The sequence below is a fragment of the Myotis nattereri genome (genome assembly GCF_964212035.1).
Source record: "Myotis nattereri genome assembly, chromosome: 18".
Classification (NCBI taxonomy): Eukaryota; Metazoa; Chordata; class Mammalia; order Chiroptera; family Vespertilionidae; genus Myotis; species Myotis nattereri.
In genome coordinates, this window is record NC_138093.1 from 11,018,223 (window position 1) to 11,140,118 (window position 121,896).

At 42.1% G+C, this 121,896-nt stretch overlaps 1 protein-coding gene across 1 annotated transcript; it reads left to right on the forward strand.

Moving 5' to 3' along the window:
- The first annotated feature begins 40,823 nt into the window (after window positions 1-40,823).
- WARS2 (tryptophanyl tRNA synthetase 2, mitochondrial) lies at window positions 40,824-105,314 on the forward strand. Its single transcript, XM_081111780.1, has 6 exons — window positions 40,824-40,967; window positions 72,126-72,383; window positions 85,507-85,587; window positions 88,870-88,955; window positions 101,410-101,528; window positions 103,341-105,314. Exons 1-6 carry the CDS (start codon window positions 40,833-40,835, stop codon window positions 103,787-103,789), a joined length of 1,128 nt encoding a protein of 375 aa, XP_080967906.1. The 5' UTR covers window positions 40,824-40,832; the 3' UTR covers window positions 103,790-105,314.
- The last annotated feature ends 16,582 nt before the right edge of the window (window positions 105,315-121,896 follow it).

Genomic DNA, 121,896 nt, shown 5'->3' on the forward strand with positions numbered 1-121,896 from the left:
ATGTATAGTATTTTTAAAAATAGTTTTTAAAGAAGATCTATAAGTGGTCACTAAGAACATGAAAAGATGCTCAACATCTTAGTCATTAGGGAAACGCAAATCAGAACACCACCTCACACTCATTAGGAAGGCTAAAAAAACAAACAGATAGTAACAAGTGTTGATGGGGAGGATCTGAAGAAACTGGAACCCTTGTATTTTGCTAGCTTAAGTATAAAATGGTGTAGCTTCTTTGGAAAACAGTTTGGCAGTTTCTTTTAAAAATTAAACATAGCCTTACATGATCCAGAAATTCTACTAAGTATATACCCAAGAGAAATGAAAACATATGTACACCTAAAAAGTCATACACAAATGTTCATAGATGTATTATTCATAATAATCAAAAGGTAGATACAATCCAAATGTTCTTTAACTGACAAAATGCTCTATATCCATACAATGGAATGTTATTCAGCCATCAATGGAATGAAGTACTAATACATGCTATAACATGGATGAACCTTAAAACCATGTTAAGTGAAAGAAGTCAGATACAAAAGTTCACATATTGTATGATTCACTTATATGAAATGTCCAGACTAGAAAAACACAGAGGCACAGAAAGTTGTGGTTGCCAGGGGTTGGGTGGAGGGGATAATGTGGAGTGACTGCTAATAGGTCAGGGCTTCTTTCAGGAGTAAAGAAAATGTTCTAGAATCAGATAGTGGTAATAGATGCACAACCTTTTGAATGTATTAAAAACCACTGAATTGAACATTTTAAAAGGGTAAACTGTATGTAAGCTTTATATCAATAAAAACATTTAAAGGAAGAAGAATTTGATATTGCTCAGAAACCCTAATTCTAGGGCCTTGCCAGAAACTCTAATCCCTACTTGAAAAGTTTTTCTAGTTTACAGAGTGCCAGCCTCCTCCCCCTTACCCACAACTCCCACTGCCCCACAGCCCAGATCCACAATCCCTAAAGAAATAACTAGGAGGAGAGACGTCCATCAGCAGCTGGAGGTGAACTGAGACACACTTGACACTTGCAGACATTCTCTGCAAGAGGGTGGGAGGAGAGTGGACAGAGGAATGAGAATAAAGGGAGATGAGCTGCCAGATCCCGAGAAGAGATCGCGTGCTGAACATGAAAGGAAGGCATGATGTCTTCAGAGAGGCCTCTTGAAACCCTTCCCAAGTGTTGACTATCTGCTAGTGTGGCCAACATAATCTGCTTTAGACAAAATCATGATTTGACCGGAAGATGGGGGAGGTCAACTCTGAGCAAATGCCAGGCTTGTCTGCCTGCTGGGCTCCTCCCTGGGTTCCCACTCTGCTGGCCTAATCTCTCCCCCAGATCAGGAATTCCAGTTCGCAGTCCTCAATCCCCTTCTCTCTCTTGGATGTGTGACATCCTCTGAAGGGATGTCAGTGTACTACACGATTAGTTGCTTATTTAACCACTTACAAAGTCAATTCTAAAAAACCAAATTCGTATCTTCAGAAGATGCTGGGGAACCAACTATTTTTTTAAAAAAAATAACGTTTATCCTGCCTTTCTTAAGCAAACTGTACTACTGAAAAAACAAACAACACCCAAAAACAATATGGGTACTGAATTAGAATATTTCTTTAAATTCATGAAGAAAGAATAATAGAATTTAATCTTAATGAATTAAGAAAGAGTATTGGACATCAATAGCTACTAATATCACAAAAAAGAGAGACATTGAGACCTGCATGCCTCCTGATAAAGAACACATCACTCACAAGGTTGTCATGCCAAAAAACAAAACACCAAAAACAAAAAGCCTTGAATTAGGATAAGTGGAAACATAGAGACTAGAGGAACAGACTAAACTTTGTTCTGGGGAAGCAACCAGCAACATCCAGGCTGTAGGAAACTGCAGATAAGTGATCCCACGTCTTCAATAAATGAATTGTAAGAAAAATAAGGAGATAGAGGGGAAAACCTATGGATCAAAAGATACTTAAGAGATTTTTTTTTTTAAATGCAGACAAAACCTATGTACACTTAGGTGATAAGACTGTAAAGAAAAGTGGGAAGTGGCTGCAGTTAAACTTAAGATAGTGGTTACTCTAGCAGGGAGGGAGGGGCAGTGGTTGAGAAGGGGGCCCATAGGGGGCTTCCAGGGTGACTGGAAGAATTCTCTTCTCATGGGTTGTGTTTACAAGAGAGCTAGCCTTAAACAATTATTTAAACCTGCACATTTGCTTTTCATGGTTCTCTGTTACTTACATTATAACAATAAAAAGTTATAACTATAGCCTGGTCGGTGTGGCTCAGTGGTTGAGCATCAACCTGTGAACCCATGAGGTCACAGTTCGATTCCCAGTCAGGGCATATACTGGGGTTGTGGGTTCAATGGCTAGTGTGGGGCGTGCAGGAGGCAGCTGATCAATGATTCTCTCATCATTGATGTTTCTATCTCTCTCTTCCTCTCCCTTCCTCTCTGAAATCAATAAAAATACATATTAAAAAGTTATAACTATAAAAACGTTTCTAAAGTAAAAATTAAATTATTTAAATAATCAGCTATGATGGAAAGAAAACCCAAGAAATGGAGAGGAAAATATTAAGAACAAGAGAGAAAAAGGATCACATTTATGACCACAAAGAACTTTTTATAGCAAAAACAGACCCATTTCTTTACAAGGATGATTCTTGGTGTCACCTAGGGCTTTTCCCGCTTTAAAATGCACAATGAATTTAGCCACCTGTGTCTCTGGCAATGGAATTAAGGCTGCAGGGGGGACAGTACATGTGTGTTGGGGGAATGGGAACATCTTGAGACCACGGCTTGGCAAAGGCCTGGGTGGCAGCACGGGAAGCATGGGGCACAGTGTCTGCATTGACCCCCGTCAGGGAGACACCAGGATCCCTGGGAGCAGCTGGAGGTCAGGACCCATGCAGGGAGATGTCAGCCGTGTCAGCCTTGGGGGCAGAAGAGTGAGGCCTCTGTGTCTGCCTGTCCACATGTCTGTCAGCGTAACATTTTGGGTCAATAAATATTCATCAGGATGCACCATTTCAGCTGACCTACACCAGCCCCTCTGCTGGAGGAGAAAATAAACAGGGCTTGTGGATGCAGAGGACTTCTGCCCCCTCGGAGCTGCCATTGTGCTCTGTGTATGAGCCAGGAGCTCAGATACACTTTTGTCTCCTTGCGCCCCTTGGATCTTGTGCATGTATTATCTGGCATGGACCCAACGCCTTCCCTGTGTGTTAAACAGTCATAGAGTGCCATCAACATGTCAACTCTGAGAGAATAATGCTCAAGGAGAGGTTAGTTCATCAATGCGCAGCTCTCTCTGTAACCTGCCAGTGGGAGGGTCCCCCAGCACAGTTTCTTTCTTCCTCCTCTGTGCCCCTGACATTTATTTCCATGCATCTGTTTTGGCTTTTGCACTCATTGCTCTCTCATTGCTATTGTCTATGTATCTGTCTCCACTGCTAGACTGGGAGCCATTTATTGTGCAATTCTTATGTGCAAAGCATTATGCTAGATGAAGTGGCAAACAAAGTAGTACCTACCTCCTAGAGCTAAGGAACAGATAAGTAACAAACATACAAATAAATGCATAATTTGTGAGTGCTAAGAAAGAAGAGAAAAAGGTAGGATGAGTGATTACATAGGGGCATCAGTTTGATATTGCCAAATCAGGCAAGGCTTTAGTGTGAAAGAATAAGTAGAGATTGGCCAGGAAAGAGTGTTGCTGGGCAGGGAGTGTGTCCAGAGCACAAGAGTGAGAGAAACACTGGTACAAGGCAGGGATGGAGAGGTAGGCGGGGCCATAACATGTAGGGCCTGGTAGAGCTTGATAAGGATCCTAGATTTTTAACCTAAGTGCAAAAGGAAGGAGCACGTGTGTAGAAATGGGTAGACCCACCCAGCCGGCATGGCTCAGTGGTTAAGCATCAACCTATGAACCAGGAAGTCATGGTTCAATTCCTGGTCAGAGCACATGCCTGGGTTGCAGGTTCAATCCCAGTGTGAGGCATGCAGGAAGCAGCCAATCAATGATTCTCTCTCATCAATGATGTTTCTATCTCTTTCTCCCTCTCCCTTCCTCTTTAAGTGTGCATACATATGGCTTAAAAAAAAAAGAAATGGGTAGACCCATAAGGTGACTGTTTCAGTAACGATGGAGGGGTGGATGAGAGTAAAGAAGGTATTGATGAAGAAAAGTCAGCAGATCTGAGGTGTGTCTGGAAGGGAGATTTGGTAGGAATCTTGGGTGGAATAAGGGTTCATTCCACAACTTCTGGAAGGAATACCCAGGTAGATGAATGTACCATTCACTAGCATAACCCAATATACAAACAAGACTAGCTCATGTATATGCACAAATGCTAAGTCATGACTAAACTCATTAGCAAACCTATTCTGAGTTTTGGAGAGTTTCCCATATTGTAACCCCTAAGGTAGAGCCAGAAGTCGCTGTCCCAGACTCCCTTACAGCTGCCATCAGACATGTGAACTAGGTGTTGCCAATCAGATACACCCATGTGAGTCCTCAGCTTGGAAGCTAATGCTACAAGGAGGTAGGTATGAATGGCATCCATCCCACGTGAACATGACCACAGGGGCTCAATGGCTCAACTTCTGGCATCCAGGATCAAGCATTATAATGCAAGCTATAGTGTCTCTCCAAGAAGTAAAGTTGTTGCCAAGTGTTGGCAGCGATGGTGTTTTCACTGGAGCAAATGCCACAGTCTCATTTGGTGTTGTTTCTGGCCTCATCGCTTCTAAGTCTGGTTCCCTTGACCTCCAGGGAATTCCGAGTTGCTTAATATTTATAACAAATTATTTTTTCTGTCTAAACTAGCCAGAGTGGATTACATTTTTTGCAACAAAGAACTGTGCCTGATAGTATTACCTTTATCCCATTTTAAAGATGAAGACATTGGGTTTTCTAAAAATGGAGAAAATTTCCCAAGATTACACAGCTAGTAAATAGTGAGAGGCAAGACACAAGTCCCAGACTTTTGAATCAATCTCTAGGCTCTTTAGGAATCAAAAATGAAGATATTGAATATTCACCATGAAGAAAGCTTGTAATAAAAATAAAGTTACCATTTAATGAATAATTACTATGTGCCAAAATTGCACATCAGCTGTGAGAAGAATCCTGGAGCTCATGTAACCACTCTAACTAAGGAGAACAGGGCCCAGACCATGATGGAACTTGGCCACTGTCACTCAGGGAAGTAATGACAGTGGGAGAGAAACCCAGGTTGGTCGATGTCCATTTCCTTTACATCTGGGGAGGGTGAAGCCCTTTCTTAATCCACATAGAAATGCTTATATCACACAAGTCCAATGCCTAAATGTAAGTTTTGTTTAAATGTAAGAAAAAATAAATATGAAATGTATGAGGAATAACCACACTTAAAATATTGCCAACCAGACATATGGACACTCTGGACTATACCACCATCACCCCTTTGGGGGGTGTAACTGCGAAGCCTAAAATAGCTTTTGAGAGAAATTTCATGAAAACATTGCCTGGGGAACTGAGATCACATTTCCACCTGGCTCTGAAATACAGAATTTAATTGACCAGGTTTGATGCAAGAAAACTGTCATTTCTGCAGAAATTGAAAAGTTGTTAGAACCCTTGTTAATCTGTAGAAAAAAGTAAGATTGAGTGTCTAAATATTTTTAAAGCAAAATATTTTAAAATAGACATTACCATCTGCACTTACATAGATAATAATTTTTGTTTCAATAAAATCCAAGATTTATTTTACCCTAAGGGCTATTTCTATTGACTCTGGGGGGAAAAAATCTTGTGTCATACAAGGAAAACTGAACCCTTAAATTTCTGATTCATTTCCCTTTAAATCATCCAAATATTGCTTTTTATGGGCTATGTAATAGCCAAACAGTCTCTAAGGGGGTATTAAAGCATTTCAAGCCTTGCTTCCCTTAAAATAAAATAAAATAAATGTTTAAAAGGAGGAAGTAGGCTCCCAGTGAATCCACTTGGACTACAAAACTTCTCATCAGCCCAAGATCTAAAATGTCTAAGGGGGCTTCGGAGTTGCTAAAATCTCCTTTTCTTGTTAAGACTTGACCCCTGCATGGAGGCTGCTTTGAGTGCTGAAACCTATTTTTTTATCAGAAGAAGAAGAAATTTTGTCCCTGAAACAAGAGCACCCTGTTTTTCTCCATCAGAAATTACCTCAAGATGTTTCAGAGTGAAGCTATTATACCAATCTAAACCATTTTCTTGTTTACATCTAATCCAAGAAATAGTCATTAGAAATCTATACTTAATGAAGAGAGTCTACTTTTGCAAAACCATCAAGTGTCTCAAGTAGTTCAGTATGCAGTTCATTAAGGGTCAAATTAAGTAAAGTCACACATTAATATAATGGGGACTCCTTCCCTTCTTTATCACTATTTTTGAGATGAATGCCTCTGAGTTGTTGAAAGAAATCAACTACTAAGGTCATTTTTGCCTTAAATTCTCCTTTATTTCATTCTCCCATGAGCCTACTTAGATGAATAACTTGGGTAATTTGGAAGAAGGTTTAAGAAGTCTAATATTAAAGAAGACTTTTCTCAAACAACAGTTTAAGACACTATGCCAATTTTTATGAAGAAATCCACCATAAATTCCCTATTTCCAGACAATTGGAGAACTGGCCATTTGGATTTTGGGGTAAAGACTGTGCTTTGAATCTGAGGGCATGCTAGCACAGATAACAATATAGCATCTTAAGCAGAAGTCAGAGGAAGCCATTCAGAAAGTAACTAATTCATTCCATTAGTATTTATTCATTGCCAACTATGCACAGGCAATATGTGTGGCACTGATGATATGACAGTGAACTAAGAGAGACATGCATTTTTAATGCAATTGGATTACTAGAGATCTGTTTGGGAGGGCCGTGATTTGTTAGTAACATGTGCAAAAGCCTAGCAGTGTGAAAGCAAAGGGATAGAATAAAGAATTCAGAGACTGAAATATCTATGAACATTTGGCTTATAATAATGGTGACATTGCAAACTGGGTAAAGAGGAGAGAATTCAAAATGTGATATTAAACTGGCTAACCATTGAGGAAAAATATTAAAACTATATTTCTCTCATCAAAAATAAATTCCAGATGGTTTAAAGATATTTATAATAATAAAAGCATAATATGCAAATCTACAGAATGGTCGAACAGCAGAACGGCTGTCTGGACGACCTTCTGGAGGAAGCCTGGGCTGCAAAGGCCTACTCTTGCACGAATTTCATGCATCGTGCCTCTAGTAAATATATAAAACAAAGATTTAGAAGAAAACATAAGTGATGACAGAGACTTTTCCTTACCATTTAAAAGGGCTGCAAGCATGTCAAACTCAAAGGCTAACATGGGCCAAATAAATGAGGCATGCGGCCCGCGGTCCTTGAGTTTGACATGCTTGGTCTAGAGAAAAGGATGCCTCACAAAGGAATGGAAACAGTTCCTGTTGCCACCAACCACAGTGAAAAACCTCCAAACTCATGGGGCATCAGGTAAAGCGCTCAGAAGAGTTCTGCCTCGTTAATGGGAAAATATTCACCAAGCATCCAATGAAGCAGGAAAATATGGCCCATAATGAGAAGAAAAACCAATTCATAAAAACAGACCCCAAAGTGACTAAAATAATAGTAGTAATATACAAGGACATTAAATCAGTTATTATAGTTCACACATCCAAGAGCCTAAAGAAAAGATTAAAGCATGTCAGGTCTTATCCTTGAATATATTATCTAGTAGGTCACTCAAATAGAAACCAAAAGAGTCATTTTTAATATCATCTTCCTCTTTCTTATTCCTCACCCAAGGATTTTTCCATTGCTTTTAGATAGCGTGGAAGGCAGGGAAGGAAGGGGTGGGGGGGAGAGAGTGAGAAACATCGATGTCATAGAAACACACAGATTGATTGCAAGCCAGGTACATGCCCTTGAGCAGGAAACAAACCCGTGATCCTTAGGTACACAGGCCAATGCTCTAACCCAGTGATGGCGAACCTATGAAACGCGTGTCAGAGGTGACACGTGAACTCATTTTTTTGGTTGATTTTTCTTTGTTAAATGGCATTTAAATATATAAAATAAATATCAAAAATATAAGTCTTTGTTTTACTTTGGTTGCAAATATCAAAAAATTTCTATATGTGACACGGCACCAGAGTTAAGTTAGGGTTTTTCAAAATGCTGACACGCCGAGCTCAAAAAGTTCGCCATCACTGCTCTAACCACTTAGCAAACACCAGCCAGGGTAGTACATTTAAGTTTTGTATATGTTTCTATATATGAGTGACATAGAAGCAATAGATTCTGCTTCCCTCTTTCTAGTACATTTAACTTTTAAATTCACGAGATTTGTGCCTGTGACCTATTTCTACATGTGGCTTGGCCATAAACTAGGCACAACCATCACTTCCATGGCTACTTCCAGGCACAGTTTGTTCTCATAACAGAAAATTGGGCCTCAGCTATTTCCCCTTTCATGATTACAGCCAGTTTTGTCTAACAGAGCAGTGGGTTGGGAGTGGGTGGAAATAATGAAGACCTTCCCTGGATTATGGACTAGAACAATGGTTCTTAGTCAGAGACAACCACACAGCCACCCAGGAGAGGTGAGGAATGCTGCTAAACGTCCTACAACACACAGGACAGCACCTCCCTCCCTGCCCACCCCCAACAACAGATTATTTGGCTCAAAATGCTAAACATGCAGGGTTGAGAAACCCTGGCCTAGAATAACCTTAAAGAGAAACTCAGAGAGGAGAGAAGAGAGTTTGGGTCTATGCCCAGTGATTACAAAAGAAATCAGCACAAAACAAAAGCACACACACACAAATGGTTGGAAGAGATGATGTGAGATCTCAATTTATAATAGCAACCAAAAAGAAATAAAAATGACCAAGAAATTGGCACAATTCACAAGAATAAAACTTCAACATGCTACTGAGAAACACACACACACAAACACATATAGACAAATGGAAGAGCGTATCATGTTGTTGGGGAGGAGCAAGCAATATCATAAAGATGCCTACTTTCCCTAATCTATAAACTTAACATGCCCCTGATTTTTAAAAATTCCAAAATATTTTTTGAACTAGACAACCTGATTTTAAAATTCATATAAAAAAGGAAAACAGAAAAATTCTGAAAAAGGAGTAATGAAGGTGAGCTATTTCTATTAGATAATAAAAATTTCTGAAGCCACAGGTAAAATAATGTGATATTGGCATGACCGATAAATGGAACAGACTAAGAATCTCAAAAAGAAGCACAAATGCAATGGGAATTTTATATATTATAAAAGTAACATTTCAAATCTGTAGATAAAGAATCTATTATTCAATAACTGACATTGGGACAACTAGGTAGCCATCTGGAAAAACATAAAACTTGACTTATCTGTCATTTATATGAGTACTAGAAGAAACCATGGGATTTTTAAGAAATAATCTCAAAATGGGAAAAACTTGTCAAAGTATGTCACAAAACCAAAACCCAGGAATCATTTTCATAATGTCTGGCCGGCATGGCTCAGTGGTTGAGTGTCGACCTATGAACCAGGAGGTCATGGTTTGAATCCTGGTCAGGGTACATTCCTGGGTTGCAGCTCAATCCCCAATGTGGGGCATGCATGAGGCAGCTGATCAATGATTCTCTCTCATCGTTGATGTTTTTATCTCTCTCTCTCTCTCCCTTCCTCTCTGAAAGGAATAAAAAAAAATTTTAAAAAGTGAATATATCAATCTATGTAAATAGAAAAGAATGACAAACAGGAAAAACATATTTGCAATTTATGTCACAAGGAGCTAATCTCCCTAATATATAAATAGCCCTGCTAAATCAATAGAAAGCCAGCAACTCAATAGAAATGTAAAGAAGGGAAATGGACTGTCCACTGAAAAGGGAATTCAAATGGCTGTTAAATTTGTGAAAAGAAACCAACCTCACTCACAATAAGAGCAATACAAAAAAATGACTTACTTTCCCCCTATTAGATTGTCAAAGTTCAAAAAATTTTGTATTTGTGTAGGTATGGGGAAACAGGTATTCTTAGACATTAGTGGTAGGTACATATTGACAAATCAGACTTGAACTAGACACCCTGCTGTACATAACTTTTAATCCAGGAACTTTATCCTCCATATCTACTCACACATGTGCAAAATGTGTAAGTTATTCAGTGAGACACTGTCAGTAATAAAAAATTTGGTAAGATCCCTAAATGTTCATTGATAGTGACTATAGAAAATCAGAAAGAATATAAATGCTCATTAATTGTGGACTACAAAATTATAGTACATTTATAGTATCAATCCTATGTAGCCATAAAAATACTAAAGGAGATATTTATGTGTGAATTTGGATTAACCAGTCTCCAAATCTCCAAGATAAATAGCTAAGAAGAAAAGCAGAGAGGAAAGCAATGCATATAGTATCTCACCATTTGTAAAAACATGGGGGTGAGGAGATATACAGGCACACATAGATATAATACATACTTGATTGTATATGCATGAAATATCTCTGGAGAGGTATCACTCCATAGAAGCATGCTACTTGGATTGCTGCTTCAGAGTTGGGTGTGTAGGTATCAGGAGTAGAAGCAATACTTTCTGTTCACTATATTAATACTTCGGTACCTTTTAGATGAACCAATACAACTATCACCTATACCAATCACAAATCAATCAATAAGAACATTTGAAAACAAACCCTGGCATAATCAGCATGGCCTCCAGCTCTGGCCAGCCAAGTTTCTTGTCCCTTCCCTATCTCTCCTGCCTTGCACAGGTTGTCACTGCTGAGGAAAACTGGGAATAGAGACTTTAAAAACATGGGGTTATCTTTCCTCCACATGCATCCAACCAAGGCTGGAGCTCTGCATGGGTTCCCAACAGCCTGCTTTTCAATCCACAGGGGTGGAGAACTTAGCTTATTTTTAAATTGGGTGGAATTCAGAAAAGAACTGCCAAAATGATTAAATAGACTAGAGAGACTGGCTCATAAAGAAAGATGAAAAGACCTAAATGTGTGTAATTTGGCTAAATGACAGCAGGGCCAGGTCGTGGTCAGCACCTACAAGTATTCAACAAGTTCAAACACCAGGACAGGAGAGGAACAGTCGAGGAAGTGAAGAGGAGAAAGATGAAAGTACGAAAAGAAAACAGTATCTCGGTCTTTTTGTCTGTATCTCCAGAGCAGCCTCCCCAGGAAAGCGAGGGATATCTTGTTCCTTGGATCACATCCTAGAAAACCTTTACCTCTGCAGAGTTATGAGCCCACACCAGCTCCCGGCCAGGGGTGAGATGTCACCACCCAGGCCTTTTCATCTCTATTAAGCTCCCCTTTCCCACTACCCGTCTCCTTGAACTGGTTCTCCCCTGGATCCAAGTGGCCACTTTGCTTGCTTTTCCTCCCTTCCCCATGCGTACCCAATGAGGGTCAGTGTGTGGACGCTGTCTGTGCACAGTATATTCATCATCTGCACATCTCAAAACCTTGCTGGGTGCCTATGATCAGACTGGAAACAGAACTGCAGTTCCCTGCTAATATCATGAAGTTCACGATAGCTCATGATCGTTCTGCCATCAAGAAGTGACCAGTGAGGTGGCCAGGTTGCCACAGAGCAGGTTAGCAGCAGCACTGAGCTGTGCCATAGGTCCATCTCCCTAATCAGCCCCTCATTAAGCCTATCCCTGGAGCATATAGAAAATGTACTTTATTGCACTGCCATTAAAAAATGAGTACCATGGGGATGCTTTGTTCTTTTGTAATCTACCTGCCTCATCTTTTTAACTGTATTTCTTATATTTTCTTTTAGCTGAACCTCAATCCACATTCCTTTGAGCTTGTGTATCAGTGTATCAGAGTATATGTATCGATGTGGGAGTATATATAAAAGTCTATGTGTGCATACATGTGTACATGTCCCAGTCTGTGTGCATTTCTGGGTTTACAATTTGTGTTGCTGTGCATCTAAGAAGATGCATATCTGGGTAAGATGAGCCAAAAATAAGATGAGTTACCTGCCCAGCATGGCTCAGTGGTTGAATGTGAACCTGCGAACCAGGAGTTCAAGGTTTGATTCTGGTCAAGGCACATGCCTGGGTTGTGGGCTCAACCTTCAGTGTGGGGTGTGCAGGAGGCAGCTGATCAATCATTTTCTCTCATCAATGTTTCTATCTTTTTCTCCCTCTTCCTTCCTCTCTGAAATCAATAAAAATATATTTTTAAAAAATAAGATGAACCAAAAATAAAAGTTAAAAAAAAATAAAAGTTAAGAATGACTTTAGTAGGGATTCCAAAACTATGCCTAAGAGTATATTTTAAAACTATTTGTGGTTTATGTTTATTTAAAACTAGAGGCCCAATGCACAAAATTCATGCAAGGGGCTCAGCCCTTGCAGCCACAGTGGCTACCTCAGCCCTCGCAGCACTGGCTTCGTCTGGAAGGTCATCGGTCTAATTAGCATATTATGCTTTTATTAGTATAGCTTTTCACCATTTATCAGATGAAGGAACTGAGCTGTGGCTAAAACTTGAGCCCGATATACCTACTATTTGGTAGCATCAGGTGAGAACACACCCCTATGGGCAGAGAGTAGGATCTGAGGGAATAATCGTTATAATTCTCAATTATCCTGGAAAAGAGACAGCTTCTGGGTCAGGAGATGAAAAATTGGCAGCTGGGCCTTATACTGTGGTAAGGAGAGAATTACTTCTCTCTGAGTAATGGTTCTCTTGGGAAAACGTTCTGAGGAGTCTAGACACACTAAAGGGCTTTCCCATGTGATGGAGAGAAGCTGGGCTCTGCCATATGCAACCAGGTCAGGAGCTAAGCAGCCCCAGAGCAAGGGAGGGAGGCTGGCTCATTGCTTCTGTGCTATGGTTGGGTTTGCCTACAGATGACAGAAAACACAGACACACACAAAGGAGTCCCACAGTAACTGTTCCAAGGATACTGCGCTGACTTCACCATGTAATCAGGGGTTCTATGACTTTCCCTCTGCTCTACCATTCTCAGCACCTGAATTCCAGCCTCAAAACCACCTCCTGCTCTAAGATGGCTGCTGGACCCCCATCATCACATACTCACTTTGGGCAACAGAAAAGGCAAGTGAAACATGGCCCAGTTGTATCAGCTCCTGCAAGGAGCCTCCCCAGAAGTCCATTTCTGTTGTATTAGCCAGAACTTAGTCTTGTGACCATACCTAACTGCAAGACAGGCTGTTATATCTTTTTTTAATAAAAAGATAGAAAAATATCTTTTTAGCCTGCTTCATCCCCCAGCTAAAATTGTTTTTCTGTATCAAAAGGAGAGAATGGATTAGGGGGGTGGAAAGTTTTTCTGCCATAGGTGAGCAAACAGACTGCATAGGATGTACAGCTGCCAGCTGGAGAATGACTTTGGTATATACTTCCATTCGGTTATACCTAAGGCTGTACACACACACACACACACACACACACACACACACAGTGATATTAAATGTTGCAACCACTTGGTGGATGTACTAAGACGTATTAAAGGAAGGACCTGTGTCCACTCTTGGGCACAGGGGAGAGCAGCACCCAGAGGCAGTGTGGTGGTGACAGTTGTGGCCTCAGAGAGCACTGGTCTGCACCAAGCCACAGAGAACTTTCTGTAGCAGCAAATCCACTTCACACTCAGAGACAATATGTCTAAGTTTTTGCTGCTGAGGGGGCGGTGGCAACATAGCAAGACACTTCCTAGAGACCCCCTGAGAAACACTGCAGGGTAAGAACACCTCCGAAGTTGGCCCGGGTCCTGCCATTCCACAGGTGAAGGTGACCAGGTCAGTAAGCTTTGTGCTGAACCATGTATACCTGCTCATGTATTCATGAACCATGAGGCCTGGGGGATATCTGAGTGATCATAAGTAAAGGGTGCATATAAAAGTATTTGTCTTGTAAAGAAAGAATTGGTTAAGAAAATGTGGATACATGAATTCTAGACTAAGTCCCAGCTTTTTTTAAGTGAACTTTTAAAAGAGGGTTGGTGCTCACTTTGGTGGCTGGTAAGCTTGGTGATTTTCAAGGCATGTTTCATGGAACTCTCCAGTTTCATGGAGTACCTCTGTGACTAGAGGGAGGCCAAGTGGTCCACCAACTCCCGCTGTTTATACCATATTCATATTTTTGTATTCCATATAAATTTTCACTTGAAAAATTAAAAATTACTGGCTTAGGTATTAAACTTATTAATGATGATTATTTAATAAAATAAGTCTCATTATCTTAAACAGAGAAATACTGAAGAACAGCTGAATAAAAGAACATGAATATATACCAACTCTTCTAAAAATAATCCCAGCCTACACCGACATGAACTGAAGTATGCAATACTAGGCACTATGATTTAGGTACTAAAGAAGGTTCTGAACATCATCATTGAGGAGGAAAGAAAGGGATTCTACATGAAGACAAACTTTGAAAATTCTCATTTACCCATCTGGAGGGAATGGACAGATGGGTAGAGTAAGTAATAAAAATCTGATTGAAGTTTTCCAAATCATGGAGGATTTAGAAGTGAACCACAGAGTCTTTAAGCAAATCATGGAGTTCTCAAACCTGAGACAACTAGAGTTTAAAAGAAGCAGATACAACAAATAAGAGGAAGTACTATTCACAAAGCAGAGAGTGAATTTACAAAACCTATTATCTCAAGTGGGTATACAGGTGGAATATAAGTTAGGCACAGAAAAGATTTCAGTACATTGTAGATCACATGAGTTCTTTAGGTCCTGACTTCTATGAATGGATCTTAGAAACCGGCAACAGGAAAACTGAGATAAGCTAGAAATGACTTGAAGCCCATGCTAACCTTTGTGACCAGTATTTTTTTAGGGACTCATTACTTTCCACACACAATCCTGGAATTCTTTCAGACTCAGATACTGGTCTGGGTGAACCCTGGACTGACATGTATTCTTATGGGTGTTTATATACTGGCAAGTACTAAAACTTCCTCTACAGCCAAGTTTTCCCAAAGCAATGGGCTAAAACATCAACTTATAAGACACACACTGCTGTTACTGGCCATATGAGAACATATGCCCGCTTGGCATGGTTAGCTTTATGCTTTGTTTACCATAACACGGATGGTAATTACAACAAGCAAGTATTTATGTCACACTATGTTAATAAAAATGCTTTTAGCAATGGCTACAGACAGGCCATTACTCCTGATTAAAAATGAAAAGTCACTGAAAGCTGGCTTTGTGCCACAAATTAAGGTACTGTAGCTATATACTTACAGCTTTTTATTCAAACTACCTTTATTACTGAAATCCCAGCAGGAAAAAAAAACACATCAATTCTGTTACTGAAAATTTAAGCCTTAATCTTCTAGCACTTCGCTTTGTTCTGAAACAATGGGACTGGGGGCGCAGGAGGTGACTTGAGATATAATTCTTGCATGACGACAGAGCCGCCTTCAATGGGGAGCTTTGACTAGACACACATCATTATCAGCAGGAGGAGATGTGATTCATTAAAGAGAAATAACTGGGCTGTGGTTCAGGCCACTCTGGAGAGTCTGTTCCAACACTATGAGAAGTGTGGCCCTTCACAGAGAAGAAGGGGATCGCTGCTGAATTAAAAAGCTGCAAGTGACCTTCCAAGGTCATCTAGTTCATCCCCTTAGGCAGAAACCCTTTGAACCCACAGTGATTCGTTGCTATGGCGGCCTGAGCCTGTGCATGCATTCCAGAATCACTCCAACATTGAGAACTTCATTGCTAAGAAATTCTTCCTGATTGAAATTTAATTTCTCATGCTATGGCTAATTTGCTTTTGTTTTCTGTTTTCTTTTCTTGAAAGACAAATAAGCTGGTCAGGTAAGACTACAGAACCCAAAGAATACAACCTGGCCAGAGGTGGTGAATTCAAATCTAGAGAACTCGTTATATATCCATTCCTTCTCCCAGGTCTAAAGAACAGCAAACGCTATTCTTGGCAGGCAGAGGACACTGGCAGGAGGCAGCTGGTCTACCTGTTTGTGGATAACTAAAATTCTTTACAGCTCAGGGTACAATGCACCAGGGGATCACTAGTGCCAACCCCCCCCCCCACCACCACCACCAAAAAAAAAGGTATGAAAAAAGGAAGGAGAGCAGCAATTTAAAACTCTATAAAAATATAAAACACGAAGCTATGTGGGTCTGAGCCTGGTGCTTGAGCATGAGGGTGAGCAGGGGGTCTCTTTTTCACCCAGGTAATGACTGTATGAGCCCCATAAGGAGATGGTTAAATCAAACACTGAGATGACTGCTCTTAAGAGGGGAAAAATATGTCAATCACACTTTGCCTTTGACACAAGGAAATTCCTTGAAACTGAGAATGGAGAGTGGAAGGGAGGAGAATGTCTCCTGATGTGGGTGGCCAGGAAACCAGGGGCCAGAAAAGTATGAGAGGAGAGAGGGAGAAAGAGACAGAGAGGGAAAAAAAAACACAAGATTGAATTCTAATCAAAATGCTATGAGGCGTTCACACCAGGCCTTGAGAGAATATTAACAAGGTTACCCAAGGGGGGGCCTTTAGCCCCAGGAATTATTAGTGAATATGGAATTATATTTGCACAAACATTACCAGATGCAAGGAGCTAAATGTCCTGCAGATGTGGAAGGAGCCAGCGTATGTTCCAAATAGGCGGCAGCTTTATTTTTTTTAACCTTCTTACAAGAGCCTGGGCAGCACGCTTCTGAGGGGATACATTCTGGAATGGCCACCCCAGCACTTGGCCCCTGTTTCAAACACCAACTGCTGCTCGCACAGGCCTCTAAAGTATCTCTAGCCAGGGCGAGGTGGACTGGCCCCTGGACAGATTTGACAAACTTACCAGCTCACCTCCACCCCATCCAGGTGCCATAACACTCCAAGGGATCAAGGTGCTTCAAGAGGGATTGTCTAAAAAAAAAATAAAAAAAAAATAGTTCAGAGTCAAGTAAATCACAACAATTTAAAAGAGGAGTTTTGAACTAAAATATAACCAGCTGATTCTGAGGGAAGAAGACAGCAAAATACAAGAAAACCAAAAAGTTTCTTTCTGATGTGCCATTATCAGATCCTCAAAATTCGATTTCATTTAGATTCACCACTGCTGAAGGAGACCTATATAATCTCTGTGGTTAGAAAGTCATTGCCTTTGGGGAATCTCCCGATTTTGTAACCATAAATCCCCACCGCCATCTTGCTCACTTCCAGCAAGACTAGCCAGAGTGAAGGACAGAATGCTTCAGCATGTGGATATGACACAGAGGCAGGTGACTATGAAGCGAATGGCGCGAGTCCCTTCCAAGTCTCTGGTGGGGGCTCTATCCTTGTGTGGGTCTAGTTATAAGTTTTCGTAAAGTTTATAAAACTAAGGTATTTAACACCAATTAGTTAATACTGCCCTGACTGTCCCTCTGTCCCATTTCACTTTGTATGGATTGATTTTGGAGTTGAGTTGAAGATACGTTTAGCTTGAGTGGAGTGGGATATATTATGTGGTTCGTATCACTTCTGTGTATGGTTGATTGCTAGCCACCTGGTTGTGGAAACAAATTCTAGAAACACTCCTATCACTGTCATTGCTTCTTCATCCAGGGAGCTGGGAGACCAAGGTATGTCATGGTGGGACGTGAATGTGTCCTACAATGCCCAACCCCGAAATTAGGAGGATAGCAGAAGAGAAACAGGATTGGAAATGTACAGAATCAGAAGCTAGTCCATGGAAGACTTATCTAAATCTTACCACTCTTTCATTAAAACCGTGATAGAGCCCAGCCGGAGTGGCTCAGTGGTTGAGTATCGACCTATGGATCAGGAGGTCACAGTTCGATTCGTGGGGTTGCAGGCTTTATCCCCAGTATGGGGCATGCAGGAGGCAACCAATCAATGATTCTCTCTCATTGATGTTTCTATCTCTCTCTCCCTCTCTGTAATCAGTAAACACACACACACACACACACACACACATATTTATACATACAAACAAACAAACAAAAAAAGCTTGATAGAAGTTTTTCCAAATTTAACAATTATGAAATTTTGCATGTGTTACAGGGAACAAGTTGTAGTGCTGAAAAAAATTTCCCAAACTATCAATAATAAAAAATAAAGTTTGATGAATAATACTGGAGGAAAGTTGAAATATGTTTTTGTTCTCTTCATACATATTTACATAATTTTTTGTCATGTGAAGAAGCCATCAAAATATGTAGCATATGTATATCTGTATATGTGTATTTATAAACATACTTGTGCATACACACACACACACACATAACATAGAGGTATTTCAGGTAGTTAATAAATTAAAACTTTATGTTGTTTTATTAGAATTTGTTATATTTGTTGGGCACCTTTTTAGTAATCTGTTGTGATATCTTTTCTCATTCTAAGTAAATACTAATTTTATAAACAAACTGTGTATTCTTTTTTTTAAAGGTCTCTAATAATGTATAAGCCTAAGACCCGATATAACCCAAATTTGCCTCTGGTGTAAGCAATTTTCATTTTATTTTACTTCACTCATCAACTTATAAGGTTAGTGTTATTCAAACCATTTTCCCCCTTGAAAACCTTTTTATTTTTTAATCATTTTTTATTTTTCAATTACAGATGACATACAATATTAGATTAGTTTCAGGTGTACACACCTGACATTACATAACTTACTAAATAATCATCCCATTAACTCTCGTACTCCTCTGACACCATTCATAGTTATTAGAATATTGTTGACTATGTTCCCTATGTGTACTTTACATCCCCATGACTATTTTGTAACAACCAATTTGTACTTCTTAATCCCTTCACCTTTTTCACCATCCCAGCACCCTCCTCCCATTTGGCAACAGTCAAAATGCCCTCTGTATCTATGAATCTGTTTCTGCTCTGCTTCTTTGTTTATTTTGTTTTTTAGATTTAATTGTTGGTAGATCATACCATTTTTAAAAAGAGGCACCTGAGACTTTAATCACATAACTTCTAAGTGGATTTGAATACAAGGTCTGTCTTATTCCAAAGGAAGTCAATTAGTCCTGGCCCTCCCTGTATTTCCCAGCCCCACCAGAGGGCATGCTGATCCTCCTATGCTTTATCTCGTTTGGTTTAATGGCTTCCACTGACACCCTTCCCCCTGCCACTCTAACCCATCTGCCCTTTGAACTACCTCATTGTTAAGAGATCTGAAAGATCTCACTGTCAGAAAACTTCTTCATTTCCTCCCCATTACTCTGAAATGTGCCCTTGTGGACCCCTCAGTCAATTCCTTCTTCTTGTGATACCTGACAATTTTCTTTGTGTGGTATTTACACTGCATAGAAACAGGAAAGACATTTCAAAGCATCTGGGCTGAAGAACACACCATCTTTGAAATAGTTTTTTTAATTGAAATTCAAAGCACACCCTCTCCAGGAAGCCCACCAGATTAATTCCAGGCAGCAAAATCCCCATGCCATCCCCTTAAAAGTCCCTTTATAACTTGCTATTGGCTATTCACAACCACATTGGATGTGTTTGCTTATATTCTCTTAGAAAGATCGAGATTAGCAATGCCTAACAATCTTTACTACTTAAACCTAATTGCATATTTGGATTCCAAAATTTTTGTGGGAACTCAGTACAATTTTCAGACGATATAAGTGAAGTCTGTTGTATTTTTTCCTTCACTACACCTCAGCATCAATCATGTTGCTTTTAAAATGAAAAATATGCAAGTCCATTTTGTGTAAAAAACAAAACACCTCACTTCTGTGGTAGAACAAAAGCTCATCAAACTCCTGGCCTGGGTCTCCCAAGCTCTAATGTATGACTTTAGCTCTTTCAGTGTATAATAGCGGTAGACAAAAATGCTTCAGTTTCTCTATCTGTAAAATAAGATTCGAGTTGTTTCTTTCCCATTCACTTCACAGAAGTCTCCCGGGGAACAAGAGTTAAATGATTAATGACTGCAAGTCCCTGGATAAACACGAAATGCTTAATAAAAATAATCCCTTCTGACCACAGTGATAGGCACCAATGACCTGATGCTAAACCTTGACTGCAATTCAGATAAACTGTGGGCCCTGTCCATGGATGCAGGCTTCTTTTCCCCTGGTGAGGACATTCTGGACTCCTGTTCCTTGACTCCGTCCACTGACAGGCTCCTGTTCACAACCCTCCCACCCCCAGTGGCTCATACCCAGCCCCCAAGTAATATGAAAAGCGGTTTCCTGGTTGTGGAGGAGCAACATGTGGGAAAGTGAAATGCCCCATTGTGAGGTCACTATAACTTTATCCTCCTTTTTCCAGGGAACATGCTTGCTCAGCCCATACCACAACATTAAAAAAACTATATGAGCCTGGCCGGCATGGCTCAGTGGTTGAGTGTCGGTCTATGAACCAGGAGGTCATGGGTTTGATTCCTGGTCAGGGCACATGCCCAGGTTGCTCCATCCCCAACAGGGAGCATGCAGGAGGCAGCCGGTCAATGATTCTCTCTCATCATTGATGTTTCTATTTCTCTCTTCCTCTCCTGTCCTCTCTGAAACCAATAAAAAAAATATATATTTTTAAAAAAAGGGCCAAGGAAGAAAACTATATGAGAGCAAAACTCAGTTTTTCATCTAGTTTAGGTCCTTCCTAAGAGAAGTTCTTGCATAGTGCAGGAAAGGGACTCCAGGTGAAATACACTTCTTGTTGAGACTAAAAAAAACCCGGGTGTGCTTAAGAAGTATATACCTGTCTTTTGGTACGAACTGAAAAGGTTATTTTAAAAGGAAACAGGGGATTCTGGCATATTTTCAGTTTACTGTGTTTATGGGGCATAATGTATTCCTGGTGTTCAGGTATAAGACAGCCGCGTGAAATCACCCTGAACACAATCTGTGTGTAAATTCAGAAAACTCAAGATGCGTACTTACTTGACCTACTCTGCTGCATGTTAAACTGTCTTGTCCTAATTTACTTTCTTTTTATTCTCTTCTTCAAGAGAATGAAAGAAAAATAAGGGAGTTCCTGTTAGAGAAAAGAACCACCACGCTCCGTTACGGTTCATGAAGCAGAGGACAAAGCAACATGAGGAGCTGGGCTTTGGAATCAGACAGACCTGGGTTTGGAATCTTAATAATACCAGTTACTAGCCCTGGGGTCTTGAGCAAGTTATTTGACTTCCCTGAATCCATTTCCCTGTCTATAAAGATCGATTTTAAAAAAAAGTATATATATCCTAATGAAGAGTGAATTCGATATTGTATCAAGTGCCTGGCAGAGTACCTAACTTACAATAGACAACCAATACATAATAGCTAGTAATAATCATTATAATGAAAATAACAATATATTTCTGAATTGTCAATAAATCTATTATAGAAAATCAGCAAAAGTTTTGGAGAAACTATGGGAACTACAGGAAAGGAAATACAATGACTTATACAAAATAAAAATGGCCCTAGAAGATCAGACCATATAGTTTCATTTTTGAAAATGTTTGTAAAAATATCTCTTTATGCAGTCTTTGCTTTTGCTTAAAGTATATGCCAACCATAGCATAGGTTCTTAAGTTGGACAGGTTATAACACTATACCACAATACACTCATTCCTCAGAAACACTGCATACCATAAAAATTGCATGTTAAAATAAGAGGGAAAAGGAGAAATATATTCATCTTTGTAACCAGAGCACTAACAAAAACAGTAATTATTGCATAGGACATAACTTGAATGCCCGGGAAGGCAGATCAGCTAGAGGTTGCCTCAGGGGTAATTTTAGAATGAATAAAAGCAATAGTGTGGGACTTCTGCTTCTGACCAACATGGAGTATAAAGAATTATATTTACCCAGTTGTGTAAAATAACTTAAAAACAAAAGAAAGAAAAGTAGCTGGACAAATATATGAAACAATAGCTCTCAAGATATTGGAAATAAGCAGCGACGGTCATTGTTTTCTGAGTGATGAAAAGCAAATGAGGTGACCCCCAGGATTGCCTAGCTTCCTGAAGAGTTTCCAGGTCATCACACAGAGAGAACTTGCGTAGAGCCCAGTGATCTCCTTGAATTGAGGAGATGGGACTGGAAGTACAGGTATGCCAATGTGGCGAGAGTTCTCTGAGCAGAGAACTACAGAGGAGACAACTGCACAGAGAACGGAGATGTTTAAAGGGTTCCCTTCAAGGTTTTGGTTGGGAACTGATCAAGAATGTGACTGAGGAAACTATCTGAGACTAAGGGATGAACTTACAGGATAGGAGCAAAAAACTAGAAGAAAGATAGAACATATTAATTAAAGTCATGAAAGATATTTTTAATTGACCTTTTACAGATAAAAACTAAAATATCTGAAATGAAAAAAATACACTGAATGGGATTGACAGCAGATTAGACATCATAGAAAGAAAGTTAAGTGAACTTGGAGATATAGCAATAGAAAATATCCAAAATTAAACATTGAGATTTTAAAAAGAACAAGGAAAACAAACAAACAAATAAAGCATCATTGAACCATGGGACAACTTCAAGCAGTCCAATATGTGTGGAATAGGAGTCACTAAGGAAAAAAAGGCAAGGGGACACATACAAAATATTTGAAAACTAATGTCCAAAATATTTTCAAATTTGATGAAAACTATAAACTCATAGACCCAAGAAACTGAATGGACTTTAAGCACAAGAAACATGTAGAAAATTACACGAAGGCACATCATAATCCATTTGCTTAAAACTAGTGATAAAGAAAAAAATCTTAAAAGAAGCCTAAGAAAAATGACACTCTACATACAGAGAAACAGCAGTAAAGATGACAGATTTCTTGTCAGACACTATGCAAGAGAGAAGATAGTGTAGAACATCTTTGAAGTACTCAAAGAAAAAATACTACTCAACTAGAATTCTGTAGTCCACAAAAATATCTTTCAAAATTAAAATGAAATATTTTTTCAGACATATTAAGAACAAAAAAGAGCCCTGACCGGTTTGGCTCAGTGGATAGAGCGTCAGCCTGTGGACTGAAGAGTCCCAGGTTCGATTCCAGTCAAGGGCATGTACCTTGGTTGCAGCACATCCCTGGTGGGGGGCGTGCAGGAGGCAGCTGATCTATGTTTCTCTCTCATCGTTGTTTCTAACTCTCTATCCCTCTCCCTTCCTCTCTGTAAAAAATCAATAAAATATATTGTTTAAAAAAAGAACAAAAAAGAAAAACTAAAAGATAATCTATCTATGATCATCTTAATAGATAGAGGAAAAAAGCATTCGGCAAAATCCAATATCTATTGGTGATTTTAAAAACGTTTCTACAAACTAAGAATAGAAAAAAATTTTTCAACTTAAATACAATCTAAAGAAAAAACCCTACAGCTAACAATCATACTTACTTGTGAAAGACTAAATGCTTTCCGTCTAACATCAGGAATAAGTAAAAGATGCCTGCCCCATTATTTCTATTCAATTTATAATGGAAGTTCTAGCCAAATAAATAAATGGTATCCAGTTGGGAAGAAGGAAGTAAAACTGCCGTCCACCACAGGTGACATGATAACCTATGCAGAAAATCCCGGGGAAGCAACAAAAAAGCTATCAGAACTAATTGGTGAGTTCAGTAAAGTTGCAGGATACAAGATCAATATACAATAACCAACTGTATTTCTATACACTAGCAACAATGAGAAATTTAGAAATATCATTTACAATACAACATAAAAATATAAAGTAGTTAGGGATAGACCTGATAAAAGATGTTTAATATCTGTATACTGCACACTACAAAATATTGCTAAGGGAAATTTTAAAAGACCTAAAATATAGAGTGATACATTGCATTTATGGATCAGAAGATTCAATATTGTCAAGATGTCAGTTCTTTCCAAGTTGACCTATAAATTCAATGCTTTACCAATCAAACAAAATACCCACAGGCATTTTTCTGTAGAATTTGACAATCTGATTTGAAAAGTTATATGAAAATGACAAAGCCCTAGAATACTTAAAACACTTTGAAAAGGCAGAACAAAGTTAGAGAACTTATACTATTTAACTTTAAGACATATGATAAAACTATTGTAATCAAGACAATATGTATTGGTGTCAAAGAAGATAAATAGATCTATGAAACAGAACAGAGAGGCTAGGCTGATCAACTGATTTTTAACAAAGGTACAAAGGCAATTAAGAAGAGCAAAGATAGTCTTTTAATAAATGGTGCTGACACAATTTTTTTTACTCATATGTAACAAGGGGAACTTTAATCTATAACTCACACCATATACCAAAAATTAACTCAATATGGATTATACATCTATATGTAAATCCTAATATTATAAAACCTCAAGCAGTTGTTTATTTGATGTACCATTTGATGTAAGTTACAGGTACCACAATATTTCAAAGTTGAAATATTAAAAAAATTGCATTTGAAAAAACTGATTGTTCTGTTTCCATGTTGCTGGTATCACACCAATAAAGTTAACACTGATACAATAATATTTCCTGATATGCAGCCTATATTCAAATCTCCTTGATTGACTCAATACTGTCCTATTCTTGCTATTTTCAATCCAGGATCAAAGCTAGTGTTATGCATTGCATTTACTTTTCAAGTCTCTTTATCTTTGTAATCTAAAATAGTCCTCCCCCTAGTCTTTAAGCATTTTTATGACATTGATATTTTTTAAAGGCCTATGCCAGTAGTCTTGAAAGATGTTCCAACAATCTGGATTTGTCTGGTTGGTGCCTCAAGTTTGGGTACAGGTTAAATATTTTGGGCGCATATACTACATGGGTGATGCACACTTCTCGTTGCATCACAGCAGATACACCTAGTGGCATTTCTCCCTTTGGTGATGCTAAGTTAACCACTTGAGTAAGTGGCATCTGTGGAATGTCTCCACTGTGAAGATAACTTTCGTTTGTAACTAATAAGCATCTGTGAGGTAATATTTTGAGATGAATATTATGCACTCCACTTGTAGCCCAACATTGATTTTTTAATCTTCATTTTTTATCGAGATATAATTGACATAACATATCCATTTCAGATGTACAATGTAATGATTTAATATATGTCTATATTGTGAAATGATCCTCACGATAACTCTAGTTAACATCCACCACTGATGATCTTTATTGGACTCAATCATTGCATGGGTGGCTGCAAAATGGTAAATTTATAATTTTATCATTCCTTCTACATAAATGAGTTGACATTCTTCTGTACAAAAGAGCTTTCCTCCCTTCCCCTGCCTTGCTTTCTTGCCTCTAACTGCTCTCTCCTGGTCTTCTTTTGATGAACGATCTCATATTCTAGCCTTTACTTTCCAAGTAAAATTGTATTTCCAAAACAGTTACAAACAAATGTTCCCTATTTCTTTTTTAAAAAATATATTTTTATTAATCTAAGAAATGGTGAGAGAGAGAAACATCAATGACGAGAATCACAGTTCAGCTGCCTTCCACACATACCAGGCATGTGTCCTGACTGGAATCAAACCACGACCTCCTGGTTCATAGGTTGACACTCAACTACTGAGCCACGCAGGCCGGGCCAAACAAGAGTTCCATATTTCTTTAATCTTTGTTAAGTACAAAAGAAAACTCTGCCACTGTATCAAGTGTACATAGTACAGATGTCTATAAAAGCAAAACTTTTTTCCCTGAACCCCAGAGGTAACTTATGACAGTATTTATACGTTATTTATAAGAACAAATTCCCAATGATGGGTGCCAATGGAAAACACTCCTGTGCACTATTGTTGGGTGTATCATTTGTTAACGTTTTTGGTGATAGATTATGAGGTAATTATCAAGATGCAAATATATATAATCTCAAAATTAGTCATTCCACTTAAAAAAATTTCCCTGCAGATATTAAGATTTATTTTATTATATGTACAAATATATATTCACAAAGATGTTCATGGAAGCTTTGTTTGCAACAGTCATGATTTAAAAATAATCCAAATGTTGACAGAAAAGGGATTGTATAAACAGATAATGCTATTCTCACTCAACAGAATACTATGAAGCTTGTAATTTTCTTTTAAATGGAAATATTGATGTTTACTGATATGTACAGATGCTTAATGCATTAAGAGAAAAAATGAAGTTGTAGAGCTTGTAGGAAAAGAAAGCAAGTGGGTATTTGTGGCATCTTTGTAGTATGCACAGGATGCTTCTGGAAGGATGCGCGGCGGCTAACAGTGATTCTTTGGCAGTGGGATTCCAGAATTGGGGTAGGATACTGGAGATCAGAACTTTGACCCCTTGTTTTGTACTTTTCTTTACAATTTGATTTTTTTTACCCTGTACATGTATTCTTTTTAAAATAGAAAACAAAAGGTATTTTAAATAATCAATTTCCATGTCCTTGGGCATGGCTTCTATTTCCAGTTCCCTGTTAAGCAGATCATGTCTTCATTTCCCACTTGTCCCAAGAGCTTTCTTTTTTCTACATCTTTCCTTTTCAGCAGCCATTACACACAATAGAGGAAATATGGCTGAGTTTTGTCTATGTTATAGCAGGCCCGGAAGGGACACGGTGAGCAAGCTGGGCTTTGTCTTACATAATTCTTTGTTGTGCTACCATAACACATTTAAACTCCAGGCAACACACCAAGATACACTTAAGCAAAAAGGACGAGATCAGGAGGTTTGAAGTGGATTGCCTGGGGTGGAGACGTGCCCAACATCTGCCTCCTTGACCATGATCCGACCATTACTAATTGTTCGTTCTGTTTGTTTACTTTTTCAGCCCTGGAGACCAGAAAATAGTTTTCTCATACCAAAATTACAGTTGTGAGATATGCACGCTTATTTACTTTCTTATCAGGAAATATTTGACCAGTCTTTACTAGAGAAAGATTAAGAATTACTAGAACTTGTAATGTACAGCATAAGGAATATAGTCAATAATATCGTGATAACTATATGTATGATGCCTGGTGGGTACTGGAAATATTGGGGGAACATTTTGTTCTTTGCTTTTAATTTCAGAGAGGAAAGGAGAGGTAGAAAGAGACAGAAACATCAATGATGAGAGAGAATCATTGATAGGCTGCCTCCTGCACACCCCCAACTGGGGATTGACCCTGAAACGTGGGCATGTGCCCTGACTGGGAATCGTACTGTGACCTCCTGGTTCATAGGTCAATGCTCAACCGCTGAGCCACACTGGCTGGGCTCAGGGGAACATTTTGTAAAATATAGCCACTATGCTGTACACCTGAAACTAATATAAAATTATACTGAAGCAAAACGGGGACCCTATGAAATATGGGAGCATGGGTTGCTTCACTGTAATTGAAAAATAAAAATTACAAATACTAAAAATAAAAATAAATAAAACAACAAAAAAAAGAATTTACTAGATCTTATGAAATTAAGGCTTTATGCAATAATATCTGACCACCTTGAACCTATAAAATATTTACAGCCACACTGACAGGCAAGTACCGGCTAACCCTCAGAACTGGCCAAGGTGAACATCAGGCAGCACTGGGCTGCAGGACCATCGGCATCTTATTCTGAGGAGTCCCAGCTGCACCTCAGAGTTGCAGCAGAGGATGGCTGGCCATGCCATTCCACAGCACTAACATCTGCTACAAGCACTGGATGGCATATTTAAATGAAAATAAAATGAGTATTTAATTTCATGTTTAGAAGTATTTTGTAACCCCCCTGGAAAAGTTCAGGCTCCTTGGACCATTGCAAAGCCAGGGCCAGCAGTCACTGCCAGAGAAGAAACTAGCGTCAACTGCTTCTGAGAAGTCAGGAATGGTATGAAATGGCACCAGGGTGTGTTGCTGTCACTTTTGTGATTTGACTTTTAGAAATTAATCAAGAGTTGACCTCCTTAACTAGGTCCTGAACAGTGTTATAGTTCTAAGATTTCTTGAAATCCTGCCCTGCTGATTAAGTGAAGGCAAAGCCTAAGTACTTCCTCCATCATCTCTGACCCACTCCAGCGACGGAAAGCCATCTGCCTGAGCCCAGAACAAGTCAATGCTCTGTGCAATGAACAGCCACTCCTCCCACCATTCCTGCGTTCCATCCAAACACTGATGTCCGCCTCAGTCTGCAAGCGACTGAGGGAATGGGCAGTTTCTGTTGCAGCTGTGGGTAACCCTAAACATCTGCAACCCACTTTAGAGTTTTCAAAGCATTTTCCTTCATATATTGTGCTCCTTCTCATACACAACCACAAGTTAGAGGGCAATTAAATGTAGTGTGTGTTTTTATGTATTCAATCTGTACCACCACCCCCTCAGCCTGTTAAATAAAGCTGAAATGTCATTGGTGAATGTTTATTGGAGAATTGTGGGAACATTTTTATGTCTTCTTAGAAACAATCAATTCAAATTAAAAACCATTTCCAGCCTTCTAAGATGAGAGTTTGACTTCAGATGTTTCAAAATTTGCCCAAACCAGTACCTACATTGTTTTGTACTATTCAATCCAATGAAACAGTGATTTATTGAGCACTTCTTGGCTGTTCTAGGAGGATCTTATGGGGTCTGTGGAGAACAAAGACAGGCAGGAGACGGGATAGGGGGTGAGGGACCCTATGAAATATGGAAGCGTGGGGTGCCGATGGAGCACCGGGAGGGGTGCTAACCCCATCTGGGAGAAGAAAGTGTCTCCTTTGGCTTTACAATCAATAGCCATCACATCTTCACAGTATGTTAAGGGAAACATGCTGTTTGGATTATGGAAAGTGGTGTGAAAGCATCCTGTTCGAGGAAAGCAAATGAAAACATGCATATTTCCCTCTTGGCTTTGCCCTTGTTCATCATATTTTCTTCCAAGTCCCTCCCTTATCTCCTCATGGGCTCTGACTCCTCATGAGCTGCACAGGATGCTGGCTCTAAATAGATGGCTGGGAAAGGGCCTGAAAATGCCTGTGTCATGCCAGGTCGTGGGAGGCAGTGGTGAAGGAAAAGGCACCCATAAAACAGCCAAGGCCAGGGATAGGCAAGCCCAAAGGGCCCAAACCTTGATATTGATCAGACCACTCAGCTGAGATGTTGCTTTGGGGATCCTCTACTTGCCACCTCTCCACCCCAAGGCCAAAGTGACACTTGTGTTTGATGATAATTTCTGTTCAGTTGTCACCTCTATTAAACTGCATGTGTAGTTCAAGAATTTTCTTTATCTCCAGTGTCTGCCATCATGCTTGGCTCAGAGTATCTCTCAAAAAACCTTTGTTTCTATTTTTTAAATTAAAAAAATGCTGGAAATTCTCAAATTAAAGTAAAAGATACTGTTAATCCCACTGCTTTTTAAAAATATTATATAGACATGTAAAAGTTCCCCTTTCATATCCTTCCTTTTTCTTTTGCTAAAACACATAGATCAATACATATAGTAAATGCTGGTTGAATGAATTAATGAGTGAATCAATCAATCTAAAGAGTTGAAGAGACTGAGAGAAAAAAATGCCAGAAGTTAAGCCAACAATCAAAAGGATCATCCCCATCTCAAGATGCTTAACTTCATCACATCTGCAAAGTCCCTTTGCCATGTTTCTGGGCATTAGGAGGTAGACTTCTCTGGAGCCCATTATTCTGTCTGCCACAGAGCGAGGGGGGCAGAGAGACAGAAGATCTAAGTGCTTAATGGTCCAGACTGTTCTTTTAAAGAGCACCTTGACCTCATACACTTTCCTTCTCTGGATCTTAGTTTCTTTATTGGTAAACTGGGGAAATTCATTCAACAAGTGTATTATTAGCCACACACATGCTAAACTTAAGGAATCGTATCTAATAAAATGGTAATATGCAAATTAACTGTAACACCATCACAAAAGATGGCAGCGCCCATAGCCACAAGATGGAGGTGCCCAGTCCTCTCAGCCCTGCCAGAGTCCCCCAGTCCCAGGGGGGCAGCCGCTGAGAGTGGGCAGTGTGAGCGGCCTGGAGGAATGCTTGCTTCGTTGCTGTGGTACAAGGCAAGCGTTCCACTCCGGACGCGGAGGGCCTCTGTGCAGCGGGGGCACGGAACGGTTTGCGGGGGGTGGGGGGAGGAGGGGGTGTACCTTTCCACGGCCGGGCATGGAACGCTTGCATTGCGGAGACTCTTACAGCAGGGAAGAGGAAGTCCCACCCCCACAGAATCAGCCAGAATCAGCTGTTGGTCAGACAGCTCTCAGTGGCCTGACAGCCAGGACTCTTATTCACCTGCATCTCTGACTGTGACAGCAGGGAGGTGGAACTATGTCTAAAGAGCAACTGAAAGAAGCCAGTGTTATTGACAGAAAATGTCTGAAGACCAATGTGAGTCTGATCTTTCAAGATCAGGCAGGCAGGCAGAGGCAGTTAGGGGTGATCTGGCAGGCAGGCAGAGAGGTTAGGGGCAATCAGGCAGACAGGCAGGGGGGTTAGGGGCAATCAGGCAGACAGGCAGGTGAATGGTTAGGAGCCAGCGGTCCCAGATTGTGAGAGGGGTGTTCGACCGGGGATATAAGTAATATAAGTAAAATACATTAGATGTGCTAAACATTAGATGGTGCTAAATGTTGAGTGGTGTGTGAGGAGACCAATGTGTCCTGAGCAGAGCAATGTTGGGGGAAGAGAGGCTGGGATGAAGAATGCAGATCATTTGGGTCCTATAGGTTTGGGGAAGGACTTGTTTATTCTCCCAGTGACATGGAAAGCCAGAGGAATGACTATGATTTGATATGCATTTTAATGAGTTGCTCTGGCTGCTGATTGAGAGAATAGACTGAAGGGGACAAGGATGGAAGCAGGGAGATGTGTTAATACCTTATTCTCTTGACCTTCATCTTTTTGTACACCTTGTTCAACTACAAATCCAGGCTTCCTTCATGCAGTTCCCCCTCTTATGAGCACCTTGCTCCTCTTTCCAATTCAAAATTCCAGCTCAGTACTCATCTCAGAGTTGTAAGAGCATCTGAGGAGCTCATTATCCTTTGCCCCCATTTTTGGATGTGGAAACTGGGGCTCAGACCCTGTCCAAAGTCATTCAAATAGTAAATAGTGGAGCCAGGACTGTCTCTAATGTGTGAATTGAAGGAAATTAAAAGATCTTCTTGATACAAAGATGTTTTCCCTGAAATTCTGTTTGCTAAATGCAGTCTCCCCCATTAAATTGTGACCTCAAAGAGCGTGGAGATCTTATTCAGCTTTGTGTACTTAGCTCTTAGCATGGTGTCCGGCACATGACAGGCACTCAGTATTTGCTAGATGAGTAGATAATAGAAAGGAAAGCCCTGGAGAGTCTGTGTTTATGTGTTGGTAACATCACATCTCCCTACTCCACCCCACCCCACCACTTCCTGGTGTTAAATGTCAGACAATGGAAAGGTCTAAGACTCTATGAGAGCAAAATTGAGTGTTCGAGGAAATGATACCTCACTTTTTTGTTGTTGTTAATCCTCACCCGAGGATATTTTCCCATTGATTTTAGGAGATAGTGGGCGAGAAGAGGAGAGACAGAAAGAGAGAAACATGGATGTGAGAGACATATCGAATGGTTGCCTCCTGCACATGCCCCAACTAGGGCCAGGGATTGAGCCTGTAACCAAGGTACATGTCCTTGACTGGAATCAAAGCCGGTACCCTTCAGTCCACGGGCCGGCACTCCATCCACTGAGCCAAACCTGCTAGGGTGATACCTTATTTTTTAACAACAACAACAACAACAAAATGTGGCACCAGGATTGGAGTGGGATCTTCCTAACACAGTAGCCATCAGAGCGAGAGAGCCCCTTCTTTTCCTTCCCTCCTTGGCTGCCAAGGGTAACTGAGATAAAATAAATTCTAAAGGGATGTTATTATTTGAGAAGAAACCCCAGTCCCATTTCCTGTGACCTTCTGTGCCCTAGGCATGTGGGCCTTGTTCTTACTGAGGTGAAACCAGCAGTGACAATATAACTGACAAGTGTAGCCAGGGCTGGTGTGGGAGCTGTGCCTGTGACTGGGAGAGAGGCCCTGAAATATACATGCTTGCTCTGTCTGTGAACTTGGGGACTCATACTGTTATCTAATTGCCAATATTTTAAAACTTGGGGGACTTTACAGTACCATGTCTGTGCTCTAGAATGACAGCTATCCTGTTATATTGTAACAACTTCACAAAAAATCTTCCTCGCTGTACTCGGCTTCTCCATGGTGAAATCCATGTCTTTATCCTCTGGATCCTCAGTACCTTAGCTGTCCAGGTTAATAGTAGGTGTGGGAAGGGAGGAAGAAGGATGGTAGTGAGGAAGGAAGGAAGGGAAGGAAGAGGGAGGGAGGGAGGGGCAAAGGGAGGAAGGAAAGGAGGAGGGAGGGAGAGAAGAATGCTGGCTTTCCAATTCCATTTGTTTCTGAGGTTTCAGAGTGGGAACTAGGCAACTAGAGCCAAGAGAAGAAGGTGAGACATATGGTGACATATAAAAAGAAGTATACGTGGTACCTGTAGTGACACAAGATTACCTTCTAGTCTTTAGTTTTATGCAGTAAGCATGTATTAAATATTTTACATGAGTGAATTGTATAAATGAATAAAAAAGTATTGGCACCTTTGCCTAACAACCTTTACATGGTTCTCCCATCTCCTCCAGTTCTTACTCTGCCTCCAGGCTCTCTCCTCTGGTACTAGCTCCCAAACACCCCCTATAAAGCATACGATAATACTAGAAAACTCATTAATCTACCTTTGTCTTATTATCTAATGACTTTCTCACTAACTGCTCTCTTCAAGTCAGTCACAGTTCAGGTTCAACTTTTCCAATACTCGGTTAGCGAGACACAGTCTGAGTCTTCCACAGATTGACAATGTTACAAGTAAAGCATCACTGAGGTCCCAGCAGGACCATCTGTCACAAGGGGAGGATGTTTCACCTGTCAGCCTTGTAGGTGTTACGTCCAAAGTACTGGAAGATCCTTGGGTTAAAAATGGGACACCTGCAGGAGCATACACTTACAGAATTCAGGGCGGGAACCTTGATAATCAGTTGGTCCAACCCCTCCCATTTTTTTAGATAAAAAGCAGGCTGAGAAGTTAAAAAACTTCCCAGTGTCACCATGCTAGTTATGGCAGAATTGGGATTGGTAATTGAGTCGTGTTCTTTTCAGTAACCTGCTCCCTCCTGGAACGCAGTCTCTTCTCTGTCTTGCTTCCCATTGTCTCAACCCTCCTAATGGAAGCTGATCCTCTAGATGCAAAACTGGTACGGATGTTTTTATTTTTTAATGATTGAATCCTCATGTGAAGATATGTATTTATTGATTTTTGGAGAGTGGAAGGAAGAGAAAGAGAGAGAGAGGGGGGGGGGAGGGAGGTGAGGAACATTGATCAGGTGCCTCCCATACGTGCCCCCACCTGGGATCAAACCCACAACCTAGGTATGTGCCCTGACTGGGAATAGAACCTGCAACCCTTTGGTGCGTGGGATGTTGCTCCAATCAACTGAACCATCCGGTCAGGGCTGGACAAATCCTTAAAGAGAGATGCTGGCAAACAGAAAACTTGATGATAAACAGGGAGATGATGCAAGAGAAAGGGCTGAATCCAGAAATAAATCATATCTTCACATAGTGTTTACAAAAATTGTGTTTTGAATAATTTCCATAGAAATTATTTTACCCACCACAGGAATGCTGCTCCCTCCCACAGGGATTTGACCAAACAGAAAGAGAAGCAGAATGAAGGAAAAGCAGTAATTTAGATTTATATATAAAACATTAGTTGGAACCTAAGTAATAACCCTCGACTAATCAGAATATTTTATGCATTCTGCTTTTTAGTGGAAAGAGCAAACCACAAGAAAGCAAGCATATATCAGAGATTTAGAAAATGTTTCCAGGGATTATTTTAGGCTTTAAATTTTCCCCCCAATTCCCTGCACTGTCTATCTTTAAAATATCTCACCGCACACCTCCCTCTTTCCCCTCACATGTGTTCATCTGTTCATTTAATCAACCTGCCAATATTTATCGAGCTTTCCTCTGATGTCAAGTACTCTTTTGGTCAGAGATGAAAATGTGGTCTTGCCTTCAAGTTTAATGCCTGGTTAGAAAGTTATCCTAAGACTACTCAGATTTTTGTCACTTTTTTCACAGTTATATTTCTAGTTCTGTACTAAATATTTCCATCTGGCCTTCCAGATCCACTGTCTACCATTTTTGCATCCTGTTTTCTGGGGAACAGTGGGGGAATGGTGGGGGGTAAGGGGGAAGGACTGACCTTTATGGTTCTGATAAACAAGTTCCTTTGCCCTGAGGTTCAGTGAATGGAGAAATCAAAAGATCAGAAGATCAGAGGGTGGGAAGAGAGAAGCAGGGCTGCTGCCTCCCCCGCCCCCCAACACACACCTCATTCCCCACACCTGCCAAGTTGTGGGCAGTTGGGGGGGGACAGTGGCTATATTCCTCTCCTAAAGACCCCAGAACCTATTGGATAACCCTCTCCTGGAACTCTCATGGATTAGCAGCTGTCATACAAATCATTGTGATTGCCAATTACACAATAATGAGTACGTTTCTGAGTAACAACAGAAAGCAACACAGTTGGAACTAAGGAACTGCTACCTAAAGTAGCCAGAGAGAATGAAAATAGGTCAAAACGCTCTTCCTACTTACCCTCTGAAAAGAGACCTGTGGAAAGCCACTTCATGTTCACAGTTGGGTGAGAGAAGTTTCATACTCTCTGTCTTTCATACACCTAACCCTGCCATGACAAGATGACACGGAGGAGCAATTTTACTTGGTTGAGAGCAGCTGCGTGGTGCACAGTCTTGAGAACGTGTTGTGACCCATTCTCAGTATTTGTATCTCGGTATCTGCCATGGAGAAACTGAAGCTGTCTTACTTTGGGCACATCATGAGAAAGCAGGGTTCTCTGGGAAACACAGTAATACTGGGGACAACAGAAAGCAGCAGGAAAAGAGGAAGACTAAATGCGAGGTGGACTGACTCTATAAAAGAAGCCACAGGCATGAGTCTATAGGACATTGTGGACATCACTCATTCATAGGGTCACCAGGGGTCGGAACTGACTCAAATGCATGTAACACACACACACACACACACACACACACACACACACCTGACATGGACAAGAGTTCAGGTGACATGCTTTGCAATATGGATTCTGACTGTAATATCTATCTTTGCATCTCTAAATGAATCTAATTTGGAACCAAACGGAAAATAGTTCCTAGAACCACAAGAGTTACAATGTATGTCACCTAGCCCTCCTATTTTTTACTCTTTTCACAAAAAGTACATACAGGTTAAATGATTCACAGAGATCAGTAATGGGTCCAGCACAGTGATTTTTCAACCTTTTTCATCTCATGGCACACATAAACTTATTACTAAATTCTGCAGCACACCAAAAAACGTATTATATTTTTTTGCCAGCTTGGCAAAAAAAAAAAAAGGTACAATTTTGATTCATTCACAGCAGATGGATTTTTTATTTTATTTTATTTGACAATCTAAGGGAAGAGAGGTCAGTGCCCCTGACTAGTCAGGCATTGCATGTTTTAAAAATTCTTGTGGCACACCAGTGTGCACTAGCAGCACACCAGTTGAAATTGCTGGTCCAGCAAACAAATTGTCGCTGAGTTCATGCTCAGTTCTACTTATTGAAGACAAAAAGCAAAGAAAAACAGAGCTGATTACAACAGCCAGTGAGTTTTAGAAAGTCCAAGGGAATCTAACTGGTGGAGATGGGATTTGACTGAGACAGTGAGCTTAACACCCTCCCTGTTTTCAGAGAGATCACGATATCTTCTGATTTATTTATTATTTATTTATTTATTTATTTTTAGCAAGATCAAGATCTAAGCAGTAGGTCATGGCTAGGATCCCAGCATTACACCTGACAGACAGTGTGTGGGAAGGGACTAAACGTAGCTTGATTACATAGACGAAACAGAAAAGAGCTGAGCTAAAAGACACTGCCGGAAGCTCTGGGGACACCTTGCTATATTTCTTTTTGTAAAAAACCCCCGAAGTGGGAAGCCTATTCATCCCAGTTGGGAAGTGGCTGTGAACAAAGGGCGGCGATTTAAATATACAGTGAGTGTAAAGATAACACACAGATCCTGTCTCTAGGGTCACACCATCTGGAAAGCTATGGCATGCAGAGACAACACAGTAAAATGCTCTTTCTCAACATTAATTTGCTAATTTCCAAGCTCCACTTCCTCCATGGAACACATGTCTTAACACTGAGGGTGAACAGTGGGCCTAGGGGATATTGAAATTAGTCTCTTACCTTTCTCCAAAAGTATTCTTTCCATCCCAGATCCACAATTTATTAAGGGAGCAACTCTCCATCTTCTTGGAAGACTGGTACTCTGACAACCTGACAAAAAGTATCGAGAGAAAACATTCCATGTGAACAGGGATTCCAGGGCCTGGAACGTCCCATGTAATCCATCCCCGTCATGGTTCTGCACCCTACGGACTCTAGAAGGAATGGAGTCAGTTCTCTGAAGATCAACATAGGCAAGTTATCCACCCAGGTCTGCTCTGACGCTCCCCACCCTTCCCACCATCTCCCAACCCCAGTCAAAATGACCATCACTGCAGAGTAAGACAGAGTCCCTAAGGTAAGAAGTTAAATCTGGAAAAAACTATGGCCTTGGCCCTTGATTTTAAGGAAAAGGTATTCTGAGAAAATTTCCAGTTTGTTATCCATATCACCCAGTTTCTCCCTTAATTTTGCTAGCTGACACCTTCCAGGAAAAAAAAAAAAGGCATAGTACTGTAATGCCTCCCTTAAAACCCCTAATTAGCTTTCCCAAAGACCAAATCAGTCTCTGATGATTATCCTCAGACAGAGAAAGGGCTATAATTTGCACTTCCTCCACAACAACCAGGGAAAGAGCGTCTTTCAATGTTGGGGGTGGAGAGATGAGAGCATCAGTCCTTTAGTAATTAGCCATTTCATTGCTCTGGGGGTTAAGCCTTTCCCCTGGACCAGCTCTAGCTGTAACTACTCAGCTTCACAGAGCTGTCACTGAAAGTAGGGTGCTCATCTGGCAAGGCTTGTGTGACTCAGTGGTTGAGCGCCAACCCATGAACCAGGAGGTCATGATTCAATTCCTGGTCAGGGCACATGCCCAGGTTGCAGCTCGATCCCCAGTGTGAGGCGTACAGAAGGCAGCCAATCAATGATTCTCTCTCATTATTGATGTTTTTTTTCTCTCTCTCTTCCTTCCTCTGTGAAATCAATAAAAATGTATTTTAAAAAACAAAGCAGGACACTTGTCTGAAAATCAAAGTTCTTCCTATTCCTGCTCTAATGCCTTGTGTGATTTTTTTTGTCAAGATACTGATATCTGCCAAAACCGGTTTGGCTCAGTGGACAGAGCGTCAGCCTGTAGACTGAAAGGTCCCAGGTTCGATTCCGGTCAAGGGCATGTACCTGGGTTGCGGGCACATCACCAGTAGGAGATGTGCAGGAGGCAGCTGATCGATGTTTCTCTCTCATCGATGTTTCTAACTATCTCTCTCCCTTCCTCTCTGTAAAAAATCAATAAAATATATTTTTTTAAAAAAGATACTGATATCTTTGGACCAGCTTTGTCAGCTATAAAATGAGGGGTGGAATTAGAATTAAGACAAAGGTGAAAAAGAACAAATCTCCAAATCATGATCATGGTTTCTCGTACATCAGTAGTTTAATGACTCTTGGAAGTTATCTCACTCAAGGGCAGACTCTGCCTCACTTTAAGTCCTTATAATGAATCAAGTATAAGATAGTAAGACCAGGGAACGATAGTTGTACCCAAAATTATGAAAAGAAGGGTTTGCTTTCATTGTGGAATCTATTCCACTATTTTAAAAACATATTCAATATAAGTTAAAGGTCAGAGGGGAATGGACTGTGCCTTAAGTAAGTTTTGAACACAGATGCCATCTAGTCTCTGCATTCTGCAAAATTCTTCTTTAAGTGAATAAATGTGTAGGATAACTCTCCATTACCTTGATCAGCATCTAATACCAACCTGACACTTAGAATTAAATTAGAGAAACAAAATTGGATACTTTGAGTCTTGAGGGCTGATTATACTATTGGAGCTGGGAGTGGATTTAAACTCTTTCCTTATCCCATTTAAATCTAACTAGATATAAACTCTCCATTACTGAGGAACAGAGGTGTGTCTGCAGAGGTGGAGGTTCCCCTTGATGTTCTTGGACAAGGAAACCTAATCCTTTCTTCTGACACACATGGTTGCAATAGAAAGTGTTCCCCAACTGCCAGTCTGGTTTTAATCTATTGTTTCAAGCAGGACAGGATTTGCAGGGAATGTGAAGAAAAGGGCAAAATTACCAGAACTTACTATAAAATAAAAGTGTTGATGAGAAATCAAATTTTAAACAAGTGTTCAAAATTGTAAGCATGAGCCTATTATATAGCCATACAGTGCATACGTGTATGACTATTAAGAGTTTTTAATTGTGAGTCTATCTAAAGTCTGCTTCCAGTACAACATTTGTATCTCATTTGACGAAAATTCTTTGGCTTACCAAATGATAGCAATGGTAAAATCTTGCAATAAATACAATGGTGCTTCATTTAAACAATACTCTTGCACAATGAGATATTTCATAAGTGAACTTCCCATGTAACCAAACTAATTCTGCATTATATAAATTTTAAAAATGTTAACCGTTTTGTATGGAAACATTTCAAAAGTGTATTACATATTTTTTCTTTAAAAGATGCACCCAACAACATCTTTTCCTGAAGGTTCAGGATTAGCATTTAAAATCCTTATTAAAATATGCTGAATATACTGTACTTCTTAGAAGAGAACAAGATGGTGAGCTTATTTGATGGTTAGCTTTTTGGTGATACTTTCCCCAACACCAAAAGGTTTCAGAATGCTGCTATAAAAAACAACAAAAGCAGACAAAACTAGCTTGCTTTTAATGGATCTATTGTCTTTTCTGCTGTCAGCTGTCCCTTCTGGCATGTTAAAAGCCTATCAACCTGTGAAAATTAATCATGTACTTGGTCAAAATAAAATTTAGATTTAAAAGATAAGCCTGCTATATGTAAGGCACTCTACTCCATGCTGGGGGAAATGTAAAAAAAATACAAAATATAGTCCTGTCCAAGGAGCAACCTTGCTGGCGGAGGGACACTCAAGTCATGAGGTCACCACTATGGTGGGAAACACAACTTACTACTTCTAAGTGTGAAAATAATGTACCTAAAAAAATACAGGTATTGAAATGATTACACGTGTGTTCTGATATACCTTCTTCAATGGGAGTATGTCTCACATGGAAATACCAGTCATGTGAGTCTGAGCAGATAAAAGACGAAAATTGCTGCATGAGGAAACAGAGTAGGCAGGCCCTTCGTCAGCTATCTGCTATAACCCTCATCTTATTTTTAGGCTTTATTTTACAATCCAGATGGCGTAGGATGTCATAAATCTAATCTTACTAATTCCTAAGATCACTGAAACTAATTAATAACATCTGTTAAAAAAAAAAATACACAACACCCTGTATTTTAATTCTTTGCTGGGTATGTGAGTACAAAACATTTAGACATTTTATAAAACTGCATATATACAAGGGATACTGTAGTGTATATCGTTTTAAAGATCATCACTTCCACTGGCCATATCTCTTTCCTGGGTTTCAGTATTACTACATTTGGGGGTTTTTGAAGTATCTTTTGGTTACTCTGACTTTTATTCCACAAACGCTACCTGGTTTCTCAGACTTCCTTGGTTTCCGTGACCATCTGTCTCCTAGTTCAGACCTCTCTTCTGAGATCCAGACAGACCTATCTATCTAACGGGCCTCGCATTTGGGAGGACGATAGGCACCTCAAATTTGACAGAGACAAAGCCAGTTTTGTTGAAGAACGAGACTTAATTTTCTTCGATGCTCCCCCCGCCCCCTCGTCATCCCTACCATTCCTTCCCCGCTTATATTACACCAATTATGCTTGAACTTCACCAGTGCTTTGTACCACTCTTATGAGATTTTAATGGATGGCTTTAATTTATAAATGTTGGTTTAACCTGTTAGATTCCAGTTCCTTTAAGAGTATGGGCAGCCTTATTCCATTTATCTCCTACTTCTCCCTCTGGAAATGCGGTCATTTTTAGTATTTGTTCAATGGACACATACAACAAAAGCAGAAAGGGATTCTGACGAAATCTCTGCGTTCTATTTTTACTGATGTCGGTCTTCTATGTCTGGAAGCGGTGGGGTGCATCAGCAGAAGCAGGAGCACTGCGCTAACTCTCCTCAGAATTGAACTCAAAACAGGAAAATGCTTCTACCAGGTCTCACCTTCTCCTTGGACGGGTCTCGGTCCCGCCCTGACCACCCCTCCTCCCGGATCTTGGTGTGGGTTTCTGTGACAGCCCAAGCACCGCATCGGGTATGTGTCTGCTCCCCCATAGGCCGCACACTTCTCGAAAGAAAGATGCGTGTCTTTCTTGGTCCCTTCAGGGCTGTGTCTGCAGCCCGGGTGAAATGAGGCTACACACGTCTCAACAGAGGACTCGCTGCTCACAGGACTGCGAGGCCCCATTCCTACAGAAACTTCTTTAAAGCTGCCTCTGGGGGGGTAGGGTCCCCAAAGCAACTTCCTAGCCTTCTTTCCGGAGCCTCTCCCTCCAGGAAGCCAGTGCAAAGATGAGGTCTCCAAGGGAAACACTGAAGCTCAGCCCCGCCCCGTCCCCGTCCCCACCTGCTCTGCAAAGACCGGTCTGTCCACCGCAGGGGCCCAGCGACCCGCCCCCGAAGGCAAGAGCGCAGGCGCAGCAAGCAGGAGAGCAGCGAACAGCCACTGGCCCTCCGAGCAGATGTCACTCAAGACAAGAAAGCTCCGCCCTCCTCAACATGGCGCTGCGCTCAATGCGGAAGACGCGTGGGTGCTGGGGCTTCATCCGGGCACTTCATAAAGCACCCGAAGCTGCTCCTGCTCCCCAGGTAACCAAAGCTGGCCCTTCTCCCGCTCGTTTTCCATCCTCCTACGTTCTTCTCGCCTCCCCTTCCTTCTTCCCTCCTTTTGCTTCTCTCTCCCCCCGCCTCCACCCCGGTTTCCTCTGGAGAGTACCCGGCCGCTTCTCTTCTAAAGTCGTCTCCCTTAAGACTGCCCTTCTACCTGGAGCGTGGTGACGTTGCAGGGATGCGTGATGACGTCACGCGCCCCGGGTGGGAGGGGCGTACCGCCGCCCGAGCACTGGGACGGCCCACCTTCCGGTATCTTGGCGGTCTTACGGTCCTTTACTAACCGCCAGCCTGGGGCCCAGGAGAAATTAGGGAAGTCTGGTTAGTGATGGGGAGGTTTCCGTTGGCGCGGCGCCGCGCGGCGCTGGAGCGAATGTCGCTGCGTTTCCCGGTGTTTCCTCTCCTTCACCCCAAAGGAGATTTGCCCAAGTGCGTGGTCCTGTCCTGGGCCAGGCAGCACTGCTGTGGCCATTCATTACTCTGTCGTGGAGAGCAGGACATGGCCTTCAGCCTGTCCGTCAGTATTGGGAAGTTTACCCTCATGGCAAAAGAAAAAATAATAATAATGTGTGTGTGTGTGTGTATGTGTGTGTGTGTGTTTCATTCACTCAGACATTTACTGAACGTCTTCCCAGTCTAATCTCACGGGGAGGCTCATGCCATACATCTCCTGGGAGCTCTCGTGGGAACTCGGAAGAAACTTCAGGTTCTGGGGTGCCGGGGCGATTTCCTGGCGCATTGGCTGTGCTGCTGCGCAGGGGAGAGGCTGTGCGGGGTCGGCGGTGTTTGGAAAGAGCGCTGCACGGGAAGCTAGGAAACCAGAGGTCAAGGGGGGTGTCAGCCACTTGCCAGTGGGGTGACATGACAAGTCACCAGGAATCTCGCAGGGTTTATTCTCTTTAGGAACATGGGTGGAGGGAGGCTTGGACCGATTGCCCCATTTATGTTCTTTCAAGCTTTGGGAAATCTATGGCTTCATGATTATGAATCCAAAGTACAGCAATGAGATTAATTACGAAAACCAAGATTTAAGTTCAACTTGTTTTTCCAATCACCCCATAAATCTGTTAATTTTCAGCCCTTAAGTTTTCTTCATGGATAGGAGCCTAATATGATTCTTGTGAGGCTGAAGGATATTATATCAGAAAGCTCATCATCAACCAAACAGCTATTTAAATGTTACTTTAAATCTCAGGCAGCAATGTTAGGGAAGGACTGATTAAAAATTAGATAAATCCAATACTCCCCTCTTGGAAACTCTAGGGCCTGATTCTGTAGAACCAGAATTGGTTGATTACTCTATTTATAGCTAATCGTAGCCTGTTGAAAGCTATGGCGTCAAAGTAACTAAGCCTTAGACCCCTACTTCCTCTCATTCCAAACAAGAGCTAAGGATGTCACGAGAGATAGAGACTCAAAGAGAAAAAGAAAAAGAAACTACCGCCCACTAACAATTGCCCAGGGACATTAAGGGGACTAAATCATTATAAATGCTAAAGAAAAAAATTCCTTAAGCATCTATTGTTTCAGTGGCGTTTACCAAATAGATTATCTTGAAGTTAATCAACTGTTAATCTAGATTGTTTCAAGATGTAGAATTCCCAGAACAGAATAGTGTTTCCAAACCTTTGGTTTAGCTTTGATTAGAATAAGAATTAAATGTGAGAGCATCTTTTAAAATCATAAATTTACATATCATTTTCAGTCATTAAGAATGATGGTTTGAAGGACTTTGAAAAAGACCAATTGAACAAAGATACAAAATTGCATTAACAGTGTAATTATAATATCATGTTTGTAAATAAATATTTATATAAATATATGCACAGAAGAAAAAGAAAGACTGGAAGGAAACAACCATTCTTGTTTTTGTTTTGCTAGGTTTTCCTAAGTAGTGGATTAAAAATGATGTAAGCTCTGGCTGGTGTTGCTCAATGGTTAGAATGTTGGCCCGTAAACTGAAGTTTCTTCAGTTCAATTCCCGGTCAAGGGCACATACCTGGGTTGCAGGTTTGATCTCTGGCCCAGGCCGAGGTGAGAGTAGGAGGCAACCAATGGATGTGTCCCTCCCTCCTTCCTATTCTTCCTCCAACTCTCTAAAAATCAGTGGAAAAAATATCCTGGGATGAGGATGAACAAAACAAAAAAAAGTGATTTAAGTTTTCTTCTTTAAGCTTTTCATATTTTTCATATGTTCTAAATTGAAGATATATCACTTTTAGACCCAGAATAAGATTTTAAAGTGTAAATCTCCGTATAAATGCATAGTCATTAATATCATCTGTGATATTTTAGGTCTCAGAGAGATACTTGTCCCACAGTGCTGTTATTAAAATGGCCTTAGAAAAGGACTACTAAAAATTTATGGCCACTTTTCCTGTGTGTATCTTCTTTTTCTCTTGAAAAGCTTCCTTTGAAGTCAAAGAGATTTTGTGAACAGATGCAGAAATATGTGAAGGAAGAATTGGATTCTTAAACCAGATGCATTAGACATTTTTATGATATCTCATAACCTTTGTAGAAAACAAAAATTATTTTGCAAGAGAGAGTAGTATAATAGAAAGAAATGTATATTTATCATATGGATGATCCTATCTAAAACGAAGAAACAGCTAAATTGCTTATTAATAGTTTTGGCTGCACAGCTACTCCCAGAGGTGAGAAGCAAAAGTGGTGGAGCTATAGCTCCTTTGTTAGAAACCATGACTGATAAAGTATTGTGATTCCTCGGTAGTTTTGTTTTCTTAAAAAAGCAAAATCTTGGGTAATAAACTTGCCATTGGGGACCTTTAATTATCTCAGAGGCAGGCTTTTGCGCCCCAAGGCTAGATGTAGAGTCAAGTTTAAAATAAAAAGGAGGGGGAAACAGAAATAACAGAGTATCAAGCAATAGTCATTTTGCGATGCCTACAACTTACATGAAAGCGGTTTATTTTGCCAGGTGTTGCCTGACAGAAAACTGTTGAAGTCTGACAGGATGGGAGTAGTCCCAGAGTCAGAATGGAGGTCTGACATGTTATGTTTAAATGCCGCTGGCATTAGGTAAAGAAAAGCCTGTCATCGTTAGTCAAACACTGACTCCGTACTTTCTCAAACACTGACTTAGATTTTATTGCGCAAAGAATGCAATATTGGTAGTTACTGGAGTTTTGCGTGAATATTTATAATTACTCGGTTGAAATATAGAATGGCCTCATTTTATCACACTTGAACAACACACTTTGCTATTAACTGTCCCAACCTGGGTTTGGCCCATACTGTATTAATATACTGTGCCTACAGCTAATGGCCACCAAGTGTAGTAGCCATTAGGTGAAGGAATTATGCCTGCAAAAACAATAGGCAATGTATTAGGTTTTTTGATCTTGTATTTCTTTCTTACAATAAGGCTTTTTAAAAATTGCTCTGTTTAAGTAAAAGTATTTTACAATAATTTTAGATTTACAAAGTTGCAAAATTTGTGCGGAGTATTCCTATATACCCCTCACCAAGGTTCCTCTTACATAATCACAATCCAGTGATCAAAGCCAGGAAATTAACTTGGTGTAATTCTAGCAGTTTTTCCATTAGCCTCTTCTTGGTCCAGGATCAAATCCAGGATCCCGTACATGTGGCATTTAGTTGTCATGTCTCCTTCAATCTATGGCACTTCTGAAGTCTTTCATGACCGTGGCGCTTTTCAAGAGAATTGGTTATTTTGTAGAACGTCTCTCAGTTTGTGTTTGATATTAGACTGGGTTATGGATTTTGGCAAGAATACCACAGAATCCCTGGCCAGTGTGGCTCAGTTGGTTGAGCATTGTCCCATGCTCGGAGAGGTTGCTGGTTTGATTTCCGGTTGTGGGCTCAACTCCTGCTAACAGGCATGTGGGAGGCAACCAGTGGTTCTCTTTCTCATCGATGTTTCTGTCTTCCTCCCTTTCTCTCTCTCTCTCTCTCTCTCTCTCTCTCTCTCTCTCTCTCTCTCTAAAAGAATCAATGAAAACATCGTTTTTTTAAAAAGAACACCACAGAAGAGATATTGTTCAGAACAATGCTTTATGGCAGGTATTAGCACCTTCTTTTAAATCATGAGGAAGTTGACTTTAGTTAAGTAACTTGCCTAATGTCACAAAGCGAATTAATTGGGGAGTTAGGATGGTAAAATTTACTAAATGGGGTTCCGTTCCATATTTTACAATTAGTATTTGTTATTGTAGGTCTGTGATCTAATGACATTAAACATTAGTGTTTCCAGTGACTTCATCCTTAGCTCTTCTCTGCCTTGTATTGTCTGTCCAACATGCAACATGAGCTCATCAGCATGGAGCGCTATGAGGAGCTGCTGTAGCCATCTGGGAATTTTGCTGGATGATAACTGTGCCCGTTTGATCAGTCTCTCCATCTCTCTGTGGTTTTCTTAAATGGTAAATAAAGGTATTGCATGGATCTACTCTGAAACTCCTTTTAAGCTCAGTCAGTCTTGGAGTCCGTTTGTTTAAAATGCTCTACCAGTATAGGTTGGTTTTCCTTGTGCACTGACTTAGCTTCTTAGAAATAATATTTCACTTTAGAAAATATGTTTGAGTTAATAAAACTCTTGGTATCTGCTAAAAATATCGAGGCGGAATAGTAGATCAATGCTGAGGATTTATGCCAGCAACTATTATGGCAGCTACAGCCAGGAAATGCTGAAGAAATTGAGGCCACTGACCCCAGATCCTTTCTCAGCATATCTGTTGCATGACTGCAGGTTACAGAAGAACTGACTGCAGAGGCTTGCACAATTATATATTTACACATTACTTAAGCCTACATATATATATGTATATACACACACATCCCTATGTCTTTCAGAAAAGGAACTAACAGCTAGTGCCTGCTGTATGCTAAAGCTTTATGCTATGTGCTATACATGCTTTATATTATTTACTTCTCACAACAATCCTGTATATATTATTTTATTTTCTATATATTTTTATTGATTTCAGAGAGGAAGGGAGAGGGAGAGAGAGAGAGAGAAACATCAATGATGAGAGAGAATCACTGCCTTCTGCACGCCCCACACTGGGGATCAAGCCTGAAACCTGGGCATGTGCCCTGACTGGGAACCGAACTATGACCTTCTGGTTCATAGGTTGACACTCAACCACTGAGCCAAGCGGGCCGGGCTTACCCATTTTATAAAAAAGGAAACTAAGACACTAAGAGATTAGGTCACTTTCTCAAGTCACAGAGCTGATAAGTGGTGGAACCAGGATTCAAACTCACCCTTGCCTATGCTTTTCCCATTTGCCCAGTAGTGGTGTGTTATCGATGTAATCTTATACGAACCCGGATTAGATAAATCAGATAAAAGCAGAGCTTTTCCGGTTGAAGGAGTAGCGGCAACCCTGCTTGTTGAACTCTGCACCCCACCACGCCCCTCCAACCAGGGGCCTCTGAGGTGGTGCCACACAATCTTGGATTTTTTATGATGCATTCGAAAACTCCTTCAGCTTCTTTAAATATCCAAGTGAGTTTGTTGTCTCAGGACCACGTGTGATGGATGGGTTCGTTTTAAGGAGCTGCCCTGTAAATGAGTAGTTGGGGAATATTTACTTTGATATATATGTACTTTATCAGTGAAATACAACATATATTCTATTTATCTAAAGCTACACAAGTGCTTCAGATAATAGCGGTCAATTTTCCTTCCTTCCTTCTTTCTCTCCAGACACAGCTTCCTTCTGCATAGTGTGCTGGTCTTTGTGCACAAGATGATTTTATGGATTCATTTAGTCACTGCTGTGATGAACCTGGCCCTTGCCTCCTCATAAAGAACACTTACTCCAGGTCTGCTCTTGATTCCGTTCTACCGCCACCACTGGGGCTCAGGAATTTCTCTTCTGGAGACTGCACCCTGAGGCCCGAGGCTTCTTCCCGAATTTCCCCAAGAAGAATTTACTCTTTTTGGGGAGAAGCTGCTCTGCCAGTGTGAGACACTAGATGCAGAGAGATAATTTATAGGCACAGGGATGATCCATTGGCTCCAGCTTGACTTAATTTAACTCGGCTCAGGCATTTGCAGTTTGCTCTATATATCATTTCTGAGCAATACTCTATCTTTTATTCCCAGTTGGAGGCTTAACACTTTTTCTTAACTTCGCTGTGTACTGAGCGAAGCAAGGTCATATCTAGGTCTTCTCACTGCCCCTTCATCTGAGGTCTATTGGTCCTCCAGTCATTTGTCAAAATTCACCTGGAGCTCTTTTTCTTGGCACAGTCTTCCTTGCATCTCTCGAACCTACTCAGGTGGCTAAAGGACTGCCTTTTTGATTGCCTCTCTGTCTCCTAAAAGCAGAGTCAAGCCACCCTGGTTCTCACAACTTTTGCTTCACCATCCATTGCCCTCGTGGCCAGGACACCAAGCAGTGTGCAGGGATGTCGGTCTCTTTTTCATTCCTGTTCTGGTGTTCTGGCTGGGACTACAGTGCCAGGCAACTCCACATGGATGGAGCCCTGAATCAGGGAGAGGGATAGAGAAATAGAAATGTCGATGAGAGAGAAACATCATCAATTGGCTGCCTCCTGCACGCCCCTTGCTGGGGATACAACTCGCAACCTGGGCTGGGAATCAAACCAGTGACTTCTGGTTCATGGGTCGATGCTCAACCACTGAGCCACACCAGCCAGGCTGTTGCTTCTTTGCCCAGGTCCTTGAGGTGATAGTTGATTTTTCATGAAGTTATTTGAAAGCATAAAATAAAAGCGCAAATCTGGTCTTATAAAACATTTTCAAGTGGAATTTCTTATTGTAATATTTAAAATACTTCATGTTTGCCATTAATCTTCATTACAAATACAAAATTTCACTAGTCATTTAAAATTTTTACTCACTGATTAAATTTTCATTGTCTTCCTATTTTTAAAACCAGTTTTGTAAGATGGTGAATCTAAATAAGGAAATATCAGTATTCCTTCAAGTTTTAGTTCAGGGGATATTATTTTCTTATTTGTACTAAAATTAGTTGAATGTGTGATTTATTTGGGGACCCTATTGCAATTTCAATTATTACTAAACATGATGATGGGAGAGGTGATACTAGCTCACATCTATTGGGTACTTACTATGTACCAAGCATGGTTTAAAGCACTTGACATACATTCACTCTTTTAATCCTCATAACCCAATGAGATAGGAGCTAATATGAGTCCTGTTCTATAGGTGAGGATACTGAGAGGTTAAATAACTCACCCAAGGTCATATAATTAGCAAGTGTTAGAGGGTCAATATAAACCCAGATAGCCTGATTCCAAGCTGTACACTAAAAAATAATAAAATAATATTAAATTCTGAAACAAATTATCTGTGATAATACGCTGATGACTGCTTTGCACCTTTTAAATCTCTTCCATGAAAGCCACTTGTGTATCTTGCCATGGTGACACACAGAACAGAAATTATAAATCATCCTTTGTTGTTGCTGTTCCTACAGTCTTGTTTGGCTCAATGAATTATGAGAAAGGAGCAAAGCTGTCTTGTAAATTTATCTCCATGTCTCTATTTGGCTACTGCCACTAGGATTACCCTGTGTAAAATAAGGGCTTTTAACACATGAGTCCCAAGGTGCATGTAGGAAGTTCTGTTTATACACATTCTATAGCGAAAAGGTCAACCTGTGCACAGCCCTGCAGGCAGAGGGGAGGTGGTGAGTGTTGAAGCTGATGGATGACCAGGGGACCACTATCTAGGGTCTAATTGGGATTTATGGCTAGAGTACTTTCTTCAAAAGTAGCAGAGGTGCAAAGTGGGAAGAGGAGAGAGATGAAAGTAATTAGTGTTGTGGGCCATTTTAGCAAGGGCTAAGTAAGAATTTTATTCAAAAGGATTCTCATTCCAGAGTTCTTAAAGGGACATTATACTTGTCATTATAATTCACTGATTGAATTAAAGTGAATTATTACCAATTAGTACATTAATTAGGAAGCTATTGAGGCTTTAAATTTAGCAGTGTTGAACAGTTTATTTTATACACCCATCAAAGGGCTCCTCATGAACTGTTCCTTATCCTCCCCATGAACAGAGACTTTGCATGGGCCCTTCTACTTTATATTCATTCAGCCCCATGCTTTACTGGCTGTATTACTTTAGGCCCCTTTTGGGAAGCAGGAGAATGTAATGGTGAAGGGAAATGGAGCTGTTTACTCAAATCCCCGAGTTGGATTCCTGTCCTCTCATGGGGAGAATGGTCTGAGCAGCCAGTTCATAAATTTGCTGGAAGAGAGGAGATCTCTTGGGCTGGGGGTAAGTGTGCAGGATCAAGGTGGAGTCCCAAGGGAGATATTAAGAACCAGACTATGTGGAGCCCTTGCCAGTTCTGGGGAGAGAGCCAGGTTGGCCCTCTGTGGATACTAGTTACCTGGCCATCATGGTTGTGAAGGAAAATCCTTCTCTGCAGGCAGCTTTGGCTTCTCCACTGGCTGGCACCTTCCCAGCCTTCCCCATGCCACCAAGCTGTGAGACCCAGTAACCTAGAGAAGCAAGTGTAGAGGATAAGTGGTCATATGAACATTATACTTGTCATTTAAAGTTGACCGGCTCTTCACCATGAGGAAGGGGATAAAACAGAAGGTGTGTGACTTTGGGCGTCAGTTGGACTTGGCTCCACCACATACGAACTGTGTGTTGCCAGGCAAGTTATTTGACCTCACCAAACCCCAGTGTTCTCCTCTAGAAGGTATTAATAATAATACATTGTAGGAATTTTATGTGGATTTGAGATCCTGCCATGTATATAAAGTCCCTTGGCCAGTGCTCAGTACCTACTGGGTCCTCCATGCCTGACAATGATTATTTCTCCAATTATATGTAATTCTATTCAACAACCTTTCTCTCCTCCACCCTTATCAATCTTAATAATCCTTTGATCCCCCCATATCCACATTCTCCTGTCCCTTCAAAAATATCAATCTGACCAGATTAATCTCCCAAAAGCAGCGCTGTCATTCTTAAAGCCCCTTTGGGGGCTTCTCATAAAGTTTAGACTCCTTGTAGCCCCACATTCACGACCTGTCACTGTCCAGATCCAAAACACTTTCTAGGCCATGGCTGTCGTCCATGGATCCTTCGCCCTGGAGTTCATAGAGTTGCCACATTTGCTCGGAGCTGCTCCCTTTCACTTCTTTGTTAAAACCACTCTCTCTTCTTGGAAAGGCCTTTCTTCTCAGCCTTGTCGGTATCCCACCATTCTTTAAAAATGAGGCAAAAAACAAAAATCACTCATATGTAGGTTCTAGAAAACTTCTTTCTGAAGCTGTAAATAATTGCTCCCATTTTGGAATTTTATAGGACTTTATACTTTTCTTATAGAAATTAACACATCCTTCTTTATAGTGTCTCTGTTTATAGGTATTTGCTTAGGACAGATGGAGAACATGCTCTTTTTAAAATTTAGATCTTTCTGAACTCTTCAGCAGGAAACAGTTTGTAATAAATACCTTCTTCCATAGGTACAGCCTTGGGCTGCCATTCAGCAGGCAAACCTCACCAGGAGTATGTCCCTGCCCACCTCCAGTAGTGAAGGGTGGGCAGGAAGAACTCTTTTTTTAAAAAAAAAATTCTATTTGTTTTTTGTTTCTTAAAATTTTTTAAATTGATTTCAGAGTGGAAGGGAGAAGGAGAGAGAGAGAAACGTCAATGATGAGAGAGAATCATTGATCGGCTGCCTTCTACACTCCCCACATTGGGGATCGAACCCACAACCCGGGCATGTATTCTGACTGGGAATTAAACCATGACCTCCTGGTTCATAGGTCAATGTTCACCCACCGAGCCACGCTGGCTGGGCAGGAAGAATTATTTCTGTTGCACCTTAGCTATGATAACTATTCATGTGAGAAAGTGAGGTATTACTTAAATCTTTGGCCTACGAATTCCTGTAAAGAGTTCAGTAAGTATTTATTGAGTTAATGAATTCAGTGAAAAATAAAACTGAGATAAGGGAAAGTACATACCATTGGCATTTGGCATATTGTTGAATTTAAACCATACAATTTTAAGTATTTAATTATAGAAGATGCTCAGTATTTGCTAGAGTTAAGTGATCTCATTATTGTCCCAAATATCTGGATGATTGGGAGATAATATCAATTTTATTTTAATGATTTTCCAAGTAGGCTGTGAATTTCCAACTTGTTGCTAAAAATGACATTTTTCATTACTCTAGCCCCAATTTTATTTTTCACAGGTGTAGCTAATTATACTGGAGTTCCCTACCTCTGTATATTACACTAAAGCTTGTTGCCTCTGAATATAGAAAAGTATAGGGTTAAAGATTAAGATGAGATGATTTTATTTTGAGGACAGTTTTGCCTCAAGAGACTGGTTCAATAAATGTGCTGTATTATCTATACAACAACTGGCATTGTTTTATAATCAAAAGTATGCTTTCTTCAACTCATTAAGGAAATAAGTGCACTTATTGCATTAACTTTGCCATTTTTCTGAATTGTTTATTTTGGGTGCCTTTAAAGCAACCTTTCAAACCATGCCTAGGACCTTTGCTTTATAGATCTTGGTATGTCCTCATAGATATAGAAAAAGCCCTACGTCTCACTGCACTGTTACACTATATAGACAGAAAGGCCATTTGTAAGCTTCCAACCTAATGCTATTGCATTTTTCTTTGCACCATGATAAGAGTGGAGTTGTGTGACTTAAGCACAATTTATATCGACATTACAAATAACTTACATTTTCTTCTTTTAAAGTGGCTGGTAGTTGGTAAGGAAATTTAAGTAACTGGTAAGGAAAGTTTCATTATTATACTTGCTTACCAGTTTATCATTTACATGTTTAATAAAACCTGATGTAAACTAAGCATAATCATAGAACTGTCACAGAATGTCATCTCTGTAGGAAGAGGTTTGATTATAGCATCTTCCTGATAAGTCTGTGACTACAGTGGCCAGACATCTTGTTAAATCAAGGACGAATTGTACTTATAAATCTTTTAAATGTCTTGGAAATTCCAACATTTCAGCATCCACATGACATTTCCCACATTGTTTTGCACATTCTAAAATGGACCAGAAATTCTTCAGCAGACCATGTGTCCTTAATTTTGATTGGGAATATATTAACATATCTATGACTCAAATAGAGACACAGCTGTCCTCTCATCTTATTTTTCTGTCTAAATAGAAGACTTTTTGGTCAGGCTTGCATGTCACCTGTCTTCTTGAAAGTCAAATGCCCATCTTTAGACTAACCATGTGAAGATAGGGCCATCCAGCTTCCATTTGGACCACATGTGAAAAAGGGATGGGGAGAGAAAGGAATGTCTCTTCAAAAAGGAGTAACAAAGCCATGGCCACTGATGGGAGTACTATCAGCTGAATAACACTTAAATTTGTTTTTAATACAGAAAGATCATCAAGAAAAGCATGTAAAGTGGGAAAAATATTTTTTTTTTAAAATCAGGGTTTTTTTAACCCACTGTAGGCTCAAACTGGGAGAGAGACCAGAGTTGAAGAATCCAAAAAAGAAACAGAGGTGAGAGAAGTCCCATTAGAGTATGGATATAAGAGTTCTGAGGGCAGAGAGAATTTCAAAGAAAAAGAAGTAAGAGCAAGATAGGGGTATATAGACTAAAGTTTATCCATTATAGTTTATAATTGGTATATCACGAATGATATTAACAACAACAACTTAGAAAAGTTATGAGTGCAGGAGATTAATTATAGGGGAGATAAAAGGTGAGGAAGTGAAGATTGCTCTTTCCAGAAGTCTGAATGAGAAGAAAGTGCAAGAGAGGGTGAAGGGAACTATAAAGAATGGCCTGACCCAGTGAGTTTTTTGGAGGTAGAATCTTTTAGGATGGAAGAGACTTGAGCATGAGCATGGTTATAGGAGCAAGTAAAGATGGATAGGCTAAAGATACAGGAAAGAGATGGAAAGCAATGGAAGAGATGCAACCCAGAGCAAATGATTGAACATTAGGAGAGATAGATCAACTCTGAGACTGGGAAAGAGAGGTAGAGGTGGCTGTGGGTCTAGATCAGTTTGCTGGGAATGGGCTGGGAAATCTAGGGACTCCAAAACCTGATGGGTGTAATTGTCTTAGGGGGCTTACGTCCCAAGGAGATGGAATAGGTTAGTGGTGTAGTGTATGGGCTCTAAGTCAGACTCTCTGGGCTCAAATTCAAGTTCTTCCACTTGATAACTAAATGTCCTTGGGCAAGTTACTGAACCTCTCTGTACCTAATTTTCTTCATCTGTAAGATGAATTAAAAGTTAAAAGCTTAAAAAAAATAAGTTAAAAGCTTGAGGCCCTGGCTGGTGTGGCTTAGTTGGTTGAGCGCTGTCCCATACACCAAAAGGTCAGAGTGCAGGAAACAGCTGACCACATCGATGTTTCTCTCTTTCTTTCCCTCTCCCTTCCTTTCTCTCTAGAATCCATAAAAACATTTTTTTAAAAAGTTAAAAGCCAAACTGCCAGGGTTTAGAGCTATAAACTCTACCACTTCAACCCCTGATTAGCAGTATGCCCTGGGCAATTCACTTAACCTTTCTGTGTTTTAATTTCTTTATCTGTAAAACACATAAAGAGGGGCATATTCTTTCCTTAGATATATTAATGTCTCTATCTTATTTCTATTAAGTATTACCCCAATAACAGCATCTATCTCAGAGGATTATTGTGAGGATTAAATGAGTTAATATTTATAAGTGTCTAGAACAGTACAAGGCACATTGTGAGCAATATGTAAGTTTTTTAAAAGGGTTCAATAAGCAGTATTGAGATTTGAGAGTCTGATTGAAACTAGAGACTGTAAATTACATTAATAGGTAAATTCTGCATTGGTTGAGATTTTTTAAGCTATCAAGGTGTATATGTGAAGAAGGAGTTGTTTAAACCTATCTAGCTAGAAGGGGAGGGAACTGGGGCCCTAAACTTTGGTTGGTTTTGCATTATGCTTGCCATTATAGTAGTAGGATATGAAATCAGATGGCTAATAGGAAAGTAGAAGTGAGGAAGTCAACTGTATAGAACTTTAGAAACAATTGTAAGAGTTGAAGAGTCACTGGAAGGCTTTGTTTGGAAGAGTGACATCATCTGTTATAGGTTTTAAAGCCTCACTCTGGCTGTTATGTGAAAAAATAGAATAGCGGAGCAAGGAGACCAGTTAGGACCTAATACAAGATTCAAGTGAGAGATGACGGTGGCTTGGACTTGGATGAGCAGTGAAGATGATTTCATGAGAAGTGGTCAGATTCTGGATATTTATTTTTTAAAGGATGTAGACCCAACAAGATTTTTAAAAAATTGATTAGATGTAGGATGAAAGATAGGAAAGAGTCAAGAATAATTCCCAGGTTTTTGGCCAGACCAACAAGAAAGAATGAATTTGACAATGAGATGGTAAAGAGTGAAAAGGGAATAAATAAGACTTTGAGGGGTGGAGATCAGGAGTTGAGTTTTAGATATGTGGAGTTTAGATGCCTATGAACATCTACATGGAGATGCCAGGTAGGCAGTTAGATACAGACCAAGCTCAAGAGAGAGGTCTACATAGAGATACAAATTTGTGAGTCCTTGGTGTAGACTGTCCCTAAAGCTAAGTGATTAGGTGTGATCATCTAGGCAGTATTTGTAGAAAGAGAAGAGAAGAGGCCCAAGTACTGAGTCTGTGAGCATTCCAACATTAAGAGATTGGGATGATGAGAAGAACCAGCTAAGATAGTAGTAGCCAGAGATGGAAGAAAAAGTAGAAGGTGACATCCTGGGAACCAAGTGAGGAAGATGTTTTTTGGATAAATTCACATGTATCTGTGCACACACATAGACACACACACCACACACATACACACGTGCACATGACATATCATATATGAATAAAGAATGATCTTGAGTACCAGCTACTTTTACTCATTGATTGTCATAGTCTCTATTTGCAGGCAAATTTATTTAGGAAGCCCAATTATTAAATAAGATAGCTTGATAGGGATGTTCATGGGATCACCTCATTGGCCAGTGTAATCAAGTTATGATAACCCAAAGCTCCATCTCCACTATGGGATATACTCCTTGGGCTATGTATTGCAGGCCACTGTTATAACACACCATTTCCCTTGGTCAGCTCTTTAAACACATGGCCAAGGTTTTTCCAATGGAGCTTCTTTTTCTATGCTTCCATCCATCCAGGGGGCATATTCTTTCTTTAGATATGTTAATGTCCTTCATCTTGTTTCTATTAAGTCTTATCCTAAGAGTTCTTATACTTTGAGGGGCGGTGTCACTATTTCCTTTGATTAAAATGTGGACCTTCTACCTAGAAAAATATGTACATAAACTCTCAAAACTTTGTGTACAATTTCATCATCCTCGCCCAGTGATGGCGAACCTTTTGAGCTCGGTGTGTCAGCATTTTGAAAAACCCTAACTTAACTCTGGTGCCGTGTCACATATAGAAATTTTTTGACATTTGCAACCAAAGTAAAACAAAGACTTATATTTTTGATGTTTATTTTATATATTTAAATGCCATTTAACAAAGAAAAATCAACCAAAAAAATGAGTTCACCTGTCACCTCTGACACGCGTGTCATAGGTTCGCCATCACTGTCCTAGGTTAAGAACTCCTACTTTAAATCACCTTATTTCTGTTTTGCTGACTCACAGAGGTTAAACTTGTACCCTTCTTTCAAATACTGAGCCCTCCTCCTCATGGTTGCCTCCTCTACCACTTACTCATTACACAGCCCATCTTATGATCTACACAATAAGACTTTCATGTGACATTGTTTTATAATGAGGTATTTCTGGAACTTTAATAAGCCTGAAGAGTGAGGTAGACCTTCCTACCTTATTCCTTCCTGCACAAATGGCTTTATAGTGAAGTCCTAGTCTATGCTTATACAATAATTCAAATGTGTAAGACTCATGCTAGCCCATTCTGAAATTCAGCTCTTAGTGGGGATGTGAAATCTTACTATAAGGTGCTGCTGCTAAAACATTTAGGAACATGTATATATTGGTGTGTGTATATATACGTATGTGTGTGTGTGTGTGTGTATAATTATTATTAAAGTTTTGGAGGAAATAGAGGAAGATTGAAAATATTTGCCTGAAGGGAGGAAAATGCTGTCCAGAATATTAAGAATAACAGCCATCTGAACTTCACAGAAAGTATCATGAGAGCCTTTCGTTCCCTTCCTAATTTAAAATGCATTAAAACTGTAAAACTGTTTTAAAAAAAAAAATAAAAGAAAAGAAAGTGTCACGAGAGTGTCCGTGATTAGAACTGATCAGATATTTGGCTGTCCTTTTCAACCAGAAGATGGATTTGAACCAGATTACCACATCCATGGTTTAGTTTTGAAGAGAGGGGGTTTGGGGGAAGCCAATTATTTGTCTCTTTGTTCAAAGGCCTTTTTTGTATTGTAGATCCCTGAAAAGCTGGTAGAGAAGCCAGCCTTTCACATCCATTAAGGTTAGCCCTGAAACTGTTGAATTTGATCTCTTCCATTTGCCATCTGGATACAGTAGAGAAAAAGCTATTCTGCATTGGGTTGCTGGACACCATCCAGAAAATAATATGTCAGGGGCATCAAAGGCTTGAGGCACTTGGTCCAGTCTGTCTAATGATCACAGGCAGAGTCTGCTCTCCAGTTTTGCAGTATATATGTATATATATCCCAGTAAAATAGATCACAAGGATTACTGCCAACTTGTCAAAGTTAGGATTCTTCCATCATAGACTTCAAAAAAGGACCAGGTTTTAATTGGGCAAGGCTTGCTGTCCAAAGCTGAGGAAGCTCCATCTCATTCCAGTCTACCTCTTTCTTATGGGGAGAACTTAATGTAAGGAGGATTTTAATTCCTAGATGGTTTCATCCCACACCCAAATGCCAAATTTAAAGTCTCCTTAAAATTGACCTCATTTAAAACTGTATTCCTTATCCTCTGGATAAGTGGGCCCAGTATCTGGCCAGCTAATGACCAGGCTGGCAGCTTTCCAGGAATCTGACAACCACGTCTCATTATTCACACCAACTGGAGCCAATTGTGGCTGATTTTTTTCTTCTTTTTCTTCTGTTATTTTAAAATGTGGATAGGAAGCAAAAGCAAGCAATGGCATGTCGTTTGGTCTCCTCTGGGATCGGGGAGGAGCCTTGCATAATGAGACCTGTAATACCAGGGAGCATCTGGCTGTGTTTTAAGGTAGCTGGAGGCCATCTAACTCTAAGCCCTGATAAAGCAGGCTTTGGCTGGGGTGTTTGCAGGATGTACTGAGGGATGAATTTATAGCTTCTACAGTAGGTAAAATTGTAGGACCGTTGCCATTTTATCTCTTGCACAGAGATGGGATGGCAGGAAGAGTTGCCAAGCCCTACCCATGACCACAACTTTTCCCGGTGGACAGGAATGGGCCCCAAGCTGCACCCTGAATACTAAGGAAACTCCCAGATCTCTCCTGCTGACCTAGGAAGCTGGAAAAGCCCCCGCTGGCTGCTGGCCAGCTCACTGAAGGGAGTGTTGTGGACACCAGCACTCTGATTTTGCACTTTTTTCAGTGTATCCAGTAGAGCCAAAGTCATTTCTCACTCTGCTCCAAACTGGTGTCATTCAGAGACTTTACTCTCAAAATCTCCCTGTCCTTCTCTTCTCTCTTCAGATATCTTGGTATTGGGGAAAAACAAGTAGTTCTCCTAGATTAAGAAAACCAACCAAGCCCTGCTTGGTGTGACTTGGTGGTTGGAGCATCGGCCTGTGCCCTGAAGGGTTGCGGGTTCAATCCCCGGCCCCGGGTCGGGGCGTGTGCAGGAGGCAACCAATGGATGTGTCTTTTTCACATCGATGTTTCTCTCTCTCACACCCTCCCTCCCTTCCACTCTCTCTAAAAATTAATGAAAAAAATATCCTCGGGTGAGAATTAACAAAACAAACAAACAAAAAAAACAAAATCTCCAAACATAAATTAAGCAAAGCAATGTTGGTGATTCTTAGCAGCATTATCCCTGCTAAGCTTTGTGCACATACAGCAGGTCCTTGAATAATGCCATTTTGCTCCACATCATTCCGTTATAACATTGATGAGATACCCTAGGAACTTAATTCTTGCTTATGTCAGTTAGCCTATGGTAAAATTAGTTTTGTTTTATGTCATTTCACTTCAAGTCGCAGAACCTATTGACAACTTCAAGTGAGGACTTACGGTACATGTAACCTTTTTTAAAAAGATTTTTAAAATTGATTTTCAGAGAGAAAGGAAGGGAGAGGGAGAGAAACATCAGTGTGAGAGCAAAACATTGATGGGCTGCCTCCTGTATGCCCCTTCATCTGAATGTTCCAGTAACTTTGACATAGTTCAGATCTTTCTATTTAAAATGGAATGGCTAGCATGGTGTGTTTGAGAGGCTTGGGAACCTGTATCAGATATGAAAACTGAACATCAAGATCCCAGATTGAATAGCATGTGCCTTTAGTTCAGTAAAAGCCTTTGAAGGGAAAGAAGGACAAGGATAGACATGTTTGAAAAGCAAAGGAAAAAGACTTATTTTCTATGAGAATAAAAAGGAACCTGGTGATGAAACTCTCATTCATTTAGTAATTATATACGGAGCAACCGTGGCCTGCAGAGGACATTCCTTAAGATGAGGCTAGTCAAATGTGACTTGTTCACTGGGAAAATGTATGCATTATCCTTCATAAAATACAGCATGGTCTTGTTATGATTTTAAATCAGTGAACTAATGTTCCAAATGGATTATTTCCTAACAAAGGGAAGTTAAAATGATCCAGATACTGAAACGTACATTTCTCCTCAACTTACCAGTCAACATTAGGAGTTTGCCGTTGCTTCATTACCGGGGGCACCAGTAGGACCAAAGCCTTTTTCTCCACGTTGCTTTTGGTTTTAGGAACCGTCACAGTGGAAGCCTTGGCCCCTTGAACCGTAGCAGCAGCAGGTAAGTGAAGGAGGAACTAGATTTCAAAATATTTTGTTTTAAGAGGTTATTTGTCGTGTTGAAGCCATCACCCGACATCTGATGTTGATTGTGAGATTCTTATTTTACCCTTCTTAAAGATTCAGATTAAAAAAACGTTAACCCATTTCCGCTAGGTTTTCCCATAAACCCCATTTCTTAACTCAGAACATCCTGGTCCTGCAGCGAGCGCTCTGCTGTGTTTCTGCCCCTGCTGGACCAGGGTTGCGCCTGGTCCCCAGTGGGGTGCATGCGATGCTTGTCCTCCCGAAAAGAGGAAATGACCCTGTATTGTAGGTTAGACACACTCTCCCCAAGGGCAGAGCTGAATTGATACTATGAGCTCCTCTGTACTTGTGAATGCCTCTTTAACAGCATATTATTAAAATAGAATGTCAGGAAATCATCACATAAAATTCACTCTGAACCTTAAGGTAAGATTGCTTGCATTCTACAGAGAGTTGAGCCATTTTTAAAGGGTTCGTAAAAATATTTTTCAGGACATTTTATTCCAAGAGCATTTTAGTATAGATTCAACTAAAGTTACAATACATTAAGAATTGGGAAAAGTGTTCTGAGTGTTGTAGATATTGATGACTAAAAAATAAGTAGCATTTGCACGGGTAACCTGAGAAGGGATCATTTGAAAATACCCTGCTAGTCTCAGTAAATGTCCTTTCTTATTCTCCTCTCTCCTGGGGCTGCTGAGTGTCAAGGAACTTAAGCCTGATTCCCAGTTCCTGCATTCTCTAAGTCACATACAGTTAGTATTCATTTCTACTTCCTTCATCTATGTATATTGAACCTTCACCTTGTTGATATTAGGAATAAAAACATGGTTCTTACCCGTGAAGATTTCACTGGCTGCTGATGGTGGTAGTCTTGTAGGGAAAGTGAATTACAGAACAGCCCCGTGCTATAAAGGAGGGAGAACAAAGCATTGTAGGTCTTGGAGGAAGACCTCACAAACGTGGTATCATCTAAACTGGTTCGTAAGGGATGATTGACATTTGTCAAGTGGAGAAAGGCAAGTAGGCAGAGAGAATTGAATGTACAAAGGGCTGGAGCTGAAAAAGAGCACAGTTCTTCAGGGGACTAAGATGGGTATATAGCTAATTCATGGAGTGTGGTGGTGGAAGAAAAAGGCTGAAAAGGTAGACTTGGGCCTTATTAACTCAGCAGTGCTGGTGGGGTGGGAACCAGCAAAAAAGGTAAGATTGTCAGGAACATGGGAGAACTTGTAAAATACTTGTTACATAAATCATCTGAAAGGGCATTGGGCTATTTTCTTCTGCAACAGTGCTTTAAAAAAATTCTCATCAAGATGGAAAATAAAGAAAGTCACTCACTCTTTTTGTTATTTGGTGGCTCAGATTCGAGCATTTGCTATCACTTTCTCAATAACTATGATTATTTGATAGTAATATCAAAATAAAAATCAATGTTATTTTTTACAAAAATGTCAAAGAGTTACTGCTTTTGACAACCAGTGGTGTCATTTGTGGTACCAAGTATTTTATGATTAATAATTGTTCAATAATAAGTAGATGAAAAATAATGCACTTTCAACCATCAGATTGAAATTGTTGAAAATGAGAGCAGTGTTCTATTATTTTAATTATTTTCTAAATTACTTTACCTACTTAATTATTTTACTAATTATTTTACCTATTAGAACACTAATTATTTTACCTACTGAAATTTATTCATAGAAGAGAATTATGTACAACGTAAACATTTCCAATTGGAGAGGGAGTGGTCTGAAAAACTTGGAAGTAAATTGCATTTAAATCATTATAGTTTGAGTGTGAATGCTGATTTCATGGTGAAGCTGTTGAAAAATTATCATTTTTCACTCCAAGCATATTTATAAAAATAGAATATACCCATATAAAACATATAATATATAAAAACAAAATCAGAGTTGAAAGCTAATTGGAAAACAGCATTAACCTCAAGGGGGACATGATAAATACTCATTGGCGAATAAAGGCAATCTTTTGGAGTTATTGAGAATCAAACTAAAATATACAAGAAAATCATTATTTTTGGTTTATACATTCACAACTTTATTAGTACAGGAATGCACAAATTCCAAATGAAATCATTGGGATTAGAGGAATGAAACTATAATGCTACATTACCTTCCTGGTAAAGTAATTCTTCAGCTTGAACAATACATGATGAGGCAACTTAATACCAGAATGAGAAGAGAGTCACCAATTTGTGTAAACAATCAGGAAAGGGAAGGCTCTTGTAAATAAAGAAATATTCTCGAATTTTAGTAGGTACAATGAGACAACTGACGGGAGACTGTCAGGTTATTTTATATACTCAGACATACACATACATGTACACACAGAGTGAGTACAAATCAGAATTGTGATGTCACCACTAAATAGGAGTAGAAAATTGAAAGTGATGGTGAAGTTTTACAGTAAGAGCTTAACACTCGACTGTGGGAAATTCTAAGGTTTATTGGTAAGTGTGAGGAATTGAAAATTCTAAAATGCCTCCAATACTGATACTTCTTTGACAACACAGTCTCTGCATCTACAAACGTACACTTTCCGAACTTGTGTAAGAGCCCAGAGGTGCGACACGCAGGAAGCTACGTGGCGTGTCAAAATGTGTTGGACTCTTTGTTCCTGACATTGTGGCCTATCATCGAGAGTTCCCAGAGATTATTCCGATGATCTTTCCAATGTAAAAAGGGACATAAATTCATGATCAGCTGATGCTCTTTCCAAATGTGAATTTTTCTTGTTTTCTCCTTAAGTTTATTTATTTCATACAAAGCATCATAAGAATCCTTCCTAAGGAGCTTTAAAAAAAATCATAGACGTGATTAGACTTATTTTTGATATGGTATTAAGTTTGAAGAGCTGCTGGTGGGACCTCCAAATGGGTATGCCCAATAGATACTTGATAGTAAGTACCAGAAATAATATTTGGTGTTAAGATTCATCTTTTCTCAAAGAGAAATTACTGTTTTAATGTAGATATTATGTAGCTACGGTAGAGCATGAAAAATGGATGATATTATCTCCCAGCTCAAAACACCAAGCGTGTTGTTAGAAGGAAATCTTCGTGCAAGTGTCCTCTCCGGCCCTCTTTACAGTAAGTTGAGTAGGTGAATAACTGCCTTACCTGGAAGCAGATAGAGGAGGGGAATTCGTTCATTATGTGATTTGTACCCACCCGATCGTAAGTGAATCTACTTCCTTACAAGCTCCCCTCCCACCCTCACCCGTAGCTCGGCGCATTCCTCCAAATATACCCCCGCCTCGCTCAAGCCACGGGGTACTCCAGTTCAAGCCCGGCTGTTTATGGGAACTGCTTTTGTGGAAATCATTAAAGAAAGAAAGGCCTGTGAATTCCCTGGCCGGAGCGCCGCCTGCTTTCTGTGTCATTTCAGTCTCATTAATCAGCGCGGCAGCAAGGTAGACACTGCGCTGTGTGTTTCACTGTCCCCAGCACAGCAGCGCCCGCGACTCTGCCCCCAGGCCGGCGCGTCGGGGAGAAGGAGAGAGGGAAACCATCAATCTTCCCGGTTGCACATGTCAGCGGTGAGTCCTTCCCCCTTCCGCTGGCTGCCTCTCTCACCACCTGTGTTTAGAATTAGCACGGAAGCTGCTGCCCAGATGAATAAGAACCACTGTCGCTGTCACCTGCGCCGGTGCCGACCACCACTTCTGAGTGCAAACAAGACCTGTACAGGGCAGCTGTCTTTGTTGTGAGGAGAGAGGGGGGGAGGGGGAGAGAGACAGACAGACAGACAGACAGACACACGTCTCCTTAGAAGTTCATTATAATGTAAAATTAAAGCAGATTTGAGGTCATACTTTCTAGAAGGGTAGCATCATTTATTGGACCAGAGTGGGTGAAAGCAAACAATTTCTTGAATGCTTTGCTTATATCCTCCTAGCCTCCCTCTGCAGTATAGGCAGCTGAAGCTGACCTATGTAGGTTCAAGCCCTAACTCCACTATTTCCTTTGCTGTGCAAAAACTTTTTAGTTTGACGTAGTCCCAATTGTTTATTTTTTTCTTTTGTTTCTAACGAAGTGGAGACAGACTCGTGGATACAGAGAACAGACTCACAGCTGTCAGAGGGCGGGTGGGGGTGGGGGGGTGGGAGGGGGCGGGCTAGGTGAGAAGGATGAAGGGATTAAGTGAAGAAAAAAAAGAAAGACGCATGGACACAGACAGACAACAGTATGGTGATTGCTAGAGAGAAAGGGTGTGGGGGGGAGGGGGTAGAAGAAGGTAAGGAGGGATAAATGGTGATGGAAGGAGACTTGTCTTGTGGTGATAAACCACAATACAATATACGGATGATGTGTGGTAGAATTGTATACCTGAAACCTATATAATTTTATTAACCAATGCCACCCCAATAAATTCAATTTATACATATATACATTTTTTTTTATATATATATGAGACACTTAAATTTTTTACCTTCATAAATGATCAGCTAACTATGGATTGTTCACTGCATGCCAGGCACCAAGCACTTCACACTGATAATCTCATTCTAGTCCCCCAGCCACTCTGTGAGGTGGGTATAACTACTATCTCCGTGTTATGGATGCTCACAGCCATATAAGTAATAGAGACAGAACTTCAACGCAGGCAACCTGGAGCTAGTGCTTGCTTCTTAACCAATGGTTAATAACCACACAGATTATCCTTATCATATTTTACTGCTTGCCTTTGCCATTTTTGTAACTTAGTCTAAAGTTGAGTTAATCTGAGCTGACAGAGGGTCTGAACTGATCTGAATGTTGAAAACAATCCTGGGGATTGTATCCGGCTACAGGTTGGATGATGAGAAAGGAACCATGGGTTGCTGGAAAATGAGACTTCTTTCTCCTAGTAGTGGTCAAGACAGCCAAGAGAGTCATATATTCTCTCTCTCTCTCTCTCTCTCTCTTCTCCCTCTCTCTCTCTCTCTCTCTCTCTCTCTCTCTCTCTCTCTCATCTTTATGCCATGAAAATAACTTTAGAAATTTTTCCTCCTCTGGACTGTGAGTACCTTGTAAGAAATTCTCCTCGGAGGTTCAGAACACTGGCGATAGTCATGGCGTTATTTCACATGTTGTGTATAAGACTTTTTGGCATCTCAGCTTCACTTAGCCAAGACCTCCTGTTGTTAGTCCAAGTTTTGGTCATGTGATTGAGTTAACGTGAGACTCACAGCTGCTGGAGTGTTGAATTCATACTCTCTGATAGGGATCAGAGGGCTTTAGAGAGTTTGCCAGGCAGGGAAATGGGTACAAAAGAGAATTTTTTTGCAGAGATAAGTTTGTTTTCTATCCATTACAATTCTGATGTTGAAACTTTCTTAGTGGGATTATTTTCTTGGTGAAGTTCGGGCTATATAGGCTCCCTGAATCTCTGAGCCATAAGTTATGGAACCGGACATTGCCAAGTACATTTACCTAACAGTGGAAGGTGGTGTGCTTACCTGTCACAGGTGCCTTTTCTCCCCAGCCTAGAGGCTCTACCAGCCGTGGGCAAACTACGGCCTGCGGGCCGGATCCGGCCCATTTGAAATGAATAAAACTAAAAAAAAAAAAAAAAAAAGACCGTACCTTTTTATGTAATGATGTTTACTTTGAATTTATATTAGTTCACACAAACACTCCATCCATGCTTTTGTTCCGACCCTCCGGTCCAGTTTAAGAACCCATTGTGGCCCTCCAGTCAAAAAGTTTGCCCACCCCTGCTCTAAGCACACCTTCAAACCTGCTGACGGGCTTGGCTGCTGAATGGGACAGCAGAACTGCCTGAAGCCAAGCAGGCCTCTGACCACGTGTTAATACATAACTGTCTCAGGGATTGTGTTGCCTTGAAATGTAAATTATAAGTGGATTTACTTTTCACATTTTTACAGTCTTTTTATTTTATTTGTGTGTGTTTCTTAGCAGATTGGCAGCTGCGGAGAATAATTGTGTACTAGTTGGCTTAGAGCAGTGTTTTTTCCATCTTGGCTGCACATTAGAATCACCTGGGGAGCTTTTAAAAATCCCGGTGCTCACGCCAAATCCCAGACTGATTGAATCAGAATCTCTGAGGAAGGGGCCCAGGCATCGGTATTTTTTAAAGCTCCCAGCTGATCACTGTGCAGCCAAGACAGAACTGTTGGCTAAGAAGATGTCTCCCCTTGTTCATTTCTGGAGCTTTCATCTGGACCTCATTTTACGTAGTTGAAGGGAATTTGAAGCATTGACATTGGTGCCCCTAAATCCCTCTCTAACGGGAGTTTGTATTAGAATGACCCAAGGGCTTGTTCAAGCCCAGGTTGCCTAACGCTTCTCATTTCTTCTTCTGGATTAAGCTCACACTTAGAATTTCTGCTTTGGTAGATCTGGGTGAGGACAAAGAAATTGGGTTGTTTTTTTTTTGGTTTTTTTTTTTAATGTTTCATTGATTTCATAGAGGAAGGGAGAGGAAGAGAGAAATAGAGACATCAATGATGAGAGAGAATCATTGACCAGCTGCCTCCTGCACACCCCACACTGGGGATTAAGCCCACAACCTGGGCATGTGCCCTGACCAGGAATCGAATGGTGAACTCCTGGTTCATAGGTCGACACTCAACCACTGAGTGACACTGGCCGGGCTTCATTTCTAGCAAGTTCCCTGATCTGGTGCTGCTGCTGGTACAGGCGACCTACTGAAGGGTCCAGTGCCTGCCTTCCGCCTTCCTTCTGCTCTTGCATGCGGCCAGGGCAGCTGCCCCCAGGGCCATCCTCACAGTACCAGTGTTAGGAAAGCTAATGGATGCTTGGGGAAGCTTTGGCATGTTGTCCCACTTGTAGTGATCATACAGTCTAATTTTTGAAGTCTATTCCATATGAAAATGCAACCTTGTCTTCATATCAGATTGCTCCCCTTAAGCCCTTTCGACTTCACAGTCAGAGCCACCACTGGGTGGGTTTCTGGTGTCCCAAATCGAACTTGGAGTTCATCTTCCCACAGAAACAATTTTATGAATGGTGTTTAGGTAGAGCTGAAATGGGATATTAAAACCATTCTCCAGGAATACTGTGGGCTCAGCGAGGCTTCCATGGGCTGCCTTCCAGGAGCTTAACCACCATTTAAAGAGTTGAGTCTGTGAGTTTCAGAAAACCAATTTTCAAACAAGCTCTTAGAACATAGCTTGTTAAGAACTGCCTATAACTGGAACATTTGGTCCATTTTGTTTACCGTTATTTTGCCCTTTACATTTGGAGCCAAAGTGGGGGGAAAAGATTTGTCATTCATTCTGCTAACATTTATTAGGTGCTCACAATGTACCTGGCACTGCTATGTTCTGGGGATGTAAAGATGAGAGAGACAGTCCTGGCCTAGAGGAGCTCGTATTCTAGGTGGGAAAATATTTACTAAGCAAATAAGACAATATTTACCAAGTTACCAGTGCGATATGTGCAGTAATGAGGAGCTGGTGAAGGAGGGGTCTGTTCTGCTTGGGGAAAGAGAGGGAGGGAGGCTAGGGATCCCTGGGAGAGGGAGAGGGAGGGAGGAGGAAGGGAGGGAGCGAAGGGTCCTTGGAAAAGGGGGGGAATCTCTGGGAGAGGGAGAGGGAGGGGAAGGAGGGAGGGGAGGAGAGAGTGAGAGCTCTGGAGATCGGAATTCTGGTCCCAGCTGCTGTGTGCCCTTGGCCTTTTGGTAAACCTCTCTGTGGCACACTTTCCCCTTCTGAGAAGTGTGTGGGTGGAGGGGAGGTGTTGGTGGGAGTGAGGGTTCCTCAAGGCCAGGCCAAGCCAACCTTGAAGTCAGGAAATTCTATCTGGGTGCAGCCCCGCATGAAGGAAGGAGACAGACTGGATGGGAGCTCGGGTCCAGACCTTGCCTGTCCTTCCCTGGGAAGTGGAGCCAGTGATTCCTATTCATCGCCTGAGATGAGGTCTGAGCAAGTGCCAGGGAAGTTCTGATAGTGGACGTGCCCCCAAGAAGGGAAAGACTTGTGTGAAAGCATTCCATCAGCTGATGGAAGGATAGCACAGGCACCCAGGAAAAAGGTGCCCAGCTCTTAATATTTGGAAGTGGCTTAAAAAGTCTCTAGGAAACTTTTAAAACTCAAGTTTATGCCGAACCGGTTTGGCTCAGTGGATAGAGCATTGGCCTGCGGACTCAGGGTCCCAGGTTCGATTCTGGTCAAGGGCATGTACCCTGGTTGCGGGCACATACCCAGTGGGGGGCGTGCAGGAGGCAGCTGATCGATGCTTCTCTCTCATCGATGTTTCTAACTCTCTATCCCTCTCCCTTCTTCTCTGTAAAAAATCAATAAAATATATAAAAGAAATAAAATAAAACTCAAGTTTATTCCTTTAAAATTCTTTCACTCGCCTAACAATAGGTACCAAGTGCTTATCACCTAGGCCTATGGTTGACAAACCGCAGCTCACGAGCCACATGCGGCTCTTTGGCCCCTTGAGTGGGGCTCTTCCACAAAATACCACATGCAGGTGTGCACGTACAGTGCGATTGAAACTTCGTGGCCCATGTGCAGAAGTCAGTATTTTGTGGAAGAGCCACACTCAAGGGGCCAAAGAGCCACATGTGGCTCGAGAGCCGCAGTTTGCTGACCACTGACCTAGGCCCTTAAGAAAATCACAGTCTAGCCCTGCCAGTTTGGCTCAGTGGATAGAGCGTCGGCCTGCAGACTGAAGGGGAGGTGTTGGTTTGATTCCGGTCAAGGGCTGTACCTTGGTTGCAGGCACAGCCTCAGTAGGGAGTGTACAGGAGCAGCTGATCCATGTTTCTAACTCTCTGTCCCTCTCCCTCTCCCTTCCTCTCTGTAAAAAATCAATAAAATATATTTTTTAAAAAAGAAAATCACAGTCTTTAAAAAAAGATAAGTTCCCCCCTTTTTAAAAAACAATCTTTCCTTCCGTTTTAATTGTTGACCTACAAATTATTTCTTCTTCGGGGGCCATATATGACCTGCTTTCTCTTATACCGAATTAATATTTACTATATTGATTCCCAGATCTGAGCATCTGGTTTCATTTCTAAGCAGAAACAAACCCATTTTTTCTCGGTGCTGAGTCAGCACTTTCTCTGCAGACCCTGGGCTCCTGTACTTTCTGGAAGAAAGAGCTGACTGCGGCAGAACAATGCTAAGCCACAGCCAAAGAAAGCTTCAAAGACGCAGCACCTGGGTCCTCCCGGTTGAAGTGCTGTTTTGCTACACAGGGTCGCCTCTATTTCAGCTCTTAAATCACTAATTGGTAGTACACACATTTTAAAGAGTTTTGAGGAGATATTCGAGGAGCCTAGGATTGAAATAGTTGGGTGACATAAAGGATAGAATTGAGAATGCTAACAGAGAGCTAAGCAATGAGAGTGTTAAGCTGTATACTTTATTTACACACAGAATAACTAGACTTACAGAAAGAGACTTTCATCCCAATTCATTGATACTATTATTGTTGATTACTTAAAAAATATTTTTTGATTGATTTCAGAGAGAGGAAGAAGAGGGAGAGAGAGAAACATCAATGATGAGAGAGAATCACCTATTGGCTGCCTCCTGCATGCCCTCTTACTGGGGATCAAGCTGGCAACCCAGGCGTGTGCCCTGACCAGGAATTGAACCGTGACCTCCTGGTTCATAGGCTGACACTCAACCACTAAGCCACACTGGCCAGGCTGATTACTCCTTTATCACAATCTGTGATAACATGCCATTCATAGGACCAGGTGGACATAGTAGTTGTTCAGCCAAGTTTTTGGTTTACCTTTGACTGGGGTTGAGACAGGTGTGATGAACAATTGGCGTTGCAGCTGGATGGAAGCAGGATTCTGTAATGAGTCTTGAAATCTTTTGTTGATGTCTGGTTCCCACCGTCATTGAGTTTCAAAGCTAGTAGGCAGCCTCCTTTTAATGTATTTTATTCACTAGCGATTAAAGACAGAAGCTCTATTTAGTTAATTACAAAAACTATCTTTTCCCATAATTAGCAGCTTGGGATTTTTCAATTGTAGTTGGGTGCAGTAGTTAAAATTAAGATAATTATGATTTTTACATATGCACTGTACCTTCAGACAGGAGGAGTTTTAGCTACATCTGCCGGATTGATCAGTATGCTCTCCCTTTGATTCGCACACCCACCCTCTCTTCTGGAACAGTTCAAATCCCAGGGCTGCAGCTGCCCATTGGGAGTCCTGGTCCTGTCACAAAATGAGCCATTCACTGTCCTGGTTGGAAGTGGCATTTGTTAAGGAAATACACCTGAAATAAAAATGAAGCCCTGTTTTGTGAAAATGCTCCTTTTTTACCCCCGTACTCTGTGATGGGATTGCAGGTTGATGCTCCAGGCTTCCCATGAGTGAATGAATGCCTATGGCTAGTCCTAAAGCTGTTTTCTTTGTGGTTTGCCTCCCGTCCACTGGGAAGCCCAGGCTTCCCCCACCTCCCCCAACTCCAGTGCTTTTGAACACAGAACCCCCATCCTCCCCCCCATCCGAACTCCACATTCCAGCCCTGTGATTTCATGGTACCAGGCGTATCTCCCCCACCATGCTGCGGGGCTGCCTGCTGACTCTTGCCCAGGAACAGACGCGAACATAAACTCACCGCAGAAGAGCAGGATGCTCTCTGTATATTTTTAAGACCAAAAATCCAGTTCTCATTTCCAGGCTGTATTTGCTTAATGGCTGCTTGAACATTGAACGAAACATTTCTTGATAACATCATTCCCTTTGCGTGGACACAGAAAATCACAGAAACTAGAGAGTGAAAAAGATGAATTAGATCCTGTTCGGGCCGTTCCCACTGGTCACAATTCCTTTTCCCCTCTGTCTGTCCTCTGGTGCTTTCTCTTCTAGTTTCCTCAAGATTTAGTTTCTCCATTTCTCCTGGGGAATAATTCCTTAGTTTGACCTTGGAGGGATTGATGTGGAAATATTCCTACTCTTTTTTTTTTTCCAGATTGATATTCCTAGTCGTCATAACTCTTTACATTAACATAAAGAGTCTCTCTTCATCCTAGGTCAAGTATTTCTGGATGGTATTTTTTTTCTCTCTTCTATTTATTAAATTCAGAGCTTGTTTTTCTGCTTTGCTTTCTCCCTTCATCAATCAGTCCCTAACGCCCATTAATCATTTTTACCTCACTGAAAGCTCCCTTTGCTTACTCCCATATCAGGAACCCAGGGCTGGTTAAGGTCTCAAGGTATTGGAGGAAGCCTCAGTGATAGGTGCTTATTCTATGCTAACTCCTCTCTCCCTCCAGGACCCCTCCCCCCTTTCTTTCTCTCTCCCTCCCTCTTTCTCTCCTGCTCCCTGAGTCTCAGTTCTCAACTACAAATGGTTTCAAAATTATGATTTGGGGAGTTAGTCATTTGCAGGCCTGGTGTGTGTGTGTATGTGTGTGTGTGTGTGTGTGTGTGTGTGTGTGGTTTTCATTGGTAAGGTATATCTGTTTGCAGTTACTTCGAAAGGTATATTTCATATCCTCAGAGTCAAAAATCTTTTAGGTCTCCTGAGTGCTTAGATCAAGTGCAACTTTGGACCTATAACATGGCATTCTACTTTAGGGCTGTCATCTCAGGAGCAGAGAGAAAAGTGAGCGGCTAGGGGAAAACAGACCATATTTGTAGTGTTTGGAATTCCTGGGGATGGGAAAGGCAAATGTAAATAGCCTTGGCACTCACATATCTCAAGTAGATTAGCTCTTAGGAGCTAGTGTCAGGTATAAAGATAAGGACTTTTTGATGTTACTTTTTTAAAAGTTCAGCTCTGTTGAGGTATAGTTGATAAATGAAGTTGTAAGATATTTAAAGTGAGCATGGAGATAATATAATTGTGAAAGGATTCCCCCCCATATAGTTGAGTAACATCCATCATCTCACATATTTATGTTATTTGTTTGTTTTTTGTGGGTTTGCTTTTGTTGTTGTTTTGGTAAGAACATTTAACTTCTGGTCTCTTAGCCAATTGCAATTACGCACCACAATGTTATCAACTACAGCCACAGGGTTTTGCCTTAAACACTCATATGCTAAGTGTTTCCTGTATTGGAGGGCCCACTGTATAAAGATGTTGGTTCTCCTCAAAGCAACCTATAGACTCAATGTAATTTGATCAAAAACCCCAACAATTATTTTTTTCTCTTAGAATTAGACAAGATGATTCTAAAATTATCTTCAGTCATAAGTATAAAGGGCCAACGATGGGTAACTTCTTTTGAAGAAATAAAAAACCAAGTATGATTTATCAAAGTAAAAAGAAGCTGAAGCACAAAAAAGTTAAGTAACTTTATCAAGAGGTAATATTAGAAAGAGAGTGTAGGTTTCCAAATTTCTAGCCCAAGATCCTGCACATTTAATTATATTAATTATATAACTAACTACATTTAATATGTATATATTTAATTATATAATATTGCTGATATTACATCAGCAATTATTGTTAGAGAAAACTGAATTAAGTAAATAGTAGCCTTAATCCCTAATCTATGGCCTTCATTGCCTTTACTTCAAAATGAATGAAATCACATGAAAAACCCATGAAGTCCCTTTACTTTCCAATGAAATTTGATTCTACGCCTGAAGTCTTTCTCACTGGATCCACAGTCATCTTTTCTTTCTGTGAACTCCCGCCTATACCCCACTATTTATCTTTCCAAACTGATCAAGGTCATGTGGACACATTGTACTCTTACTAGTATCTTTTCATAAACATATCTTCTCTCCCCAATTAGATTGCATTCTCTTAGGGAATGCAAACCTTTTCGCATGTGTCTTTGTAAGTTTTTGAGTCCAAAAAACCCCATGTTTTATTTCTTTTTTAAAATATATTTTTATTGATTTCAGAGAGCAAGGGAGAGGGAGAAAGAAATGGAAACATCAGTGATGAGAGAGAATCATTGAGCTGCCTCTGGCACGCCGCCCCACACTGGGGATCAAGGCTGAAACCCGGGCATGTGCCCTGACGGGGAATCGAACCATGACCTCCTGATTCATAGTTCGATGCTCCACCACTGAGATACGCCTGCTGGGCAAACCCCACATTTCAAATATAATTTTCTGTCCCTAATAGCACCTAACGCTGTGCTTTGCACAGAGTAGGCACAAAGCAAACGCATAAGAATGATGACTGTCAGATTGCAGTTTAAAAAAATAAGCCTAGCCATTGTAGCTGCGGTAACCTGGATATAGGATTCGTGGACTCTACCCCAGAAGCAAATATGTCTGTTTTCCTCTGTTCCAGAAAGATGCTGTGAGGCGAGTATTCTCTGGCATTCAGCCCACAGGAACCCCCCACCTAGGCAATTACCTGGGGGCCATTGAGAGCTGGGTGAGCTTGCAGAACGAGCCCGGCTCCGTGCTGTACAGCATCGTTGACCTGCACTCCATCACTGTCCCCCAAGACCCAGCGGTCCTGCGCCAGAGCATCTTGGACATGACTGCGGCTCTCCTGGCCTGTGGCATAAACCCAGAGAAGAGCATCCTTTTCCAACAATCTCAGGTCAGCTTCTCAGATGGGAACCCAGAACACTTTTATTTTCAGATTCTTTAAGGAAATTTTTTAATGGGTTTACCTAGCTCCAGTTTTTAGAAAATTGGTCAGGGGTGATTTCATGCAATGTGTTTCATTTATATGTTTTTCTTGTGTTCATATCATTAAGTAGCACTATAATGCAGTAGTAGTTTTTCAACTTTCCCCTACTATACATGGTAAGTGTAAAGTGCTTCATAAACCAAAAGTTGCATCTTATTAGTACTTCTGACCCTGGAATTGTTTTCTGTACTGGGTTGCATTCAAACTGATGACTTCATACTGTTACCTAATTTCCTGGGGATGAAGGATAGAATTTAGCGACCAGTGGCTTACGTAACTCCAATGTTGCTTTATTGGGCATTGCATTTAGAAGGCCTATTGGATAAGTCCCATTGTTCATTCTTTGTATAATAGCTTTTGAAAAGATTTGAGAGAAGTAGCTGGGAAATTGAAAGGCAGTGTCCAATGACTTGAGTCCAAGCCAAGAAAGGCTTCAGAATGGAGCCAAAATATAGACTCATATCTTCATTGCGGATGAAGCCGTTTACTCTTGGACAGGCAGATAGCCTGGCCTAGAGCACGGTCCTTAAGTGATTCCCTAGCAAAAAAATATGAAGATGTTAAATGGATCATGGCCTCATTACACATCTGCTTTAACCTTATGGCACAGCCCCAGCCAAGGAGTGATACGTTTGGTGGCTATAAACCACCACCCCACATAGTAGCTCATCACCACGTTAATAGTATGAATGGAAACTGTGCTTGCCTCATGCCCATGGCGTGCCTAGGAAGGAGTGCCTAGACATCGTTCCTTTAGCATGGCCACAACGTTTCATTTATTCGTGGGGGAGGATGATAAGTTACTCCTCATGGTTTATCCTGAAACTGAAGGCTTTTGCTTCTTAGAGCCATTCTCATGCAGAAGTATAATAAAATAAGCTAGTCTCCCTTTAGCAGCTATTATTTTTAAACACTTGACCTCATGTTTGCAGTGTTCTGGAAGGTGAAAACATCATCATCATTGTTCATATTTTATGTCTTGCAATATACAAATCAACAATTAACAGCTGTTTTCATCAACCTGTGGAGTGTCCAATAGTTGGGGATTGGAAAGAAAATACTCATAGCATTTTTAGATCTAGGAGAAAATATTGAAATGAATCTTTATTAGACAGCTAACCTTTTTAAAATTTATGAAGCCTTTTCATGAATATGCTCTCCCTTTTCATCCTCAAAATAGCATATAAGTCAGGCATTACTGTTCTTTCACAGATGAATACATTAAGGTATTAAAAGAGTAAATAAATTAGAAAATACACTTAAATCCATCTCTGAGGGGTTCCTCATACTTAGTAAAATGCTTACCAAATGTATCTTCTTAATTAGCTACCTGAGGCCATACAGCTAGTAGGTGGCAAATCTAGGACTTTTGTTCTCCTCAAGGTACCACTTCTGGAAAATACACTCATGGGAGAGAACCTTTTTCTGCCTCCACCAGCCCTTTGCCTCAGGAGCTGATGGCACGGGCAGTGGAGAGCTAGACTGACCTCAAGGCCATCATTATTTCTTGCCTGGACAATTAAATTACCCTTTTACTCCTGTGTCAGTCTCAGAAATGGATAGTCCATTTCCCAAACTGTCGCATGGTCATCTTTCTACTTAAAATGCATCGGCACCTCCCTTCCACCCTTGGGGTGAAACTCTAAACTCAGTTTAAGGAGAGCCCTTAGAATGTGGTCCCAAGAACACCAGGCCAGTATTTCTTCCACTCCACCACTTTCAATTATCAGATTTTTTGTGTTCCTTCAGGCGATCTGATTAACTTTCACTAATAACTGTAAAGCAGAAACTGGAGTCTTTTCTCTGGTTTTATTTTTAGAAAACTTGATACATCAGTTCTTATAAAACATAACTTAGAGATCAGTTGTTTACATTCTAACAAGGATTTTGTTGGTTCCTTTATGTTGGTAATTTCACAGTGCATTTAATTGATCGTTAAATATGTCACAGAGAAAATGGAATTTAGAAAACAATTGTACTTAAAGTGTTGGGATCCAATGCCAGTTAAAATTAGTTATACCTGATGAACAAAAATAGAACCAGAGACATAGAAGCATCGAACAGACTGTCCAACCTATGAGGGAAGGCAGGGAGTAAGGGGGTAAGAGATCACCAAAGGACTTGTATGCATGCAAATGAGCAAAAACCAATGGACACAGACAGTAGGGGGTGAGGGCATGTGCTGGGGCGTAGGAGCTGCTGGGGAGAGGTCAATGGGGGAAAATGGAGACTCATGTAATACTTCAAACAATAAAGAATTTAAATTTAAAAAAATTAGTTATACCTGTATTCTTTACCTACCCCCCCCCCACACACACACACAGTTATTTACAAGTAAAATTAAGAATTTGAAATTGTGAATTAGAGGAAAACATTTTTGTTTTATATAATGTACTCTTTTCACGTATGTCTGTTGTGTTAGGCAAAGTACATCCGGCTAAACAGAAAGGCTAGTTTCCCAGGTGCTACTGTTGTCTTCAGAGTAAGTTCTAGTAACATTTGGAGTAGGAAAGAATTTAGCTAGGTTATAATGCTGATTTTACCAATAATTTTCATCTCCAATCCTTTGCATTCTTTCTCAGCGGTCTGACTGGAACAATTTAGGCTTATTGAAGGTTTTTCTCATTATTTTCCTTTTCTTTCTCTCCCACTGGCCTCTAGTCATGGTGCTTCCCCTAAAATATGTTTGCCATATGTGGGGAACTGTACAGTCTCTCTGAAAGGTGTGTGTGTGTGTGTGTGTGTGTGTGTGTGTGTGTGTGTGTGAGAGAGAGAGAGAGAGAGAGAGAGAGAGAGAGATTATCTATGTGTGTTTGGCAGAGGTTTTCATCCCAATGCCAAAGTCAATGGTCTTTTATTTCCAGCATGCTTGAGTGCAGATCCAATCTGATTCCCACAGCTGTCTGTGAGGTGTGTGTCTCCACAGCTTCAGCTGTTACTCTCCTTGCAGTGAATCACCCTGCAGATGGAAAATAAAAGCTGGAGACCGTAGCTTGGGGCATGCCTTCCTGCCAAGGCCAGGAGCAAAGGACAGTTTCGACCGTGAGACATCATGTTACAGAGGGTCCAAACAGTCCAGGGAAGAGTCGAGGGAGGAGAATGGAATCTGTGGCTTTGGAATGTGGCCTCATTCGCTAATTAGAGTCATGTTGTGTTTCCCAGGAAATGAAAATCAATAATAAAGGAAAGGGAGCTATGGGGGAATCAGTTCCTGAATGAAGGCCCGTGGACCTGACTACATGAACCTTGGCTCACTGAATACAAACAAAAGTTATGCCTGACCCCTGGTCTCTTATCTGAGAGGTGTAACACTGTGGCCTAACCTTGGACAGAGGATCTCTTGTGTTTTCACTGCTCCTAGTAAGAGTGGAAGCATATTTGAGTCCAGATTTATATTTGTTGACCTCTCAAAGTGGTTAGACCATGTTCAACTCAGAACTGAAAAGAAGCAACCAAACATCTGACCGATGGATGGACTTGAGGGATCTATTTGTAAAACGGGCATCATCTCCCAAGTTTCCAGGGAGCGGCAAGGGATCTAAATGGCCCATGGCATAAATAAGAAAAAGTTGGACAGGGGGGTGAGGGCATGAGTTGGGGAGGTCGGGGGTGGGGGGGTTATGGTGGGATAAGGACACATATGTAATACCTTAATAAAAAAAAAAAAGAAAGAAAAAGTTGGGACGATTACCATATAACCAAACGCCTCATGTTATTTCCTTCTCTAGGAAGTTTGCAGGCAGTACCACTTTCCCCCCCAGATCTATGCTCCTGTGTGATTTGATGAGCAAGTTGTAGTGTTTGCACCTCCTCCATTCTGGGCCACAAGCCTGAACCTCACTGTGACACACTAGGCAAATTACTCAAGCTCTCTGAACCCCCTTTTTATGTCTGTAATGGGGTCTTTAAATAATATGATGTATAATACCTAGCAGATGATAACTTCCTCTCATCCTACCCTACTACGCACATACTGCCCACAACCCAGGCTCCTTGATTTATTTAAAGGTGGAGTGGAATTGGAAGACGGAGTGGGAAGCGTGTGTCAAATTAATAACAGTGCCTCTCTGTCTACTCAATGATAAAAATATTTTTAAAAGAGTGTGATGTTTGTTTTGAATATTCAGAAAAATATAGTTTTTATTTGCATTTTCCTAATGATTACTGATGTTGAGCATCTTTTTGTATGCTTGTTGGCCATTTCTAGTGCTTCATTGGAGTAATGTCTGTTCAAGTCCTTTGCCCATTTTTTAATCAGGTTGTTTGTTTTTTTGTTTTAAGTCATAGGAGTTCTTTGTTTATTCTAACTCTCTTGCTCTTTTTCCTTCTAATTTGAGAATAGCATGTTCTAGATGGGGGTACTTCTTCAGTCTGGGTCCTGGAATGAGAAGGTGTATAAAGCAGAGTTATAGCCAGCCTGCAACTACCAGTATGTAATGTGAATGAGAAAGAAACCATTGTGGTAAGCCACTTATATTTGGGGTTGTTACCCAGCATAGTTTAATGCTTTAGATAAAAAATATACAAATACACACATATACACAACAAGCAATAGAATTTAGAAGGAGGTAACTTTCAAGTCAGGAGCAGACTGATAGAAGTTGTTTAGTCAGCTTTGGAAGTACAGGACTAAGAAAAAATATAGAAAGATCCAAATGTGTACTGAGGGATGTTCATTGGTGAACATAAGTACTGATGGAAGGACTGGTTGAAGGGAGTGAATGAGAGTTTATCATTGATAACAGAGCTCTTTTAATTAAAATCAGATCCCCAAACAAGGTTCCTGTTAAGGGGATTTGTCATGGGCATGATAAGAGTCTAATAAAAATAACTTAGCATGAAATTACTAGTTTCCGAGAGGAAATGATAATTGGGAATTTGTGAGTCCGAACGGTTTTCCAGGTGTCCTAACCAAAACTTACAGGACCTGATTCCTGGGAAGATAACATTTATGGGAAATAGTAAAATTCCAAGGGACACTGAGGTTATCTTAGACATTTGATCCAGTATTAACTGGACCAATTAATTGCTTAAATGGGTTTGATACCTCGCAACTATATCTTTTTGGAATCATGTTATTCTGTATGCTTTTTATTAATTGAATATTTTGGAAAAATTTTAAAAATGCATAAAATTGTATAACAAACATTCATGTTCCCAATACCAAGGATGAATATTGTTAACATTTTGTTATATTTGCTTGACTTTATATTAAAATACTAGAGGCCCGATGCATGAAATTCGTGCAAGGGGCTCGGCCCTCACAGCCCCAGCTTCCTTCAAAGGTTTTCTAGAAAGACGTTTGGCTATCTGGTCTAATTAGCATATTATGTTTTTATTATTATAGATAATTACAAGGTTGAGAGCCCCTTTAATTCTTTTCCTTGCCTATTCCCTTTGCCCCTCTTCCCTGCATTCCTTTTCTCTATCCCAAGGCAACCAAAATCTTGGATTTGATGTGTATCAATCTAGCCAGTTTTTCATACCTGTTTGTGTGTACAGTTCTATAATATATAATATGTTGATTTGGTGTGTGTTTTTAATTACATAAGTGGTGTCACATTGTAGTGCCTTTTTGGAATTTTCTTTTTTCACACAGCACTATGTTTTTGTGATATATGTTTATACACACAAATCTAGCTCATTTCCTCTATTTGTTGTATAATATGCCATTATATAAATATGCTATATTTTATTTGGACATTACCGTGCAGGATTTTGAGCAGAGAAGTGACATGATGTATGTTTTAAGGGGTCAATTTGGCTGCTATGTTAAGAACAGACGGTTCGGGAGCTAGTGTGGAAGCAGGGAGACCAGTTAGGAAGGAATCTAGCTGAGACTTGATAGTACCTTAGACCAGAGGGGTAGCAGCAGCAGTGCTGAAAACTTGTGAGATTCTGAAGATATTTTGAAGGTAGATGCAACAAGATTGGCAGGTGGGTTAGATACAGAGTATGAGAGGAAAAGAGGAGTTTTTACCTAAGTAACTGCAAATATGAAGTTGCCACCAACTAAGATGACAGCTGTGGATAGAGCAGGTCTGGGATGGACAATCAGGAGTTTGGTTTTGGAAGTGTTGAGTTGGAGATGCCATTAGATAGCCACAGAAAGATGCTGAATAGATAGTTGGATATAGGAGTCTGGAGTTCAGTGAAGAGGTCTGGCTGGAGTTAGGAATTTCGAAGTCATCAGTTATACAGATTGCATTTACAGCCATGAGATGAGATTAAATTGCAGAGTGAATGCCAAAAAGAATAGGAGTAAAGAAACAAGGACTAAACCTGGGTGCCTGCAATTATAAGAGGTCAGGGAGATGAGTGGGAACCACACAAAGAGACTGAGGAGAGAAACTATTGAGATAATGAGAAGAACCAGAATGTAGTGTCTGAGAGCCAAGTCAAGAAAATGAATCATGGTGGAAGAAGTCATCAGTTGTGTCAAATGCTGCAAATTACGTCAAGTCGATGACAACTTGATACCATCTCCATTGCCAACAGTGATGAGTGGTCACAGAGTGGTAGAGGTGAAGACCTGGTTGGAATGGGTTTAAGGAGAAGGGGAGTCTCATCAAACACACTGGCAGCTCTGGCATCTTTCCGCCAGTGAATTGTCTTGGCACCCTTGTTGAAAATCAGTTGGCCATAGATGTATAGATTTATTTCTGGATTTTAAATTATATTCCATTGATCTATGTAGTCTAGCCTTATACCAGTACTACTTTGTCTAGATTATTGTGGTATTATTGATTGATTTTTGGATATTAAACCAAGCATGCATTTGTGGAATAAATTCTACTTGCTCAGATTGTATCATTTTTTTATATATGTTGCTGGATTCATCTGTTAGTATTTTGGTGAGGATTTTGGGGCATTGATCTATAGTTTTCTTTTGTTGTGATGTCCTTGCCTGCTTTGGTATCAAGGTAATACTGGCCACTTAGAATGAGTAGGAAGTGTGCCCTCCTTTTTCATTTTCTGGAAGAGATTAGTGAAGAATTGGTATTAATTTTTTTAACTGTTAGAATTCACTAATGAAATCACCCCACACCTGTGGTTCATTATTATGGTTTGTTTAGTGATTTTTTTGCAGTCGTTCTATAGTCTGTTTTCATTGGCATGTTTGGCCACCACAGTCTCCGCTGGGTTAGCTTGTGCTCAAGTACTGATTGAACAGAAATTTCCAAATGCCTTGATCCTATACTTTCAATCCTTGGCTGAGGGGCTTACACAGGACCTTAAAGTGAGACAGAGGTGAGCGAGTAGGGGTTTCTCAGGTCTTTGCTGGATATGTGCATAGCCCTGCACATGCATGTGGCTTTCTAGATGTCCAGGAATATGTTAGGTCTTTTCAAAGCACTCAGTGGGCATATCATTTTGCAGCTTTTCTTTTTAAGTTGTTTGACCAGCCTCTTGTTTTCCCCGGCTGGTATTAGCACCTCGGCAGCTGCAATATTAAGTCTTTGCTGCTGATTATTTCTGAAAAACGTTCTAGGGATAGGGTTTTTCCAACAGGGTGAGCTCTAAGTCAGGTGAAATATCAGCAAACCCTGCACATGGGGCTTTTCCAGGGAGCTGTCAGACAGGTCCAGTAGGACAGTTCTCTGGAGATGGGCCTCTATGAGGCACTCCAAACCCAGTCATCCCTTCCTGTGACAGCTAGGCTGCTGGTTTCCATGGCTACCACTGACCTGGAGAGAGGTGGATGGGAATAGAGCAGCGGTTCTCAACCTGTGGGTCGCGACCCCTTTGGGGGTCAAACGACACTTTCATAGGGGTCGCCTAAGACCATCGGAAAACACATATATAATTACATATTGTTTTTGTGATTAATCACTATGCTTTAATTATGTTCAATTTGTAACAATGAAATTGGGGGTCACCACAACATGAGGAACTGTATTAAAGGGTCGCGGCATTAGGAAGGTTGAATCACTGGAATAGAATGAGTTAAAATGCCACATAGCTCTCTGATTTTACTGAGATGCGGATGTTTTTGTTAAAGAAATACTCTTCAGATTATTGCCACTGTGGGTTAATTTCCAGAGTTCAGAAAAAGTTGACTTTGACAATTTTTGCTAGTGTTCTTATTGCTTTTGTGAAGGAGCAGATTTTCAGGGGTTATCAGCTATTCCAGAAGTCACTCCACCTTGTTTTAAGCAACAACAAGGTTTTCATTTATTTTATTCATGGTCCAATGTAGTTGGATTTACTAGTTTCTTACCTATTGTCACAGACTGAACACACCCATGCGACTCATACCCAGAATGCTCTTCTTGTTCCTTTCTAGCCACTAACTATCCCTCTCCCAAGATAACATATTTTTTAGATTAACATCATTTAAATTATTTAGCACATACTGTATGGTGTATGGCTTCTTTCACTCAACATTGTGTTTCTGAGATTGACTTGTGTTGTTGAATGCAATTGTTCATTCTCATTGCGGTAACATTCCATTGTATGAATATACCACAAGTTATCCATTCTACATAGGTGGACATTTAGATAGCTTACAGTTGGGGCTGTCACATTTTATTCTTGTACATATATTTTTGAGAACATTCCTGTTAGATATATACCTAGAAATGGACTGCCTTGCTCATATGTTATATAAATGTTGAGTGTTAGTGGATACAGCTTTTAAAGTTGACGTGCTACCAGTTTACGTCCCACAGCAGTGTATAAGAGTTCTACTTACTTAATATCCTTGCCATAGTAGGTATTATTCAGCCTTTTCACTTTAATCATTCTGATGTGTGTGTAGTGCTATCACAGTGATACCACTTTAATTTACATGTAATGCATTTGGCCAGTTTTCATAGGGTTGTCTGCTTTTCTCTTATGAATTTGTAGGAGTTTTTTACATATTCTGTACACCAATATATATAGGCTTGCAAATATCATCCCCTACTCTGTAACTTGCCTTTTTCCCCATTTAAATGGTGGTGTTGGATAAAGAAAAGTAGTCAATTTTAATGTGCTTTAATTTATCCAGATTTTTGCTTTGTGCTTAGTACTTTTTGGATCCTGTTAAAAAAAATCTGTATTGGCCAAAGAAAATTAAAGATGCAACTCATTTAATTTTTCTGCAAAAACATTTAAAGACCTGTTATTTAGGCAGAACACTTTAGTCTATCTTGAAGAATACCAATGTTTCCCAAAGAGTGTATTTTACAAATGATTGCCCTTTTTAATTCACAAAAACATCCCCAAAACATCAAGCCTTATATAACTCTATCCCAGAAGATCTTTTGTTCTTTCCTATCAAACCCAGCAATTCCGTTGAGTATATTTCTTATCCCATTTGTTTCTAATCACCCTGTCTTCTATTTTCAGAGATAATAGAGCCCATTAGATGTGAAGTCCTCTAACTTTCTGCTCTCTGATTCTATCCCACAAGATATAACCTCATCTTATATTATTTCCCCTCCTGTTTCTGTGGAAGATGTTCTGAAAAGTAGGTCTGTCCTTAGTTAAAAAACAAAACAAAATTTTATTCTCTAAACCAGTGGTTCTCAACCTTGGCTGCACATTAGAATCACCTGAGAATCTTTTTAAAATCCTGATTTCTGGGCCTCATCCTCCGGAAATTCTGTTTCCTTGTTACTAATGTTGTGACCTCACCCCATAACAAAGAAACAGATTTCCGGAGGATGAGGCCCAGAAATCAGGATTTTAAAAAGATTTCCAGGTGATTCTAATGTGCAGCCAAGGTTGAGAACCACTGCTAACCCCTATTGGTTATTGCCATCTCTACCCTTCCTTTAAAAAATGTTTCAGCCTGACCAGTGTGGCTCGGTTGGTTGAGCGTTGTCCTATGCACCGAGAGGTCGCCAGTTCGATTCCCAGTCAGGGCACATGCCTGGGTTGAGGGCTCCATCCCCAGTGGGGGGTGTGCAGGAGGCAGCCGGCCAGTGATTCTGTCTCATCAGTGTTTCTCTCTTTTCCTCTCCTTTCCTCTCTCTATAAAATCAATAAAAACATTTTTTTAAAGAAAAACATATCTTAGACATGTGGTAAAATTGCATAGAACTAAATATACCCACACAATGAGTGCATGTAAAATTGGTGTAATCTAAATAGGATGGATGGATTGTGTCAAATTCATTTTCCTGGTTGTGATAGTGAACTATAGTTACACAAGATGTTGCCATTGGGGAAACTGGGTGAAGGGTATACTGGATCTCTCTATGTTACTTCTTACAACTTGTGAATCATCTCAAAATAAAAAGTTAAAACAAAAGTCTTCCTATAAAGTATCCATAATAAGAACTACCATTTATTGAATGATTACTGTGTGCTAGATACACAGTTCTAAACCCTGGCAGGTGGATATTATCATTAACCTCCGTTTCTAAATGACAAAACGGAGGCACAGAGAGGTTAAGTCACTTACACAGGGTCCCCCAGCTAATTAGTGGCAGAACTTGCATTGTGATCCTGGAGGCCTCACTCCCAAGAGAGAGCTCTTAACCACTCTGTCATACTCCTCCTACATCTGTCTTCAGATCCTGCCACCTACTCACACTTCAACCCACCTCTCTGTACTTTAGCTTCCATCCAGTCACTCCCTTGCAACTGCTTTTGCCCAGATTACCAAGTCTGTTGTTAACTAATGGATTCTCTTTGGTCCTCACCATTCTTTCTGCAGCCTTTTATGTTGCCCATACATTCCAGTATTTACTGAGCACCTGCAATGTGTCAGACTCTTGTTTTACAGCAGCAAACAAAACAGGCAGAACTGCTGTAACTGACGAATGCATGTGTGTTTACTGTTACGATTAGGGATCAGAACTTCAGTCAGTGCTGGCCTGTTTGTGGCTGGCCACCTTACTGGTCCATGCTTTTGTTTTTCTGTGGCTAAAACAGATCATATTATTATTTTGTGGTTTCACAACATAACTCAAAACAGACTATATTTAAATACCATTTTCACTTTTCTCCAGATACAAATCTAAACTTTTCCAAGCAGTTGTCTTGAATATAAGTAAATGAAAAGAACCAAATCCTGAAGAGTACTACCCTTCTTATACAATTAGCAATAATAAATTGGGAAAATTAATTCTTTGACTTTTTTACCTACATTTTTATGTCTAAGAATAATTTGGATTACTTTCCTGCCCCCTTAGTTGGAAATGCCAGGAAGATCTCTGCAGAATATGAACGTCTCATTCCATATGTCCAAATAAAAAGCTACTCCACGGGAAATACTTGACTTCATGGAGACCTGATGCTAGCTTTTTGCGTATCGCCAAAGCTGAGCACATGAGCCCGGATTGAAGAAGAGGGGTCATCTTGTCTCTTCCCACACGCCCATTGTTATTTTCTGTGTTGTCATTTCTTCCCCCAGTTCAGTACAGAAGAAACAGAAACCCTCTCCAACTTCTTCATGCCAAAACCCAGCTCTTATTGTATGACTTCTAATGGGAATGGGTTTTGCTTGATGATTAAAAGCAACCAGAATCCTCTTGCTTCCTCCAGCGTCACTATTTCTGCCTGCTCGCTGTTTGTTTACGGCAGCAGTTAGCAATTTGCAGGGACAGTGCTGTCAAAGTCGCTGCCTCCGTGAAGCCTGAATGGCTCTTGGAAGAAAGATGACAGATTCGGCCCAGCAACTTGCAAAACTTGAAAAGCGATTCCTTGTCAAATACGTGAAAAACAACTCTTCCCTCTCCATGACTTGAGGGGAAAAATGAGAAACTAGCTTACTTACGCCAGATGGTGATTCCTTGCTAGTAAAATAGGCCTGGCCTGATTCAGCCCCATTCCTTCATGTTCCTTTTGCAAAACCCACAAAGAACACATTTGGGGCCACTTTTCAGAGTTGGCAACAGTCTCTGCTTTTGAAGGAAATCATATGGACACAAATAAAGCCACAATGGATGAAGGGCTCGGAATCCCCGGGGTCCAGAAACAAGATGCATGGGCCTGAAATTCCAGGTCATCAGTTAGAACCTGGCCTGGGCCCAAGAATCATCCCAATTGTAACCAGGTTTGGTTACTTGATTAAATTTGGTTGCAACAACAAAAAAATTGGGAAAATGTTATATTTTCTTATTGACTAGATCACTTTTTTTTTTTTTAATCCTCACCTAAGGACATGCTTTCATTGATTTTTATATAGAGAGGGAGAGAGAAAACCATTGATGTGAGAAACGTTGATTGGTTGCCCCCTGTACAAACCCCAACCAGAGATCAAACCTGCAACCTTAATGTGCATGGAAGGACACTCCTACCAACTGAGCCACCTGACCAGGGCTAGACCTCTTCGTTTACAAAAAGAAAAAAAAAGAGGAAGAGGAGGAACACATAAAAACTATAGTTTGGAATGATAAAGTGATTCCGAAATTTCAAATTATTCTAGGTCTAAAGGATCAGTCTTTAAGTCCAGTACCTTTCTCTACCATTTACATGTAAGGTATCATAGCTACTTGCATATATTTATTTTATTTTTAAAAAATATGTTTTTATTAATTTTAGAGATAGGAAGGGAGAGGGAAAGAGAGACAGAGAAACATCGATCAGCTGCCTCCTGCATGCCCCCTACTGGGGATCGAGCCCACAACCTGTGCATGTGCCCTGATAGGGAATGGAACTGGTGACCTTTTGGTGCATGGGATGATGCTCAACCCACTGAGCAACACCAGCCAGGATGCTTTCATATATTTAGACTTTATTTCTACTGGACTTGAACCTGTGTGTGTGTGTGTGTGTGTGTGTGTGTCTTAATAACCTTGGCTTTTTAAAGATGGAACAGATGTCTCAAGACTTAATGAAATCCCCTCAAAACAGTCTTTCTAGGGATGTTGTAAAGAGGATTTAAACACTATACTAGCAATCATATTGTTTGGTTTTGAAGATTTCTCCTTCACCTAAAATTCTGTGCAAATCCCCTTCACCCGTCCTTTTTTAAAATTACCTTGATTTGGGGTATTTTCAGCCATTTAAGGTGATACCCGCCGTTTGTTTAGTTTTGTCATGTATGTAAGAAAGTACTGACCACGTTTGTTAATGTTCTATTTTATCTCTTTAGGTGGCTGAACACACACAATTAAGTTGGATCCTTACCTGCATGGTCAGACTACCCCGATTACAACATTTACACCAGTGGAAGGTAAATGCCAGTAATCTGATTAACAAACAGAAAGGAGTTCAGGGTCCGCATTACAACTATCCCCCACCCTGCCCCACCCCACCTCCCGCACCCCTGCTTATTTCTGTGGTTAGCTCTGGGAATCCCAAGTTGACTGCCTTCCTGGTCTGCTATTCACTAGTGACTAGAAAAGCTATGTTTAAACTCTGTGCCTCAGGGTATTAAATGGAAATGAAAAGGGTTCCCTAAGATTCCTTCCAACTTAAAAACTGGATCAAAATATCCAATATACTTGATTTGATCTGTGTATGGCTGAATCAGAGGGCCCTTTGGGTAGACTTGGTAATGACCTTGAAGCTACCACATTGTACTCAACAATCAAAATTTCTGGATTACAGGATTCTGAAGTTATCCCGTTGGCACTGGAATTACCTGGCAGTGAGGCAAGAATATTTCTATTGTGGGGGGAAGAGACAGCCTATTTTATTTAACATTTAAACAAGTTGAGTCCAGGCAGCAGTTCAAACCCACAGATAAACTAAGGCTGTACTTTTTCTTAGAAGTTCAACTAAGAAAGGTAAATTGGATAATTCATAGTACTTTACTTCCATTTATTTTTGCAATTGGATAACCCAAGGGCAGATAGCCACTGACTCTGTCAAGGCTAATTCCAGTTTCAAGCTGCTCTCCAGCAAGATGGTTCAGCAGCCTCTGCATCCGCTGCAGAGATAAGCAGACAGAGCTTAAAAGTGACGGTGCTTAGAGAAGATGTTGATAATGCTGCAGCATCATTACCTGACAAGAGTTACCAACAAAATTGTGTAATGCTTTGGTTTTAGGCCAGGCTTTTCCCAGTTGATATAAGTCCTCTAGCACTCAATGGAATGCTGAAATCCTCTTTATAAGAACTGAATACTAATTTCATGGGAAATGTCCCTACTTTACAATAGTGTCTAAGGGCCTCCTGGTAGCACATCACTAGTGAATGCTTGGTTGATATCCTGGAGAAGCCTTCCCACGAGCCTGCAATTCCTGGTTTGTGGGGAAAACATGGATTTCACGTGCCAGCCTTCACCTAGAGCATGTTACTGCCTTCGGTGGTCATTTCTTCATGAACAAATATTTGTGATGCTCCTGCAAGTCTCCTGCCACGCTAGGTGCTAGAGCCACAGGAGTCAATAAGGCAGGTGGAAACAGCTCCTTTCATGAGGCTTGTAGTTTGTTCGAGAAAAGGCAATTAAACAAGTAATCAGAAGGTGTGAAAGAGCCCACCAGCATGGCTCAGTGGTTGAGCGCCAACCTATGAACCAGGAGGTCACGGTTCAATTCCTGGTTCAGGGCACATGCCCTGGTTGCAGACTCAGTCTCCAGTAGGGGGCATGCAGGAAGTAGCTGATCAATGATTCTCATCATTGCTGCTTCTATCTCTCGCTCCCTCTCCCTTCCTCTCTAAAATCAATAATAGATAGATAGGTAAGTAGGTAGGTAGATAGATAGATAGATAGATAGATAGATAGATAGGAAGTGTGAAAGACAAAGAGGAAAGCTTCCAGTGCTGTGGCCGGATCTGAGAGCTCCTACCTTGGTTTTGATTGGCGCAGTGAGGGGTGGGCCCATAGGGTAAAAAGGTGGGCTCAGGGCTGCTGAGGTCAGGGTTATTTGGAGGATTAATGAGATAATACAGATGTAAGGCATCTGGGGTTGATAATAGACACGCAATAAAATATTAGTGCTCTCCACATCTTTCCCTTTTCTTTGTAATTTCAAGGTTCAGTATTCTAATATTAAAAGACTATAAATCTAATGCAGTGGCAATTTTAAACAACTGAGTTCTTTTCCCATTTGCTCATTTCCAAATTAAACTTTCATTATCTTTACCCAGTGATCATTGCCAACTGGCGTTTATCATGGACTTTGTAAGAAGGAGATATACTGAAGTTCAAACTTTCAAATTTCCTTTGAGTGGCCTATATAGCATTAGTTGCTATAAACAAGAAACTCCTGGTAATAACCAGAACAGTTAAGTTGGTAACTGAATTATGAGTGAGAAGCTTTTGCCTTTCAGACCCCGACTCAAGGAGTGTGTCCGCACGTTGGTGGGGGAAGCCCGAGTTGTGGACCTTGTCGAGCTTGGTCCTTGGGATCATGCTAGTCCATGCATTTAAGTTGTTCAATTTATTCAGAAATAATAGGACCTCTGAGAAGTGGTTATTATTAACTAATCAAATGAGATTTATCTACACACCAAAATACCTAATTATCATTTTACATGTAATGATATGCAATTGCCAGTGAACTACACCACAGCATTCCCTGCTAATAAGTAGCCCTGCTCAGAGAACCAAGTTACCCATCAGCACTATTTAACTGCAGGAGGGAGCTGGTATCACTAGGGCTCATACTCAGTGGGTACACACTAGTAATTTATAGCTGGCACCCATTGCTCACCAGTTATTAAATATTTCTGATGTCACCTCTGGTGTTTCCATCAGCTTCCCCATTAAGGAAATAGTCTGGTCTATGCAATTTGTCCTGTTCATTGGAATCACTTTACTCTCACTGCTGTAGCACCTAAAGATCAATACAGGTAATTAGGACTGGGAGATTAAAATTTCTCTTCATTTTATTTTTTAAATGCCATGATTTCCTTTGTAGTTGTTTCCTTAAGTGCGATATTTTAAAATTGATTTTAGAGAGAAAGGGAGAAGGAGATAGAAATGTCAATTATGAGAGAGAATCACTGATTGGCTGCCTCCTGCATGCCCCCCTACTGGGGATTGAGCCTGCAACCCAGGCATGTGACCTGACTGGGAATCTAACTGTGACCTCCTGGTTCATAGGTCAACACTCAACCACTGAGCAATACCAGCCAGACTTAAATGTAATTTTAAGGAAACAGTCCAGTTTTGTTAACAGCACAGTGCGAGACTTTTGGGGAGATTTCCCCGGATAAACAATAGGCATTTGATGTTAACTCATGTTAATTTATAGGCATTTAATTTCATGACATTTTCTGCCCTTGCCTGTGAAATCAGGAATTATCTGATTTGGAACCTTGAAAACTCTTATGCCCTTTAATAAAATGGATGGGAAATAGTGGCAGTGGTGGAGTGGACTCACCTTGTTCCTGCCTAAGCCTGGGGCATGAAGACAAGCCACCAGAAGATGGCTAGAGTTGCTAGAAGGAACGGAGATGTAATGTCATTGCAGGCGCCTTTAGATTGCCCTTTGCTTGCTTTAAAGATTTCTTAGTTTACAGTATAATTAGGTTCATGCCTTTCCCTCCTCTTTTCACCCCCACAGGCAAAGAGTGCCAAGCAGAAGCATGATGGAACCATGGGCCTGCTCACGTACCCGGTGCTCCAGGCAGCTGACGTCCTGCTGTACAAGTAAGGTGCCGGAGTTCACCCCGTCTTACACATACGCATGCGTAAGAGGGTGTTTTATCCTGTTCCAGATATATTTGGTTCACGGGGGAAAAGGACATAGAAAGGATCAGATGCGTGAATTAGTTCATCTATTCTCCAGTAACAGATACTAAATTATGGATGGATGCGCCATAATTTAGTATCTTCCCTAGGAGAACTAGACTCCTTTGCCTGTAAGTGTGCTAATAGCATGGAGATGACAGTATATGTGCCTTGTGTAGTTATGATGGAAACAGCCAGAGAGCAGCTGCTTAGCTTTATAGATAAGGAATGTCCAGGATTAAGGCTATTTTATTATATATATCTTACACACACATCTATATATATAAAAGGCTAATATGCAAAGTGTCCCCTTGGGAGTTTGACCAGGAGTTTAGTCACTCACTATGACATATGGCATAGAACAAAGGAAGGCCCTTGCCAGCAGCTGGAAGACCCCAATTGGCCCTGATTGCCAGCCAGGCCTAGGGACCCTACCCATGCACAAATTTCATGCACCGGGCCTCTAGTGTGTGTGTGTGTGTGTGTGTGTGTGTGTGTGTGTGTGTGTGTCAGTTTGTGTAATGTGCCTTTGTCGTATTGACTTGAGTGCTGGGCTTCTGGTAACATTTATTATTTATTATAAATGACTTTTGGAAGTCTAAGATACTTTTCCCCAGGAATAGCAAGTGAGAGGCTAATAAAGATCTGATAATTTCATTTGTAAGGGCTACTTGTTTCTATTTGTAAAAAACCTTCATTTCTTATTTGTAAAATAGGAATAATGATCACCCTGCACAGGATTATTAAAAGATTAACATGAACTATGGGCCAGGCAGTGCAGTGACTGGGAGCTCAATTATGATCAATGATGGGTATGTTTTTGATGATAACAGTCTTATATTTAATTTAATTTTCAAGGGCTACTTGTTTCTAGAGCAATGGGCTGAGATTTCTTCGCACCAGGATATGGGAGCACATGAGCATGGTGGGTTTCTTTAATAGTCCAAGAGCTGTAATGGGAAAGTCCTGTGAGTTCAAGGCTGTGAAAAGGAGTAAAGTTTACCAGGAAGAATTGCCCTCCTTGTGATACTGTGGCCCACAGCATGGGAAAGAACTTTAGACAACCCCTTCTTCAATTCCCTTGCTTTACATGTGGCCCGATGAGGCTCAACAATTTTCCCAAAGCCATGCAGCCAGTCAGAGGACAGTGGAGGCCCAGCGCATGATTCTGGCCTCCCGAGGCCACTGCTGACCATCCTTCCAGCAATCATGTCAGGAGACAGGATAACCAGTGAGCAACCAGAACAATCCAAGATCATGTATGCTGAAGTGATGATGGATCTATTTTTATCAATTGCCCAAAATGAAAGGGCAGAATGAGAAAACACTACAGTTTTTCTCATCTACAAAGTGGGTTAATGGGACATAGCTCAGAGGTTATTAAACAAATTCTGTATGAATTGAATCCTGTAGTACATAGTCAATGCAAACTGTTTAGGAGTACAAGAGCAACATTTGAAAAGGCTGAAATTGGCAAAAATAGCTCCTTAAGATCTTCAAATCTATCTATGTTTATATATATAAAAATATATAAAATATATCTATATATATTAAAGGCTAATGTGCAAAGTGTCCCCTCCGGAGTTCAACTGGCAGACCAGCAGTTCAATCGCTTGCTATGACATGCACTGACCACCAGGGGGTGGCGCAAAATAAAGGAAGGCCCCAGCTGGCAGCCAGGGAAAGAAGGCCCCAGCTGGCAGCCGGAAGGCCCTAATAGGTCCTGATTGCTGGCCAGGTCTAGGGAACCTACCTGTACATGAATTTTATGCACCAGGCCTCTAGTTTTTATATATTGTAAATACAGATGTCATATATTATATATTTCTATTTACATATTTCATTTTATATATTACTAGTGCCCCAGTGCACCCTCCCCCACCGGCCACACCTGGGGTGGCGCCACGGCTTAAAGGTCATCTGCAGAGTGAGCGGGGTCCCTCTGGCAGGTGGGGTCCCTTGGCCTGGCCTGCAGGGATCAGGCCGAAACCGGCTCTCCAATATCCCCTGAGGGGTCCTGGATTGCGAGAGGGTGGTTCTCAGGTGACGCGCCCCAGAATCGGCTCCCTCCTCTCTGGTTCTGGGTGCATCACCTAAGAACCGCTGCTGCCAAGTCACCGCAGCTTAGCTGCTCCTTCATTGAGCATCTGCCCCCTGGTGGTCAGTGTGCATCAGACCTACTGGCCAGTCGGACAGTCACTTAGCTGTTTATATATATAGATATTTACATGTCAATAAATATTTAATATATAATTTCTTCCTAATTGCTTGGTAATGAATAGCAGAGGCAGGACTCAAACCCAGGTCTGATTTTTAGCCTGTACCATTGTTTTCTCTGTAACAGGGTCTTAAGTATAATAAAGTAGCAGATATTTGAAGAGAGGCAAAATACTCAAAAGTAGCAAGTGTTCATAATTTTTAGTTTGCATCTGCATTATATTTCTGTGTAATTTCAAATAGCTGGCTATATGTTAAGTGAATGTTTCTCTCTTTCTCTCCCTCTCTATACATACACACATAATTTTTATGAATATACAGCAAATATTTGTTAGTACCTGTAATGCCATGAATTCAGAAAAAGGCACTGCGCTTGGGCATGAGAGGAAGGGGAGGAAGGCATTAACGTGTGGTGAGCATTATTTGCCTGGCACCATACTAGCTGCTGCACACACATGGCCTATTCAGATTTTCTCCACAACAACAGCTCTGTCACACAGCAGAGCGGGACTCTCCCCACTTCACAGATAAAGAAGTGAAATATGAGAGAGGTACCACTGACCTACTCAAATAGAGACAAGAGTGATCACCTGGTTAATGACTTGCTCTTCCTCCAGAATTTGAACAGGGCAATATGGGATTAGGGTAAGAAGACAGTGAAAGCAGAAGCTGAGGTGATGGGACAATGAGGAAACAGAGGCCTCCTGGAACTGTGAGCAAGCAGAACCCAAAACAGAGTGCAGAGAGTAAGACGATTGGTTGGAAACGTCCTGCTTGGTAATTCCAGGGAAGAGCTGAGTCACCCTAACTCTGAGGGTCTGACTACTGCCATTGAGGACAACTGAGATGGTCAGTTCCTCAAACTGCATTGGAGACGTCTAGTTCTTGAATTATGTCCTTTGTCTGCGAGGCCAGTCTGTCCCACTTTTTTTTTTTTGAGATCCTGGAGAACGCTGGCCAAACCTCATGTCAGCAGTCTGCTGATGTCTACATACCCACCCACAGCTGCCAAAGCAAGCATTTCTCTTCTTCCTCTTTCACCTTCCCGTTCTCAACACTGACCCGGAGTCCCCTGGAAAGCACCCTGAGAAATGTAGCTTTCAGGCTGCTGGCCCCTGAAAACCGAGAAATAGAAGGGGAGAGAAGGGCCCTGAGATGTCAACAGACAATCCAGTCACCCTCCTGAAAGCAATGGGAGGCTATTGGTGCATTTTAAGGACAGAATGAAATAACTCCATGTATACTTTTAAAAGAGGAGTGATTAAAATGCAGAGAATAAATTGGGGGACAAAAGCAGCTTGGGGGGGTCTATTAAGAGGTTCTTTTACTAGTCTGTTTGGACCCTGATGGCAACAGTGAAGACAAAGAGAGTAGACAAACTTTCACGATGTTAGCGGGGTACAATGGATAAGACCTCATAATGATTGGATGTGAATGAGAAGGAGGTATCAGGGCTGACCCCAGGTTTCGGACTGTGCTCCCAGATTGATGGTGTTGCCATTCACTGAGGTAGGAAAACTGCAGGGGGCCCAGCCAGAAGGAGGTACAGCTTCATTCCGTGTTCTCTTGCTTCCTGGAAGCCTTAACTCCCTGGACGGTAAAACCTTGTCTATCTGCCAGTACCTAGCACCAGGCCCTGCACATCGTAGGTCTTCCATGAGGAATTGCTACATTAGAGAGTCATCACCGCATATCTAACACTACCAGTGATGGCGAATTAATCTTTTATGAAAGAAAAAACAGCACCGAACTCCTGTCCCAGCTGGGCTGGTTAAAGGCAACAGCACGGAAAACTCACAAACAGCCAAAGAAGTAGGAAAAAAACCACACCAAGAGAACAAATCTCTGCGAGCAGATATATGTAGGCCACGATTATTCATCTAGACACTAATTCTGCCAAAGGGTTGGGGTGGATCCCAAGTACACGTAAACGCAACGAGGAACTCAGCAGAAGAAAAATGGTTTAGTCACCAGAGAAGATCAGACGCATTATTATGTGACAGAAGTTATAACAATCAAAATTATGAAAGACTTTTGTTTTATGTTGTGTCTAAGAAAGCACACTCGGGGTAAGAAAAAAAAAAAAAAGGACGTGGAGAAAAAGAGAAGGCATTAATATGGATATCGTTAAGGAGGGTATAAATTTTAAAAGAGCAGCACTAAATTATTTGAAGTGAAAGGAAGACTATGAGGGGAGAAGCTGCAAATGTGAAGAGAATAAGCCCCGTAAGTGTGCAGAATCAAAGACAGGCTGAATTAATGTGAAGTGTAAACTCAGTGGAGGAGAAGGAAGGGCCAAGATAAATTACAGGAGGTGAGAGCAGGAGCAGGGGAGGAAAGACTAGAAACAAACAAACCGAAATCAGATGAAGAAGCCAAGTGCGGCCATAGGACCAGGTGAAAAAAATTAAAATTTTTAAAATCTCTTTCTTTTCTTTCTTTCTTTTTTTTTTTTTTCAAAGCAAAATCTCACAGAATGGCAAGAAAAGAGGCGAGGGTCCGGCATGAGGCAAAGACGCATGCAGAGTCATTATGAAAACTAAATGTGTTTTCTGTTTCGTTTGGTTGCTTTGTGAATCTGGAACCATTTTGACATGTGGAAATATTCATTTCGATGTGCTTAAAGTGTATTGATTATGGTAATTGTTTTTTCTGTGTTAGTTGCAGTCCATTGTGATTTCCTATGGGCTACCGTAATTGCTTCTTAACCTGCCCTGTTGGCTAATTTGGTTTGGGAGAGGCGAGGTGACCTCTGCATGTCAGCCTCACCGTAATTACAAGACAGGAGTAGCGACGTCCAGGCAGAGAAGAGAAATGTGGAAAGGGGGAGGGTGCACTCCTCCGAGAGGAGCATGTGCCGGGTCGTGGGCACTGAGAGGCTCATAAGAAGGAGCATTTTGGTTTTTACCGCGCCCTGGGCCAGTGGCTTTTTGCTCCAGGCTGTGTGGACAAGAGCAAGGGACGAAGGCCGAACCATCATTTTGTAAAATTTCCTGAATTCATCGACAGACCTTAGTAGAAGAGAAACTACCTCCAGATCCATTGTCATCGTCCCTGCATTTTGCCTTTCCCATTCATTGTTCTGTCCCTGTTTTCCTGGAATTAAAGGAATTCTCAGAATCCCTATAGCATGCCATTTATACTTTGGAATTACCTAATCAGATATGTAAACGGTCCATTTCAAATATGTTTTGCACCCATACCTGTCAGGATGGCTGCCCAGGTTTGTGCCTGTCTCTGGGATTACATGTTGATATTTACGTTTATGGGATGAGGCAGCTATGAATAAGGAAAGTGATCATGGTTTGCAAAAAGTCACCATGTACCTCATACCAAGGTGTCTAATAGTATCGGGATTTCTTTCACTATTTTATCCTGCATCATGTCAGGTATTAATGAATATATGTTATATCAATAGCTAGTGTTTATTGAGCTCTTACTATCAAGTACTATACTTGGTTATCGCATTTAATGAAACAACTGTATAAGGTAGGCACTATTATGATCACTATTTTACAAAGGAAACAGGTTTAAAAAAGCTAAGAAGGTTGGCTATGCGCGCCTTGTAGCTGGTGGAGCTGTGATTTAAATTCAGAAAGTCTGAATTCTGAGTTCCCACTTTTATCCTCTCTCGTGATCGCGAACTGACTGCATTATACATTTTATCTTGGTAGAGATTATAGTGACTTTGTATAGATTATAGTGGTTTCCTCTTTAGATTCATTCATTTTCTGAATGAGTATTTATTAAGCTCCTCATGCATACCAAGCATTGGTATTGGAAATATACTGAAAAGCAAGACAGACAGACTCTCAAAAAGCTTACTTTATAGCTTATTTTTAAAAGCTTATTTTATTTTTAGGGTCTCGTAGTGGGAGAGTCAAGCCTCTCACAGGTTAATTTAATATTCTAATATCGTTAAAACATTCTTTCTATATTCATTAGGAAAAATTTAAAAAATCACTGCTGCTATTTGTTTTTATTACCATATTGGTGCATTTCCTTCAAATCAGTTTCTTAAGCTAACATTTCTTGTTTGCATACTATGTGCCAGGCACCAGACTGTGAGTTTTGCGCGCATTATTTTACTCCTCAAAGCACTCCTTGTGCAGGAACTATTACTAGTCAGTTTTAAAAATGAAAAAAACAGGCTGAAGGCGGTTAAATAAGTTTCCCAGGAACACCCGGCTGGAGCGCAGGAATCTGACCGCAGGCTGCCTAACACGAGTCCCCACTCCAACCACTGTGGCTCCTTCTTCACGTGGATACGTGTTATATGTATTTTCCAAAAAAAAAAAAAAAAAAAAAATTGGCATCCTGGCTTTTTTGTCTTATATTTTCCCACATCATTGAAATGTTTTCTGGTGTCTGTTTTAATATTTTTTTTTCCTGTGTGTGATTCTTTGTTTTCTCTCTTTTGTGACCTGGATTGTGTTTGCTTTGCTTTTATCTACTCCAGTGGTTGGAAGGTGTGCTTTCTGTTTCCCGTTCTAGTAGCGGTTGTCTTTGAACTAAACAAAGACCACCCAGATGAGGGCACACAGACACTGTTCATGCAGAGCTGGCCGCGGGAGTCGCCCCCTCGCTTGTGTTTCTCAGAGGCTCCAAGCAGGAGGGCAGTGGGAAGCTTTGTAGGAAAGGGAGGCTTCAGGTATGCTTTCTGTTTCGAGGCTGTTGCCACGGGGAAGCTGGAGGCTGGCTAAGGAGAAGCGGGGCATATGATGGGATCCGTTCGGGGAGCATTTGGACTTTCTCTGGTTGGTCCTGAGTTGGACAAAGCGAAGACAAAGAATTGGGAAGTTGGCAGTCATTGCCCAAGTCTCAACCGTTCCAGGCCAGTGGCTGCAGAGCTGGTGATTTGGCTCCTGGTCTGGTTGCTCCCAAGGTTTTGGGTCATGGTCTTTTCGTCATGTATTGTCTGGCCATTGTCCATTTGTATATCGGTTTCTCTCTTTCCAGGAATTACATTTGGGGTCTTGTTTTAATCGTTCCAAGTACAAAATGACATCATGTGGTCAGATGGGTTATTCGTCGCACTGAGATCTTCAGTCTACACTCACACTTCCTTTTGAGTCTGTTAACTAACCTGGGATTTTCAACAAAGGTTGTTATAAATGTATTGATTTTAGATTGCATTTTCTGCCTCAAATTGTGACCAAAATTTAGATTCTATGTTTTAATGTTTACAGCCTGTCTTTACACCCCAGCATCTCCGCTTCTGAGTTCTGGATCCTTAGGTTTGACTCAGAATTGTTTCCAGTCCTCTACATGCCTGAGAATTTCCCTCTGGTTAGCTTGCTTCCTTTGTAAAACGGGGTTGGGGACAATAATAATACATTAAGAGTGCTCAGCAAAGTGTACAGCATCTGGGGGGTGTTTCCTAGCCACTAGCTACTTCATGATCATCATCATTATTATTATTATAGTTCACAATAAAAGGCAGCTTGGCTAGGTTTTTAATACCTTCTACTCTCAACCCTATAAACATTGTTTCATTGTTGTATTATTAACCTGATTTTTCTCATTTTTCTTTTTATTTTTCTGGCAGTGGAATAGAGGTGTGGTTTTTTTTTCTTTAACTTTATAATTCAGTTGGTTTGTTTTTTTGTTTTTTTCAGTTTTATGTTTGGTTTTTCCGGGTTGTGTTGCGGTGTGAGTCTGGCGTTTTTCCTGAAACTTGTTGGGCCCATTCAGTGTGCATACTGGTACTCAGTTTTGCTTGCTTCCTGTTTCTAATCTAGTAAAGTTCCCTCCAGTGTTAAGGTTACGGCTTCCGTTCAGATGGTCCTGGCGCCTCCTCTGGAGGACCCTAATCTTAGACCAGAGGCTGGTCCTCCAACCCGTCCCGCGTGGGCCCCGTTGCTCCTTTTCCTCCGGCGGAGTCCTCGGGAGGCTTCGCGTTCCTCACCCCGGCCGCCGATAACGACCGTCCTTAGAGTCTGCTCCTTCCTCCTCCTGGTTCTGTGATTACGTGTTGGCTTTTCTTTATTTCATCATGTCACTCTCTCTCCATTTTGTTGTTTTCTCTCACTGATGTGATCCTCCTTTTATGGCTTCTTGCTCTTGTCCTAAAACAACCATGTCTTTTTGAATCCTATTGAAGTTACCAAGCAGTTTTCTTTAAAAAAAACAAAACTACCTGTTTCTGGTAAAAGTTCATTTTCAAATGTCTCCGGGGTAGAGGTGCCTTTCCCTTGTTCCACATGATTTTCCATAGGCTCTGGATCGGGGTCTTCTACTGGCTTATTTGTTTCATTTTTATGTGCTGGGTTTTTACACTTGATCTTAGCCAAAAGGCTGAGAACAGATGTGTGCTGGGTTTTTTAAATCCATATTGGAATAAGGAAACTGTATTCAAATAGTGTCAGCCAACAGACAAAATCTGCAAAAGGGCCCGTGTGTCCTCCTGCTACTTGGACGCTATTTGAACCCTGTGCTCATAATTCAACAGGAAGGCAGAGCAGTGCGCTGCACTTTGGTCCAATGGCTTATGTTGCTCAACTAGGTTAGCACTGCTGGTCTGAGATAGAGTTCTCTCCTGCTGCCTGCCTTCAGCACTTTACGTTTTATTTTATTCATTTAGCAAATGTTCCCTGAGTGCTGCCCACCCCTAGCGGGGAAACGCTCTGTGTCCGGGGTACAGGAGTGGGTAAGACCAGCACGTACCAGTGCCTGCTGCCTCCACTGCCTGTACAGTTGTTTTCTGAGAGCTGTCTTCACGGCTGAATGTAGAAAGAAAGAGTCAGGCCGATGACAAACAAAGGGCCAGTAGCAATCTAGCTGCCGTGGAGGGGTGTCTGTCCTCATCTCCGGCTGGGGTAGGTTTCCAGCAAGGAGGGCATTTGCCCCCACTACATACGACAAGAAGCTCAACCAATGGCTCTTTCTAGTTCAGTTCTGTTGATCTTCACCATTAATGAAAAGTCTTCTCAAATTCTGTCCTTAGTTTTAACACTTAATGCTAGTTTTCAGTTATTTAGAGTTCCTCTGTCTTCATGGGTGTTCTCGGTAAAACGTTCAGACAGGTACTTTCTACCACAGTGTTGGTATCATTTCAAACCTGGAGCGTTGATTCTTCACTGTTGAGTTTGGGAGTGAATGTGAGCGATTTAATGCCAGTATCTCGTAAGAAGGCAGAGATGCAGCCCTGAGCCTTCAGAGAGCTGGCAGAGCTAGCAGCAGAGCCCTAGAGATCAGCAGAGAAGGGGCATGCGGATCCTCGCGTGAAAGTTGATATGCTCTCCATTGATGAGAGGAAACCAGAGGGCCAAGACTGTTTTTAGAAATGTCAATATTTAGGGGACAAAAGGAGAAAAATAAGCAAATTCATTGATCTGGGTTGATTCTATTTTATTTTTGCTCTCCTGTGAAAATTTATATATAAATAAATATCCCATCAGGTCTTGATTATCCACTTTGCTAAAAATGCATGATGACCTGGGATTTTTTTCCCTTCACAAACTGTCCCTATGTCTGGAGAGAAGTTGGAATCAGTCAGGTAAGGATTGAACCTCTAGTTCTTTAGGAAGTGTGTCTTGAGCACCTTTCTGAAATAGAACACATATACACCATTTGAGAATCCTGTTCTCTACCTAGCTACCATTATTTGAAAGCTTGCCAAGTTGCAGGCACTGTGCTAAGCACTTTACATGCATCGTCTCATTTAATCTCCATGACAATAGTGTGGGGTAAGTAACTGTTATTACACCCAATTTACAGTCAGAAAGTTGCCTATGACAGAAATTCTGCAACTTACCCAGTCACATAAGACAAGAGTGGCAGAGTCAGGATTTGGTGCTAGTCTAGTCACTAAGCCTGTTATCCTACATGAGTGCTCTACTGCATCTCAAATGTCCTCACACATGCATGCGGGTGCGTGTGCACACACCCACACGGCAACTGCACAAGTATATGAGGAACTAGATATGTTAATGTTCAGGGGTTTTTTAAAAATACATAGAATGAATTTTATTTGATTTCCATGCAAAAGAAGTGTCAGAGAGTTGCTTTGAAACCTATTGCTTATTCTAATACTCAAAACATGGATCAGCTCTTTTCTTTTGGAAATATATTCAGAATTATTTTTATCAAACAAATATTAATTTCATGAATTGACAGTCATACCTGTCTCTGAACAGAAAGTATGGAACATTCATTCACCAGATTTGTCTCCAGATGACTTTCAGTTATTATAAAAGATTTTTTCCCACTCCAATAAAAATTTCCCCCTATATGAATCTTAAAACAAAATAATGTAAGTTCCTTATGGTTCTATAACTATAGTACAGGAACAATCTATGCATCTATTAAAATTCAAATGAATGAACACCATATAGAAACATGGGAAATGCCATTATGTTAACATGAAAGGTGGAATGCATACTATGCCCGCTTTATGTAAAAATACATATAGACAACTACAGGGACTGGAAAGTAATTTGCAAATATAAAAACAATTAGAATTATGAGGGATATTTCAAACTTTTTCAAAATGTTCTCAAGTAGTTTACTATCTTAAAGCTGGTCTTTATGCTAGTCAAAACCTCCCTCACTTTCTCATGCTCTGGACAGCTCCGTTAAATGGACCAGTAGCCTGTGGACAGTAATTCACAAGGAAAATCAAAGGCCCCTGCCAGCTCTTTGAGAATCACTAACTAACTCTGGGCTAGGAGGTTCTCCTCTCTATAACAAAGCACCATAGCTTTCTAGCAGATTTCCTTTGCTGTGGCTCTTTTGAAAGCTGTTATTTTCCTCTCAAATGTATAATTATTTAAATATTCAAGTTCACTTAAAGCTGCTGCTTTCACAGGGGGCGTATTAAACTTCCTTAAGAAACTACAGCACTTTATTCACTGCATTATCAAATGTAAACTCCCCAGCCAGCATTAAAGTCTTCAAATCACCCATCTTCTCCCCTGGCAATACTTCAGTAAAGCTTTCCCCATCAAGACTTCTCTCTACTGGTTCCTTTTTCCCTTGTTTGACATATTCACCATGATCTAACACTTTACATATGGGATTAAAATAATTATAAATACAGTCCCTGTATTCTGATAATTTGTGTTTCATCTCTTTATTTTTTAATAAAATAAAGTATTACAGATAAGATCCAGGTCTTTGTTCCTTTCCTCAGGCCCCTTCTTCCCCTCCTTCTCTCGAGGCAGCTACAATCATGGATTTGTGGAGGAGCTTCCAATGTTTTCTTTTAAACATTTGTATTGATTTCACAGAGGAAGAGAGAGGGAGGGAGAGGTAGAAACGTCAATGATGAGAGAGAATCATTGATCAGCTGCCTCCTGCATGCCCCACACTGGGGATCAAGCCCTCAACTGGGGCATGTGCCCTGACCAGGAATCGAATCCTTAACCTCCTGGTTCCTAGGTCAACGCTCAACCACTGAGCCACGCCAGCTGGGCCGAATATATGTTTTAACTTATATATGTATTGGTGCATAGAATTTTCATACGTGCTTTTAAGATTTACATAAATGTCATTGCTCTCTACCTCTTCTGCAACTTGCTTTTTCCATTCAACATTGTTTTTGAGATCCATCTACATTGTACTGATAGATTTTGATTTTATTCATTTATTTTAAGTTCCCTGCAGCATATTAATTGTCCTGTGATTGTTGCAATGTACTGGAAAACAAAAGAGCATGTATTTCTAAAAGATCTTGAGTCACTCCCTGTGTGGCAGGAGGAAACTCTCGCCCGCAGAGCCGTCTGCCATGTTTGATTTGAGGCGTGGGGTGGAGTGACTTTCAAGTGTGAGCACAAGCTCTGAAGTAAGCAGCATCTGGTCAGGCCAGGGTAATGTGTGCTGACTGGGTGAGGGGCCGGAGGGGATTTAAAATACAATTATGCTTAGAGCCTGTGCTATTTAAGATCCCATACCTCCCTCCCAGTGAGATCCTGTCCCACTGGTGTGGTTGACGGCTGTGTTCTTCTGCTGCGGAAAAGAGAGAACTCAAGTAGCCTGACGTCTCTTTGGCTTTTGTCTGGTGCGCAGAGACAGACGCGGGTCCCGGCATCCCCTCTGTAGTGGGTGAGCGGTTGGCGACCACAGTGGAACAGGCACAGGCAATGCAGCTGCTTGCAGTATCTTTTCCGTGTAAGCAGGCGTCCTGCAGAGTTCTTCTGTCTGTCTTCCATTAAAGGTCCACACACGTTCCTGTCGGGGAGGATCAAGTCCAGCACCTGGAGCTAGTTCAGGACCTAGCACGAGGATTTAACAAGAAGTATGGGGAGTTCTTCCCGGTGCCCAAGTCCATTCTAAGTAAGTAACAAACATGTGATTGATAAATTGGGGCTGTTTATTATCCTTTCGTATTTAAAAAAAATTTCATTTTTCAATTATGATTGACATACAATATTACATTATATTCCAGGTTATACAACATAGTGATTAGATATTTATATAACTTACAAAGTGGCCACCCCGGTAAGTCTAGGAATCAGGGTATGTGTCAAAGAGAAGTCTCTATAATGGACCAAAGCTTAGAACTTTCTTGGAACTAAACTTTAACAACTGAAAATAATAATTTTTATGTATAAAGTATTATGTAATTTCACACACACACACACACACACACACACACACACACACCCTCATTTGGTAGACCAGGTGGCTTTCCCTATGTTATGGATGAGGAAAGGAAGGCCTGCCAGGGCTAACTTTGTGTTCAAGTCCTGTGTCAGACCTGGGCCCTGTATTGAGTTCTGCTTCCAAAACCAGTTTACCTTCGCTTCCCTATTCACAATAAAACAAGAGGTATGAGATTGAGAACTGCTGGGTCATAATGTAGATAAAACAAGAGGGTGTTGATCATCCTCACACTCTGCCTCCTTAAATGCACAGCCGAGGTGGAATGGACAGTCCACCTACTGAATCCGAGACCTCGGCTGCAACGTGCTGGGCTGTGCTAGTCTGAAATCTTTTTTTTTAAAAAAATATATTTTATTGATTTTTTACAGAGAGGAAGGGAGAGGGATAAAGAGTTAGAAACATTGATGAGAGAGAAACATCGATCAGCTGCCTCCTGCACGCCCCCGACTGGGGATGTGCCCACAACCAAGGTACATGCCCTTGACCGGACTCGAACCTGGGACCCTTCAGTCCGTAGGCCGACGCTCTATCCACTGAGCCGAACCGGTTAGGGCTGGAATCTTCTTGAGGAAAGAAGCTGTACACCTCTATCAACATACGTGTAGCTGTGTAAACCTGTGGCAGGGGCAGAAATCACAAAACCTAAGCTCTGTCCATCTTTATTAAACTGACAGCATTTTAAAGGCGTATACCATGCACCCAGTATCAATCTCGAAACCTAAGTTGGGTATAAATGTCTAAGTTATTCCCACAGATAAATTCAGGGCACCCCACGCACCCAAATCAACCTTCTTTGAGTAATAAATAACATTTTAATGTTTTGGCCCATTGTTATTTTACCGATTTCAACTTTATATGCTTCTGTAATAACCATAAAACAGGCACTTATTACTAACACTAGTCTATGAAGCACAGCTTAACATCTTGATTCTATCAGCATAATAAGCAAACTTCGTGTGTGTGTGTGTGTGTGTTCATATGTACTTATATAATCATGGGTAAAGAATTGGAAGGAGGCACATAGATTGTTAAAACTGGTTTGGGGACAGGAAGGGCAGTGGTTTTGGGTAGGGGGTGATTAGCCAGTAGAGAAACAGGGGAAGAGAGAGGGAGAGAAAAGAAATAGACAACACTTTTTTTTAATGGTGTGCACAGCAAAAACAGTGATTGATGCAATTTTATTTATATAATACTATTGTACATTTTTATGTGAACATGTGCATCCAAAATGCATAAAGTCATGATCAACAAAATGTGAATATTTGGATGATGTTTATTTTCCTGCTTATGCAATTCTTGAATTTTGCACAGTGAGAATTTAATATTTATATAATCAGATAAAAATAATAGTTATTTGGTATTCTTGGACGTTTAAAGATCTAGATTGACACTGACATTCCTGATGATTTTTTTTTAATGTTGTCATTGTTTTGTTGTTTGTTTTGTTTCGTTTGGGATGCGTGTGTTGTGTTTTTACCTAAGCATCAATGAAGAAAGTAAAATCTCTCCGTGATCCGTCTGCCAAAATGTCGAAATCAGACCCGGACAGACTGGCCACCGTGAGAATAACAGACAGCCCAGCGGAGATAGTGCAGAAGTTCCGCAAGGCGGTGACCGACTTCACCTCGGAGGTCACCTATGACCCGGCCCACCGCGAGGGCGTCTCCAACCTGGTGGCCATCCACTCCGCCGTGACAGGGCTCCCCGTGGAGGAAGTGGTCCGCCAGAGTGCCGGCCTCGACACTGCTCACTACAAGCTGCTGGTGGCAGATGCTGTGATTGAGAAATTCGCTCCAATTAAGAGTGAAATTGAAAAACTGAAGATGGACAAGGACCACTTAGAGAAGGTTTTACAAATGGGGTCAGCAAGAGCCAAGGAATTAGCATATCCTGTGTGCCAGGAGGTGAAGAAGCTGGTGGGGTTTCTATAGGAAGTTTCAACTGATCACAGAAAGGCTCTTCTGTTTTGTGGTCTGCGCACTCCGAGAAAGGCAGCTTTCCTCCTGGACAAGCAGAAAATTGTAGTGTGGGGGCTATTTAATTTGGTGTACTTGATATTGGCTTCATTTGATGAAGAATGTTTTGTGGCCTGCAAATAGAGCAGGATTCTAAATCCCATCAGCAAAATGCTGTGGTCAGGAAAGAAAAAAGCGAAGAAGGCATAGCTTTCTGAGCCCTCAATATTTGAGGCACACACTCCCCAGCCTGATATACATACACAGATGTGACCGAGGTGACTGGTAATTTGGCAAAAGGGGGTATCATCTGTGTCTTTCTCAAGTGCTATCATAGGCGGTCACTTTATCTGTCCCAACCCTTTTACAGTAATAGGGAGAGGTCTCAGACTTACAATCCTTGGGATGCCATTGGGACCAACTTGTATTCGAATCTCATAAAAATAAGTTGATTAATATAGTTCATTTGTCACTGAGATGGTGCCTGATTTAAAGCATTTAAGCTGCTTAACTTGTTTCCCAAGAGATTATACTGATTGTTTTGGCAAGTTTTTTTGTGTGTGTTTTTGTTTTTAATTCAGAGATTCATATAATCTTTTTAAAAGACTGTGTTATTTCAACTTGATATATTTATTGTTCAAGAGCCCAGACCCTAGATGATGTTCCTAGTAGGTACTTCCATCCCCCTGTGAAATACATAGGAGAGGAATTGCCATTTTACACAGAGGGAAGGGAGACACAGAGGACACAGTTGGCTCAAACAGTATCTCTCAGGAAGTGAGAAGCAAATCCAAGATGGAAACCTTTGCTCCTTACATGAGCCTCCAACCTTTTGAAGGTGGGTCCTGGAAATATAAAACCTGAACTACGAGACTGTTTCTATCAGTAACTCAACCAATGCCGCTTTAAATCTGGTTTCTACCAGCCTTGGTCACATTGGCTCCTCTAGTCCCCAGGCAGGTCCCCTGTACCTATTGCAGAGGCACTTCCAAGTAGACCCTGCCAGACAACAACAGCTGGGAGGCCGGAGCAGTGTGAGTAGAAACCTCCCATGTTCTTCTACCTCGTCTCTCTAAGTAATAACAAGTCACTCTGAAACCTGCACTCCCATTTCCCACCCCTGAAAATGGGAAGGGTAATCCTGACTTGCCAGGGTCTGTTAGATTGATTTTGTAACAGAAATTGCTTATCATTTTTTGCCAATGAGTATAATGATCGTCATTTATACACAAAAGACTAGTATGTTGGGCAAAGACTTTTTACTCATGTTTCTTAGGAATGTAAAAAGGTCCTTGTATTAACAGATATAAATCACAAAACACCGCATCCCAGAATCCAAAGTAAAAGACCCCTTTTTGGATCCTGTCTTGGAATGGGGTATCAATGATTCTAGAGGAGTCTCTTTGGGCATATTTCTTCCAAGGCTGTTTTATTTTTCCTTTCAGATGAGCCCTATTATGAATACTGGAAAAAGACATTAAAGGTGGATCTATCAAACCAATGGTCTATTTGCTTGTCTCTCTGTGTTTCTTTACCCCCTGCAACACCTTCTGTCCACAGAACTACAGGCATCATGGAAGGCATCTGAGAGGAGAGAAACCAGACGATTTGTGATGACTTCCGAGGAGCAAAACCCTGCACAGGTGAGGTTGGCTTGTGAGCATCCTGTTGTTACTCTTTGAAAGTGACCAAGGGCTCAAGTCCAAAGCCAGCCTGTAATGACTGAGACATGCCCAATAATGTCGGAAAATGGGCTAGAGATTCCTAAGAAAGTGTGGGGTTTGTTGGTTTGATGCACACCATGCAGATGTTGATCATGGAACCGATACCATTGAGCTCTCACTACGTGTCAGCCATTACACTAAACATCTTATAACTGTTTTCCCGAGTTACAGAGTGAATATGATTAAAAAAAAAAAAGTGGGGGGAGACAGACAGAAAATAGTAGAGAGTCAAAACAATAATTAAGTTTTTATGACTGGTTATTGATTTTCTTCTCTCTATTCTAAACTCCCTTTTCCGAGGTCCCCAGAGCAGCAGCATGAGTCCCACCTGGGGACTCAATCAGAATGCACATTCTCTGGCCCTCACTTACTGAATCAAAACTTTGGGGATGCACATAGCAACCTCTGTTTTAGCAGCCTTCTGGGCGATTCTGATGCATGAAAACCATGCAACTTTGCAAACCACTGTTTTCTCTTATTTATGTGTATTCTCTCATTTCCTCCTAACCCAATAAAGCGATACTGATATATTATACATTGAAACCCAGGCATAGGCAGTTGAGTAGGTTGCCTAAGACGGTTCAGCCTCTGAGAGGTAGAATCAGGTCATCCAATCCAGAGCCCACTGGGCCACAGCAGCTCCTGCACTGTGCCTTCTGGTGTGTTTGGTGTAGTGTGCTCTAAGGTGCCCTGTCCAATACAGTATGTGCCCATTTAAATTTAAATTGTGACTAAATAAGTAATTCACATCTGCAGCAACAACTTCAAGGGCCCAGTATCCTCCGTGGCTGATGGCTAGTGACTTGGGTAGTGCAGCTTCATCCTCAGATATGCAAATATACACACACACAGACACACACACACCCTGCCAGACTGACTGCATGGCAATTTCTGGGGGTGGCTCAGCAATTTGTTCGCCTTTCAGCTAATCAGATGCACATTAGTGTTTGAGAACCACTGTGCTGGGGGATAAAAAGAGAATAAAACCCAGCCCCTCTCAAGGGGTTTAGAATAAAGGGAGAGAAGAAAATCAATAACCAGTCATAAAAACATAATTATTGTCTTGACTTTCTGCTATTTCCTGTCTGTCTCCTCCCCGCCCCCCATTTTTTTTTTTATCATAGTCACTCAATGTAGCTTTGACTTTTTATTTATATATGATTATTATTTATAGACAGTTTAAAATTTTAGGTCATTTGGGCCTATGAAAATCCTAAAAGGGGAAATGACTGAACTTACATTTGTAAATGGAGTAAACAGAGATTTGATCATCAATATCAGAGTTAACGAGGATCTCCTGAAGCCAAGAGGGATGAATAAGAAGAGGGAGTTCTTTTACACCGTGGGTAGTAAAATTATAGTACTTATTACCCTGTAAAGGGTTATATGGCCTAGAAATAAAAACAGCTGAGCATGGGTTGATTAAATTTATGAGTGAGACAGTCACAAAACTGCAGTAAGCACAAGTTAGGAATGTTCAAATTATGTCTGAAAGTGTCTGATGTTGAAATCACAGGAACGTCCACCTTTTCTGTCACTGCTCTCATTCTCATAATCTTCCATGTTCAGAACTCTAGGCTAGACCAGAGGAGAGCAGTGTGGCCCCCAACCGTTCCATCTTTCATAACTCTCTAACCTTTCCCTAATTTAACATATTAAGTGTTTGGTAAATTCTAACCATATTTCACCTTCGCAAACCTGTGTAAAGCATAAGAACTGTTATCCCCAATTTACTGTGGTGGGCTGGAAAGGAGCCTGCCTGAGAATAGAGACTCTTGTACTTCGTGTGTTTTGTTAAAAACCTGTACACTTTGGATTTAATGGGCAATAAAAGTAGGGAAAATAAGGGAGGCAATGGATGCCATTCTTTTTAAAAAATATATATATTGTATTGATTTTTTACAGAGAGGAAGGGAGAGGGATAGAGAGTTAGAAACATCGATGAGACAGAAACATAGATCAGCTGCCTCCTGCACACTTCCTACTGGAGATGTGCCTGCAACCAAGGTACATGCCATTGACCGGGATCGAACCTGGAACCTTTCAGTCTGCAGGCCGACGCTCTATCCACTGAGCCAAACCGGTTACGGCGGATGCCATTCTTTAAAGAATTTGTTGTGATTTCTGATTAAAGTCAGTGTGCCATTAATCTTATTAACAAGAGACAACCCAGATCATTGAAATAATCCAAAACTTAAATAAAATATTATTTTACTATGCACAGTGAACTGATCTTATGTCTTTGGCATAGGAGCTAAACACTTTGGATGGTGCTAACATATAAAAGCATTAGCACATCCCAAGCTAGCCAGACTTGAGACTTAGGAACTCTAAACTGTGACATTGAAGAAGTAGCAGTTAGTATTGCCCATCTTCCCCAAAGCTGTGTGAATCTCTAGAAGAAAGGGTTTAATTTCCCCACCTACTGTTAGAAACACAAAGTCATTTTGTATGTCTGCTATTTGCTGCTAGATACGATTTTAGCTCTGGCTTATATGTTGTGTTGTTTTCTTAAATCTTGCAATATCTTTAAACTGCCTTCCAGTTTGGTAAAATACAACCACTTTATTTCCTTCCTGCCCTCCTTTATCCCTTTAAGGAGACTTCATCCATCTTCTATCCCAAAATACTGTCAGTCAGGATTTCTATTCCAAATAATTTGGAGTCAAAAGCATTCAACAGTCTGGAGGCAAGTGAGCTTTTTATTGCGTTTTTATTGAGAGTAAATTGAACTGTGTGGGCAGGCGAGAGAGGGGCTCCTCTGTGAGGCCCAGCATGCCCCACCGCTGCACCCCAGCAAGGACTCGTGTTACAAGAATTACATCACTGGGATCTGCTTATATTGGCTGACCAGGCCCAATAGACCCCTGGGCGCAGCCAGGCAGGTTAACTCCTTCTTGATCTTCATGAACCTTCCACAAGAGAGCTTACGTGGCGCCCAACTATTTTGTTTTTCATAACTTTCTAATCTTTTCCTAATTTAATATATAAAGTGCTTGGTAAATTCTAACCATATTTCTTCTTCACAGATGTGTATGAAGCATAAGAATTGTTATCCCCATTTCACAGATAAGTTTTCCCTGAGTACTTTGGCACCAGCTAATCTGTTTATTGCACTTGAAGTTTGCACCATATATGTACTTGTTGAGGCTTTTATTATTGTTCTTGTTTTATAAATTACTCATTGTCTGGAGCAAAGACTGAGCACAGAGTAGATGCTAAATACATGCTTATTGGTTGAAAATCACCTGAGAAGAGAGAGAGTTGGGGGATTGCAAATTCATATGGCTTCATGAGACAGATAACTTTATAATTTAATGAAATAACAAATATGACTTCAGTGCTTACTATGTGCTGGGTGCTGCTCTAGACACTGGGGATACAGCGGTGAAAAAATAGACAAAAATGCCTGCCCTCTTTGAATTAACATTGTAGTAGAGAGACAGACAATTAAAACAACACGGAAAGTAAATGGTTGGTCACCAGGTGATGAAAGCTAGGTAGAAATTCAAAGAACATGGGGATAGAGTGTGTTAGGGACTGAATTGTGCTTCCACCCCCAAAATTCATATGTTGAAGCCTCAACTCTCAATATCTAAGAATATAACTATATTGGTGACCTTGTTCAAAGCAGTTTGGGTAGATGATGGGGTCAAAAGTCTAACTGAATATATTTAAGAGTAAATGGAAGAAGAGAAATTAAAGACAGTGACCTTGACTAGTTTGGCAAGGAGTAATGCTCTAAAGAGAAGCAGAGAAATGGGACAGTATGGTAGTGACACAGAGTCACAAGAGGGTTTTGTTTCTTTTTAAGTTGGGAAAAATAATTGCATACTTCTGCGCTGATGGGAATGATCCACTAGGGAAAGTTTAATGATACAAGAGTGAGAGAGAACAATTACTGATGCATGTCTTTGAGGAAGTAAGGAAGAATGGGATCCAGAGCACATGTGAAGAGGTTGGAGTTAGATGGGAGACCAGAGAAGACAAAGAAGAATATATGGACACGGGCACAGATGGGTTTTTACGTGTGGTAGAATAGCAAGTAAAAGGTCTCTTGCTTCTGTTTTCTTAGCGAAATAGGATGAGGGAAGATGTGTTGGAGGTTTGAGGAGTGAGGAGGAGGAGGTGTGAAATAGTCATCTAGGGAAAAGGAGAGGGAACAACCAGGGACATGCAGTAGAACAGCCAGGCAGCATGTAAGGGCTCTCTTGAGGCTAGAAAACATGAATTTATGAGAGCAGCCAACCAGTTGATTGTTTTGCTCCAGCCACATTCCACTGTGTGGGTGTAGGCAGAGCGTAAGCAAAGTCGGATTAGCCTAGAGCTGGATTTTGCTAAGTGATTACAACAAAAGGGCAAAGGGGCAAAGGAACTAAGTGCGTATAACAATGAGCCACCGCCTCCCAATGGGGCAAGGGGGAATGAGGATGTGAGGGGCATGGAGACAGGGAACTGATGGTAAAATCAATTGACTGAAGGTCCCAGTGGTGTCAAAAAAAATGAGGGAGTGAGATGAAAACACAGATGTTGGTCTGAGTTTGTATTCAAGATACAGGCATGCAACTCTTGGTATTGACAAAATTGGAGGTATGGCTTGAGGAATGGTTGTTGAAATAGGTGGAATATATGATCTCTAAGGAGAGAAGGTCAAAAAGGCTAGGGTATTCTAAAGGCCATTGACTTCAATGTGCAACCACTTTGCCCAGAGTAGCAATGGAGACAGAGTAAACTAGGAAGAACATTTTCAAAAAAATGAAGGGGTTGGGGGGGGGGGTCTTGCTGGTGTGGCTCAATTGATTGAGCTTCGTCCCATGTACCAAGAGGTCCTGGTTCAATTCCTGGCCAGGGTGCATGCCCAGGTTACAGGATCAATCTCCGGTCGGTCGGGTACATGCGGGAGGCAGCTAATCAATTTTTTTCTCTGACACCAATGTTTCTCTCCCTCTCTCTTCTTGTCTCTGAAATCAATTATATATTTTGATTGAGAGTCTGGCGGCTGATGATATGAGTCCAAAACCAGAGGTTTTTAGGGAGAGTGGGGGATAATGATCTGGGAGTAACGATGAAGAGCAAAGGCAACACTTCCTCCACCTCCAGCTGCCAGTATTGTGTACAGGCTGGAACATGAGATCCCCGTATCTCCAGCACATCCTGGGTGGCAGGTCTGGGATGGGTAGTGAGCATGGGGTCTCTTTGGAGGATTATGTTGGGGGCATTCAGAAATCTGTGATTGTCATTAGACTGTTACTTCTTAACCCATAGATGCTCCATCATCATTTTTAAAAAATTAAAAATATGTTTTTATTATTGACTTTAGAGTGAGAGGAAGGGAGAGGGAGAGAGAAACATCGATGTGAGAGGGTAACATCAATGGGCTGCCTCCTGAATGGACCCTACGGGGGATAGAGCCTACAAACCGGGCATGTGCCCGGATCAGAATCAAACTGGCTACCTGTAGGTGCACGGGACGTCACTCAACCAACTGAGCCACACCAGCCAGGGCACGCCATCATCATTTAAGCCTTCAGCACATTTTGAAAGTCCCCTTGTTCCGCCTTACTAGTGTTACTCCTTGTCTAAAGCATTTGTTTTTGTTTCGTTAGAGGGTTTGGAAATGTGAGGGGCCTGGCAGCTAATTTAGCCCAATTCCTCTGAGACCTTCATAGGACATCTTAAAAACTTGCAGTAGGGATGCTGTCCTCAAAACGTTCTCTCTCTCAAATAGGGACCAGAATATCTGGGGCTCCCAGGGGGGTGCACCTCCTGGAGGAATCTACCCTGACTTCCCGAGGTCTGGAGCCACTGGATGATGTTGGGACAGTTGCTTGGGGTCACCACTTTGCTTGCTGTCACAGGGAGACCACTGAAGTGACACACTTTCTCCAGGCAGAGCTGCTGCTCTGCACCTGACACGCCAGCTTACAATTAGCCCTTTAGCATGGGGCGCAGCTTTGGTTCCCTAGAACGGGCGAGGAAGAAAAGAGTATTGGAGTAAGTGAAGATGCGGTCTTTTATGTGGCTGCTAAACTATCCCTGAAGTCATTTCCAAACGCGGCATTCCAAAAATGTTTTCAGCAATCATTTGAATAAGATAGAGAACCCCAGGGTAACATCTTTGAAGGACAACTCAATTCAAATAAACTCTGGTATTTAAAAAATACATAGCAACCCCATTACTTTCTAGTCAGCTTCCAATCCCTGAATCCTTTAACAAAAAATTTAAAAACTGATCAAAGGAAAGAGCCTGCCTTGGTGACAGTTGCTACTCACCATCATGAGATAACATGCAGGATGTGCGGCTGAGATGGAAAGTACTTCTGATTTGGTGGATTTAGGATCAAAACCAACATTGCCTTCTAATTCAGCCAACATTTAATTCAAATATTTGAGGCTTTTGTACATGCTAACGCAGAAGCATAATGAGGAATCAAAGGATGAACTAGTCACTGTTAGGAAGGCAAGCATTTTAAACGTTTGTGAACTGTGCTTTACATCTAAATAATGAGATGGCTCCAGAAAGCAGAAAGTCTATCTGGAAAGCACAAGGAAATGATGAACAGCTTGATCGTGAGTGCCTATGTTTGCCTTGGGGAAATTTTAAACAAAAAGTACAAAAAGAGGTAGAAAGCTTCTTGAAAGTGGGTTTTATGTCTTTTTTATTACATAGTCTATCTAACACAGGCAAATAGACCTACGTGATGCCTTAGTTTGTATGGGAAATCCAATTAGCGTTCCTTTTTTGAAAAACATTATCTCCTGTGAGGCAATTAAGAGTGGCGCTTTCTCAGTTCCCTTTGGCCAAATAGTAACATACATTTATAGGAAAGGCTATCATGGATGTGTCTGGAATGGGCCAAACTGACTAGCACCCAAGTGGGTGGAGATTCTGTAATGATCTCATTAGTACCCACACAAACCCACTGAGCTAACCAGTCATCATAGCTTACAGCGGGGCAGCTAAAAAAAGCTATGGGTGGGGGAGTGGGGTGGGAGGTAACAAGGAAGTCATCCTCAGCTGAACACATCCCCCTCTCTATGCTTTCCTAGCCTGAAGTGGTGAGGAGGACAGAAAGGATGTTGGTTCTGGAAGTTGGGCAGGAGGAGATATGACCCAATGGAAGAAGGAATCTGAACAGAGATTTCCCTGCCCCTGGACCGCTACTGTCCTTTCACTCGGAGACAAGCACTGCCCAAAGTGGTGCCTGCACATGAAATTTTTCTTCAGTTTCCAGGTCAAGCCTTCCCCTTCACCATACTCTAAGATGAGGGATCGGTGTACCCAGCAATATGCAAGACATTGTGTATAACGAAAATAACATTGAGTGTCTGATCTATATATATATAATAGCCTAAGCGACCGGTGGACCGGTCGACCGGCCGATAGCTATGATGTGCAATGACCACCAGGGGACAGACACTCTGACCAGTAGCCATGATGTACACTGACCACCAGGGGCAGATGTTCAATATAGGAACTGCTGAGCTTCGGTGACTTGGCAGCTGCGGTTCTCAGGTGATGCACCCAGAAGCAGAGAGGAGGGAGCCCAATTCCAGGTGCATCACCCCGAGAACCACCCTCTTACAATCCGGGACCCCTCAGGGGATGTCAGAGAGCTGGTTTAAGTCCAATCCTCGCAGGCCAGGCTGAGGCACCCCACCAATGCACGAATCTGTGCACTGGGCCTCTAGTCTCAGTATATTATAGTTTAGTCAGGGGGACAAAACTTAAGCCCTTTTATATATATATATTTGATTTTTTTACAGAGAGGAAGGGAGAGGAATAGAGTTAGAAACATCAATGAGAGAGAAACATCACAAGGTACATGCCCTTGACTGGAATCGAACCTGGGATCCTTCAGTCCGCAGGCCAATGCTCTATCCACTGAGCCAAACTGGTTAGGGCAAAACTTAGGCCCTTTTAAAACATGGTCAGTCCCTCACAATCTAGCAAAAATAGTCTTGCTTTGGAGGACACATTCACTCAGAAATGGATCATGGAGGGGTTTTTTAACTAAATTAAGTATCCAATCCTTTTTGTACTCCTTTGCTTTATCCTTCTCAAACAATCTGTCCATTCGTTCTACAAATATTGATCGAGGGCTGTCTGTTATGAGTAAGGCACTACGTTGGGATGGGGAAAAACTTGGTAAACATAACACATCAAAAAGTATTAATACTGATCAATAATACCCCATGCAAAAAACATGATTCATCTTGAAGCATTCTAAACAAATGATTTATTCCAATTTGGTCATTATCTTCCTTTTTCCTTCCTGACGTGCCTTTTCCTTTTCCATCCTACTATAAAGTACTGACAATATTTTGGTGGCGTGAGGCACGAAAAGAAAAAACAAGTGTGTGTTGTAAAATAAATGGCACCGGCACGCTCTTCTGCCCCTGGAAATAGGAGGACTCTGCTTGCTCTGGGGGTTCCTGTTCCTTAGGAAGCCCTCAGCTGGTCTTTAGCAGCAATGATGACATAAAGGAAAATTACATTCTGATGCAGAATTCAGCCCCTTCATCTTTCTCCTGTCTCTACAGCATGAGCCGGGGGCCCATAGAGGATCTAATATCAAAAGGAAGAGGGTAATACCACTACATGAAGAAAAAAAATAATTACCAAATTTCCTGAATAGTAAACAGCTTAGAAAAGAAGAAGAAGCTGAACCCTTTGATAGCGTGGCCCTCGGTCTGCCCGTGGATGCCTTAAGGATGATGTCACCAGACTGACTCCAGCAGCCCGTGCGCTATTGTTTCAGAGGAGGAAACCCGAGGGGGCTGGGGGCAGAGGAAGAAGGGATGGCTGGGAGCAGGTCCCACCTTGGGGAGAGGAGAGTTTGATTTTGAAAGGGCAGTTATTACACGTCAATGGCAGTGCGGCTAGGAAGACAAATTGAACCATTTCTCAGCGTCTGTGGGAAGGAGCCATGACTCCTTTTCTCGAGAGATTAATGTAAACGTTAGGATTCAATAACTTCTACCACAGATGACATTGGCTCAAAAGGGAGAGAGAGAAAGCGACGGGAAGTTGCCCGCAAATGTTATTGCCGAAAACCATCACCTGGGGGCAGTCTTGTGACTGTTAAGTGTCCTATGCCTCATTCTGGTCCGGATTTCACTACTTTTTTCCCCCCCTGGACCTGCTCAGTTTCGTTATCGGAGGTTAAGGTGCGAGAAAAAGCGCAAAGGGGGAAGGCGGTTTAGGAACCGAGCCGTACACCTCCTGCCAGCCGTGAGGGGAAGCCGCGAGGCTGTGCAGGATTGTGAAGAGTCACCGAAGTCCTTTGGGTCTTTGAAAGGGAAGCCTCGGAAGCTGAGAGGCGGCGGGGTGGGGGCCGCAGACTCGGGTCCTGAGATACTGTCGACCTCCGCGTGGACGGCGAGGCCGGGATTCTCCGCATTCCGGGAATTTACGGAGCCCCCACCCCTCGCCCCCCTGCACCCCCGCCCCCGCCTCCCTGAGCTGCGGCGCGCGGCCCGCCCCACGGTTTCTAGACGCCCTGCTCCCGCCCACGGCCGCGCGGGGACTTCAGCACAGGGAGGCCGGGGACGTGGGCCCTGCAGGGCGCTCCCCGACTCCAGCCGGGGAGACGCGGGCTCCGTCGGGCTCCCAGGCCTGGAAGGCGCTGCGGCCACAGCTCTGGGCTCTGGTTCCCCGGCGCGCGCTCCTTGGTTCGCTCTAGGGGGTACGAGGGGGTGCGAGGTGGGGTCCAGGCTCACTGGCTGCACCCCTCGCAGCCAGCCCGCGAGACTGCCCGCACCTTCGTGCTCTTTCCCACCCAAAGGGTAATGTCTTAGCAACGGGGACCCCAAGACCTTCCTGTGCTGTCGGGTAAAGCCCGGGAAACAGAAGATCCCGAGGCCTCCCCGGGTCCGTGGGCGGAAGCGCTGCGTCCGTAAGGGTTTGTTCCCGCGTGTGCCCATGTCCTTAGTGTGAGCGTGTCCCTTCATGTGCACGTGCGCCGCGCGGCCCGAGAGCAGGCGGAGCGCGCGTGCAGCCCGACGTGCCAGCTGGGGGGGGGGGGGGGTAAAGCAAACCCAGCGACACCGAGCGCGCCCCAAACAAAGCCAGACCCTGGCTCCGCGGAACAGCCGCGGGGCTTCTCTCAGGCTTCACGAGGAATGACTCCCCAAGGCTTCGCCTCCTTCCCCACGGGCCGCCAAGCAGCAGAAGGGGCGCCGTCACGAACGAGGGGGAGGCTGTTTCCCCGCGGGGAACGTCGGGGGGTAGGGGGTGGGGACGGACTTGGGGCAAATACGCGTTGGGAGGGCTCGGCCTCGGCTTTCCCCACGAGCCCATTCGGAGGCCTCGGGCCCAGGGCCCCGCGCGGGATGCCCGTGTGAACCGGCCGATTGGAGCGCAAGGCCAAGTTCCAGGGCATTCGGCGCGCGGGCCCATTTCTCCGGAAGTCGTGTCCTTCGGGGCAGGCCCTTGTTGAAAAAGAGGGAGAGGTCGCTCAAAACGGCATTTTTTTTCTCTCCAAGACGACGGAGAAGAGAACAATCCCCGGCTCAGGGCGGATGGCGAGCCCCTAGAAATAAAGGCGAGGGCCTTTGCCCGTCTCGGCTGCGGCTCACGCCCTTGCTCACGTGGGAATTCGCGGGGGGGGGGCGGGGCGCTTGGGAGTGGACTTGCCGGTAAAGCTCGCGAAGGGTCACGGGCGCCGGGAAGCCACGTGGAGGCTCTCGCGTGGTCACGAACGTGTGAATCCGCGGGAAACGTCTCTTCCGAAGTCCGCGGACCGGGAGGCGCATTTGGATGCAGAGCTGGCTTCCCAGGGGGTCCTGGCCCGAGCTCAGGCGCGAGGCCCTTTTTTAAATAACGCCCCCCACTCCCCCTCCTCGCAGCCCCACGCGAGCTCCGCGCGGCGGTTCCCCGCCTGGGACAAAGGCAGCCGCCGGTCTCGCCTCTGAATATCGCGGACACGCGGGGTCGCGCACGGCGCTCCGCTGGTTGGGGACCGAGCCTGACCAAGGGGCCACCCCTCTCCTGCGCGACGGGTGGCCGGCGCAGAGCCGCGATGGGCGCGCTGGGCAGCGCCCGTTTCCTGCGCCGGAGCGGCGGGCGGCGGGGCTCCTTTCCCCTCCGGCTGCAGCGCGGGTGGGCGGCTCGGTCCGCGGCCACCGCCCGCTGCCCACCCGGCGGGAGGGGAGCTGAGCGATCCGGCGCTGCGGGGCGTGAGCTGGTCTCCCCTGCAGGTGCAGTGGCCATGACTGCACGCGTTCCGGTCCGAGGCTACGTTTCCCAAGTCTAGACGGGAAAATCAGAACGAAGTTCAGGAAAGGAAAAGCCGTTTGCTTCCCTGGTTCAAGGTGAAAGTGAAAATGTTTTCAGCTCGAGGGAGCGGGATGCTTTTCTCCGTTGTGCACGTCATTGGGCACAGCCCAGGTGAAGGGGCCTCGGGGAGGTCGTGTGCCGCTGCGCCGTCCTCTGAACGTAAAGGAAAGGCTCCGGGTTGCAGGGCCTCGGCGTTGGGAGGATCGTACCCGCCTTGGCCGTTGGCCGGGGTGTGCCGGAGCGCGGCCGCAGCCACCAGCACCGCATCTGGCAGAGTCGGCTGGCGTTCAATCCCCACCCCTGCTTTTGCCCCCGTCCCGACAGCGGCATTATTTTCCACTGCAGCTCTTCTCTCTTTGGGGTCGTTTTACCTTCCTCTCCATCGCTTTGTCACCCCTCCTCCAATTATACCCCCCACCCCAAGGCACTTATCCGACGGAATCCCTATATTGGTACCTCTCTGCTTGGCCTGGATCTTAGACTTCAAAGTCACTGCCCAGGAACATTCCTGTCCATGCAAATGCCTACACCAAGGCTGCTGAGCCCCAGTAGGTCTCAGAAGGTCTGAGCATTGATAGCAGGGAGTATAGATCTGATTTTAACCAACAGTGCCATGAAGCCACAGGCCACGGGATGATACACATCCAGGCTAGTGTCTGCTGGGCTGGGTCCATACTGATACAGCAGATAAGTTGGTAAGAGCACATGAAAATTGCTCTTAAAAAAGCTGAGTGATGTTTTGAGTCTACTTATAGAGTATTTTAATACAACCTCCTCCCATTCTACTTTTTTCTTGTAGGTATACTTACACTTGTAAATGAATTTGCATAGTAATGTGTGTAATCTGTGCATATGTGTCTGTGTGAGCATGATAGTGAAGTGCACACCTGGGGAAATCACCCTAAATCAATTTCTCTTCTCTGGCACATGCATTGAAAAGAAATCCTTTGGTTGCAGGGTTTGTGATTCCCAAGCTTCTCAGAAAGCTCCTGGAAGGGGAACAGACTTTAGGAATGGAAAGTATTATTGAAAAGGGTTTCAGCATACTCTGCTGCTCAGCAGTTTCCTTAAGGTAGTAGGACTGGACTTTGTGGCTCACGGCTGTCCCTCCCCTACTTCCGAGGAAAAGTGTGAACTCCTGCATCCTCGTTACCACCTCTGGCCATGACCCAAAATGTGTATGCATCCTGAAGTCTAAGCCCCATCGCTCTGATTGTTCTACGCTGAAAATCCCACAAACCTGCTATGAAGCCAAATCAGAGTTTGCTGGATGAATCTGTACTCAGGCACGCACGTGTTTGTTTGTTTTCTTTTACGAAGGAGAGCTTGGTAAAATGCCCTACATGTGGTGGACATTCAATGATTATTTGTTGAGAGAATGAATGAACTCATGTGTATATTTATTCAGTCCAAGGCAAGTTTTTTTCTTACTAAATAAGCTGGCACATGCATATGTAATATATATGTGACAATAAAACTGTGTGCTCAGAGTGTAGGGGAACTTTTGTATCTGTATCTTTTTGACTTCAAGCTCTCCTGCGCAGCCTCCTCCCCCATGTCCCTGCCTGAGGCGCAGGTCTCTGCAAGTAGTTGGCAAACTTATCTAACCCCTACCAATGCCCGTCAGTCAGCCAGTAAAAGCAAATGCTTCACTTTGGTCCTGTCCTTACTTCCCTCCCAGATCACACTCATGCCTCTATAAAGGTTCTTCAGCTGATTTCACCCTGCACACTCCCACTTTCCTTCATATTCTCTCTAGGTGGCACACTGCTTGGGTTCCACAGACCTCACAGACCTGCAAACAGGCAGGTCGCCCCTGTTAACTGACCCGCATTGGTCAGCATTTTCACTGCGTGGCCACAGTTCTCAGGAAAGCTTGGGGTCTTGGTTTTGGAGAGGACTGCCAGTTCCAGGAAGGCTAGAAGACACTCTTCCCAATCTAGCTGAAGTTTTCTTTTACAAAAACATTTAATCACAATAGAATCTGACTTCAGAGATGACAAACCTCCAAGAAGAGAGTCCAGTGCCAGGACCTTGGAGCTCAGTGGGTCTCACTCGTGCCATCCAGTGGGTCCCCAAGTCCTCACCCCTTTGAAGGACTTGGAGGATCCTCTTCTCTGCCCCAGCCAGCCTGCAGCCACCTAGAGGATGCTGACACCCTGTTCCTCCCGCCTCCCCAGACCCTTTCTGAGGGAAGGAGCAGCCCACCTGTCACTAATTCCTGCCCCCTCTGAACAGTCTGCTCAGCAATAAAGCTCCAGGAAAATAAGAACAAGGACTTTTTCCTTCTCCCTTTCCCTCTGTTCTCCCCTTCTTCATCTCCCATCTCTCCCCATCAAACTCCCCCTACCATTTGGGAGTCCGCAGGTCCATGAAGAGAGGTGTCTCTATGGCCTTCACTCCCAGGGCAGCTGCTTGCCTCATCAGGAAGGAGGGGCAGGGGCAGGAAAGGTACTTTAAAAGCTCCACTAAAGCCAAAGCTGCCAAAGAAACATTGGGGCATCCTGGAAAGTTTCAGATCCCACTCTCCAGACCCCCAACCCTGGAAGGGCCAATATCCCTTCTTTAAATGAGATGAATTGTGATCAGGACTCTAAGTCAAGTGGGGGGTGGGGGGAGCAAACACCGCTGAGGTGGAGGGGAGTCTAACTTGTTTCTAACAACCGGAATAGCTAGTGTTAAACCGGTTTCCTCCGGGGCAGCTCCACGCTGGATAGGATTCAGGTTAACAGGCTTGACCCAGAGCACAGTTCTGCTCGTGAGGCCTTGGATTTGGGACAGGACACCCATCGGGGATCCTGTTTTCTCACCTGTCTGCCCCACCTACATCAGAGGCTAAGGCCCACAGGGGCTTTGTGATTTGTTAGCGCTTTACAGTTTATAAAGAATGATAGTGGTGACAAGCCAAAGGCTAGTCTAACGCAGGGACCTCCACAGCCTGCTGACTGACGCCTTCTTTAAGTTCCCGGGGGGCTGCTTTCTGAATCACCTTAAAAAAATGAAACCGAGCTTTAACTCAACAGTGTTGAATCAGCTGTTCACTCTACCTAACCTGCCCCCATGTGATCTACAGCCGTGATTGCTAACGATCACCTGGGGACAAATTAAGGAATTGAAAATGCTGAGCTTGAGAAGCTGAATTCCTTACACTATCTGGGGTCGTTAATCACCCAGCAGAAACCAGTCCGGCAAGAAGGAAAAGTAGCTAAAGGGACAGAAAGCTGTGGGTCTGTGTGCGGGTGTTCAGGGGCTCAGGTGGCGGGACTCAAATGCAGATGCTCGTATGTGTAGGATGTGCTCAAATGGGCGCCGCAGATGACCCGTCCCAGGAACCATAAAGCTCCTCCTGGCTGCCCCAAACGCCCTAGTTCAATACATGAGAAATGTCGGCCTGGTAACCAAGAGACCTGTGCAAGGTTAGCTCATGACGCAAGACTCATCTCCCCCCCCCCCCCACACACACACACCTATGAGTCGGGTCCATGCCAACATCGGGTTGCTTTCCAAGAGTAGGCTGCGGGGCATTTACCCAATGTGGTGAGAATAGAAGATTCTCGGTGAGAGAGTTCCCAGGCCTCGAGAATCCCTTCTAAGGGCGGGGTGGGGTGAAGGGCAGCGTAGGGAGGTGCGTGTGGGGCAAAGCCGGGTGCATGAAATTTGCAGGAGAGGAGAGCAAGTATCTGGGCGTGCAGGAGGGTCACTTCTGTGCAGACAAGGAAGGGAAGGCTTCACCACCAACCACCCCTGCAGGGTGGGGATCGCGGCAAATACTAGGAAACCTGGCGCTTGGGGCGGGTAGTCTGGCACCAGGTCTTCCACACCCTCGCTACCCAAGAGCCCGCCGCTGCCTGACTCCCGCCCCGTGCCCACCCGGAACCCAAGATGCCAGGCCTGGCCCGCCTCTTCCCCGGGCCTGGACCCGAGGTCTCCAGGGAGCACCCAGGCGCCGCGCTCTGAGCCCCGAGGCGCGGGGCTTCCGGTCACACTTCCCAGCGAGGAGGCCCCAGCCCCGGGCTCCTCGGGTGCCCGCCGGGCCTGCGCTTCTCCCTAAACCGTGATCCGCTCTTCCCCGTAGCCCCGCCGTTTAGGGACCATTTGTTTAGTGAAGCTCCGCAAACAATGGAAAGTTCGGAGGTTTCCTGGACGTGGTGTTGGGGAGGCGGGGCCGGGACCCGCTGACGGTGGCTTCCCCAACCCTGCTCCCCCCTCCTCTGCCCCCTCAGCCGCCGGCCGGGCAGCAGAAAGAGGCGGCCAGCCTTCTCCTGCCCTTCGGCCGGACGACCCGCGGCCGCCGCGCCCGCCCCCCTGCACCTGCCTCGCTCAGGTGAGATGCCCGGCGCGCCTCGAGCGCGCGGCGCCCCCTCCAGCCGCCGGGGCCGCGACCTCGTGCCACGGGCGGGAGGAGGGAGAGCGAGGAGGGGGGATCACCCCTGATGTGTAGGTGGCCCCGGGAAAGGCTCCTCACTTGGTTGCTCTGGGACCTAGGACCAGGCGAGGCCGTTTCAGGGATCTAGGTTTTCTTATGGAGAAAGGAGAACAACCACACGTTGTCCGGCTCAGGGGGGTGACAGCTCTGGTCTGGGAGACCCCGCGGGCGGCTGGGGGGGACGCGGAATCCGGGGAGGAAGCAGCGCCCTCGCTTCCTGCCCGGGCGAGAAAACCTGAAATGAAAACCATCAGCAAGGGCCACTCGGGGACAACTCAGATCAAGCGCAGTGGAAGTGACTTGACGTGAGCACTGGGTCTTTCCAGGAAAAGGAATACCGCCGCGGGCAGGGAGAAGCCGGTCTTCTGGCTTCAGCCCCCTCCTCCGGGCCCGCCCCAAAGCGCAGGGAGCCCAGCAGGGACGTGGCGGTCCCTGACGCTCCCGGCTCTGGAGTGGCGGCCGCCAGGCTACGTGACCACCTCCGGGCGAAAGTGATGGGCGGCCGGCCCCTCCCCAGGACTCAGCCCAACCTGGATTCAAGTCTTTGGCCGCGAAAACTCTAAGCCTGGCGAATGAGCGGCGCTCCCCTCGCGGCTGCGGGCGCCGGCGCCCCGGCCCATCTCCGAGCCCTCGGCTTGGCGGCTGCCAGCCC

Bases quoted from the DNA above. Each gene is read 5' to 3' on its own strand.
- WARS2 (XM_081111780.1), top strand. From the start codon at position 40,833: ATGGCGCTGCGCTCAATGCGGAAGACGCGTGGGTGCTGGGGCTTCATC. The intron at 85,588-88,869 runs GTAAATGCCAGT...TCACCCCCACAG, and splicing joins AACATTTACACCAGTGGAAG to GCAAAGAGTGCCAAGCAGAA. The intron at 101,529-103,340 runs GTAAGTAACAAA...TTTTTACCTAAG, and splicing joins GGTGCCCAAGTCCATTCTAA to CATCAATGAAGAAAGTAAAA.